Genomic DNA, 101994 nt, shown 5'->3' with positions numbered 1-101994 from the left:
AACCGAGTGCTCCGCTATTAAACGTGGCAAAGATATTTTTTTTAAATTGAGTTTAGTTTTCCGACATAATATTTCTGACTTCCTGCCTCGACATACTATTAATAACAAACAGTAGATTCGAATATATTTATTTAATGACTACGATATTTTTGAAAGCACATGACTCGGAAATGTAGTATTTCAGAGTAGCTTAAACCCAACATTGCTAAATTCAAAACGTCTCTACACGTCTCTACATGGATGGAACTGTGCAGAAGTGATTGAAATTTACAGTAGAACTATTTGTACTGATTGTGGTCGTTAAACAAAAATCAACACGATTGCCAAAAGTGAACTACTGGCAGAAATCCAACATGACGCTAAGCGTGCAAGGGAACATGAGTGCTTTAAAGCAGTGGTCGGCAACCGCCGGTCCGCGAGGAGTTCGTTACTGGTCCGTAGCAGGGTTGCCAGATTAAAATTTTGATCAAAACCCAAAGCGTACATAAAAGGTCGTAAAAAACCTAAAAATCTATTAAATGTATTTTTATATTCAAAACACATTATCTTTCGTTGAAATATACTTTATGGTTGATTGGTATTATAAAAAAATCCTAAAGTATCAAGCACTCGTGAGGTGACCATATGAGTTACATAGCACGTTTACAACATCCAAAAATGCATTTTTATCGTAAAATTTAACTCCTGGTACATACAATATATGAAAAACGGACCATATATAATGTGTTTTTGATGTTCAAGCGTGCCCACACAGAAGTGCAATAGAATCAAACAATGCTTATAAACAATGGAAATTTTCAAAAAGCACATGCATTTTAATTAGTACATTGAAAAAAGTTGTTGTAAATATCCTTTCCTGGACATTTGCTGTTTTTAAGGCCGGTCTGCGAAAAAATTTCAGTTTTAAACCGGTCCGCAGTGTAAAAAATGGTTGCCGACCCCTGCTTTAAAGAACTAAGAAATGGAAAGAAATCGTTTGACACAATCAGAGAAGGAAGCAGCTTACATAACACCAAAAACACACCCGAAAGCGCTTTTATTTCTTGTGTGAAAATATTTCTTTAACTTGGTACTCGGTCTGATTGTGGGCGGTGATCTCGAACAGGTTGCTGACGAACCAACAGCTAACCTGTTCTTTCGTGTAGGTGTCGTACATCGTGTGGTTCACAACTTGAGTTGCGTGTTTCCTGCAAAATAAAAAGGTTCGCGATGAGATGTTCGATAATATCGGATCCGATACTGAGTGTATCGGTGCTCGTCCGATATACCCGAGTGGTATATCGGTGTCGACCAGATGCTAAATTAATATAGGATTTTCAGCCATGGTTTACAACTTGGGGCAACTATATTTTTTGTCGTAATAACCTAGAAAAAGGCGTTTGAACGCTTCAATTTAATCTATTTTGCATTTTTGACCATAGCTGGTTCAGGGTCGCCTTACTTTTTGTCAAAAATATCGGGTATCTGAACAATGTCAAGCATTGGATATTCCTATTCACGATAACAGATCTGCAAAAGTAACGATTCTGTTTTGTTGCCTAAACTTTATGCCTATTGAAGTGCTCCATTCCGTAAGGCTGGCGACTATGCCGTAAATGTGAACTGTACCGTGCCTTCAAAAAAGCTTGATGAAAGTTTAATAACATATTTTTGTGTGTACAGCACCGAAAACATGTCAAATTTTATGCACAAAAAAATTTACCGAAAAACAAAACAATATTGAAAATCTAGGGCCTTTAGGATACTCTCAATTCAGTTTTAGATTAATTCTTTCTTACCACAAACAAAACACACTTGACTTGGCCTCAAGTTATCGCCTAAACCTAAACGTTTGAGAACCACAGGTACGCAGGATCCCAAACCATTTCATCAATAAAACACTGCCAATGTTAATCTCTATCGCTGACCAGTGTTTCGCAACCTTTTTTGGCTTGCGCCACTCTACATAAATTATAAATAGTTCGCAGCACCCTTGCTCGTATTTTTGCTGACTGGTTAACAGTAGCGTTGCAAAAAACAAGATTGAAACAGCGCATTAATTGTGCAACAAGGTTGAAAAAACACCAATAAACCAAAAATTGGAATCCTAAAGAATTCAAAGTATCTCTCGGCACCCTTGAGCGTTAAAAATGGCACCCTAGAGTGATTGACTTAGACACTGCTGCGCCCGCTTTATTGTTTTTTGCTTTATCTGTTAAATCCATTAAGGACAAACCTCATCTTCAGCGTTGCAGTTCTTGAGTTTGGCTTGAGGTCGAGGGCAACTGTCCGAGCACGCCGAGGAAACTGTCCGAGCACGCCTCCAGCGGCTTTCGACAAGCCCTTGTTGTTGCTCACAGAAAAGTCAAGGTGGTCGCGGAACGTGCGCTTGGATAGCCGGAACTTGGCGAACACCTACATAAAACTATCACGTCAGTTCGTGAACGATATGCACAATATCTTTGAAAACATAATTTTTTTGGTTGAAAAGTAAGAAGCCCAAATTAAAAATTGGAAGCATCGCGCTTCAAAAAACGACGCATTTGGTATTCATAAATACAAGATCGTCTGTGGGATCGATTGTTTTGGAAATTAAAATAGTTATGAGAGGGGTTCTTCGGTAAAGCCATATTATTGTCAAAATGCATTTTTTCTTGCATATCGTGATTGGCCGAGTCTGATTTCAAATGACAGTTCTGTTCATTCAATCGATTTTAGTTTTGCTATTGATGTCAAAACGGATACCTGAAACTGAAGAGACATGTCGACCGTAATGGTGAACAAAGAGCTTCGTTTCGAAATGATCTTGACCTCGAACTTGACCCCGCCTCGTAACCTCGACATTGTTTGGTTGCTCAGAAGTTGAAGGACGTTTCGATTCCCAATATTTACGACAAGGAACCTGGGACTAACCTGAAAAGTAAATAGACCCTTGCTTTATTTTTCAACTCTAAACAAACGAACATTAAAATGATAACCGTTTTGTTGTAGTTAATGAACGTAAACCCATATAAGGCAGAGATGCATGAATGACAAAACCGTTGTAATTTTATTCACGTAATAACTGGTTGTAGCTCTGAAATATATCGTTTTGATATTTTAGTTTTACTACATAAACGTGATAGTTTTATCGATGCAATAACTTGATTTGTCGAGAACTAACAGATGTCAAACATGGCTAAATGGACAAAACCCTACAGATCCATAAGTTTGCAAAAATCCATCGGGACAGTACCAAAGTCAACCCACTCGTTTATTTCTATAAGCTCTTTGTCCAGTGGATATTAACCGGGGTGCTGCGGCACTCTAGGTTGCCATTTTTACCTCTCAAAGGTGTTGAAAGATAGTCTAATTTAGTTAGGATTCCATATTTTGCTTTATTGGTAAGCTTCTTGATACAACTTTTTGTGTACGATGTTTTGACGTTGCGAAACACTGCCTTGGCCCAACTGCTAGCCATATTGTCATAATCAGCTTCTTCCTGACCAGTTATTGTCGCCCAGTACACTTAACGTACATGTTAGTTAGCACCTTTTTTCAGTACATTAAAACACATCTTAAGTAACCCTCAACCAAGCAAGTGTTCGTATACTTACAAAAATCGTCATGTTGTGCTTCGTCAGCACAATCCCGACTTCACCCAAGAAACTTGGTTTGGCCTTGTTACTGGCGCCTGGCACGTCTAACAACTTCACGTTTACGAACACGCCAGAAGCCTCGTCGGCTATGATGTTGTACATCTGCGAATAAAATAAACGCATGTGCACACGTTAAGTTATGCATACGGCGTATACAAAATACGCTATGAAATTGTACCAAGGGCGTCGAATTGCAGGCATTTGAATGAACCTTAGATTTCAAAATTATAGTAAAATCATTTAAAATTTACTCCTGAGATTAATTACTGTTACGAAGTATACTGTATAGCCAACTTAACTAAAGTATAAATCTTCTCGGTGCCCCTCTTTCATCGTTTACATTGTTTTGTTATCTGTTCACTGCAGTGTTTCTCAAACTTGTTAAATCAGACCTCACTTTTGTCTATGAAATAAATGTCGGGCTCCACCAAACTTACTGCATGTCGTTAAACATCTACTTGGTCTGCCACTACGAAAACACCCATGCTCGGTATCACAGAACAATTTAAAGCAGGGCTGCGTAGTCGGAGTCGGGACTCCAGTAAGACTACATAAAATTACCCGAGTCCCGAGTCCGACGTGCGCATGACCAGAACTAAATTTAAAACTGATAAGACAGCAAACTGTAAATTGTAAACGTGGAATCGCAAATGTGAGAATATTTTTCAACCATGTGTTGTGAGTGGAAGAATTATGTGACATCATTATATGAATTGATTGTTTAATATCTACATTATTTTAATACGTAAATTGGTGAAATACTTGCTGCAGCATAGAGTCGGAACCGGACTCGTCCATTAAGCCTTTGTCGGACTCGGGATTAGGGAATCGGACTCGGGTTCCTTTTTGGGTGGCTTAAGTCGGACTCGATTTATTTTTAGACCAACTCCAGCCCTGATTTAAAGTGTAGTGATATCTTACCTCCCTATTCTGCCGTGCCAGTTGAAGCAGATGGCGATATTTTCGTTCATGTCGACCAGAATGTGCGGGTCGCCTGCTATTACCATTCGATCCCGCGACGAACCGGACACGGGTGGTCGGGCAATGGAAGGGGGTGGACGGGCGATTAGCGGGACAAAATCAACTGAGACTGGACGTGCCTCCGACGCAAAGGACGGACCTGCAGATACGCCGCAATGGTTAAGCGGTAATTTACATTGCAGATAGTCAGTAGTTCTCTAAAACACCCAGGTGTGTACACTTAAAGCAAAACGTGCTGGGTCAAGCTTTGTCCTAAAACCCAAATTTGAAGACACGTGAAACGAATAAATGATTTGTTGAACACAATTATAAAAGTATAGAAAGAGCATTGGAAAACGTTTATTATAGGCACATTTTAGACTAAAAAAAAACACTTTCGAGAAAGAATTACAAAACCTACATTGCAGCCAACACGGATAAATTAGGCGTATTTGTTTTGGCAAGATGTAATATAGCAGTATGCCGATCAAGGATTCCTATTGTTTCCTTAGTTTGTACAAGGTGTCGCATACCCTAAAAATAATTCAAGTTAATCATGCCTGGTGCAATGCTTATGGACCTGACCTTAGCGCTGCGGATCAGTAATTAAGTGAAGTCAACGCCTCACTAGGGTTGGCCAACATATTTTAGTAGACCTAGGTCTTCAGTGCTCGCGAGAGTAAGCGATACTTTCAAACTGTAAACCTGCTTGGCTTTTCGACAAACATATTTACCTGAAGAAACATTGGCGAAAACGGACTGATGAGTTACAAAAGGAACGGAAAATGGGGATTGATGTTGCAAGTCGCAGCAAAGACAGCATTCGTTCTGTAGTTTTTCCATTTAAAATAAAGCTTGAAGTTACCGGTACAAAGTATAACTGTTTCTAGTGAGAGCAGTTTTGGAGTGGTATATCAGCTTCACTTTTTGATTTTGATTTATTTTGTGGGCAGCTTTAATAAAATGCATCCGGATACCAGATGGCAAAAAAGTCCTTGGTTAACTGGTTAGCCGCTATCCGGATAGCACAAGTCTAGCCGTCACCTGATTAAACTTTACCGTAAAAATCTAACAGCTGTGACAAACGGAAACCAAAAAGGGTAGGGTAGGCTATATCGGTGGGTAATCTTACCGAGCGTGCCAGCCATGCCACCCAATGATAAGCCTCTGTCCCCGAAAGGTCTCCCGGGAACAGATGTGAAGGCAATCGCGGTGGTAGTAGGAGCAGCTGTAGTTGTGAGAGCTTCCTCGAGCTCCTTGATGTCTTCCGGCTTAAGGACGATCATGGAAGTGATGCCGGGCGTCACAAAGTCGAACCTGAGGAGAAGTTGTTTTGTAAACGCAAGTTTTGTAAAGAAGTCATTTGAAATGACTTAAGTCCCAGTTAAGTCATTTGTAAAAATAGACTTCGGTCTAAGTCAAGTCATTTTTTGAAGGAACTTAAATCCAAGTCAAGTCATTTTTAATAAATAACAAGTCAAGTCCTAGTCAAGTCATAATTAGAGCAAAGTCAATTTCAAGTCAAGTCCTTGTCATAAAAGTGAAACGTTAAACTATTTTAATTGGTAAACTACTCCTATTATGAGCAGTAACCCAACTAAAATATAGCACGAAACGCAACATATAGCAAGCAATGTTCAAAACTTAAGATAAATAACCCAATTTTATAATTAAAAAATCATTTCATTTGAACCCAAGTCATTTGTCAACACTTATAAACACATGGTATAGTTTGGCTGTTGGAACCTTGTTAATTGTGCTATTTTGAGGGGCACCGAAGCGACATGTTAGAGTTTAGAGTTTAATTGTGTATATTTTGTTAGCGGATAAAAACTTCGGATCATAATGGTTGGAGGTATTTGTAGTAAGACGTAGTAAGAATATCAAAGCCCATACAGAAGTAGGAAGCATTTTGAACGTTTCGAATAACTCTTTATTCATTTTCAACATAGTCATGTTGAATCAATAAAACAATGTTGAAAATGAGTAAAGAGTTATTCCATTTGTTCAAAAAAACAAAACTGTTTACTAAATTCAGAGCCCGTGCGATGAACTTTTCAATTTTTAGAAAATTGCATCTAAATGCTTTACATGATTACATTAGCGCGAGGAAAGTGTTTTCTCTTCTTTTGAATGTTTATGAAGATATAATTTAGATAATTTCAAATTGTTTTTTAAGACCTACATATAAACACAGTATAAATGAGAGTATACTAGCAACATTAAAAACGTAAAATGTCACAGACACACTTCAGTTATTCGTTGAGTTAATTATTCGCAGATGCTTACTGCAAGGATCGGTTCAAAGCGATTTTCTTAAGGTTCTCCTCAATGGTTTTGTTTGTGGTCGCGTCGATTTGACGAAGAAGGTGTTTGAGTTGCATGAAAACATGTAAACGCTGAGTGAAATTCATCACCTGAGGAAATAAACGTATTTCAGTCAATGTTGTAAAAGTCATTTTGATGACTTAAGTCCAATTCAAGTATTTTCGAATAGAGTCAAGTCCCATTCGAAGTCATCGGTTGCCCGAGTCAAGTCCCAGTCAAGTCATAATTATGGCGAGTCAACTTCAAGTCAAGTCTGTGTCATAAACAATACCTTTATACTACTAAAACTGGTAAACTTCCAGAATTATCTAGTTGTCCAAGGTTGCTTAGTAGGGCGTTTGTTGCGCGAAGTGCACAACCTTGTACGTGACTTCAGGTGACCTTGAGTGACCGAAAGTGTGCGAAAGTGTTCTGAAGCAAACAAATATATAACGTTGCATTTGTCAATGGAGTTTCGTTGGATTATGGCTATGCGTATTGTTGAATTTCAATTTCATTTCGACAAAGACAAACGTTTTTTGAATTTACGTAGAATTTTAGATTTTATTAATGACGTAAATTGTTTGAGAGGAATCAAGTGGCACTATTTAAAGACAAATTGTAATGAATTCTCGACAAGCTTTCGCACAACCGTGCTTCATCAAGTAGAAATGAAAATAGCTAAAATGCACGTAAAAGCAAAAGCACGAGTAAAAGGCTATAACAATATTGAAGAATAACATATCCATAAACATATGTTTGGAAAGACGTGTGCGACTGACGAAATAACAATACTAACAGGAGGTCTGTGCTTTAAACTACGTTGGCGATTGCGTGTAGTAAGGCGAGCTACGAGGCGTAACGTGACATAATTACACGCGCTTGTGCTTTTACGTGTATTTTAATTATTTTCATTTCTACTTTGACCTGATGAAGCACGGTTGTGCGAAAGCTTGTCGAGAATCCAATACAATTTGTCTTTACATAGTTTATTAATGACCTACGTTGTTTGGTAATTTACGTAGAGCTGATTTCAAATCACTTTTATTCCTCGTTTTTATTGGTTGGATATTAGGTGCTATATCATTTATTGGCTTAAAAACAACACAAAACACATATACTTCAAACCACATTGTTTATACTTTGTTTAAACGAAATAAAGTTCATATGCAAGTATTTGTAATTATTTGTTTACAATTTATCTCTATTTGGGTACACTTTTATCTCTATTTGGGTACATAATATATTAGTCCTCATATTCGTCCTTCTATTCGTCAGTACAACGAAATACAACGAATCAATGTACACAGTTCAGGTGTTATGTATCAACTTGATTTATTTGAACATTATAGTGAACTGATTAGAGAAAGTGCTAGCGTGGAACTTCAAAATAATTATGTTATCTGACAGTGGTCGTTAGGTTTAAATAACATTGTATTGCTCCATACGCACCCATGATATTCAATTGTAATTTGACGCTACTCATACAAACAGGAAATTTTATTTTCCTATACGAGTAGTTTATTCGGAAATGAATGTTGTGTGCAATATACGCGCCTAATTCAAAAATGAACGTAAATTCATTAGGGCTATAGCTAATGATAGTTGCTAATGCCTTCTCGTTATAACTCAGACCAAAGAGATTGTTAAAGTCTCTTTGCTCAGACTGATCATTGTGGTCTAATTGATTTTTAATTGCCTGTATAGCAGTGTATATTCTTCAGTTTGAAAACGATTTTAAGTGTTTATAAGCATTTTGAATTTGTAGCTGATAAGAAAGGCGATTATTTTTGGACCTAAAAATTAAGAAATTTTGACAAATTTTACCTAAAAATAATTTATTTTGACAAAATTTTGACCTGTTAGAAATACATTGATTTAAATAACCTAGGCGTCTTTAATCAAGCGTTTTTTATACCTTATATTGCTCTAATGAAGATATAATACGGTTAATGTGACTTTTGAATATAAATGAAAATTAATTTTTTTGATGAAATTAAACGATAAATTTAAAAAAAAAATGAACGACCAATTGCAAAAAGCTGACTATAGTTTTTTTTTTAATTTTGTAAACGATTTATGTGCATTTTTATTCGATTTTGTCTTAAAAAAATTTTAACAAATTTTGACCTAACATGTAAATTTTGAAAGCATTAGAATTTGCACTACTTCGCAAACATACTCCTGACCTTAAGGCGTATCCGTAAAAATCAAAATATTGGCTACCGGAATGCCTAACCATGTCGTTTAACTGCTTGAGAATCTGACCTGTGATTGGTTAAATCTGACCTGTGGTTAGTTTAAACTTAATTACGGCTTCGAACGTTTGAATTAAACTACATTTTCATTATTATTTGGTTGGTTAATTAATTACAATTACTTTGTGTTTGTGTGGTAGATTTATTTGTTATTCGCATTTTGTGCCGAAGCAATGTTAAACTCACCTTAGTGTTGTATATTAATTAGCGTTTTTCTTTTGACCATTTCTCTTTCGTGAGCCTTTACGCTTGTGTATTTAAGACAAGCAATTCGCTTAAAAACTACCCTTCTTAATTGTCCTAGAGTGCACTGATATATTTGTAAGTGGCTTCTGCATTATGCTAACTCAGTGTTTTAGCCTTTTATGGCTAGCGGTACGCCTCAGAAATAAAAAATAGATTGCGGCACCCGTACAAGATTTTTCTGTGGGGAATTTACTATAGTGTCACTTAATTAACTGAACTGGAACAACACACATCAACTCCACACAATGTAGTGGTTATAATTGGATTTATTTCACTCTAATCTTTAAAAAAAGTTGTAAGAGTTGAATAAAATCCGATTCTTAAAAATTCTCAAATTTCTCTTGGCACCCTTAAGCATTGGAAATGGCACCCCGGTTGAGAAGCACTGTACTAACTTGCTCCGCTGATCTATAGGTTAAAACTGGTTGTTCGTTCATCAATTAATGCAATTCTAATCACCTTAGTCTATTGTGGTTGGCTCGCGAGTTAGTCACGCAACCTGGGTTTGGAGTCAAAAGAAAGTGTTAATTAGAACGCCCTTCTATTGTATAAATAACTTAAGTTCAACTAGCTGACTCGAGCCCCACACTACCTTGTCTTCGTCGTCGCAAACACCGATTGACCTCGGTTGAATGTCCTCCGTGTAGACCTTCTCTGTTGTTCGTGTTCTTCCTGCAATTAATGCGAATATATTCTAGTATCGTACATAATTTGTTGGGCAATTATTTTTTGACTTGGCAAAAAAGTAAGAAAATTTTTTTATCATGTTAGGTCATAATTTTTCAAAATTATTTAGATAATGCACAAAAATGGAATATAAAATTACCAAAAACTGGAATGTTTGCATATTAACAGACAGTAACAGCTGGATAATTCTAGTTTTCTAATTCAATAAATTAGAGCAAAATACGTCTAATATAATTCAGATTTTCCCGAAAATGCTACTTTGTCCAACAGCATTTTTTTATTATTTTACCTTTTCAAACAGCATTTTTTCTCAATCATTTCTCAAGAATTTGAGTGATTTTTTCTGTCTAAAAAGCATATGCTATGCTAAAACATAAAATTAGCACACAAGTATTACCCATTCCCATTCTTATGAAAATGAATTGCGACTTAAATCAAATTGATTGTGAATAATTAAGTGTAATTCGGTAATTCTAATTCTTAATTTTATTTGAAAAATCTAAAAAATATCTAGTTGTCCAAGTCTTTAAATACAAGGATGACAAAGAAATCTGGGATTATACATTTGGCGGAAAACATATTCCCTACCGACCAACGGAGAGCGACCAAGTATTGCCAAAAGTTGAAATAGCCGAAAACTATGTTATCTCTAACTGAATTTTACAATATGTTTTTATGAGCAACGAAACGTGCATATACAAATGTGAGTTAACAAAGGTGATCTAGCGCTTTTGAAGCTGTTTTTTGACCAACGATTACGGCTTTTAGAAACCTCAGTGCAGTTCTAACCTTACTGCAGGCTATTTGTTTGTTCATAACGGCGTGAAATTGAACCTGACGCTCACCTTTAACGCTATAGGAAATGGTGTCCTGAGAAACTTGCCGGCGATGGCGAGGCCTGGCCACTATGGTCACATCGTCGGTCTGCATCTGCCCACTAATGATGAGCTCGCCACCGGCGTAGTAAGCGGGGAATGTGGTCTCGGTCGTCTCGATCAGCTTATCTCTCTCATACTCCACAACAACATCGGTCAGGATAGGGTTCGAAATCGACTCAAAGAAGGTGGCGATCTGGAAAATGCCGTCGAAAGAGCTCTGCGTTATTTTCATGCAGAAATAGACTTAAAATGATTTATGTCTTGCGGAAGTGGTTTAAATCTGCTTAATCAACCGTATGTTGAGGGTGAGCCGAAATTCGAACTCCCGACCCCCGGAACTTGCATTGTTGCGTGGATGAGTTGGAAGTATTGTATTAGGGATGTCCGATAAAATCGAATCGAAGACTATTCCCGATACAGATTTTAGTATCGGTACTCATCCGATACTTGGGTGGTATCGGTACGGATCCTATACCAAACTAGTGTAGGAATTTAAGCTCTAATTTAATATCAGGGATAAAATAACTTGGGAAGGTGTGGATGTGCTTCAAAGCGTGCATGAAATCAATATTTGACAAATGACAATTTCGTATTTAGCATACTTTTGTTAATTAATAAGCTAAAAGACTTTTTAAAGAGGAATCTTCGGCAGAAAATAAAATGTAGAAGAAAGATCCTGGCTTTCGTATCAGATGATGTTAAGAATGTATATAAAAACAGATATAAAACAGAAACCTTATGAAATATAGGCATCATTAGTTGTTCAAAATATATATATTTGTAAAATTTACAGAACCAATTTAATTTTATATATATGTTTTTCTAAACAGTCTTAACATTATTTGTTATTTATTGGCAGACTTTGAATTGCAGAAAAAATAAAACATTGCCTAAATCTTCTTTTGCGGTATAAACTGTGTAGGTCACCTTTATCAGGGGTGCCAAGCCGCATGAAAAAACAGCATGCCATTAAAACGTACCGTAAATTAAATAGCAAATAATAAAAATGCAAATAAACCAAAAAGAACTGTCAACTCACTTGCACATAGGCATCAATGTCCATAAAAACTTGAGTTGAAAATCCTTTGTTTTGTGCAGCGATCTTTTTAAGCGACTTCATGTCCACTAGACTTCCAAATCCGACAGTGTTGATTGCAAAGCTGTCACTGTAATATATAATCTATGTTAACGGAGATTATTGCTTCAGAACAACTATTTTTACATTTTCAAGGTAAAAGCTTTATAGGCCTTCATTGTAGAAAAATAATCGCAGTTTGTTATATAACACGGAGGTATTGACGTTACTTAATGTGTCTATAACCTCTGATCGGCGAAAAATAGGAAATAAGAAAATAGGATAAACCACTGATAAAAGAAACACACGCTAGTTTTATTAAATAGAAGGTGCGTTTTTATTGACTCTAGAAACAATGTTGTATTGTATCAAGGCAGGGGTGGGCAGCCTTTTTCTAGTATCGGTCCACTATCGGTTAAACGGATAAATTACTTGTTCAAGATGTAGACTCCCTTTTCAATTTCTGGGGTTTGTGATGCCAATGTTTGGGCGACCATCAGTTAACAAAAGAATCATGTCGACTGCCGGGAGAAACCCAAGTGGTCCACCTAGAGCGGTGCCTGAAAAACAAAACAAACCTAAGTATCAGTAAAGAATAATTTTCTTGTATATACTCCGTAACTAACTGTGGTAAACGTTGCAATTCAGTGAAAAGGGTACTTTGCGCAATATTCGTCACGTTTGAATTTTCCTATGTGCACCTTGTTTAAATCTGTAGAATGAGTAACGTTGTTTTGACACAATGTGAAAGGTAAACGTTGTTATCGAGAAATAGTTTTACTTTTTCATAGTAAATATTAAAATCGACTTTATTGGGATTATAGAGAAGGCCTAAACGTTTTTTATCGAGTTATAATCGGTTAATTTGCTGAAATAAATTATTTTTTGTGTTATGTTTTTTGCTTAAAACGAATTAATCCTATGTAATTTATTGATTCACTAAAAGTCTGCTTTTTGCGGTGAAAAGGGCCTTTGCCGCAGTTTTCCCGCTTTTCCGCGTAAAAGAGTCTTTAAACATTTAAGCTAATGTAATAATATTTTTTTGCTTGAGATAGTTAGCTCCACTTCATTAGTGGGTAACAACCTTTTGGCTTGCGCACACTTGGTTAAATTCACCCAATTGGTTTAATGTTAGACTGAACACCTGACAATACGACAGACAAAACATTTTTTTTATTATATTATTTGTGAACCTGTTGTTGCAAGGTCACGCGTCATATTTTGACTGCTATAGTTTTTGCTCTATTTTCAAGCTTCTTTACACAATTGTTTATGTATCATTGTAGTGCATTTAGTATATATATATATTCGAGTCTTCAAAGTTGGTATTTTAAATGGAGAGTTTTCAATTTTCGACTCACTGTCTCGCCCGATCGTTAAATTCGGCGAGATCAGTGGTGGAGCATGGCTCATCAATAATATATTTAGTCATAAATGTTGACCTAAATAGTGCGCACAAAACTTACATGATTGTTTTCAAGTAAAATATTTCAAGTTAGATTACATGAATTATTTCAAGTAAAATATCTATTGACTCAAAATAATATTAACTTTTCTTACCCGCAATTCCCTTTTTCACGTATTCCCTCAGCGTCAGGATAGCTTCGTATAGAGCTGCCTGTATATTCGTGCCCCCTCGAGGTCGAATTTCGGCGAGGAATTTGTTTGCCTTACCCACGTTTTCGGGGGTGACTGGAACCATTGTTACGTTGGGTCCGGCCGGTTCCCAGGGCGTCACGGTACCGTTGAAAACTAGGATGCCGAAAACGTCCTAAAAGAGACATGCGTAGCCTTAAATAACAGTGTTGTAAACAAGTCATTTTGAAATGACTAAAGTCCCAGTCAAGTCATTCAAAAATTTAAGTCCAAGTCAAGTCTTTTCAAATGAATAACAAGTCAAGTCCCAGTCCAAGTCATCGGTTGCCCAAGTCACGTCATAATTAGAGCAAGTCAACTTCAACTCAATTTCTTGCCTTAAAACTATTACGTCAAAGTGTTAGAACGGGTAAACTCGTCCGATTGCGAGTAATAACTCAAGTAAAAAATAAATTAAATGCAAAATATAGCAAGAAAATTGTTTTATTTGCGAAAATTAAAATACATAACCAAATTTTAGATATAAAAATGAAAACACTTTATTTCAAACCAATTCATTAGTCCAAAAGACTTAAGTCAAGTCTCAAGAAGCTCAAGTTAATGGTACTCCGACTGTGCAGAAAAAGTTTACAGTTACAATACGATGTCCGCATTATATTACAGCTGAAAAAAAAATAGGCAACTTACAAGCGCTCCAAGATTGGCCAGGATACTGGCCATTGCTGATCTGACTTGATCCATCTTGTGGCCATACATGAATCCGGAAATGTTTAAAGCGAAGACAACTCTTTTCGGGATCGGCAAGCCTTCTGGGTTGATGAAATGTGCGAAGTAGCTGTCAGGGGAAGAAACTTTCATAAGGTCAAGTAGGTATGGAAGACAACTACAAATTATTTTGGGCGACCCTGGATAAATGTTCACTGTGTACGAGAACTTGTGTATTGTGAGTTGGACTATAAATATGGAGAAGATTGTAAGCATAATAATTCAACATTGTTTTCCAGTTCTAAACCTGTGAGTTGATCAGATTTTGACTAACTGCATAGAAAGTGTTTGGAATCTAGGGAAAGATACATTGAAAAAGAATAAACAAATAAGTTTATGTAGTTATCCAACTAGATTCTATTAAGAAAGGAGTCAACTATGATTCGAGTGTAGGTGCGCATATTTGATTAGCGTCTGATCATAAAAATTGTAATGTTATACGTATTTTCTCAAAGGCTCAATTTATGTCAAAACACAACTAAAACACGAGACGACAAAACTAATACATTTATCTAAGCACTCTTTATTTCCAATTATTGTTACTTTTAACATTAATGGGCAGCTCGAATCAATAACCACAAGGTATTTTAGCTATCCCAAATCTTGAATCTTGACGTTTTATCCTAAATATTTTTTTTCAGTTTTTAAAGGTATATTCTCGTGTTGAATTGTGTTTGGCGTTATTCAAGTTCCTGATCATTACCTTCCGGCCAGTACAAAATCTCCCTTCTTTCTGCTCAACGTCAGGCTGTACTCGACTGAAAACTTCCCGTTGAGTCCGAACGGGGAGATTGCCTCCTGCTGGGTGACCGACGGCGAGTATCTGATTTCGGCCGTGCTCCTGCGCACATTTAACACGAATTAAGGGGCGTTTTCGGCATTGATCCGTTGGTATTAGATCCATAGATAGGCAATCAAACTCAGGTCGAATTACGCATACCTTTTGTGGAATTGCAGTGTTTTTCGGATGAACTATAGTTTTTCTTGACTTTCTTACTTAGTGCAATTTCAATTAGTACAGTTTCAAATAAATAGCAGTGCAAAATGAAATTGATTGTTTAAACGTTGAGTTTGCTAGAACTAACGAAACAACGTTGCTGTAAAAGTCTGCAATTTACAACACCACGAAATGTCGCTTTAGCTTCGCAATCTAAACTTGAGAAAAATCAGCTTATTTCGTTGGACGCCTTTGAACACGATTTCTTCAGGGCAATATAATTGCAACTATAGGCGAAAAAATATATACATGACATACACGACAAGCCGTAAAAGAAATACAACAGGACCACGTTATAACGTTGTAATTATATTTCCCTGCAGAAGATTGCCCGAACAGGTAGTCGAAACGTTTGTACATAAATAAGCCTTTGCCGTAAGTATTTTTTTGTTGAACATTAGAATATACTTTTCCTAATTACCTATGCTTCGACACGCTAACTCCGGGTACTTCGATCGGACCAGCAACTGCCGTTTGGTCTGTTTCGAAGCCGAGCACTTGGACAGACTCGATCACTTCAGTCTCACAAATGGAAACTTCAATGCTGAAGAAGTCAACCGGTTGGAGCATGCGAACAGTGACGTCGTACAAGAACCTTGACAAAAAGTGTACAGGAGGGTGTCGTGTCAATAAGTATCAAAATGCAGTGCTTAGAGCAGGGATTCTTAAACTGGGGTCCTAGTTTTAGCGTTTCCATTAGGGCCTAATTAAAATTTTAGTGTATATTTAAGAAGTAATCAATTTTTATTTATTTTTTTAAGAAAATAGATCATTAAAAAAAAACGGTTTCACTTTCACATTTTTGCACCGAAATCAGCTGATTTATAAGGTCTATTTGCATTGTGACGTCAATTTATGACGTCCTTTTTTGATTTTTTGTTTGACTACCGTGGCCACGCGAAGCAGAAAAAAAAATCAAGAGGTCACGTTAAAAAAAGTTCAAGAACCCCTGGATTAGAGGTATGAAGCTATTGAACTGAACCAACAATGCGCGAACCAAGTCAGTTGCAAATCAGGTCATTAGAATTCAAATACAACGATTTAAAATAAATAATAATCGATCAACCTGTTTTACCTATTTTACGTAGCAATTACCAAAACAAAACAAACACCAGCAAACTGTTTTTCGCCAAATGTAAAGTGGATTTAACCAAAACTATATTTAATTAATACCCTTAATTTTAATCTAAGTTATTTAAATTGTCGTTTGTCCAAAATCTATATGTCAAGTCAAGTCATTTGAAAACGATGTCTTAAGTGCACTGAAGTCTGTATTTAACTTGGGTACACTAATTGTCACTCAAAGTATGATTTTACAGTCTATTTGACATAAAACATTCTCATTTAAAAGACACACCCTATCAACTAATTGGTCAAATTCCTGGCAATGCTTTATTTAAAATCCTCAAATGATGTGTTTTGAATATCATAAAATTTACTCGTTGTAAAAATAAGACCAAATGTAAAGTGTTAGATTAAATGTGTAATTCACTCAAACTATCTATTGGCATTTGTAACAGAGGTTTGTTAGCTTACTTCAATAGACAAGTGTAACCATTTAAGAAGCCTCTCACCGAGTTTTTCAAGGTACGCTAAGCAACACTGTTCTTACTTGCCAAGCTTTCGCTGCAGCAGTTCCTGGTAGGTCAGAACGAAGGTAACCGTCTTCCTTGGTGCGAGGTTGACCGAGGTTTTGAAGACAGAATTCGATGTGTCTCTAGCGGCCACGTGACCAGCAGTCAGGTCCCGTTCCTGAGTTATGTAATTGCAGTGTCGTAAATAAGCCATTTTGAAATTACTCAAGTCCCAGTCAAGTCATTCGAAAAATAATTTAAATCCTAGTAAGGTCTTTTTGAATAAATACACATTATAATTAGAGAAAGTCAATTCCAAGTCAAGTCTTTTGCAAAAACAACCAGGCATCAATCAACAGCGTTGCAAACAAGTCCCAGTAAAGTCATTCGACGATAACTTAAGTGCAAGTCAAGTCACTTGTCCAAAAGTGTCCAAAAGTCAAGTCATTTGGAAGCAGTGACTTAAGTGCTCTTAAGTCAAGTCAATCAAGTCAATGACTTTACTCATTAAAACACTTAATCGAAGGGCGACCTCTTCGGCTATTTGTAAACCCGGGGAATATTCGGTATGGTGCTGATTATGTATTAAAAGAGATCGGCTAGTTTAGGGAAAGTTGCTTTTTTTATTTAAATTAAACTGACATCGCGATAGAAGCCATATTCTATAACCTGTAATGTTATCAAACACTGTATAAAGCATTTTTGTCAAACGAAAAAGTGTTACCTCGGCGTTTTTTGAAATACAACATTCTACAAACGAAGCACTAGTATATGTAAGCTACATTGAAGCCCGTCTCTTAAACTTGTAATATGGTTTACCCGAGCTAAGTTGAAAATACGTTTTGCCTCTTCTTTTTCTCGGATTGTTCCATCGTACGTCTCACCATCAACAGTCATGCTGAAGGCTGTGATAAAAGCGTCCTTGGGAAGCAAGACGTAAAAGTCAGCCTTTCTACTCACGTCCGCATTGTAAAGCAAAAGAAGGGTTTTATTTTGTAGCTTTTGTCAATGTATTAACTGCCGTAACGAACACAAATAACAATGCTAGCAAACCGTTTCGAGCAGCAACTGACTGAGTGCTAACGCAATACTCAAAAAACAGTCAAAGAGCAAAAACTGTCTAAAAGTAGTGTAGTGACGTAAAAATGCATGACAATTGAAGGTGTGGCATCCTGTGATCGACTATTGTGGTACTGCTCAGAAATACTACAAAACAAATTATTAAGAGTAAAATATTTATAAATTTTTTTTTGGGGGGGCATGGCCCCTTAGGCCCCCCTGGCTACGCCTATGGCATTAGCACGTTACATAAACGCTCGAAAATCGTTCCGTTCATCGAGTCACTTTTATTTTTCACAGCTTATTAAGTCTGATATAACTGTTTTACCATACCGTTTAAAGACAAACTCGTGTTAAGTATACGTCTCATACTTTTGTTTCAGTAAAAAAAAAATTGTTTCCAGCTTCAACATAATCTTTTGCAACCAGGCACAGACATACAGAATAAGGTAAGTACAGAACTTACTAAACCTAAAAAAAAAAGTTCTGTACTTCTTTTATTCTTTATCATCGATGTCCAACCAGAATCGTTTGTTTTCACCATTCGGATTCAGGCAGATTTTGTTTTTCGAAAGAAAATTCTGATTCAGACACAGACATATGTTGATCAAAGCTATATTTTACGCATGGCTTCTTTTCCGTGATTTAACTACCAACGTAGTCCAACAATGCGCCAATAAAAAACTGTATAGAGTTTGAACTACGTCTATCCAAAATTACTTCTGTTTTGCGGTCCCGCTAGAGATTTGTTTTAAAATGTGCGTCAAGATTTGTTTGACGAAAAAAACCTTTTAGTGCTACGTATAGCACATATCTGGCGTTATGTATATTGTATAGTCATATTAAATTTACCACTTACTCGTTCTGCACAAGACTTGTCATGATCGTTTCCGCAAACCTCGAGTTGATTTTTGCCATTACGGTGAAAGTTTCCACACTAGGGCGCTCGAGCTGCCCGACCACCAACTCGCAGGTTTTGTAAAGCAAGGAATTCGATGTGTTGCTCTTCGCTGCCAAGGAAAAAAGTTTTGTGTTGCTGCCAAAATCCTCCTGTAACACGCTAGATGACAGACATCTTTAACACATAAATTGCTCGCAACGAGTCATTCAATCTTGAGATTATAACTGCGCAGTGTCAGGTGAAAATTAGACCTTAAGTTAATCTAACAAAGCGCTTCTTAACCTTTTGTTCTTGCTGCAACCCCTTTCAAATCACTAACCAATTCTCGCTTCCTTTTCAATTCACCAACCAATTGTCGCAACCCCTTCTAGAATTGCTTGAATATCAAAACCATTGTGATTTTATTGTTATACAACTAACTGATGATACAGTAACACAATAATAAAATCTGAGTTAGTTTAACATTGAACTGAGCAAAAACATTACAGCAATACATTTTCTTGTTTGATTTAGCACCCCGTGGGTGGTGCGAGGGTAACAAACCCTGCTCTAACATTTAAACAAACAGTCATAAAAATGACTTGCTGCCACTAACTGAAATATAACCTTTACTAAACTCAATTAGAATGATAACTTACTCTAGTTACCTAGTGTGAGATCTACAATTTTGGGTAAAACTCACCTGATATGGTGATCAGTGAAACCGATCCAGCCAGGGCTTTTTCAGGAGCGGTAACCCCGAATGATGCTTCCGCGGTGCCACCGTTTGCGGCAAGTGTCACCGATGAGGGTGTCACAGCGCCACTGACGTACTCTTGGGTGTAACTCACTCCAAGTTGAAGTGACGTTGCTTTCTCAGCAGTGTTGGTGATAGCAAGGTTGAGTCGTATCGAGTCCCCGGGTCTGCGAAAGAGATTGAATGGTGGAGGTTTAAGTTCATTTTAATTTGTTCGGTTTATTTCTGGTTCTTAAATGTTAATGGTTCAGGTGGTTCAATTTAAATTATATTCGACTTATTTCATTAGCTAAATTCTATTTTTTGATATGGATTTTTAATTTTATAAAACTCAATGGAACACATTTTTTCTAAAAACACATTTTTTAGTAATATCTGTGCTAATATAACAATGCATCTGCTACAATCCATCTTGGCATGTAATTTAGAAAAAAGTTCACTAAGACGTCAGTTACGCACATAAGTAAAAATCAGTAGGACCTTTAATATGTTCGGTTGTAACATATATGTACCTCATTTACTTTTAACCATGTTGTCGTATAATTTTCACGTAGTGGGCCTTCAATAGCTCTTAAAAGAGAATTTTGGCCGCGACAAAAAAAATTGCCGACCACTGCTATGCAGCATCCACGTCTTGCTAATTAAAGCTAAGTAACTGTACGTGAAATGGTTTGGCAGTTTCTTTCAGCCTGCGTTAACCACTGCATAAAACGCTGAACTGACAAATCAGACGGCCGCACCTAAATTTATGGTCGTCTTATGTCTAACGCCCTCTGTTTAATAGAGCAACCATGCAGTACAGCATTCACGTATTGTTAATTTGAGCCAAGTTTGGTGTAGCATCCAAGTCTTGTTAATTAAACCTAAGTTTATTACAGCATCCATGTATTGTTAAATAGAGCTAAGTTTAACACAGCAATCTCGTCTTGTTCATTAACCCTAAGTTTAACAAAGCATACACGTCTTTTTATTAAAGCTATATATAAGTATAACACAGCATTCTTGTCTTGTTCATTAAACCTAAGTTTAACTCAGCACCCACTTCTGGTTGTTTAAAGCCAAGTAACTGTACGTGAAATCATTTAATAGTTCCCCAGTCTTCGTTACCCACTGCAAAACCACGCTCAACTGACAAAACAGACGTCCCTACCTGAACACGGTCGTCTTGATGTCCGAGCACTGGATGCTGACATGCACGAACTCAATGGTCGTGGTCATGACGCGTGCGTAGGCCACACCCGAGAGGTCTGTCCCCTCCACTAGCACGAGCACTGGGTCGGTGGGCGGACGCACTATCGGGATACGAAACTCCGGCGGTGGATTGGCCGTGACTCTGCGTTAAGTAAATACGAAAATCTGTTAATGTTAATAAGGTGTAATCACTAAATGGCCGCGCTTTAACATTTACAATTTGTTTAAGGCGTGTTGACAGTGTTGTAATGACTTAAGTCAATGAGTTCATTTAAGTCACTATTCTCAAATGATTTGACTTGACTTAAGTTTTTTGGACAGTATGACTTGACTCGACTTAAGTCTTGTGGGAAATATGACTTGACTTAAGTTTTGGACAAATGTCTTTGGTTGAAATAAAATTTTATTAGGGATTTTTTTAAATTGGGTTATTTATCTTAGTTTTTGCACATAAAACATATTGCTTGCTATATATTGCGTTTTGTATTATTTGTATGTGAGGTGTTGGTCATAATCAGACGAGTTCACCAATTTTAATAGTTTAACGTTAAATTTTTATGACAAGGAGTTGGAACAGACTTGCTCTCATTATGGCTTGGTCTTAACTCATTTCAAAATGACTTGTTTACATCACTGTGTTTCGGTTGCTATTGCAGCTGTAATCAGTTTCAAGAAAATAAAACAAATACCCAAAACATTTTCTATTTTTTCACTACTAAAATGTTTTCAGTATAGCACTACAGCCAATAATATTTTTGTTGATGTACTTCGTAATCTGATTTAAAGTCCTCTGGTGTTCTTTTTCTTGGGGGTTAAACTAAGTTTGTTGTAAGCCTCACATCTTTCAGGAAGAGTAATATTTTATTGAAATCATCGGCTGTGTTTTGTTCGGGCGATTTAACGGTACATTTTATACCTAGCAACTAAAAGAGGCATATTTTCTATTTACGCTTCCGTTATGATGCGTATATCGTTTAAGTGCAAATCTACTTGAAGGTCCGTACGACCATCCCAGTGTCCTTGGAGATCAGCTTGACAGCTCGCACTCTTCCAAGCTTGTTTCCACCGTAAATGTTCAATAGCAAAGTAACTTGGTCCGAAAATAGTGGCTGACCTAAGAATTGATGACATAATATTATTTTTATAGTTTAGTCTATTGGCTTTTGGGGTTAGCCATGTGTTTGTGATATATATGCTACCATTATACGTAGCGGATATATAGATTTTCATTAACCAAGGCCTATACTCGAAATTTTATATCGTTCTACAAGGTACAATATTTTTTTACGGATACTCGATAAAATCTCCTCCCTTCAAATGTTTCATAAACCGCCGTTTCTCCGATAACTGTAGTTTGCTTCGCCAAAGTCAACAGGAATCCTTCAGTCGAGCGTGCTACGGTCTAAAACAGGACAGATACTTGTAACGTTGGATTACTAACAGAGTTAAAATTAAAATTACATCTACATGTTTATTTTATCACTAGACGTTACATGGTTACCTTCACTGTACATGTTTTTTGCGCAGTAACGTTAACTTGTCTCCAACCAGAATCTTGCCTTCATAGAAATTGCCTAATGAAACGGTATCCTATAGAAACAAAATATATAAAAGGGCGTATCTTTATAGAATCCAAAACCATTGGCAGCAGGTTTCTGCTTGTCATCATTGTTTCGCTGGCGCGTATATAAACAATAAAACTTAAAGTTTAAAAACCCGAGTAAAACCAGGATCAGACATTTTTTTAAAGAAATACTAATATTGCTTTGAAAAATGTCTGATCCCATAGAAACAAATTCTAATCGACAAATGGCTATTTGGAAATAATAGCAACACATTATAATTCAATGACGTTAATTGAAAGGAAATAGCGCATTCCATAGTGTTGGTCAGCAACAGAATATGTCCTGTACTAAATTGAACCTTGAAATGACCTTAGGCTACCATAGGTTGTCAGTCATCAATTTGACTTTAATGATTCTAAAGGTATTATTGTAACTGTGATCAAACGCCAGTCAAGAGATCAAACGTAGCTTGTAAAGCAATTTAGCTAATTTGTGATCTTGTTCAATATTAACACTTACCTTCAAAGGAAGTATTTCACCATTGTGAGTTATGGTGATGTCACGGCAAGAGCCGAGAAATAGAAAGAACATTTCCGTCAAGGCAGTGTCGACGGGGACGGCAAAGTTTCGCGTTTCTTCGCCTGCAAATTAAGGGTGAAAAGAAAAAAGAAATTAGGTATCCATCGTTAGACGGTGTGCCTAGGCTTTCCGGCCGCGTACAACCCTATTTTTTCAAGCTTACTTAGCCTACGTGAATTCAAGCCGAAATTTTTAAAAAAACTTGCCGCAGGACGATTTAAGGTGTCACATAGAAAGTACAGTTTACGACAGCCGAAATAATTTTATTTTTTTGGTTGCAACAGAAATATGTATCCCCAGGAACGCGTTGTGTGCTGAAGCACAAACTTGGCCCTGACAGGACGGTTAATGTTGTATACAAATCATTTGGAAATGAATGAAGTCCAAGTCAAGGTATTTGCAAAAAATAACTCTTTCTGGAGCATAATGGTTGGAGGTTGTAGTAAGACGTAATAAGAATATCAAAGCCCATACAGAAGTAGGTATCATTTTGAACGTTTCGAATAACTCTTTATTTATTTTCAACATAGAGAGAAGTCACAGATGGTATCTCGTTCTGAAATCAATAACAAATCTAATCCCAGTCAAGCCATAAACGGAGCAAGTCAATTCCAAGTCATCCGTATCTTAAAAAGTATAGCTCGTAAAATTAGTAAACTCGTCCGACTATGAGCAACATCTTACTTGAAAATAACATAAACGTAAAACAGAAAAATACCTCAGTCAAGTCATTTAAAAACAGTGACTTGAGTCATTACAACACTGTGGTTAGCCATATAGCAATGTGTACATAGCCTACATACATACGTACATTTATGTCCTACTTAAAGAAGACTCTACAAACAGTATTCATATCGTTTATCATATTTTTGACATACGTTCCGTACAAATATGTATGAGTTAACAGCGTTATAATAAGGGTATGCAAACATTTGTATCCAATATTGCCAAACGATTTTCGCAAAGTCTCGCAACGCACGTATGCTTCTTCATGCCCTAATATAGCCTGAAGGTAGCAAAATCAACAGAAATGCAGGTTGCAAATGTCAAGTGGAGACGGCGTAAGTTCGGGTTTTAGCATGCCAATTAGCTTTGAATTTTCCACCTCAACAGGTGCCACGGCCGAATTTTCACTGTAGCTTCTCAGAGTTTTACAAACTTTCGCGTTAAAATTGTAATCACCACCGTGTCGCCAAATCTCAGTTAGTCAAAGTCAAGTTCAAACGTAGCTTGGTTAATTTTCTAGGTTTGTTAATTTTCTAAGATGGTTTGAATGAATGACTATAATATTCCAAGATCGTGTATTGTTTAGTTTAACTTTTCAAACATCTCGCGGCAAAAAAGTAAACGGCTGACAATAAAAGTCTAATTATTGAAAGGTTTGTAAACATTTTTAAACATGGCTATATCCTTTTTTATAATTTTGGTTTGTTGTTGTATATTACAGCAAAGGGATCGCAAAAACGCGACCGGGGACCCACTTCGAATTTTCAAACGATTAATTTGCTCTTTTAGTAGTTCTAGCAGCGTTTCGATGAACGGAAAGAACCAACAGCTCAGCGTCATTTAGATTAATTCGAGAAAAACTGGACTGGTAATACGGCCAAACAAGCAATGCATTCAGCGAAGGAAAACAGAAGCAGTGTAAAGAATAAAACATCACTAAGCGTAACGAAATGGATAATGCTGTTACACGGAGAAAATAAATACATGATTTAACGATACGGAATGTCCATTCTTGCCTAATAGTCCTTTATCAAGAACTACCTTCAAGTTTAGTATTGGGCATAAAAAAACAAAAAAAAATTTCTTGGCGGGCCGTCTCAAAAAAAGGGGATCTCGAATTCACATGATACAACTTGTGTATGCTTTTAAAAGATTTTTTAAACACCCTTGTCTTGACAAGCTGGTAAGAGTAGTAACAGGTGAGATGCCTTGTTACAAGTCTAATGTATTCAATAAACAATTCTGAAATCAATAAAACAAGGTTAAGGCTAATGTTTGCCGAAAAAGGTTTTATTGAAAATTGATCGCGGGCGGATTATATTGCTTGGCAGGCCGGGTCGTAGTTTGCCTAGGTCTGTTATAGTTGCTTTGATACATCATTTAATTTTAATTGCAAAGCACTTTTAGTTTGAGACCTTTGTATCGAGAACATAAATCATACATCGAAAAAAGATCTGTTCATCGCCGTTTTAAGCGACCTGGACGTAATTGGCGCGCCGAGATTGTTTTTGAGCAATCGCTCCGAAAGTTGTGCCTCTAATAAGCTAATTTTTTTACATTCCTTGTATTGGCTTTAGCAAAGCAAACACACTTTTAGCGAAAAATACTTGTATATATTTCATGGAAATTAATATTCAGCCATATTAACACCTAATTGCCGAAATTTTTTGCTAAATTTTTCACGAAATAAATCGACATTCTCTGCAAAAAGAGTCATCGCTTGTCGTCAACATCAATTCGGCTATGTTTTTAATATTCGATGTTAGCCCATGATAAAAATAGAAGTAAATGCTTAAAACCCCGCCACCTACTCGAAAGAACCTCGAAGCTGATATCGACGACGCCCTGCTTGATCGTGCTGTCAATCACTTCGGTAGCGCTGAAAAAAGACGCCTTGGAGACGACGAGGACGTTCCCACCAGTGCTTTCCGCCAGGTAGTTGTACAGCTCCCGGCTGAACTTGAACGAAGGAGTGTTGCAACGTCGATAGCCAAGCGATCCCACGGGGCCGCTATACGTAAAACAACGGGGTGTTGTACTAAACATCGATTAGCTGATTAACCATCAAAACATTAACCATACGGGGGCTACGTATGGATACTGTGCCGTGCGTATTAACCTACTAAGGCTATACCCTTAGGCCCTTGAAAAAGCGGCCCTTTTTTAAGGTTACTTTTTGTTGCAGTCAATAATTTTAATTTTTCATGCATGTACTTTATTTTTTATTACTTTTTATAGCTTAGTTTGCAAAACTAGTCCCTTTTCTATTAAACAGCCTTAGGCTTCACCGCTAATTCGGCCCTGAGTACGACTAATGTCTATGTATATTTACCAGTGTTGTGATGACTGACTTGACTTAAGTGCACTTAAGTCACTGTTTTTAACTAACTTGACTTGACTTAATTCAATTTTTTGAAAAAATGACTTGGATTGAAGTATTTTATTAAATAAAACTGAAAACAAGGTATTTTACAAAAGACTTGACTGGTGCTTATTTAAAAAATTAGTTTACAACAACTGATATTTACTAATATCTGTATAGATTTAATTGACGGGCGGGTCTGGGATTTTTGTGTGGAGAATCATGAAGAATTTAAAAAACGACGTTACAAAGTTACGTCATAACGTGACGTCAGTATTCAAGTGCTTTTAATTCATTAGGCTCTGCCGTTAACAAGTTTAGTGCAAGCATCAATTTCTTGAAGATACCGCACCCCACTGGATACACACACGTTCAGATATATGGGTGAAGGTTCGAATTCCCCAGGATATGCATTGTATTAAAAGTTAAAATCTACATACTGTATATTCAACATCTAACTTTTTTAGTTTAATATTTTTTAAACCGTCATCCTAAAAATAGGGCTTAACGAAACCTAAAAAGGTGATTTTATATTTTTTAACAGCATTTAGGAAGAGTTAGAAAATAATTGAAATATCCAAGCCTATACAGAAGTAGTTATCATTTTGAACGTTTCGAATAACTCTATATTCATTTTTAACATCATGTTGGAAATATTTTTGTATGAGCTTTCATATTCTTACTACGCCTTACTACAACCTCAAACCATTACGCCCCAAAGTTAGAAAGTAAATTTGCAATATCTCATCACTTACGGGTGGCTTCCACTACACATGACTTTATTGATATTTCGTGTCAGTAGAAAAGTGATCTTGATATTTTTTCTCTTGGCTTGAGCCACGACCAGATCCTGAAATAAAAATAAAAACAATGAGTTAACTTTAAATGCTTGTCTTGTTGGTTATCGTTTAAATTTAAAGCTTAAATATAGTGTTTTCGTTTGGAAAGTAAAAGCCAAAGAATCGCGTAAAACTTAGGTCTGAGCGAGGGTCGTGAGTTCGAACCTCACTGCAGGCCAGTTGTTTTTCTAGCCTGCGCTGCTTGCATCATAGATCAACAGATTCGGTAAGTACTAAAGATACGTAAGCTGTAATCATTGGTCAAAAAGCAGCTTCAGAAAAGCTAGATCTCAGTTGTTAACACACATATGTGTGTGGATCTTTCGATTGATAAACATAGGTCTGGAAAAAATAAATTCCAACGTGACGTCAACAAGTTTCGTGCCCATCTCCACACGTCTCGGTTTTGTTATGGATCCTGAGAGCTTCTTCAATATGCTGTCTTAAATTCATGCGTAATTCGTGAGAATTCCTGTTCCTTGTAATCTCTAATATGGCGCGTTGGCAAACCGATCGCAAGATAGGATCGATACAGGAGACTGCCACTAACTTTTTTTTAAGTCCGACGAAAGGCCCGAGGCAGTTTCCATGCTTGTAGAAAAGGCGCTTAACCGGTTAATCTACTGGGTATAGCGGAGCGGAGTGCCGCCTGGATATTGCCACCGACACACCCGCATCAAGCAATTCAAACATGAGCTAGATTATTATTTGATACAAGTACAGTAAACCTATAGGAGTCTGCGGCATTTTATGGGCAGTTATCTGCATAAGAAACATAAAATCCGCATTAAAAACGTAAAATTTTTATTTCTTTGCTCAACCGATTCACAGACAAAAACAGGGTTTAGAAACGAATTAAAAAATCCAACGGTGCCGTTGGGGTAATACTATTATCTAGGAATATTTCATCTCAGTCGAAACCTGTAGTTCGATGTAGTTCCAAAGACAAAAACAGGGTCAAGGAAGGAATTAAATCATCCAACGGTGAAGTGGGGTAATACTATTAGTTATGTCATCGTGACCATCTAATGTTAGTCCAACCTGTAGTTCGATGTCCTTCGCCTCCGCATCGGTTATCACGAAGATAGTGGAGCCGAACCTGCTGTTTTCAACCGCTAGCGAAATTCCCCGCATCGCCAGTTCAGGAGTGTCACCGCCGCCGTCAGCGTAAAGGCTGTGTGTAAAAAAATCTTGAAATAGTGGTTTCAATTACGGATGTACGATACTTGATATTTATTTCGATACCGATATTTTGGACAAAAAGTATCGCGATCCGATCCGATACCAAATCTCGTAATTATCAAGGAAATATTTAGGTTCTAACGAGCTATATATTCCGAACTGAAGATCCAACTGACAATATTTCTCAGCATATACGTCGATTTATGACAAAAAGTTTTTTCATCACATAATATTCAAAAGGGGAGTTGGTAAGTTGTCACGAGTCCAAATCACGATGGTTTCTAGGATACTTGTCTTATTAACTAGTTGATATTAACGTGACATCTGCAAAGATATTTTAACTGTAAAGTCGCTTGAACCGTTTGAAGTAAAACAATGCTCAGTTAAAAATATTCATTGCCTACAATATCTTGGTCTGAAAACGATTTATTCTAGCAAAATTAATGAAATCAAAACGTTCCATGATCATGTTTTTCAGATTAGTAAGTCCTAATTTGCTTTTAGTGAAAAAACGTTTATAGTTACCTCAAGATGTTAATCTATCACTTTTTTGGGGGGGATAGTAAACTAAGTCTGAAATTCCTATAGTAATTTGGTGTCTGATCGGTACCGATACTACAGCTGGGCGTCGGGTATCAGTTTTCGATCAGACTTGGACAACTAGATTTATTTTAGCTATTTAAAATTAGATTAGAATTAAAATTAGAGCATTTCAGTTTTTTCAATTTAGATTAGAATTAGAATTAGATCATTTTGAGTTTTCTCAAATTAGATTAGAATTAGAATTACCAGTATTCTTGAAAAAAACGAATTTGAACTAGAATTAGAACTAGAATTACATTTGAATATTCACAATCAGTTTCAGTAAATTGCAAATTATTCTAATAAGAAAGTGAATGGTAAATATGTGTGTGCTAATTTTGATGCCTTTTAGCATAGATTATGCTTTTCAGACTGTGAAAATTAAGTTCCAACCAAATAGTTGGAATTCAATTTTTTTTTTCACTAAGAAAGTAAAAATGCCGTTGGACAAAGTAGCATTTTTTGGTAAAATCCGAATTAGATTGGAACTAGAATTAGAGCGCACAAGCAATTTACAAATTAGATTAGAATTAGAATTAGCCGCATATTGCTCTAATTAAATGAATTAGAAAACTAGAATTATCAAGTTGTCCAAGTCTGCTTTCGATATTATCGGACATCCGTGAAACAACACCTTGTTTGCTGTTGTTTGTATAAGAAGAAATTGTGTTGCTTTGTGGGGGTGAATATTTCAAGGAGCTTGGTAAAAACTCAGGTACGCATGATGTGAGTGGATGTCTCGTAGTCTCGACACTTTTTATGTTCACGTTCTCGTCAATCTCACCTTTCTATGGCTGCTGTGAAAACGTCCTGGTTGTTGGTGACCGTCAAGGGTCCGACTTCGGGGTCGTTAAAAGGAACGAGAACAAAGTCCTGGGCCTGGTCCAACGATCCTTGCCGCTGACGAAGGATCATCTGTGAAAAATGTCATGAATATAAAATCTTTGGTAAATCGTTCGAACAAATAAAAACACAACATACCCAAAATAACGACCAGTAGCGGTTTGGAATCTCTAACTTATTTGGATTGGTCATTTAGGTCAATTGAGCTTGAAAAATACCGAAGTGATTCTACAGTTGTTTTTTAATTTAACAAAAATTTTTGGCCGCCTCAATTTCGCCGCCCATGCTTCCCGTGTCGTCGACCACGAAGGCTAGGGTGGTGCCAGAGCCGAGGTCCAAGAACCGGCCGAACCTGAACTCGCCGATCTCGTTGCGAATCCTGCCGAAAAAACATGGACAACAGTCACAAGTGTGGAAATCCTTACTCAGAGCGTATTGTCACGTATCGCGTTTTGTCCGGGATTTAAACGCGGTGCGGCTGCAAGTCGATGGCTGTATAGTTTCTAGAAATTTTGCACTTCTTGATGCCATAGAATAGAACTTTTTAAAATGAAGCGGAATAAATTAATTCTGACCACCAGTATTAAATTTCTCATAAACACACAAACAACCTTGCCATGAATCGTTTGAAAGTGCCCCAGTTTAAATTTAACCATGTCTCGCTCAGCACGTCGGCATCTGTTTTGCTATGTTTACATATACATTTGACAAATGCCACTTGGCGCGAGAACGTCGAGAACTCCTCACGTTAGAAAATAGTCCGATGTTTCACACGCATGTAAACTTTCGCAGGAAAAAAACACACGGCGTTAAATCTCACTTCTTATTTGGGTCCGATTAGCACCGATAACCTAGTTGCCGACGAGTAGCGATATTAACACCAAATTTTTCCCATTATCGCTTTTTTCTATTTTGCTTTTAACATTCGATTTCACACAAAAGGACAGAGATCAAACAATTCAGTTCAAAACTTTAATCTCCCATTTCGCTGTTAACAAGCTTTTCTCATTTTCCCATTTCGCTTTAAACAAGATTCCCATTTTGCTTTCAACAGTCGACTTCATACAAAACAACAGCGTTCGAACGATCGAGTTAAAAGTTTAATCTCCCATTTCGCTTTAACAAGCTTTTCCTATTTTCGTTTAGAACATTTAGTTTAAGACAAAATCGAACGATCGAGTTCAAAACTCACTTCTCCAGCTCGGTGACGACGAACGTCTCAGCGAGCTTCAAGTATTCCTTGCGCAAGCAGCGCAAGCGCACCCAATCACGGGAGGCGCTGGCCAGGTCGGTCAGTCCCAGGTAAACCAGCACTCCGAACTTGCGCCTCGCCAGTTGCCAGCTCGACGCCTGAGCGTAGGTGTAGATGTTGGAGCGCAGCTGGATCAGATTGCGGTCTTGGTCATCTGCCAGGCCGAAGCGTCCAGGGTCGGCGTAGTACATCTGCAGCAGGGCCTCCTTGAAGTTGGCCGGCGTGGCCGTGGTTCCGTAGAAGGCCTTAAAGAGGGCAGCCGGCGTCGGTGGGTCCACCATCCCCGGGTCTAGTGAGGTGCCGTTGTCGCGAGGGTTGTCGGCGAAGTAGGAGGCCGAGTACTGGACTGCGGTTCGCGTGAGGAAGTCGAGAAAGTTCTCGCAGCCGCGGATGCGAGTGTCCGGAGGAACCAACGCCGTGGAGAGGTTGATGATGAGGAGGAGGAGGAGCAGAGGAAGAGCGAGCTTCTTCGCGACGAGCAAGTCACGCATCGCGTTCGGTTTACAAGTTTAACTCTATATAATGGAAACCTGGTTCGTGGGATATAAATAGAGCTTATTTTAGAGTACATCACGCCTGAGCAAACTACGACCGGCGGCTTATTTTTAATAAAACTTTCTAGACAAAAATAGCCTTAATATATTATTCCTTGATTTCAGAAAATTTTATTGAATATATGACTCTTGAAGGCATCCTCAACTTTTCCTACTCTTACCAGCTTGTCAAAATAAGAATATTTGAAGATTCTTTTTAAATGAATCACACCTTGTATTATATATATCTCTTCGAATTAGGTTTTCAAGCAGAACTGATGATGCATTTTGCGTAACTATTAGTATTTTGCTTTTTATAAATTACAAAATTTGTTTATAGATCTTTTTCATACCCTTCGTGGTTCTGTTTGGACACTGTTTATCATCAAAAGAGTTGTCTAATATCCTGCCCATATTAAATAATTATTGATAATAAATATATTCATAGTTTAAAAATCAAAAATTACCAAAATTTAGTTGAGTAAGAAAAAAAAGACATTTTTGTATCAATGGGCGTGATAATTGATCAAATTCCGATTTATTGTAGAATATTCTAGAAATAATTTCGTTACTCATCACTCATCAGCTTGGTCACTGTACTTTTCGAACGACAATGACGTCAATAGGTAAGTTATTGAAAACTTTTCCACACGAAAACGATTTAATATGACGCGACTAGTGCGGTTTTGAAGCACTTTCTTTCATTAAAACACTTCATTTAATAGCAAAAAGTACGACTTAAATATATGACACCACAAACTGACGCAAAAATAGGAACTTAGCACTCCGGACAATTTTTGTTTAACATGTATCAAATTGAGGTCGTCTTTGTTTATCTGCTCTGCCTATGTTTTTTATGAGTAGCCGTCGGGATAAATTAAAATCGTCCGAGAATATTTAAACGGTGAATATCCTGTAAAAGTATTTTTTCGGTTGGTCACTGGCAAATCAACCATATCCCGGCCCCCATAGTCCGGTTAGCTCAACCATAAGGAACTGTAACGGTGACCAATATCATAATAATAAACTCGTAACTCTGAATTACCCTTAACCTCGTAATCGTCTGTGGAAAATACTACACGACGAAGACTGTCTCGTTCTTCTACAACTAAAAAACTCTTTGATTCTACGAAAACATTGCAATAATGGCCAGGAAAGTTGTACGCGTTGTCTTGTTATAAAGTTTTACTCTTCTTTTTTCCATTCTGACGCTCGCAACAAGTAAAAGCGTCGAAACTTAAGCTTTTGTTGCCCGAAGGCACAGCGCTTATTAATACGATTATATACTTGGGAACCACTCAAACGATCGTCCATCGCAAATAGCGTCTGACTCTTGTTATTGCTGTCGTACAAGTCTACTGTTGTATCGGAAACTCCACTTTTGAGCTGCTAAGTTGATACTATTTCGGGTATTGCTATGTTACTGGTAAATATTAAATTAATTTTAAAGAGCAATAAATAAGATATGCAGTGTCCAAAAAAAAAATAAAGATGAAAAATCTATTTAATCTGTGAGATCCCATCAAATCTTGTTGGTTATTAAAAAAAAACCTGTTGTAGAATAGTTTGTTAAATGCCTGTTTTCTGGTTGTAACCAAATAGTGAAATGTTTCGGCAAAAGTCCATCAAGAGTCTTAGATAGTACCTCTACATCCTTCTATGAAAATCTGGATGAAAAAGGGTTGCCGTCCTTTTAAAGGCGACCGGTGGTTCAGAAATATGGTACAAAACGATGTCTAAAATGTTCAGCGTCGCAAAGGTGGAGGTCGAGTATTTATTTCAGTTTTTGAGCCCTGTCTAATTCGAAACCGTTTTTTCCAGATCCATTTCCAACAGTTTGGACCGACCTCAACAACACGGCCCAAGTGTAATTAAAGGCGAATTTTTACATCATCCACTTTGCTGCAGCCTTGGGCCTTGTCGTGTGGTTTCGCTTGTTCCAACTACGCTTTTGACGGTATAGATTAGCGTAATTTAGGAAGAAAACTTTAATGAAATCGTATTTCAGAAACTTTTTATTCAATATTTTTTGCTTATATAATAATTATAAATCATTACATTCAGCTAACGAACAACTGACCAGACTTGGACAACTAGATAATTCTAGTTTCCTTGGTGATCGACGATAAAATTTCTAGGATTTTCCAAAAATGCTACTTGTCCAACGGCATTTTTAGCCTCCTAGTCAAAACAAAGAGTTTGAAATAAAAGCCTTTGGTTGTAACGACTTGTATGTAATTTTTACAGGCTAAAAAGCATAAGCTATGCTAAAAGGCATAAAAAAGAACTCAAACATATTAACTATTTACATTATATTAGAATAATTCGCGATTTAAATGAAAATAGTTACAAATAGTTAAATGGAATATTCAGTTCACATTCGTTTTTTCAAAAATTTCGTAATTGTAGCGGCGCTCTATGTTTACCGACGCACACAGTAATACTGCACCGAACCGGACATATTGCCTTTTTCCTTTCGTTCTTTCCTTTGCATTGCAATGTGTAATCGTCTACCTTTTTTCGCTGAACACGAACTCGAAGCAACACAGAAAGCGTCTCGCTTCTAATATAATTTAAGAAAACTTAAACTGACCTAATTCTAATCTAATGTGAAAAACTGAAATGGTATAATTTTAATTTTAATTTAAATTTAAAAAGCTAAAATAAATCTAGTTGTTCAAGTCTGCAACTGACCGCTTTCGGTGAAATTGAAGTCAAGTGTAGGTTTGATATCTCATTTACGTAACGTCACGTATTAGCTTTCTTCCAATTAGGACTACTTTGGGTTTTCTGAGGTGTGTAATATCCGTAGCTCGAGGCGCTTTTCATCGCTTGATAACTTAAAAAAGATGTTTTGCCCCAAACACATAGGCCATTTCTCGGTGAAAACTTAACTCTCAAAAACATTTTCCGCACTAATTTACACAGTCCTCGATTCTTGTAGAATGCGCAGTTTATCTGAAAAGACTAATTCAGTGGTTCTCATAGTTTTTTTCATATTTCTCTCTTACAAGCGCAAACCTGTCAATTCCGCCCCAGTGCGGTTAATAAAAAGTTTCAAACGAAACGACGCAGTTAAATGAATAATAAAGACCTTTGAAACACAAAACAATTTTCGAACGCATTGAAACTATTTTTTTTATTAAAAATGGACAAGATATTTTAAAAGCGCCAAAAAACGCATTACTTTATCCTTGTACAATGTAAGGTACCGCAGTTTACCTGTAAAGGCTGAACTTTTCACGTAGCCTATATTGATTTCAGCATTGTACAAGCAGGAATATTTAGCGCAGGGGTCGGCAACCTTTTTAAAGTCGCGGACCAAAACCAAACTCAGAAAGGTCTCCGCGGGCCGCAAAAATTGATAACTAAGAATTGTGTTATTGAAATGTTAGAACAACTGTGAATTAGGCGGGCCTCGGATATTTTTTCAAAATGCTTTTTTTGGTTTTTCCGCGACGCACTTGACAGCCTTCCAAAGGCGCAACGGTAAAGCAGCGCTGATCTAGTTGCAAAAGCAGCATCAAAACGTAAACAAACCGGACGTAGAATAAACATTCGCGCGAAGCGCTGAAATTTTCGCACTAGTAGTTAAAATAGTCAAAAAGTATGTGAAATGGACTCGTGTCTAGTTTCTCAGTACTAAAAAACATCCAAAAGCAATAGTTGTTTGGCGCTAAATCAGGGGTCGGCAACCTACGGCCCGCGGACAGGATTCGACCGGCCCGCCGCCTCTTTGACAAACTAGACACGAGTCCATTTCACATACTTTTTGACTATTTTAACTACTAGTGCGAAAATTTCAGCGCTTCGCGCGAATGTTTATTATACGTCCGGTTTGTTGAGGTCGGTCCAAACTGTTGGAAATGGATCTGGAAAAAACGGTTTCGAATTAGACAGGGCTCAAAAACTGAAATAAATACTCGACCTCCACCTTTGCGACGCTGAAAATTTTAGACATCGTTTTGTACCATATTTCTGAACCACCGGTCGCCTTTAAAAGGACGGCAACCCATTTTCATCCAGATTTTCATAGAAGGATGTAGAGGTACTATCTAAGACTCTTGATGGACTTTTGCCGAGACATTTCACTATTTGGTTACAACTAGAAAACAGCCATTTAACAAACTATTCTACAACAGGTTTTTTTTTTAATAACCAACAAGATTTAATGGGATCTCACAGATTAAATAGATTTTTCATCTTTATTTTTTTTTTGGACACTGCATATCTTATTTATTGCTCTTTAAAATTAATTTAATATTTACCAGTAACATAGCAATATCCGAAATAGTATCAACTTAGCAGCTCAAAAGTGGAGTTTCCGATACAACAGTAGACTTGTACGACAGCAATAACAAGAGTCAGACGCTATTTGCGATGGACGATCGTTTGAGTGGTTCCCAAGTATATAATCGTATTAATAAGCGCTGTGCCTTCGGGCAACAAAAGCTTAAGTTTCGACGCTTTTACTTGTTGCGAGCGTCAGAATGGAAAAAAGAAGAGTAAAACTTTATAACAAGACAACGCGTACAACTTTCCTGGCCATTATTGCAATGTTTTCGTAGAATCAAAGAGTTTTTTAGTTGTAGAAGAACGAGACAGTCTTCGTCGTGTAGTATTTTCCACAGACGATTACGAGGTTAAGGGTAATTCAGAGTTACGAGTTTATTATTATGATATTGGTCACCGTTACAGTTCCTTATGGTTGAGCTAACCGGACTATGGGGGCCGGGATATGGTTGATTTGCCAGTGACCAACCGAAAAAATACTTTTACAGAATATTCACCGTTTAAATATTCTCGGACGGTTTTAATTTATTCCGACGGCTACTCATAAAAAACATAGGCAGAGCAGATAAACAAAGACGACCTCAATTTGATACATGTTAAACAAAAATTGTCCGGAGTGTTATAGTTCCTATTTTCGCGTCAGTCTGTGTTGTCATATATTTAAGTCGTACTTTTTGCTATTAAATGAAGTGTTTTAATGAAAGAAAGTGCTTCAAAACCGCACTAGTCGCGTCATATTAAATCGTTTTCGTGTGGAAAAGTTTTCAATAACTTACCTAATGACGTCATTGTCGTTCGAAAAGTACAGTGAGCAAGCTGATGAGTGATGAGTAACGAAATTATTTCTAGAATATTCTACAATAAATCGGAATTTGATCAATTATCACGCCCATTGCTAAAAACATGTCTTTTTTTTCTTACTCAACTAAATTTTGGTAATTTTTGATTTTTTAAACTATGAATATATTTATTATCAATAATTATTTAATATGGGCAGGATATTAGACAACTCTTTTGTTGATAAACAGTGTCCAAACAGAACCACAAAGGGTATGAAAAAGATCTATAAACAAATTTTGTAATTTATAAAAAGCAAAATACTAATAGTTACGCAAAATTCATCACCAGTTCTGCTTGAAAACCTAATTCGAAGAGATATATATAATACAAGGTGTGATTCATTTAAAAAGAATCTTCAAATATTCTTATTTTGACAAGCTGGTAAGAGTAGGAAAAGTTGAGGATGCCTTCAAGAGTCATATATTCAATAAAATTTTCTGAAATCAAGGAATAATATATTAAGGCTATTTTTGTCTAGAAAGTTTTATTAAAAATAAGCCGCCGGTCGTAGTTTGCTCAGGCGTGATGTACTCTAAAATAATCTCTATTTATATCCCACGAACCAAGTTTCCATTATATAGAGTTAAACTTGTAAACCGAACGCGATGCGTGACTTGCTCGTCGCGAAGAAGCTCGCTCTTCCTCTGCTCCTCCTCCTCCTCATCAACCTCTCCACGGCGTTGGTTCCTCCGGACACTCGCATCCGCGGCTGCGAGAACTTCCTCGACTTCCTCACGCGAACCGCAGTCCAGTACTCGGCCTCCTACTTCGCCGACAACCCTCGCGGCAACGGCACCTCACTAGACCCGGGGATGGTGGACCCACCGACGCCGGCTGCCCTCTTTAAGGCCTTCTACGGAACCACGGCCACGCCGGCCAACTTCAAGGAGGCCCTGCTGCAGATGTACTACGCCGATCCTGGACGCTTCGGCCCGGCAGATGACCAAGACCGCAATCTGATCCAGCTGCGTTCCAACATCTACACCTACGCTCAGGCGTCGAGCTGGCAACTGGCGAGGCGCAAGTTCGGAGTGCTGGTTTACCTGGGACTGACCGACCTGGCCAGCGCCTCCCGTGATTGGGTGCGCTTGCGCTGCTTGCGCAAGGAATACGTGAAGCTTGCTGAGGCGTTCGTCGTCACCGAGCTGGAGAAGTGAGTTTTAAACTCGATCGTTCGATTTTGTCTTAAACTAAATGTTCTAAGCGAAAATGGGAAAAGCTTTGTTTGTTAAATGGGAGATTAAACTTTTAACTCGATCGTTTTTTTTTGTATGAAATCGACTGTTGAAAGCAAAATGGGAATCTTGTTTAAAGCGAAATGGGAAAAAGAGAAAATGAGAAAAGCTTGTTAACAGCGAAATGGGAGATTAAAGTTTTGAACTGAATTGTTTGATCTCTGTCCTTTTGTGTGAAATCGAATGTTAAACGCAAAATAGAAAAAAGCGATAATGGGAAAACTTGATTAAAGCGAAATGGGAGATTAAAGTTTTTTTTAAGTTTTAAACTCGACCGTTCGATCGCTGTCGCTTTGATGTGAAATCGAATGTTGGAAGAGAAATGGGAAAAAAAGATATACGCGATAACATGGTGTTAATATCGCTACTCGTCTGCAACTAGGTTTATATCGGTGCTAATCGGACCCAAATAAGAAGTGAGATTTAACGCCGTGTGTTTTTTTCCTGCGACGTGCTGAGCGAGACATGGTTAAATTTAAACTGGGGCACTTTCAAACGATTCATGGCAAGGTTGTTTGTGTGTTTATGAGAAATTTAATACTGGTGGTCAGAATTAATTTATTCCGCTTCATTTTAAAAAGTTCTATTCTATGGCAACCAGAAGTGCAAAATTTCTAGAAACTATACAGCCATCGACTTGCAGCCGCAAAGCGTTTAAAGCCCGGACAAAACGCGATACGTGACAATACGCTCTGAGTAAGGATTTCCACACTTGTGACTGTTGTCCATGTTTTTTCGGCAGGATTCGCAACGAGATCGGCGAGTTCAGGTTCGGCCGGTTCTTGGACCTCGGCTCCGGCACCACCCTGGCCTTCGTGGTCGACGACACGGGAAGCATGGGCGGCGAAATTGAGGCGGCCAAAGAAAGGGCCAAGGTTGGACGTTGCTTGTATTACGTATATTTAAACCAGGGCTGCAAAGTTTTGAGGTCTTTGCGGAAAGCGGATTTCACCTTTTGTTAAATTAAAAAACAAATGTAGAATCACTTCGGTATTTTTCAAGCTCAATTGACCTAAATGACCAATCCAAATAAATTAGAGATAACGTTCCAAAACGTTACTGGTCGTTATTTTGGATATGTTGTATTTTTGTTTGTTCGAACGATTTACCAAAGATTTTATATTCATGCCATTTTTCACAGATGATCCTTCGTCAGCGGCAAGGATCGTTGGATCAGGCCCAGGACTTTGTTCTCGTTCCTTTTAACGACCCCGAAGTCGGACCCTTGACGGTCACCAACAACCAGGACGTTTTCACAGCAGCCATAGAAAAGTGAGATTGACGAGAACGTGAACATAAAAAGGGTCGAGACTACGAGACATCCACTCACATCATGCGTACCTGAGTTTTTACCAAGTATACCTTGAAATATTCACCCCCACAAAGCAACACAATTTCTTCGTATACAAACAACAGTAAAGGTGTTGTTTCAGGGATGTCCGATAATATCGAAAGCAGACTTGTACAACTGGACAATTCTAGTTTTCTAATTCATTGAATTAGAGCAATATGCGGCTAATTCGAATTCTAATCTAATTTGTAAATTGCTTGTGCGCTCTAATTCTAGTTCTAATCTAATTCGGATTTTACCAAAAAATGCTACTTTGTCCAACAGCATTTTTATTTTCTTAGTGAAAAAAAAAATTGAATTCCAACTCTTTGGTTGGAACGTAATTTTCACAGTCTGAAAAGTATAATCTATGCTAAAAGGCATCAAAATTAGCACACACATATTTACCATTCACTTTTTTATTAGAATAATTTGCGATTTACTGAAACTTAATTATTGTGAATATTCCAATGTAATTCTAGTTCTAATTGTAGTTCAAATTCGTTTTTTTTTAAGAATTCGGTAATTCTAATTCTAATCTAATTTGAGAAAACTCAAAATGATCTAATTCTAATTCTAATCTAAATTGAAAAAACTGAAATGCTCTAATTTTAAATCTAATCTAATTTTAAAAAGCTAAAATAAATCTAGTTGTCCATGTCTGAACGAAAGCCGATACCCGACGCCCAGTTGTAGTATCGGTACCGATCAGACACCAAATTACTATAGGAATTTCAGACTTAGTTTACTATCCAAAAAAAAAGTGATAGATTAACATCTTGAGGTAACTATAAACGTTTTTTCACTAAAAGCAAATTAGGACTTACTAATCTGAAAAACATGATCATGGAACGTTTTGATTTCATTAATTTTGCTAGAATAAATCGTTTTCAGACCAAGATATTGTAGGCAATGAATATTTTTAACTGAGCATTGTTTTACTTCAAACGGTTCAAGCGACTTTACAGTTAAAATATCTTTGCAGATGTCACGTTAATATCAACTAGTTAATAAGACAAGTATCCTAGAAACCATCGTGATTTGGACTCGTGACAACTTACCAACTCCCCTTTTGAATATTATGTGATGAAAAAACTTTTTGTCATAAATCGACGTATATGCTGAGAAATATTGTCAGTTGGATCTTCAGTTCGGAATATATAGCGCGTTAGAACCTAAATATTTCCTTGATAATTACGAGATTTGGTATTGAATCGGATCGCGAAACTTTTTGTCCAAAATATCGGTATCGGAATGTAATATCAAGTATCGTACATCCGTAATTGAAACCACTATTTCAAGATTTTTTTTTTTTTTTTTTTTTTTTACAGCCTTTACGCTCACAGCGGCGGTGACACTCCTGACCTGGCGATGCGGGGAATTTCGTTAGCGGTTGAAAACAGCAGGTTCGGCTCCACTATCTTCGTGATAACCGATGCGGAGGCGAAGGACATCGAACTACAGGTTGGACTAACATTAGATGGTCACGATGACATAACTAATAGTATTACCCCACTTCACCGTTGGATGATTTAATTCCTTCCTTGACCCTGTTTTTGTCTGTGGAACTACATCGAACTACAGGTTTCGACTGAGATGAAATATTCCTAGATAATAGTATTACCCCAACGGCACCATTGGATTTTTCAATTCGTTTCTAAACCCTGTTTTTGTCTGTGAATCGGTTGAGCAAAGAAATAAAAATTTTACGTTTTTAATGCGGATTTTATGTTTCTTATGCACATAACTGCCCATAAAATGCCGTAGACTCCTATAGGTTTACTGTACTTGTATCAAATAATAATCTAGCTCATGTTTGAATTGCTTGATGCGGGGGTGTCGGTGGCAATATCCAGGCGGCACTCCTCTCCGCTATATCCAGTAGATTAACCGGTTAAGCGCCTTTTCTACAAGCATGGAAACTGCCTCAGGCCTTTCGTCGGAAAAAGTTAGTGGCAGTCTCCTGTATCGATCCTATCTTGCGATCGGTTTGCCAACACGCCATATTAGAGGTTACAAGGAACAGGAATTCTCACGAATTACGCATGAATTTAAGACAGCGTATTGAAGAAGCCCTCAGGATCCATAACAAAACCGAGATGTGTGGAGATGGGCACGAAACTGGTTGACGTCACGTTGGAATTTATTTTCTTCCAGACCTATGTTTATCAATAAAAGATCCACACACATATGTGTGTTAACAACTGAGATCTAGCTTTTCTGAAGCTGCTTTTTGACCAATGATTACGGCTTACGTACCATTAGTACACCGAAAATTATTGCAGTCTCACAGAATCTGTCGATCAATGATGCAAGCAGGGCAGGCTAGAAAAACAATTTGCCTTCTGTTAGCTTCGAACTCACGACCTTTGGTCAGACCTAAGTTTTACGTGTTTTTTTCGCATTTTACAACATAACACTATAATCAAGCTTTAAGGTAAAACGTAAGCCACAAGCAGAAAAACAATAAAAGTTAACTTATTGTTTTTATTTTTATTTCAGGATCTGGTCGTAGCTCAAGCCAAGAGAAAAAATATCAAGATCACTTTTCTACTGACACGAAATATCAATAGAGTCATGTGTGGTGGAGGCCACCCGTAAGTGATGAGATATTGCAAATTTACTTTCCAACTTTGGGGCGTAATGGTTTGAGGTTGTAGTAAGGCGTAGTAAGAATATGAAAGCTCATACAAAAATATTTCCAACATGATGTTGAAAATGAATATAGAGTTATTCGAAACGTTCAAAATGATAACTTCTGTATAGGCTTGGATGTTCCAATTACTTTCTAACTCTTCCTAAATGCTGTTAAAATATATAAAATCACCTTTTTAGGTTTCGTTAAGCCCTATTTTTAGGAGGACGATTTAAAAAATATTAAACAAAAAAAGTTAGATGTTGAATATACAGTATGTAGATTTTAACTTTTAATACAGTGTATATCCTGGGGAATTCGAACCTTCACCCATATATCTGAACGTGTGTGTATCCAGTGGGGTGCGGTATCTTCAAGAAATTGATGCTTGCACTAAACTTGTTAACAGCAGAGCCTAATGGATTAACAGCACTTGAATACTGACGTCACGTTATGACGTAACTTTGTAACGTCGTTTTTTAAATTTTTCATGATTCTCCACACAAAAATCCCAGACCCGCCCGTCAATTAAATCTATACAGATATTAGTAAATATCAGTTGTTATAAACTAATTTTTTAAATAAAGCACCAGTCAAGTCTTTTGTAAAATAACTTGTTTTCAGTTTTATGAAACAAAATACTTCAATCCAAGTCATTTTTTCAAAAAATTGAATTAAGTCAAGTCAAGTTAGTTAAAAACAGTGACTTAAGTGCACTTAAGTCAAGTCAGTCATCACAACACTGGTAAATATACATAGACATTACTCGTACTCAGGGCCGAATTAGCGGTGAAGCCTAAGGCTGTTTAATAGAAAAGGGACTAGTTTTGCAAACTAAGCTATAAAAAGTAATAAAAAATAAAGTACATGCATGAAAAATTAAAATTATTGACTGCAACAAAAAGTAACCTTAAAAAAGGGCCGAATTTTTCAAGGGCCTAAGGGTATAGCCTTAGTAGATTAATCCGGCACAGTATCCATACGTAGCCCCCGTATGGTTAATGTTTTGATGGTTAATCAGCTAATCGATGTTTAGTGCAACACCCTTTCTTGTTTTACGTATAGCGGCCCCGTGGGATCGCTTGGCTATCGACGTTGCAACACTCCTTCGTTCAAGTTCAGCCGGGAGCTGTACAACTACCTGGCGGAAAGCACTGGTGGGAACGTCCTCGTCGTCTCCAAGTCGTCTTTTTTCAGCGCTACCGAAGTGATTGACAGCACGATCAAGCAGGGCGTCGTCGATATCGGCTTCGAGGTTCTTTCGAGTAGGTGGCGGGGTTTAAAGCATTTACCTCTATTTTTATCATGGGCTAACATCGAATATTAAAAACATAGCCCGATTGATGACTCCTTTTGCAGAGAATGCCTTGTTATATCGCGAAAATTTAACGAGAGATCTCGGCAATTAGGTGTTAATATGGCTGAATATTAATTTCCATGAAATTAGCTTATTAGAGACACAACTTTCGGAGCTATTGCTCAAAAACAATCTCGGCGCGCCAATTACGTCCAGGTCGCTTAAATCGGCGATGAACAGATCTTTTTTCGATGTATGATTTATGTTCTCGATACAAAGGTCTCAAACTAAAAGTGCTTTGCGATTAAAATTAAATGATGTATCAAAGCAACTATAACAGACCTAGGCAAACTACGACCCGGCCTGCCAAGCAATATAATCCGCCCGCGATCAATTTTCAATAAAACCTTTTTCGGCAAACATTTAGCCTTAACCTTGTTTTATTCATTTCAGAATTTTTTATTGAATACATTAGACTTGTAACAAAGCATCTCACCTGTTACTACTCTTACCAGCTTGTCAAGACAAGGGTGTTTAAAGAATCTTTTAAAAGCATACACAAGTTGTATCATGTGAATTCGAGATCCCCTTTTTTGAGACGGCCCGCCAAGAAATTTTCTGTTTTTTTATGCCCAATACTAAACTTGAAGGTAGTTCTTGATAAAGGACTATTAGACAAGAATGGACATTCCGTATCGATAAATCATGTATTTATTTTCTCCGTGTGACAGCATTATCCATTTCGTTACGCTTAGTGATGTTTTATTCTTTACATTGCTTCTGTTTTCCTTCGCTGAATGCTTTACTTGTTTGGCCGTATTACCAGTCCAGTTTTTCTCGAATTAATCTAAATGACGCTGAGCTGTTGGTTCTCTCTGTTCATCGAAACGCCGCTAGAACTACTAAAAGAGCAAATTAATCGTTTGAAAATTCGAAGTGGGTCCCCGGTCGCGTTTTTGCGATCCCTTTGCTGTAATATACAACAACAAACCAAAATTATAAAAAAAGGATATAGCCATGTTTAAAAATGTTTACAAACCTTTCAATAATTAGACTTTTATTGTCAGCCGTTTACTTTTTTGCCGCGAGATGTTTGAAAAGTTAAATTAAACAATACACGATCTTGGAATATTATAGTCATTCATTCAAACCATCTTAGAAAATTAACAAACCTAGAAAATTAACCAAGCTACGTTTGAACTTGACTTTGACTAACTGAGATTTGGCGACTCGGTGGTGATTACAATTTTAACGCGAAAGTTTGTAAAACTCTGAGAAGCTACAGTGAAAATTCGGCCGTGGCACCTGTTGAGGTGGAAAATTCAAAGCTAATTGGCATGCTAAAACCCGAACTTACGCCGTCTCCACTTGACATTTCCAACCTGCATTTCTGTTGATTTTGCTACCTTCAGGCTATATTAGGCATGAAGAAGCATACGTGCGTAGCGAGACTTTGCGAAAACCGTTTGGCAATATTGAATACAAATGTTTGCATACCCTTATTATAACGCTGTTAACTCAAACATATTTGTACGGAACGTATGTCAAAAATATGATGGACGATATGAATACTGTTTGTAGAGTCTTCTTTAAGTAGGACATAAATGTATGTATGTAGGCTATATACACATTGCTATATGGCTAACCACAGTGTTGTAATGACTCAAGTCACTGTTTTTAAATGACTTGACTGAGGTATTTTTCTCTTTTACGTTTATGTTATTTTTAAGTAAGGTGTTGCTCATAGTCGGACGAGTTTACTAATTTTACTAGCAATACTTTTTAAGATACGGATGACTTGGAATTGACTTGCTTCGATTATGACTTGACTGGGATTCGATTTGTTATTGATTCAGAAAGACTTGACTTGGACTTAAGTCATTTCGAAATGACTTGTTTACAACGCTAACCGTCCATTCAGGACCAATTTCACGATGATAAATTTCATGATGACGCGTTCATGATGATACATAATTCTGTTGCAACCAAGAAATAAAATTATTGCGGCTGTCGTAAACTGTATTTTCTATGTGACACCTTAAATCGGCCTGCGGCAAGTTTTTTAAATCAAATTTCGGCTTAAATTCACGTAGGCTAAGTAAACTTGAAAAATAGGGTTGTACGCGGCCGGAAAGCCTAGTCACCCTGTCTAACGATGGATACCTAATTTCCTTTTTTCTTTTCACCCTTAATTTGCAGGCAAAGAAACGCGAAACTTTGCCGTCCCCGTCGACTCTGCCTTGACCGAAATGTTCTTCCAATTTCTCGGCTCTTGCCGTGACATCACCATAACTCACAATGGTGAAATACTTCCTTTGAAGGTAAGTGTTAACATTTACCAAGATCACAAATTAGCTAAATTGCTTTACAAGCTACGTTTGATCTCTTGACTGGCGTTTAATCACAGTTACAATAATAGCTTTAGAATCATTAAAGTCACATTGGTGACTGACAACCTATGGTAGCCTAAGGTCATTTCAAGGTTCAATTTAGTACAGGACTTATTTTGTTGCTGACCAACACTATGGAATGCGCTATTTCCTTTCAATTAACGTCATTGAATTGTAATGTGTTGCTGTTATTTCCGAATAGCAATTGGTCGATTAGAATTTGTTTCTATGGGATCAGACATTTTTCAAAGCAATATTATTATTTCTTTAAAAAAATGTCTGATCCTGGTTTTACTCGGGTTTTTAAAGTGTGAGTTTTATTGTTTATATACGCGTCAGCGAAACAGTGATGACAAGCAGAAACCTGCCGCCAATAGTTTTGGATTCTATAAAGATATGCCCTTTTATATATTTTGTTGCTTTAGGATACCGTTTCATTAGGCAATTTCTATGAAGGCAAGATTCTGGTTGGAGACAAATATGGCGATTGGATGGTTAACGTTACTGCGCAAAAAACATGTACAGTCAAGGTAACCATGTAACGTCTAGTGATAAAATAAACATGTAGATGTAATTTCAATTTTAACTCTGTTAGTAATCCAACGTTACAAGTATCTGTCCTGTTTTAGACCGTAGCACGCTCGACTGAAGGATTCCTGTTGACTTTGGCGAAGCAAACTACAGTTATCGGAGAAACGGCGGTTTATGAAACATTTGAAGGCAGGAGATTTTATCGAGTATCCGTAAAAAAAAGATTATACCTTGTAGAACGATAAAATTTCTTTAAGGTGTTGGAAAAATAAAAATCTTTGTACAAGGCACCAGGACTGGATAAGGGTACTGTAGGCTTAAGGTTGTTCACTAAAGAAGAGCCTAACTTTGCAAACTAAGCTAAAAAAATAAAAGTATATACATGAAAGAAAAAGAAAATTTAACCTTAAAAAAAGTTTATGGTCGAATTTTTCGGGGCTAGGCTATAGCCTTAGTAGTCCCTTATGGTTAATCCGGCCCCTGTCCGCCACGCATATACCACAAACACATGGCTTACCCCGAAGGCCAATAGACCAAACTTTAAAAATAATATTATGTCATCGATTCTTAGGTCAGCCACTATTTTCGGACCAAGTTACTTTGCTGTTGAACATTTACGGTGGAAACAAGCTTGGAAGAGTGCGAGCTGTCAAGCTGATCTCCAAGGACACTGGGATGGTCGTACGGACCTTCAAGTAGATTTGCACTTAAACGATATACGCATCATAACGGAAGCGTAAATAGAAAATATGCCTCTTTTAGTTGCTAGGTATAAAATGTACCGTTAAATCGCCCGAACAAAACACAGCCGATGATTTCAATAAAATATTACTCTTCCTGAAAGATGTGAGGCTTACAACAAACTTAGTTTAACCCCCAAGAAAAAGAACACCAGAGGACTTTAAATCAGATTACGAAGTACATCAACAAAAATATTATTGGCTGTAGTACTATACTGAAAACATTTTAGTAGTGAAAAAATAGAAAATGTTTTGGGTATTTGTTTTATTTTCTTGAAACTGATTACAGCTGCAATAGCAACCAAAACACAGTGTTGTAAACAAGTCATTTTGAAATGAGTTAAGACCAAGCCATAATGAGAGCAATTCTGTTCCAACTCCTTGTCATGAAAATTAAACGTTAAACTATTAAAATTGGTGAACTCGTCTGATTATGAGCAACACCTCACATACAAATAATACAAAACGCAATATATAGCAAGCAATATGTTTTGTGTCCAAAAACTAAGATAAATAACCCAATTAAAAAAAATCCCTACTAAAACTTTATTTCAACCAAAGACATTTGTCCAAAACTTAAGTCAAGTCATATTTCCCACAAGACTTAAGTCGAGTCAAGTCATACTGTCCAAAAAACTTAAGTCAAGTCAATTCATTTGAGAATAGTGACTTAAATGAACTCATTGACTTAAGTCATTACAACACTGTCAACACGCCTTAAACATATTGTAAATGTTAAAGCGCGGCCATTTAGTGATTACACCTTATTAACATTAACAGATTTTCGTATTTACTTAACGCAGAGTCACGGCCAATCCACCGCCGGAGTTTCGAATCCCGATAGTGCGCCCGCCTACCGACCCAGTGCTCGTGTTAGTAGAGGGGACAGACCTCTCAGGTGTGGCCTACTCACGCGTCATGACCACGACCATTGAGTTCGTGCATGTCAGCATCCAGTGCTCGGACATCAAGACGACCGTGTTCAGGTAGGGACGTCTGTTTTGTCAGTTGAGCGTGGTTTTGCAGTGGGTAACGAAGGCTGGGGAACTATTAAATGATTTCACGTACAGTTACTTGGCTTTAAACAACCAGAAGTGGGTGCTGAGTTAAACTTAGGTTTAATGAACAAGACAAGAATGCTGTGTTAAACTTAGCTCTATTTAACAATACATGGATGCTGTAATAAACTTAGGTTTAATTAACAAGACTTGGATGCTACACCAAACTTGGCTCAAATTAACAATACGTGAATGCTGTACAGCATGGATGCTGTATTAAACATAGGGCGTTAGACATAAGACGACCATAAATTTAGGTGCGGCCGTCTGATTTGTCAGTTCAGCGTTTTATGCAGTGGTTAACGCAGGCTGAAAGAAACTGCCAAACCATTTCACGTACAGTTACTTAGCTTTAATTAGCAAGACGTGGATGCTGCATAGCAGTGGCCGGCCATTTTTTTTGTCGCGGCCAAAATTCTCTTTCAAGAGCTATTGAAGGCCCACTACGTGAAAATTATACGACAACATGGTTAAAAGTAAATGAGGTACATATATGTTACAACCGAACATATTAAAGGTCCTGCTGATTTTTACTTACGTGCGTAACTGACGTCTTAGTGAACATTTTCCTAAATTACATGCCAAGATGGATTCGTAGCAGATGCATTGTTAGATTAGCACAGATAATACTAAAAAATGTGTTTTTAGGAAAAATGTGTTCCATTGAGATTTATAAAATTAAAAATCCATATCAAAAAATAGAATTTAGCTAAGGCAATAAGTCGAACATAATTTAAATTGAACCACCTGAACCGTTTTATGTAACATTTTAAGAACCAGAAATAAACCGAACAAATTAAAATGAAATTAAACCTCCACCATTCAATCTCTTTCGCAGACCCGGGGACTCGATACGACTCAACCTTGCTATCACCAACACTGCTGAGAAAGCAACGTCACTTCAACTTGGAGTGAGTGACACCCAAGAGTACGTCAGTGGCGCTGTGACACCCTCATCGGTGACACTTGCCGCAAACGGTGGCACCGCGGAAGCATCATTCGGGGTTACCGCTCCTGAAAAAGCCCTGGCTGGATCGGTTACATTGATCACCATATCAGGTGAGTTTTACCTAAAATTGTAGATCTCACACTAGGTAACTTGAGGAAGTTATCATTCTCATTGAGTTTAGTTAAGGTTATATTTCAGTTAGTGGCAGCAAGTCATTTTTATGACTGTTTGTTTAAATGTTAGAGCATGGTTTGTTACCCTCGCACCAACCACGAGGTGCTAAATCAAACAAGAAAATGTATTACTGTAATGTTTTTGCTCAGTTCAATGTTAAACTAACTGAGATTTTATTATTGTGTTACTGTATCATCAGTTAGTTGTATAACAATAAAATCACAATGGTTTTGAAATTCAAGCAATTCTAGAAGGGGTTGCGACAATTGGTTGGTGAATTGAAATGGAAGCGAGAATTGGTTAGTGATTTGAAAGGGGTTGCAGCAAGAACAAAAGGTTAAGAAGCGCTTTGTTAGATTAACTCAAGGTCTAATTTTCATCCGACACTGCGCAGTTATAATCTCAAGATTGAATGACTCGTTGCGAGCAATTTATGTGTTAAAGATGTCTGTCACCTAGCGTGTTACAGGAGGATTTTGGCAGCAACACAAAACTTTTTTCCTTGGCAGCGAAGAGCAACACATCGAATTCCTTGCTTTACAAAACCTGCGAGTTGGTGGTCGGGCAGCTCGAGCGCCCTCGTGTGGGAACTTTCACCGTAAAGGCGAAAATCAACTCGAGGTTTGCGGAAACGATCATGACAAGTCTTGTGCAGAACGAGTAAGTGGTAAATTTAATATGACTATACAATATACATAACGCCAGATATGTGCAATACGTAGCACTAAAAGGTTTTTTTCGTCAAACAAATCTTGACGCACATTTTAAAACAAATCTCTAGCGGGACAGCAAAACAGAAGTAATTTTGGATAGACGTAGTTCAAACTCTATACAGTTTTTTATTGGCGCGTTGTGGGACTACGTTGGTAGTTAAATCACGGAAAGCCATACGTAAAATATAGTTTTGATTAACATATGTCTGTGCCTGTAATCAGAATTTTCTTTCGAAAAACAAAATCTGCCTGAATCCGAATGGTGAAAACAAACGATTCTGGTTGGACATCGATAACAAAGAATAAAAGAAGTACAGAACTTTTTTTTCGGTTTAGTAAGTTCTGTACTTACCTTATTCTGTATGTCTGTGCCTGGTTGCAAAAGTTTGTGTTGAAGCTGGAAACAATTTTTTTTTACTGAAACAAAAGTATGAGACGTATACTTAACACGAGTTTGTCTTTAAACGGTATGGTAAAACATTTATATCAGACTTAATAAGCTGTGAAAAATAAAAGTGACTCGATGAACGGAACGATTTTTGAGCGTTTATGTAACGTGCTAATACCATAGGCGTAGCCAGGGGGCCTAAGGGGCCATGCCCCCCCCCCCCCCCCCAAAAAAAAAAAATTATAAATATTTTACTCTTAATAATTTGTTTTGTAGTATTTATGAGCAGTACCACAATAGTCGATCACAGGATGCCACACCTTCAATTGTCATGCATTTTTACGTCACTACACTACTTTTAGACAGTTTTTGCTCTTTGACTGTTTTTTGAGTATTGCGTTAACACTCAGTCAGTTGCTGCTCGAAACGGTTTGCTAGCATTGTTATTTGTGTTCGTTACGGCAGTTAATACATTGACAAAAGCTAAACAAAAACTTCCAACTTTTTACTAATGCTACAGGACCAGGAGCCTAACAAAATAAAACCCTTCTTTTGCTTTACAGTGCGGACGTGAGTAGAAAGGCTGACTTTTACGTCTTGCTTCCCAAGGACGCTTTTATCACAGCCTTCAGCATGACTGTTGATGGTGAGACGTACGATGGAACAATCCGAGAAAAAGAAGAGGCAAAACGTATTTTCAACCTAGCTCGGGTAAGCCATATTACAAGTTTAAGAGACGGGCTTCAATGTAGCTTACATATACTAGTGCTTCGTTTGTAGAATGTTGTATTTCATAAAACGCCGAGGTAACACTTTTTCGTTTGACAAAAATGCTTTATACAGTGTTTGATAACATTACGGTTTATAGAATATGGCTTCTATCGCGATGTCAGTTTAATTTAAATAAAAAAAGCAACTTTCCCTAAACTAGCCGATCTCTTTTAATACATAATCAGCACCACACCGAATATACGCCGGGTTTACAAATAGCCGAACAGGTCGCCATTCGATTAAGTCCTGGTAATCATAGTGACACAGGTTGATATAATAATTGCATAGTGTTGTAATGAGTAAAGTCATTGACTTGATTGACTTGACTTAAGAGCACTTAAGTCACTGCTTCCAAATGACTTGACTTTACTTGAGTCGTTTGACCAAAATAACTTGACTTGATTTAAGTCTTTTGGACAAGTGACTTGACTTGCACTTAAGTTATCGTCGAATGACTTTACTGGGACTTGTTTGCAACGCTGTTGATTGATGACTTGTTGTTTTTGCAAAAGACTTGACTTGGAATTGACTTTCTCTAATTATAATGTGTATTTATTCAAAAAGACCTTACTAGGACTTAAATTGTTTTTCGAATGACTTGACTGGGACTTGAGTAATTTCAAAATGCCTTATTTACGACACTGCAATTACATAACTCAGGAACGGGACCTGACTGCTGGTCACGTGGCCGCTAGAGACACATCGAATTCTGTCTTCAAAACCTCGGTCAACCTCGCACCAAGGAAGACGGTTACCTTCGTTCTGACCTACCAGGAACTGCTGCAGCGAAAGCTTGGCAAGTAAGAACAGTGTTGTTTAGCGTACCTTGAAAAACTCGGTGAGCGGCTTCTTAAATGGTTACACTTGTCTATTGAAGTAAGCTAACAAACCTCTGTTACAAATGCCAATAGATAGTTTGAGTGAATTACACATTTAATCTAACACTTTACATTTGGTCTTATTTTTACAACGAGTAAATTTTATGATATTCAAAACACATCATTTGAGGATTTTAAATAAAGCATTGCCAGGAATTTGACCAATTAGTTGATATGGTGTCTTTTAAATGAGAATGTTTTATGTCAAATAGACTGATCATGCCATACTTTGAGTGACAATCAGTGTTCCCAAGTTAAAATCTTGACTTCAATGCACTTGAAACATCGTTTTCAAATGACTTGACTTGACATATAGATTTTGGACAAACGACAAATTAAATAACTTAGATTAAAATTAAGGGTATTAATTAAATACAGTTTTGGTTAAATACACTTTACATTTGGCGAAAAACAGTTTGCTGGTTATTTGTTTTGTTTTGGTATAGTTGCTACGTAAAATAGGTAAAACAGGTTGATCGATTATTATTTTATTCTAAATCGTTGTATTTGAATTCTAATGACCTGATTTGCAACTGACTTGGATCGCGCATTGTTGGTTCAGTTCAATAGCTTCATACCTCTAATCCAGGGGTTCTTGAACTTTTTTTAACGTGACCTCTTGATTTTTTTTTCTGCTTCGCGTGGCCACGGTAGTCAAACAAAAAATCAAAAAAGGACGTCATAAATTGACGTCACAATGCAAATAGACTTATAAATCAGCTGATTTCGGTGCAAAAATGTGAAAGTGAAACCGTTTTTTTTTAATGATCTATTTTCTTAAAAAAAATAAATAAAAATTGATTACTTCTTAAATATACACTAAAATTTTAATTAGGCCCTAATGGAAACGCTAAAACTAGGACCCCAGTTTAAGAACCCCTGCTCTAAGCACTGCATTTTGATACTTATTGACACGACACCCTCCTGTACACTTTTTGTCAAGGTTCTTGTACGACGTCACTGTTCGCATGCTCCAACCGGTTGACTTCTTCAGCATTGAAGTTTCCATTTGTGAGACTGAAGTGATCGAGTCTGTCCAAGTGCTCGGCTTCGAAACAGACCAAACGGCAGTTGCTGGTCCGATCGAAGTACCCGGAGTTAGCGTGTCGAAGCATAGGTAATTAGGAAAAGTATATTCTAATGTTCAACAAAAAAAGACTTACGGCAAAGGCTTATTTATGTACAAACGTTTCGACTACCTGTTCGGGCAATCTTCTGCAGGGAAATATAATTACAACGTTATAACGTGGTCCTTGTTGTTTTTCTTTTACGGCTTGTCGGCTATGTCATGTATATATTTTTTGGCAATTATATTGCCCTGAAGAAATCGTGTTCAAAGGCGTCCAACGAAATAAGCTGATTTTTCTCAAGTTTAGATTGCGAAGCTAAAGCGACATTTCGTGGTGTTGTAAATTGCAGACTTTTACAGCAACGTTGTTTCGTTAGTTCTAGCAAACCCAACGTTTAAACAATCAATTTCATTTTGCACTACTATTTATTTGAAACTGTACTAATTGAAATTGCACTAAGTAAGAAAGTCAAGAAAAACTATAGTTCATCCGAAAAACACTGCAATTCCACAAAAGGTATGCGTAATTCGACCTGAGTTTGATTGCCTATCTATGGATCTAATACCAACGGATCAATGCCGAAAACGCCCCTTAATTCGTGTTAAATGTGCGCAGGAGCACGGCCGAAATCAGATACTCGCCGTCGGTCACCCAGCAGGAGGCAATCTCCCCGTTCGGACTCAACGGGAAGTTTTCAGTCGAGTACAGCCTGACGTTGAGCAGAAAGAAGGGAGATTTTGTACTGGCCGGAAGGTAATGATCAGGAACTTGAATAACGCCAAACACAATTCAACATGAGAATATAGCTTTAAAAACTGTAAAAATGTTTAGGATAAAACGTCAAGATTCAAGATAGGTAAAATACCTTATGGGTATTGATTCGAGCTGCCCATCAATGTTAAAAGTAACAATAATTTGAAATAAAGAGTGGTTAGATAAATGTATTAGTTTTGTCGTCTCGTGTTTTAGTTGTGTTTTGACATAAATTGAGCCTTTGAGAAAATACGTATAACATTACAATTTTTATGATCAGACGCTAATCAAATATGCGCACCTACACTCGAATCATAGTTGAATCCTTTCTTGATAGAATCTAGTTGGATAACTACATAAACTTGTTTGTTTATTCTTATTCAATGTATCATTCCCTAGATTTTAAACACTTTCTATGCAGTTAGCCAAAATCTGATCAACTCACAGGTTTAGAACTGGAAAACAATGTTGAATTATTATGCTTTCAATTTTCTCCATGTTTATAGTCCAACTCACAATACACAAGTTCTCGTACACAGTGAACATTTATCCAGGGTCGCCCAAAATAATTTGTAGTTGTCTTCCATACCTACTTGACCTTATGAAAGTTTCTTCCCCTGCCAGCTACTTCGCACATTTCATCAACCCAGAAGGCTTGCCGATCCCTAAGAGGGTCGTCTTCGCTCTAGACATTTCCGGATCCATGTATGGCCACAAGATGGATCAAGTGAGATCAGCAATGGCCAGTATCCTGGCCAATCTTGGAGCGCTTGTAAGTTGCCTATTTTTTTTTTCAGCTGTAATATAATGCGAACATCGTATTGTAACTGTAAATTTTTCCTGCACAGTCGGAGTCCAATTAACTTGAGCTTCTCGAGACTTGACTTAAGTCTTTTGGACTAATGAATTGGCTTGAAATAAAGTGTTTTCATTTTTATATCTAAAATTTGGTTATGTATTTTAATTTTCGCAAATAAAACAATTTTCTTGCTATATTTTGCATTTAATTTATTTTTTACTTGAGTTATTACTCACAATCGGACGAGTTTACCAGTTCTAACACTTTGACGTAATAGTTTTAAGGCAAGAAATTGAGTTGAAGTTGACTTGCTCTAATTATGACGTGACTTGGGCAACCGATGACTTGGACTGGGACTTGACTTGTTATTCATTTGAAAAGACTTGACTTGGACTTAAATTTTCGAATGACTTGACTGGGACTTTAGTCATTTCAAAATGACTTGTTTACAACACTGTTATTCAAGGCTACGCATGTCTCTTTCAGGACGCTTTCGGCATCCTAGTTTTCAACGGTACCGTGACGCCCTGGGAACCGGCCGGACCCAACGTAACAATGGTTCCAGTCACCCCCGAAAACGTAGGTAAGGCAAACAAATTCCTCGCCGAAATTCGACCACGAGGCGGCACGAACATACAGGCAGCTCTATACCAAGCTATACTGACGCTGAGGGAATACGTGAAAAAAGGAATTGCGGGTAAGAAAAATTAATAATACTTTGAGTCAATAGATATTTAACTTGAAATAAATAATGTAATTTTACTTGAAATATTTTACTTCAAACAATCGTGTAAGTTTTGTGTGTACAATGTAGGTAAACATTTAGGATTAAATGCACTACAATGATACATAAACAATTGTGTAAAGAAGCTTGGAAATAGAGTAAAAACTAAAGTTTTAAAGCAGTCAAAATATGACGTGTGACCTTGCAACAACTTGTTCACAAATAATATAATAAAAAAATCGTTTGGTCTGTCGTATTGACAGGTGTTGAGTCTAGCAGTAAACCAATAAGCGGATATTTTATCAAGCGTGCGCAAGCCGAAAGGTTTTGTGAACCACTCATCAAGTGGAGCTTTCTATCTCAAGCAGAAAAATTAATATTACATTAGCTTACTTTCTTCAAAGAAAAAACGATAAAAATCACAAGTTTCAATTACAATCCTTTTTGCCCGGGAAAGCGGACCGGCTTTAACCCCGAAAAGTAGACTTTTAGTACATTAACAACTTACACAGGATGAAATCGTTTCAAGCAGAAAAATAGAGCATAAAATAATATATTTCAGCAAATTAACCGATTTTCTCTCTGAAATCCAAATAAAGTAGTTACTCATGAAAACCAAAACCATTTTCTCGGTAATACCGTTTACTTTTCTCATTGTATCTAAACCAGCATTTCTCAACCAGTGGCCCATGGCTCACTGCTGGGCCATAAGAACATTTGAGGTGGGCCACAGACCAAGTTAAAAAAGCTAGATTTAGTTTCATTTGTGTCACTATGTTTAATTTTACAGGAATAATGGCTTGGGGAGAAATTGAGAAGGAATGTCAATCCATTGTTCTATAATCTTTTTGAAAACGACAATCTGTTTTGAATCATGTTCTGCTGTTTTTTGTTCTAAACCTATTTTATAGTTGTTTTGTTTCATCAACATTTATTGAGTCACAGAATTGTTGTGCAACGAAAGTGGGCCACACAAGAAAAAAGGTCGAGAACCACTGGTTTAAACAATATTATCCTACACATTTCACCGCCTTAAATTAAACAGGGCACACACAGGGCACACATAATCGACGAATTTTGGGTAAAATATCCTGTCAAATTTTCACTGGATTGTAAGGTTTAGTGCAGTTCGTTGCGGAATATATAAAATAAAATTATTCTTTGCTGATACTTAGGTTTGTTTTATTTTCAGGCACCGCTCTAGGAGGACCACTTGGGTTTCTTCCGGCAGCCGACATGATTCTTCTGTTAACTGATGGTCGCCCAAACATTGGCATCACAAACCCCAGAACTATTGAAAAGGGAATCTTGAACAGGTAATTTGTCCATTAAAGCAAATAGTACTTTTCACCGAAGAACGCTATTAGTGTAGCTCAGTAGTCCTCAACCGGGTAATGCTCAATGGCGCCGATAGAAATTTGAGAACTTTACGAATCTAAATTTTGCCCAATTGGTAATCTCCTCTTTTTTTTATATATCAAATGACATTTTCCTACATGTTTTAGGTTGATTGTGTTATTCCAGTTCAATTTATAATGACATTTAAGTAAATACTCAACGAAAATTCCAGTCGGGGTTCCCAAACTCTATTTATTACTTTTGAGGGGTGCCGTCAATTGACTCAAGTCTCAGTCAAATCATTTGCAAAACACATTAAGTCAAGTCCCAGTCCAAGTCATTGTCATAATGAAAGACTTAATCCAAAGCAGGGAGTGAAACCGTTTGACTTTTCCGGTTCAGGTTCGTTTTTTTTTCCGGGTGAGGCTCAAAGTTTTTTTCGGAATACAGTTCCATTCCGGTTTCGGTTCTGAGCAATTAAAAAATGGCGGTTTAACCCTGGTTCGACCGTTGTTATACTTTCCGATTTATAGAGCATGTTTGGAAACAATATAAGTTGCGTTAAAGCTAACAATGTGGGTCAATACGTGTAGAGAATATTTATTGAATAGTCACCTGTAATAAATCTAAATTTTGTGACGCATTAAACAACAAGCAGCTTATTATTAAAACATGTAAAAAATATATTACTTATCAATAAAAGACCACCATCTGTTGTAGTGTTTATGATTTCCGACAAACTTGCAAAACGCACTTTCGTGCGTTTGAGTCACTGTTTTAAATGACTTAACTTGACTTAAGTCTTTGGGGTAAAATGACTTGACTTGACTTGTGTTGAAACGTGCGTTGAAATAAAGTTTTTTCGTAACGCGATTGTTTCTAAATTTGGGTTATTTTTCTTAATTTTTGCACATAAAACAATTTGCTTGCTATATGTTACGTTTTTGAATTCGCAAATACCTTGATACAATATAACAATGTTTCTAGATTCAAGAGGAATGTACTTTATATTCAATAAAGTTAGCAATTTTATTTTTATCTGTGGATATCCTATTGTGTCATTTCTTTAGGCCGATCAGAGGTTATAGACACATTGAGTAACGTTAATACCGCCTGGTTGTATTATAAACTGTGATTGATTTTTTTACAATGTTCAGTTCTAAGGTCTATAAAGCTTTTACTTTGAAAGTGTAAAAGTAGTTGTTCTGGAGCAATAATCACCAAGAATCCGTTAACATAGATTATATATTACAGTGACAGCTTTGCAATCAACACTGTCGGATTTGGAAGTCTAGTCGACATGAAGTCGCTTAAAAAGATCGCTGCACAAAACAAAGGATTTTCAAGTCAAGTTTTTATGGACATTGATGCCCATGTGCAAGTAAGTGGACAGTTCTTTTTGGCTTATTTGCTTTTTATTAGCGGCATAATTTTTTGGTTCTGGCTAAAGATACTTGTCGGTCACAATGGCCTACAGGTTTTAGTGGCCTGCTTTTTCCACCCAGCCTTTTACCCCTGACAAAGGTAGCATTTATGACGCGGAAAAATTTAAAGTTGTTTTTCTGCAATTTAAAGTCTGCCATTGAATAACACATGATGTTAAGACTGCTAATAAAAACACATACGGTATATAAAATTAAATTGGTTCTGTAAATTTTACAAAAATATATATTTTGAACAACTAATGATGCCTATATTTCATAAGGTTTCTGTTTTATATCTGTTTTTATAAACATTCTTAACCTCATTTGAGACGAAAGTCAGGATCTTTCTTCTACATTTTATTTTCTGCGGAAGATTCCTTATTTCAGAAAGTCTTTTAGCTTATTAATTAACAAAAGTATGCAAAATACCAAATTGTCATTTGTCAAATGTTGATTTCATGCACGCTTTGAAGCACATCCACACCTTCCCAAGTTATTTTTCCCCTGATATTAAATTAGAGCTTAAATTCCTACACTAGTTTGGTATAGGATCCGTACCGATACCACCCAAGTATCGGATGAGTACCGATACTAAACTCTGTATCGGGAATAGTCTTCGATTCGATTTTATCGGACATCCCTAATACAATACCCCCAACTCATCCACGCAACAATGCGAGTTCCGGGGGTCGGGAGTTCGAATTTCGGCTCACCCTCAACATACGGTTGATTAAGCAGATTTAAACCACTTCCGCAAGACATAAATCATTTTAAGTCTATTTCTACATGAAAATAACGCAGAGCTCTTTCGACGGCATTTTCCAGATCGCCACCTTCTTCGAGTCAATTTCCAACCCTATCCTGACCGATGTTGTTGTGGAGTATGAGAGAGATAAGCTGATCGAGACGACCGAGACCACTTTCCCCGCTTACTACGCCGGTGGCGAGCTCATCATTAGTGGGCAGATGCAGACCGACGATGTGACCATAGTGGCAAGGCCTCGCCATCGCCGGCAAGTTTCTCAGGACACCATTTCCTATAGCGTTAAAGGTGAGCGTCAGGTTCAATTTCACGCCGTTATGAGCAATCCATACACCCCGAATCTGTCGATCAATGATGCAAGCAGGACAGGCTAGAAAAACAAATAGCCTGCAGTGAGGTTAGAACCGCACTGAGGTTTCTAAAAGCCGTGATCGTTGGTCAAAAAACAGCTTCAGAAGGGCTAGATCACAGTTGTTAACACACATTTGTATGTGCATGTTTCGTTGCTCATAAAAACATACTGTAAAATTCAGTTAAAACATACTGTAAAATTCACCATATTTGCTTTTGGCATTACTTGGTCGCTCTCCGTTGGTCTGTAGGGAATATGTTTTCCGCCAAATGTATAATCCCAGATTTCTTTGTAATCCTTGTATTTAAACACTTGGACAACTAAATATTTTTTAGCCTTTTCAAATTAGATTAAGAATTAGAATTACCGAATTACACTTAATTAGGCCTATTCACAATCAATTTGATTTAAGTCATAATTTATTTTCATAAGAATGGGAATGGGTAATATTTGTGTGCTAATTTTATGTTTTAGAATAGCATATGCTTTTTAGACAGAAAAAATCACTCAAATTCTTTGTAATGATTGAGAAAAAATGTTGTTTGAAAACGTAAAATAATAAAAAAATGCTGTTGGACAAAGTAGCATTTTCGAGAAAATCTGAATTACATTAGACGTATTTTGCTCTAATTTATTGAATTAGAAAACTAGAATTATCCAGCTGTTACTGTCTGTTAATATGCAAACAATACAGTTTTTGGTAATTTTGTATTCCATTTTTGTGCATTATCTAAATAATTTTGAAAAAAAATTATGACGTAACATGATAAAAAAATTTTCTTACTTTTTGTCCAAGTCAAAAAATAATTGCCCAACAAATTATGTACGATACTAGAATTTATTCGCATTAATTGCAGGAAGAACACGAACAATAGAGAAGGTCTACACGGAGGACATTCAACCGCGATCGATCGGTGTTTGCGACGACGAAGACAAGGTAGTGTGGGGATCGAGTCAGTTAGTTGAACTTAAGTTGTTTATACAATAGAAGGCCGTTCTAATTAACACTTTCTTTTGACTCCAAACCCAGGTTACGTGACTAACTCGCGAGCCAACCACAATAGACTAAGGTGATTAGAATTGCATTAATTGATGGACGAACAACCAGTTTTAACCTATAGATCAGCGGAGCAAGTTAGTACAGTGCTTCTCAACCGGGGTGCCATTTCCAATGCTTAAGGGTGCCAAGAGAAATTTGAGAATTTTTAAGAATCGGATTTTATTCAACTCTTACAACTTTTTTTAAAGATTAGAGTGAAATAAATCCAGTTATAACCACTACATTGTGTGGAGTTGATGTGTGTTGTTCCAGTTCAGTTAATTAAGTGACACTATAGTAAATTACCCACAGAAAAATCTTGTACGGGTGCCGCAATCTATTTATTATTTCTAAGGCGGGCCGCTAGCCATAAAAGGCTGAGAAACACTCAGTTAGCATAATGCAGAAGCCACTTACAAATATATCAGCGCACTCTAGGACAATTAAGAAGGGTAGTTTTTAAGCGAATTGCTTGTCTTAAATACACAAGCGTAAAGGCTCTCGAAAGAGAAATGGTCAAAAGAAAAACGCTGATTAATATACAACACTAAGGTGAGTTTAACATTGCTTCGACACAAAATGCGAATAACAAATAAATCTGCCACACAAACACAAAGTACTTGTAATTAATTGACCAACCAAATAATAATGAAAATATAGTTTAATTCAAACACTCGAAGCCGTAAGCTTAAACTAACCAATCACAGGTCAGATTCTCAAGCAGTTAAACGACATGGGTAGGCATTCCGGAAGCCAATATTTTGATTTTTACAGCCTTAAGGTCAGGAGTGTGTTTGCGAAGTAGTGCAAATTCTAATGCTTTCAAAATTTACATGTTAGGTCAAAATTTGTTAAAATTTTTTTAAGTCAAAATCGATTAAAATGCACATAAATCGTTTACAAAATTAAAAAAACTATAGTCAGCTTTTTGCAATTGGTCGTTCAGTTTTTTTTTTTTAATTTATTGTTCAATTTCATCAAAAAAATTAGTTTTGGTTTATATTCAAAAGTCACATTAACCGTATTATATCTTCATTACAGCAATATAAGGTATAAAAAACGCGTGATTAAAGACGCCTAGGTTATTTAAATCAATGTATTTCTAACAGGTCAAAACTTTGTCAAAATAAATTATTTTTAGGTAAAATTTGTCAAAATTTCTTAATTTTTAGGTCAAAAAATAATCGCCTTTCTTATCAGCTACAAATTCAAAATGCTTATAAACACTTAAAATCGTTTTCAAATTGAAGAATATACACTGCTATACAGGTAATTAAAAATCAATTGGACCAAAATGATCAGTCCAAGTTATAACGAGAAGGCATTAGCAACAATCACTTGCTATAGCCCTAATGAATTTGCGTTCATTTTTTAATTAGGCGCATATATTGCACACAACATTCATTTCCGACTACTCGTATAGGAAAATAAAATTTCTTGTTCGTATGAGTAGCGTCAAATTACAATTTAATATCATGTGTGCGTATGGAGCAATGCAATGTTATTTAAACCTAACGACCACTGTCAGATAACATAATTATTTTGAAGTTCCATGCTAGCACTTTCTCTAATCAGTTCACTATAATGTTCAAATAAATCAAGTTGATACATAACACCTGAACTGTGTACATTGATTCGTTGTATTTCGCTGTACTGACGAATAGAGGAAGACGAATATGAGGACTAATATATTATGTACCCAAATAGAGATAAAAGTGTACCCAAATAGAGATAAATGGTAAAATAAATAATTCCAAATACTTGTATATGAACTTTATTTCGTTTAAACAAAGTATAAACAATGTGGTTGTATATGTGGTTTGAAGTATATGTGTTTTGTGTTGTTTTGAAGCCAATAAATGATATAGCACCTAATATCCAACCAATAAAAACGAGGAATAAAAGTGATTTGAAATCAGCTCTACGTAAATTACCAAACAACTTAGGTCATTAATAAACTAAGTAAAGACAAATTGTATTGGATTCTCGACAAGCTTTCGCACAACCGTGCTTCATCAGGTCAAAGTAGAAATGAAAATAATTAAAAAGCACGTTATAGCACAAGCGCGTGTAATTATGTCACATTACGTCTCGTAGCACGCCTTGCTACACGCAATCGCCAACTAGTATTGTTATTTCGTCAGTCGCACACGTCTTTCCAAACATATGTTTATGGATATGTTAGACTTCAATATTGTTATAGCCTTTTACTCGTGCTTTTGCTTTTACGTGCATTTTAATTATTTTCATTTCTACTTGACGAAGCACGGTTGTGCGAAAGCTTGTCGAGAATTCATTACAATTTGTCTTTACATAGTGCCACCTGATTCCTCTCAAATAATTTACGTCATTAATAAAATCTAAAATTCTACGTAAATTCAAAAAACGTTTGTCTTTCATGAAATGAAATTGAAATTCAACAATACGCATAGCCATAATCCAACGAAACTCCATTGACAAATGCAACGTTATATATTTGTTTGCTTCAGAACACTTTCGCACACTTTCGGTCATTCAAGGTCACCTGAAGTCACGTACAAGGTTGTGCACTTCGCGCAACAAACGCCCTACTAAGCAACCTTGGACAACTAGATAATTCTGGAAGTTTACCAGTTTTAGTAGTATAAAGGTATTGTTTATGACACAGACTTGACTTGAAGTTGACTCGCCATAATTATGACTTGACTGGGACTTGACTCGGGCAACCGATGACTTCGAATGGGACTTGACTTTATTCGAAAAGACTTGAATTGGACTTAAGTCATCGAAATGACTTTTACAACATTGACTGAAATACGTTTATTTTCTCAGGTGATGAATTTCACTCAGCGTTTACATGTTTTCATGCAACTCAAACACCTTCTTCGTCAAATCGACGCGACCACAAACAAAACCATTGAGGAGAACCTTAAGAAAATTGCTTTGAACCGATCCTTGCAGTAAGCATCTGCGAATAATTAACTCAACGAATAACTGAAGTGTGTCTGTGACATTTTACGTTTTTAATGTTGCTATTATACTCTCATTTATACTGTGTTTATATGTAGGTCTTAAAAAACAATTTGAAATTATCCCAATTATATCTTCATAAACATTCAAAAGAAGAGAAAACACTTTCCTCGCGCTAATGTAATCATGTAAAGCATTTAGATGCAATTTTCTAAAAATTGAAAAGTTCATCGCACGTGCTCTGAATTTAGTAAACAGTTTTGTTTTTTTGAACAAATGGAATAACTTTTTACTCATTTTCAACATTGTTTTATTGATTCAACATGACTATGTTGAAAATGAATAAAGAGGTATTCGAAACGTTCAAAATGCTTCCTACTTCTGTATGAGCTTTGGTATTCTTACTACGTCTTACTACAAATACCTCCAACCATTATGATCCGAAGTTTTTATCCGCTAACAAAATATACACAATTAAACTCTAAACTCTAACATGTCGCTTCGGTGCCCCTCAAAATAGCACAATTAACAAGGTTCCAACAGCCAAACTATACCATGTGTTTATAAGTGTTGACAAATGACTTGGGTTCAAATGAAATGATTTTTTAATTATAAAATTGGGTTATTTATCTCAAGTTTTGAACATAAAACAATTTGCTTGCTATATGTTGCGTTTCGTGCTATATTTTAGTTGGGTTACTGCTCATAATAGGACTAGCTTACCAACTAAAATAGTTTAACGTTTCACTTTTATGACAAGGACTTGACTTGAAATTGACTTTGCTCTAATTATGATTTGACTTGGACTTAAGTTCCTTCAAAAAATGACTTGACTTAGACCTAAGTCTATTTTCACAAATGACTTAACTGGGACTTAAGTCATTTCAAATGACTTCTTTACAAAACTTGTGTATACAATTAAACTTCTCCTCAGGTTCGACTTTGTGACGCCCGGCATCACTTCCATGATCGTCCTTAAGCCGGAAGACATCAAGGAGCTCGAGGAAGCTCTCACAACTACAGCTGCTCCTACTACCACCCCGATTGCCTTCACGTCTGTTCCCGGGAGACCTTTCGGGGACAGAGGCTTTTCATTGGGTGGTATGGTTGGCACGCTCGGTAAGATTACCCACCGATATAGCCTACCCTTTTTGGTTTCCGTTTGTCACAGCTGTTAGATTTTTACGGTAAAGTTTAATCAGGTGACGGCTAGACTTGTGCTATCCGGATAGCGGCTAACCAGTTAACCGAGGACTTTTTTGCCATCTGGTATCCGGATGCATTTTATTAAAGCTGCCCACAAAACAAATCAAAATCAAAAAGTGAAGCTGATATACCACTCCAAAACTGCTCTCACTAGAAACAGTTATACTTTGTACCGGTAACTTAAAGCTTTATTTTAAATGGAAAAACTACAGAACGAATGCTGTCTTTGCTGCGACTTGCAACATCCATCCCCATTTTCCGTTCCTTTTATAACTCATCAGTCCGTTTTCGCCAATGTTTCTTCAGGTAAATATGTTTGTCGAAAAGCCAAGCAGTTTTACAGTTTGAAAGTATCGCTTACTCTCGCGAGCACTGAAGACCTAGGTCTACTAAAATATGTTGGCCAACCCTAGTGAGGCGTTGACTTCACTTAATTACTGATCCGCAGCGCTAAGGTCAGGTCCATAAGCATTGCACCAGGCTTGATTAACTTGAATTATTTTTAGGGTATGCGACACCTTGTACAAACTAAGGAAACAATAGGAATCCTTGATCGGCATACTGCTATATTACATCTTGCCAAAACATATACGCCTAAATTATCCGTGTTGGCTGCAATGTTCGTTTTGTAAATCTTTCTCGAATGTGATTTTTTTTAAATCCAAAAAATGCTGTTTCTATACTTTTATAATTGTGTTCAACAAATCATTCATTCGTTTCACGTGTCTTCAAATTTGGGTTTTAGGACAAAGCTTGACCCAGCACGTTTTGCTTTAAGTATACACACCTGGGTGTTTTGGAGAACTACTGACTATCTGCAATGTAAATTACCGCTTAACCATTGCGGCGTATCTGCAGGTCCGTCCTTTGCGTTGGAGGCGCGTCCAGTCTCAGTTGATTTTGTCCCGCTAATCGCCCGTCCACCCCCTTCCATTGCCCGACCACCCGTGTCCGGTTCGTCGCGGGATCGAATGGTAATAGCAGGCGACCCGCACATTCTGGTCGACCTGAACGAAAATATCGCCATCTGCTTCAACTGGCACGGCAAGGATAGGGAGGTAAGATATCACTACACTTTAAATCAGGGCTGGAGTTGGTCTAAAAATAAATCGAGTCCGACTTAAGCCCCCCAAAAAGGAACCCGACTCCGATTCCCTAATCCCGAGTCCGACAAAGGCTAAATGTACGAGTCCGGTTCCGACTCTATGCTACAGCAAGTATTTCACCAATTTACGTAATAAAATAATGTAGATGTTAAACAATCAATTCATATAATGATGTCACATAATTCTTCCACTCACAATACATGGTTGAAAAATATTCTCACATTTGCTATTCCACGTTTACAATTTACAGTTTGCTGTCTTATCAGTTTTAAATTTGGTTCTGCTCATGCGCACGTCGGACTCGGGACTCGGGTAATTTTATGTAGTCTTACTCGAGTCCCGACTCCGACTACGCAGCCCTGCTTTAAATTGTTCTGTGATACCGAGCATGGGTGTTTTCGTAGTGGCAGACCAAGCAGGTGTTTAACGACATGCAGTAAGTTTGGTGGAGCCCGACATTTATTTTATAGACAAAAGTGAGATCTGATTTAACAAGTTTAAGAAACACTGCAGTGAACAGATAACAAAACAATGTAAACGATGAAAGAGGGGCACCGAGAAGATTTATACTTTAGTTAAGTTGGCTATACAGTATACTTCGTAACAGTAATTAATCTCAGGAGTAAATTTTAAATGCTTTTACTATAATTTTGAAATCTAAGGTACATTCAAATGCCTGCAATTCGACGCCCTTGGTACAATTTCATAGCGTATTTTGTATACGCCGTATGCATAACTTAACGTGTGTACATGCGTTTATTTTATTCGTAGATGTACAACATCATAGCCGACGAAGCTTCTGGCGTGTTCGTAAACGTGAAGTTGTTAGACGTGCCAGGCGCCAGTAACAAGACCAAACCAAGTTTCTTGGGTGAAGTCGGGATTGTGCTGACGAAGCACAACATGACGATTTTTGTAAGTATACGAACACTTGCTTGGATGAGTGTTACTTAACACGTGTTTTAATGTACTGAAAAAAGGTGCTAACTAACATGTACGTTAAGTGTACTGGGCGACAATAACTGATCAGGAAGAAGCTGATTATGACAATATGGCTAGCAGTTGGACCAAGTCAGTGTTTCGCAACGTCAAAACATCGTACATAAAAAGTTGTATCAAGAAGCTTACCAAAAGATCAAAATATGGAATCCTAACTAAATTAGACTATCTTTCAACACCCTTGAGAGGTAAAAATGGCACCCTAGAGTGCCGCAGCACCCCGGTTAATATCCACTGGACAAAGGGCTTATAGAAATAAACGAGTGGGTTGACTTTGGTACTGTCCCGATGGATTTTTGCAAACTTATGGATCTGTAGGGTTTTACCCATTGAGCCATGTTTGACATCTGTAAGTTCTCGACAAATCAAATTATTCCATCGATGAAACTATCACGTTTATGTAGTAAAACTAAAATATCTAAACGATATATTTCAGAGCTACAACCAGTTATTACGTGAATAAAATTACAACGGTTTTGTCATTTATGCATCTCTGCCTTATATGGGTTTACGTTCATTAACTACAACAAAATAGTTATTATTTTAATGTTCGTTTGTTTAGAGTTGAAAAATAAAGCAAGGGTCTACTTACTTTTCAGGTTAGTCCCAGGTACCTTGTCGTAAATATTGGGAATCGAAACGTCCTTCAACTTCTGAGCAACCAAACAATGTCGAGGTTACGAGGTGGGGTCAAGTTCGAGGTCAAGATCATTTCGAAACGAAGCTCTTTGTTTACCATTACGGTCGACATGTCTCTGCAGTTTCAGGTATACATTTTGACATCAATAGCAAAACTAAAATCGATTGAATGAACAGCACTGTTATTTGAAATCAGACTCGGTCAATCGCGATATGCAAGAAAAAATACATTTTGACAATAAGATGGCTTTACCGAAGAACCCCTCTCATAACTATTTTAATTTCCAAAACAATCTATCCCACAGACGATCTTGTATTTATGAATACCAAATGGGTCGTTTTTTGAAGCGCGATGCTTCCAATTTTTAATTTGGGCTTCTTACTTTTCAACCAAAAAAAGTATGTTTTCAAAGATATTGTGCATATCGTTCACGAACTGACGTGATAGTTTTATGTAGGTGTTCGCCAAGTTCCGACTATCCAAGCGCACGTTCCGCGACCACCTTGACTTTTCTGTGAGCAACAACAAGGGCTTGTCGAAAGCCGCTGGAGGCGTGCTCGGACAGTTTCCTCGGCGTGCTCGGACAGTTGCCCTCGACCTCAAGCCAAACTCAAGAACTGCAACGCTGAAGATGAGGTTTGTCCTTAATGGATTTAACAGATAAAGCAAAAAACAATAAAGCGGGCGCAGCAGTGTCTAAGTCAATCACTCTAGGGTGCCATTTTTAACGCTCAAGGGTGCCGAGAGATACTTTGAATTCTTTAGGATTCCAATTTTTGGTTTATTGGTGTTTTTTCAACCTTGTTGCGCAGTTAATGCGCTGTTTCAATCTTGTTTTTTGCAACGCTACTGTTAACCAGTCAGCAAAAATACGAGCAAGGGTGCTGCGAACTATTTATAATTTCAGTAGAGTGGCGCAAGCCAAAAAAGGTTGCGAAACACTGGTCTAAGCGATAGAGATTAACATTGGCAGTGTTTTATTGATAAAATGGTTTGGGATCCTGCGTATCTGTGGTTCTCAAACGTATAAGTTTTAGGCTATAACTTGAGGCCAAGTCAAGTGTGTTTTGTTTGTGGTAAGAAAGAATTAATCTAAAACTGAATTGAGAGTATCCTAAAGGCCCTAGATTTTCAATATTGTTTTGTTTTTCGGTAATTTTTTTTGTGCATAAAATTTGACATGTTTTCGGTGCTGTACACACAAAAATATGTTATTAAACTTTCATCAAGCTTTTTTGAAGGCACGGTACGGTTCACATTTACGGCATAGTCGCCAGCCTTACGGAATGGAGCACTTCAATAGGCATAAAGTTTAGGCAACAAAACAGAATCGTTACTTTTGCAGATCTGTTATCGTGAATAGGAATATCCAATGCTTGACATTGTTCCGATACCCGATATTTTTGACAAAAAGTAAGGCGACCCTGAACCAGCTATGGTCAAAAATGCAAAATAGATTAAATTGAAGCGTTCAAACGCCTTTTTCTAGGTTATTACAACAAAAAATATAGTTACCCCAAGTTGTACACCATGGCTAAAAATCCTATATTAATTTAGCATCTGGTCGACACCGATATACCACTCGGGTATATCGGACGAGCACCGATACACTCAGTATCGGATCCGATATTATCGAACATCTCATCGCGAACCTTTTTATTTTGCAGGAAACACGCAACTCAAGTTGTGAACCACACGATGTACGACACCTACACGAAAGAACAGGTTAGCTGTTGGTTCGTCAGCAACCTGTTCGAGATCACCGCCCACAATCAGACCGAGTACCAAGTTAAAGAAATCTTTTCACACAAGAAATAAAAGCGCTTTCGGGTGTGTTTTTGGTGTTATGTAAGCTGCTTCCTTCTCTGATTGTGTCAAACGATTTCTTTCCATTTCTTAGTTCTTTAAAGCAGGGGTCGGCAACCTTTTATTACACTGCGGACCGCTTTAAAACTGAAATTTTTTCGCGGACCGGCCTTAAAAACAGCAAATGTCCAGGAAAGGAAATTTACAACAACTTTTTTCAATGTACTAATTAAAATGCATGTGCTTTTTGAAAATTTCCATTGTTTATAAGCATTGTTTGATTCTATTGCACTTCTGTGTGGGCACGCTTGAACATCAAAAACACATTATATATGGTCCGTTTTTCATATCTTGTATGTACCAGGATTAAATTTTACGATAAAAATGTATTTTTGGATGTTGTAAACGTGCTATGTAACTCATATGGTCACCTCACGAGTGCTTGATACTTTAGGATTTTTTTATAATACCAATCAACCATAAAGTATATTTCAACGAAAGATAATGTGTTTTGAATATAAAAATACATTTAATAGATTTTTAGATTTTTTTACAACCTTTTATGTACGATTTTGGGTTTTGATCAAAATTTTAATCTGGCAACCCTGCTACGGACCAGTAACGAACTCCTCGCGGACCGGCGGTTGCCGACCACTGCTTTAAAGCACTCATGTTCCCTTGCACGCTTAGCGTCATGTTGGATTTCTGCCAGTAGTTCACTTTTGGCAATCGTGTTGATTTAAGCGCATTAACGGCAATACACTTCGGACCTTGCGTTTGACATTGAACTTACATCGATACCTGCGCCAGTCGGGTCGTTTTTACTCCGTACTTGAGTCCTCAGTAGCAGCTACTTCTTCTTTGTAAAGAAACATTTCGTGTCTAGCGTGGCTTTCAGTTTTCTAGAACTTACGCAGCAGTTATTACGAAATGTTCAGTCCTCGACAACTTGTTTTGGCAGTTTTGTCACATAATTTAGAGAATTGGTTCACTACCTTTTTTCTTTCGTGGCCCATTTTCGTTGCCACAATAATTCCGTGGCTCATTATTTTTTTATGAAAGATAAAAAAAACTATAAAATAGGTTTAGAACTAAATATATTTTAAACAGAATATTTATTCAACTGTGGATAAGTGAGTAATTTGCTGCTGAACAATAAATTTATTTTCACAAAATTAACTTTCCATCTCAATTCCCCATTGCCTTTATTCCTGTAAAGTGTAAAATGAAGTGACACAAATGAATTCAAATTCTTCAAATCTAGTTTTTTGAAATTTCTCTGTGGCCCACCTAAAATTGTTGCGATGGCCCACTGGTTGAGAACTGCTGGTTTAGAGCTATTTAAACTTCTTACCTTCACGCAAACGAATGTTGTAATATCCTACAACGCGTCAGCATAGAGCGCAATGCCGCTTAAAACGTGCTGAGGCGAAATAAATACATTTATGCTTAAATGCTGCTACTGTTTAGCCACAATAAACGAAACTCGACTTTTTTTACTTTTTAGTTCTATCTAACCGAGTGCTCCGCTGTTAAACGTGGCAAAGATATTTTTCTAAAATTGAGTTTAGTTTTCCGACATAATATTTCTGACTTCCTGCGTCGACATACTACTAATAACAAACAGTAGATTCGAATATATTTATTTAATGACTACGATATTTTTGAAAGCACATGACTCGGAAATGTAGTATTTCAGAGTAGCTTAAACCCAACATTGCTAAATTCAAAACGTCTCTACCTGGATGGAACTGTGCAGAAGTGATTGAAATTTACAGTAGAACTATTTGTACTGATTGTGGTCGTTAAACAAAAATCAACACGATTGCCAAAAGTGAACTACTGGCAGAAATCCAACATGACGCTAAGCGTGCAAGGGAACATGAGTGCTTTAAAGCAGTGGTCGGCAACCGCCGGTCCGCGAGGAGTTCGTTACTGGTCCGTAGCAGGGTTGCCAGATTAAAATTTTGATCAAAACCCAAAGCGTACATAAAAGGTCGTAAAAAACCTAAAAATCTATTAAATGTTTTTTTATATTCAAAAAACATTATCTTTCGTTGAAATATACTTTATGGTTGATTGGTATTATAAAAAAATCCTAAAGTATCAAGCACTCGTGAGGTGACCATATGAGTTATATAGCACGTTTACAACATCCAAAAATGCATTTTTATCGTAAAATTTAACTCCTGGTACATACAATATATGAAAAACGGACCATACATAATGTGTTTTTGATGTTCAAGCGTGCCCACACAGAAGTGCAATAGAATCAAACAATGCTTATAAACAATGGAAATTTTCAAAAAGCACATGCATTTTAATTAGTACATTGAAAAAAGTTGTTGTAAATATCCTTTCCTGGACATTTGCTGTTTTTAAGGCCGGTCCGCGAAAAAATTTCAGTTTTAAACCGGTCCGCAGTGTAAAAAATGGTTGCCGACCCCTGCTTTAAAGAACTAAGAAATGGAAAGAAATCGTTTGACACAATCAGAGAAGGAAGCAGCTTACATAACACCAAAAACACACCCGAAAGCGCTTTTATTTCTTGTGTGAAAAGATTTCTTTAACTTGGTACTCGGTCTGACTGTGGGCGGTGATCTCGAACAGGTTGCTGACGAACCAACAGCTAACCTGTTCTTTCGTGTAGGTGTCGTACATCGTGTGGTTCACAACTTGAGTTGCGTGTTTCCTGCAAAATAAAAAGGTTCGCGATGGGATGTTCGATAATATCGGATCTGATACTGAGTGTATCGGTGCTCGTCCGATATACCCGAGTGGTATATCGGTGTCGACCAGATGCTAAATTAATATAGGATTTTCAGCCATGGTGTACAACTTGGGGTAACTATATTTTTTGTCGTAATAACCTAGAAAAAGGCGTTTGAACGCTTCAATTTAATCTATTTTGCATTTTTGACCATAGCTGGTTCAGGGTCGCCTTACTTTTTGTCAAAAATATCGGGTATCGGAACAATGTCAAGCATTGGATATTCCTATTCACGATGACAGATCTGCAAAAGTAACGATTCTGTTTTGTTGCCTAAACTTTATGCCTATTGAAGTGCTCCATTCCGTAAGGCTGGCGACTATGCCGTAAATGTGAACCGTACCGTGCCTTCAAAAAAGCTTGATGAAAGTTTAATAACATATTTTTGTGTGTACAGCACCGAAAACATGTCAAATTTTATGCACAAAAAAAATTACCGAAAAACAAAACAATATTGAAAATCTAGGGCCTTTAGGATACTCTCAATTCAGTTTTAGATTAATTCTTTCTTACCACAAACAAAACACACTTGACTTGGCCTCAAGTTATCGCCTAAACCTAAACGTTTGAGAACCACAGGTACGCAGGATCCCAAACCATTTCATCAATAAAACACTGCCAATGTTAATCTCTATCGCTGACCAGTGTTTCGCAACCTTTTTTGGCTTGCGCCACTCTACATAAATTATAAATAGTTCGCAGCACCCTTGCTCGTTTTTTGCTGACTGGTTAACAGTAGCGTTGCAAAAAACAAGATTGAAACAGCGCATTAACTGTGCAACAAGGTTGAAAAAACACCAATAAACCAAAAATTGGAATCCTAAAGAATTCAAAGTATCTCTCGGCACCCTTGAGCGTTAAAAATGGCACCCTAGAGTGATTGACTTAGACACTGCTGCGCCCGCTTTATTGTTTTTTGCTTTATCTGTTAAATCCATTAAGGACAAACCTCATCTTCAGCGTTGCAGTTCTTGAGTTTGGCTTGAGGTCGAGGGCAACTGTCCGAGCACGCCGAGGAAACTGTCCGAGCACGCCTCCAGCGGCTTGCGACAAGCCCTTGTTGTTGCTCACAGAAAAGTCAAGGTGGTCGCGGAACGTGCGCTTGGATAGTCGGAACTTGGCGAACACCTACATAAAACTATCACGTCAGTTCGTGAACGATATGCACAATATCTTTGAAAACATACTTTTTTTGGTTGAAAAGTAAGAAGCTCAAATTAAAAATTGGAAGCATCGCGCTTCAAAAAACGACCCATTTGGTATTCACAAATACAAGATCGTCTGTGGGATAGATTGTTTTGGAAATTAAAATAGTTATGAGAGGGGTTCTTCGGTAAAGCCATCTTATTGTCAAAATGTATTTTTTCTTGCATATCGCGATTGGCCGAGTCTGATTTCAAATGACAGTTCTGTTCATTCAATCGATTTTAGTTTTGCTATTGATGTCAAAACGTATACCTGAAACTGCAGAGACATGTCGACCGTAATGGTGAACAAAGAGCTTCGTTTCGAAATGATCTTGACCTCGAACTTGACCCCGCCCCGTAACCTCGACATTGTTTGGTTGCTCAGAAGTTGAAGGACGTTTCGATTCCCAATATTTACGACAAGGAACCTGGGACTAACCTGAAAAGTAAATAGACCCTTGCTTTATTTTTCAACTCTAAACAAACGAACATTAAAATAATAACTATTTTGTTGTAGTTAATGAACGTAAACCCATATAAGGCAGAGATGCATAAATGACAAAACCGTTGTAATTTTATTCACGTAATAACTGGTTGTAGCTCTGAAATATATCGTTTTGATATTTTAGTTTTACTACATAAACGTGATAGTTTTATCGATGCAATAACTTGATTTGTCGAGAAATAACAGATGTCAAACATGGCTAAATGGGCAAAACCCTACAGATCCATAAGTTTGCAAAAATCCATCGGGACAGTACCAAAGTCAACCCACTCGTTTATTTCTATAAGCTCTTTGTCCAGTGGATATTAACCGGGGTGCTGCGGCACTCTAGGGTGCCATTTTTACCTCTCAAAGGTGTTGAAAGATAGTCTAATTTAGTTAGGATTCCATATTTTGCTTTATTGGTAAGCTTCTTGATACAACTTTTTGTGTACGATGTTTTGACGTTGCGAAACACTGCCTTGGCCCAACTGCTAGCCATATTGTCATAATCAGCTTCTTCCTGACCAGTTATTGTCGCCCAGTACACTTAACGTACATGTTAGTTAGCACCTTTTTTCAGTACATTAAAACACATCTTAAGTAACCCTCAACCAAGCAAGTGTTCGTATACTTACAAAAATCGTCATGTTGTGCTTCGTCAGCACAATCCCGACTTCACCCAAGAAACTTGGTTTGGCCTTGTTACTGGCGCCTGGCACGTCTAACAACTTCACGTTTACGAACACGCCAGAAGCCTCGTCGGCTATGATGTTGTACATCTGCGAATAAAATAAACGCATGTGCACACGTTAAGTTATGCATACGGCGTATACAAAATACGCTATGAAATTGTACCAAGGGCGTCGAATTGCAGGCATTTGAATGTACCTTAGATTTCAAAATTATAGTAAAATCATTTAAAATTTACTCCTGAGATTAATTACTGTTACGAAGTATACTGTATAGCCAACTTAACTAAAGTATAAATCTTCTCGGTGCCCCTCTTTCATCGTTTACATTGTTTTGTTATCTGTTCACTGCAGTGTTTCTCAAACTTGTTAAATCAGACCTCACTTTTGTCTATGAAATAAATGTCGGGCTCCACCAAACTTACTGCATGTCACCCATGCTCGGTATCACAGAACAATTTAAAGCAGGGCTGCGTAGTCGGAGTCGGGACTCCAGTAAGACTACATAAAATTACCCGAGTCCCGAGTCCGACGTGCGCATGACCAGAACTAAATTTAAAACTGATAAGACAGCAAACTGTAAATTGTAAACGTGGAATAGCAAATGTGAGAATATTTTTCAACCATGTGTTGTGAGTGGAAGAATTATGTGACATCATTATATGAATTGATTGTTTAATATCTACATTATTTTAATACGTAAATTGGTGAAATACTTGCTGCAGCATAGAGTCGGAACCGGACTCGTCCATTAAGCCTTTGTCGGACTCGGGATTAGGGAATCGGACTCGGGTTCCTTTTTGGGTGGCTTAAGTCGGACTCGATTTATTTTTAGACCAACTCCAGCCCTGATTTAAAGTGTAGTGATATCTTACCTCCCTATTCTGCCGTGCCAGTTGAAGCAGATGGCGATATTTTCGTTCATGTCGACCAGAATGTGCGGGTCGCCTGCTATTACCATTCGATCCCGCGACGAACCGGACACGGGTGGTCGGGCAATGGAAGGGGGTGGACGGGCGATTAGCGGGACAAAATCAACTGAGACTGGACGTGCCTCCGACGCAAAGGACGGACCTGCAGATACGCCGCAATGGTTAAGCGGTAATTTACATTGCAGATAGTCAGTAGTTCTCTAAAACACCCAGGTGTGTACACTTAAAGCAAAACGTGCTGGGTCAAGCTTTGTCCTAAAACCCAAATTTGAAGACACGTGAAACGAATAAATGATTTGTTGAACACAATTATAAAAGTATAGAAAGAGCATTGGGAAACGTTTATTATAGGCACATTTTAGACTAAAAAAAAAACACTTTCGAGAAAGAATTACAAAACCTACATTGCAGCCAACACGGATAAATTAGGCGTATTTGTTTTGGCAAGATGTAATATAGCAGTATGCCGATCAAGGATTCCTATTGTTTCCTTAGTTTGTACAAGGTGTCGCATACCCTAAAAATAATTCAAGTTAATCATGCCTGGTGCAATGCTTATGGACCTGACCTTAGCGCTGCGGATCAGTAATTAAGTGAAGTCAACGCCTCACTAGGGTTGGCCAACATATTTTAGTAGACCTAGGTCTTCAGTGCTCGCGAGAGTAAGCGATACTTTCAAACTGTAAACCTGCTTGGCTTTTCGACAAACATATTTACTTGAAGAAACATTGGCGAAAACGGACTGATGAGTTACAAAAGGAACGGAAAATGGGGATTGATGTTGCAAGTCGCAGCAAAGACAGCATTCGTTCTGTAGTTTTTCCATTTAAAATAAAGCTTGAAGTTACCGGTACAAAGTATAACTGTTTCTAGTGAGGGCAGTTTTGGAGTGGTATATCAGCTTCACTTTTTGATTTTGATTTATTTTGTGGGCAGCTTTAATAAAATGCATCCGGATACCAGATGGCAAAAAAGTCCTTGGTTAACTGGTTAGCCGCTATCCGGATAGCACAAGTCTAGCCGTCACCTGATTAAACTTTACCGTAAAAATCTAACAGCTGTGACAAACGGAAACCAAAAAGGGTAGGGTAGGCTATATCGGTGGGTAATCTTACCGAGCGTGCCAGCCATGCCACCCAATGATAAGCCTCTGTCCCCGAAAGGTCTCCCGGGAACAGATGTGAAGGCAATCGCGGTGGTAGTAGGAGCAGCTGTAGTTGTGAGAGCTTCCTCGAGCTCCTTGATGTCTTCCGGCTTAAGGACGATCATGGAAGTGATGCCGGGCGTCACAAAGTCGAACCTGAGGAGAAGTTGTTTTGTAAACGCAAGTTTTGTAAAGAAGTCATTTGAAATGACTTAAGTCCCAGTTAAGTCATTTGTAAAAATAGACTTAGGTCTAAGTCAAGTCATTTTTTGAAGGAACTTAAATCCAAGTCAAGTCATTTTTAATAAATAACAAGTCAAGTCCTAGTCAAGTCATAATTAGAGCAAAGTCAATTTCAAGTCAAGTCCTTGTCATAAAAGTGAAACGTTAAACTATTTTAATTGGTAAACTACTCCTATTATGAGCAGTAACCCAACTAAAATATAGCACGAAACGCAACATATAGCAAGCAATGTTCAAAACTTAAGATAAATAACCCAATTTTATAATTAAAAAATCATTTCATTTGAACCCAAGTCATTTGTCAACACTTATAAACACATGGTATAGTTTGGCTGTTGGAACCTTGTTAATTGTGCTATTTTGAGGGGCACCGAAGCGACATGTTAGAGTTTAGAGTTTAATTGTGTATATTTTGTTAGCGGATAAAAACTTCGGATCATAATGGTTGGAGGTATTTGTAGTAAGACGTAGTAAGAATATCAAAGCCCATACAGAAGTAGGAAGCATTTTGAACGTTTCGAATAACTCTTTATTCATTTTCAACATAGTCATGTTGAATCAATAAAACAATGTTGAAAATGAGTAAAGAGTTATTCCATTTGTTCAAAAAAACAAAACTGTTTACTAAATTCAGAGCCCGTGCGATGAACTTTTCAATTTTTAGAAAATTGCATCTAAATGCTTTACATGATTACATTAGCGCGAGGAAAGTGTTTTCTCTTCTTTTGAATGTTTATGAAGATATAATTTAGATAATTTCAAATTGTTTTTTAAGACCTACATATAAACACAGTATAAATGAGAGTATACTAGCAACATTAAAAACGTAAAATGTCACAGACACACTTCAGTTATTCGTTGAGTTAATTATTCGCAGATGCTTACTGCAAGGATCGGTTCAAAGCGATTTTCTTAAGGTTCTCCTCAATGGTTTTGTTTGTGGTCGCGTCGATTTGACGAAGAAGGTGTTTGAGTTGCATGAAAACATGTAAACGCTGAGTGAAATTCATCACCTGAGGAAATAAACGTATTTCAGTCAATGTTGTAAAAGTCATTTTGATGACTTAAGTCCAATTCAAGTATTTTCGAATAGAGTCAAGTCCCATTCGAAGTCATCGGTTGCCCGAGTCAAGTCCCAGTCAAGTCATAATTATGGCGAGTCAACTTCAAGTCAAGTCTGTGTCATAAACAATACCTTTATACTACTAAAACTGGTAAACTTCCAGAATTATCTAGTTGTCCAAGGTTGCTTAGTAGGGCGTTTGTTGCGCGAAGTGCACAACCTTGTACGTGACTTCAGGTGACCTTGAGTGACCGAAAGTGTGCGAAAAGTGTGAAGCAAACAAATATATAACGTTGCATTTGTCAATGGAGTTTCGTTGGATTATGGCAATGCGTATTGTTGAATTTCAATTTCATTTCGACAAAGACAAACGTTTTTTGAATTTACGTAGAATTTTAGATTTTATTAATGACGTAAATTGTTTGAGAGGAATCAAGTGGCACTATTTAAAGACAAATTGTAATGAATTCTCGACAAGCTTTCGCACAACCGTGCTTCATCAAGTAGAAATGAAAATAGCTAAAATGCACGTAAAAGCAAAAGCACGAGTAAAAGGCTATAACAATATTGAAGAATAACATATCCATAAACATATGTTTGGAAAGACGTGTGCGACTGACGAAATAACAATACTAACAGGAGGTCTGTGCTTTAAACTACGTTGGCGATTGCGTGTAGTAAGGCGAGCTACGAGGCGTAACGTGACATAATTACACGCGCTTGTGCTTTTACGTGTATTTTAATTATTTTCATTTCTACTTTGACCTGATGAAGCACGGTTGTGCGAAAGCTTGTCGAGAATCCAATACAATTTGTCTTTACATAGTTTATTAATGACCTACGTTGTTTGGTAATTTACGTAGAGCTGATTTCAAATCACTTTTATTCCTCGTTTTTATTGGTTGGATATTAGGTGCTATATCATTTATTGGCTTCAAAACAACACAAAACACATATACTTCAAACCACATTGTTTATACTTTGTTTAAACGAAATAAAGTTCATATGCAAGTATTTGTAATTATTTGTTTACAATTTATCTCTATTTGGGTACACTTTTATCTCTATTTGGGTACATAATATATTAGTCCTCATATTCGTCCTTCTATTCGTCAGTACAACGAAATACAACGAATCAATGTACACAGTTCAGGTGTTATGTATCAACTTGATTTATTTGAACATTATAGTGAACTGATTAGAGAAAGTGCTAGCGTGGAACTTCAAAATAATTATGTTATCTGACAGTGGTCGTTAGGTTTAAATAACATTGTATTGCTCCATACGCACCCATGATATTAAATTGTAATTTGACGCTACTCATACAAACAGGAAATTTTATTTTCCTATACGAGTAGTTTATTCGGAAATGAATGTTGTGTGCAATATACGCGCCTAATTCAAAAATGAACGTAAATTCATTAGGGCTATAGCTAATGATAGTTGCTAATGCCTTCTCGTTATAACTCAGACCAAAGAGATTGTTAAAGTCTCTTTGCTCAGACTGATCATTGTGGTCTAATTGATTTTTAATTGCCTGTATAGCAGTGTATATTCTTCAGTTTGAAAACGATTTTAAGTGTTTATAAGCATTTTGAATTTGTAGCTGATAAGAAAGGCGATTATTTTTGGACCTAAAAATTAAGAAATTTTGACAAATTTTACCTAAAAATAATTTATTTTGACAAAATTTTGACCTGTTAGAAATACATTGATTTAAATAACCTAGGCGTCTTTAATCAAGCGTTTTTTATACCTTATATTGCTCTAATGAAGATATAATACGGTTAATGTGACTTTTGAATATAAATGAAAATTAATTTTTTTGATGAAATTAAACGATAAATTTAAAAAAAAAATGAACGACCAATTGCAAAAAGCTGACTATAGTTTTTTTTTAATTTTGTAAACGATTTATGTGCATTTTTATTCGATTTTGTCTTAAAAAAATTTTAACAAATTTTGACCTAACATGTAAATTTTGAAAGCATTAGAATTTGCACTACTTCGCAAACATACTCCTGACCTTAAGGCGTATCCGTAAAAATCAAAATATTGGCTTCCGGAATGCCTAACCATGTCGTTTAACTGCTTGAGAATCTGACCTGTGATTGGTTAAATCTGACCTGTGGTTAGTTTAAACTTAATTACGGCTTCGAACGTTTGAATTAAACTACATTTTCATTATTATTTGGTTGGTTAATTAATTACAAGTACTTTGTGTTTGTGTGGTAGATTTATTTGTTATTCGCATTTTGTGCCGAAGCAATGTTAAACTCACCTTAGTGTTGTATATTAATTAGCGTTTTTCTTTTGACCATTTCTCTTTCGTGAGCCTTTACGCTTGTGTATTTAAGACAAGCAATTCGCTTAAAAACTACCCTTCTTAATTGTCCTAGAGTGCACTGATATATTTGTAAGTGGCTTCTGCATTATGCTAACTCAGTGTTTTAGCCTTTTATGGCTAGCGGTACGCCTCAGAAATAAAAAATAGATTGCGGCACCCGTACAAGATTTTTCTGTGGGTAATTTACTATAGTGTCACTTAATTAACTGAACTGGAACAACACACATCAACTCCACACAATGTAGTGGTTATAATTGGATTTATTTCACTCTAATCTTTAAAAAAAGTTGTAAGAGTTGAATAAAATCCGATTCTAAAAAATTCTAAAATTTCTCTTGGCACCCTTAAGCGTTGGAAATGGCACCCCTGTTGAGAAGCACTGTACTAACTTGCTCCGCTGATCTATAGGTTAAAACTGGTTGTTCGTTCATCAATTAATACTATTCTAATCATCTTAGTCTATTGTGGTTGGCTCGCGAGTTAGTCACGCAAACTGGGTTTGGAGTCAAAAGAAAGTGTTAATTAGAACGCCCTTCTATTGTATAAATAACTTAAGTTCAACTAGCTGACTCGAGCCCCACACTACCTTGTCTTCGTCGTCGCAAACACCGATTGACCTCGGTTGAATGTCCTCCGTGTAGACCTTCTCTGTTGTTCGTGTTCTTCCTGCAATTAATGCGAATATATTCTAGTATCGTACATAATTTGTTGGGCAATTATTTTTTGACTTGGCAAAAAAGTAAGAAATTTTTTTTATCATGTTAGGTCATAATTTTTCAAAATTATTTAGATAATGCACAAAAATGGAATATAAAATTACCAAAAACTGAAATGTTTGCATATTAACAGACAGTAACAGCTGGATAATTCTAGTTTTCTAATTCAATAAATTAGAGCAAAATACGTCTAATATAATTCAGATTTTCCCGAAAATGCTACTTTGTCCAACAGCATTTTTTTATTATTTTACCTTTTCAAACAGCATTTTTTCTCAATCATTACAAAGAATTTGAGTGATTTTTTCTGTCTAAAAAGCATATGCTATGCTAAAACATAAAATGAGCACACAAGTATTACCCATTCCCATTCTTATGAAAATGAATTGCGACTTAAATCAAATTGATTGTGAATAATTAAGTGTAATTCGGTAATTCTAATTCTTAATTTTATTTGAAAAATCTAAAAAATATCTAGTTGTCCAAGTCTTTAAATACAAGGATGACAAAGAAATCTGGGATTATACATTTGGCGGAAAACATATTCCCTACAGACCAACGGAGAGCGACCAAGTATTGCCAAAAGTTGAAATAGCCGAAAACTATGTTATCTCTAACTGAATTTTACAATATGTTTTTATGAGCAACGAAACGTGCACATACAAATGTGTGTTAACAAAGGTGATCTAGCGCTTTTGAAGCTGTTTTTTGACCAGCGATCACGGCTTTTAGAAACCTCAGTGCAGTTCTAACCTCACTGCAGGCTATTTGTTTGCTCATAACGGCGTGAAATTGAACCTGACGCTCACCTTTAAAGCTATAGGAAATGGTGTCCTGAGAAACTTGCCGGCGATGGCGAGGCCTTGCCACTATGGTCACATCGTCGGTCTGCATCTGCCCACTAATGATGAGCTCGCCACCGGCGTAGTAAGCGGGGAAAGTGGTCTCGGTCGTGTCGATCAGCTTATCTCTCTCATACTCCACAACAACATCGGTCAGGATAGGGTTGGAAATCGACTCGAAGAAGGTGGCGATCTGGAAAATGCCGTCGAAAGAGCTCTGTGTTATTTTCATGTAGAAATAGACTTAAAATGATTTATGTCTTGCGGAAGTGGTTTAAATCTGCTCAATCAACCGTATGTTGAGGGTGAGCCAAAATTCGAACTCCCGACCCCCGGAACTCGCATTGTTGCGTGGATGAGTTGGGGGTATTGTATTAGGGATGTCCGATAAAATCGAATCGAAGACTATTCCCGATACAGAGTTTAGTATCGGTACTCATCCGATACTAGGGTGGTATTGGTACGGATCCTATACCAAACTAGTGTAGGAATTTAAGCTCTAATTTAATATCAGGGAAAATAACTTGGGAAGGTGTAGATGTGCTTCAAAGCGTGCATGAAATCAATATTTGACAAATGACAATTTGGTATTTTGCATACTTTTGTTAATTAATAAGCTAAAAGACTTTTTAAAGTAAGGAATCTTCCGCAGAAAATAAAATGTAGAAGAAATATCCCGACTTTCGTATCAGATGAGGTTAAGAATGTTAATAAAAACAGATATAAAACATAAACTTCATCATTAGTTGTTCGAAATATATATATTTGTAAAATTTACAGAACCAATTTAATTTTATATATATGTTTTTCTAAACAGTCTTAACATTATTTGTTATTTATTGGCAGACTTTGAATTGCAGAAAAAATAAAACTTTGCCTAAATCTTCTTTTGCGGTATAAACTGTGTAGGTCACCTTTATCAGAGGTGCCAAGTCGCATGAAAAAACAGCATGCCATTAAAACGTACCGTAAATTAAATAGCAAATAATAAAAATGCAAATAAACCAAAAAGAACTGTCAACTCACTTGCACATGGGCATCGATGTCCATGAAAACTTGAGTTGAAAATCCTTTGTTTTGTGCAGCGATCTTTTTAAGCGACTTCATGTCGACTAGACTTCCAAATCCGACAGTGTTGATTGCAAAGCTGTCACTGTAATATATAATCTATGTTAACGGAGATTATTGCTTCAGAATAACTTTTTTTACATTTTCAAGGTAAAAGCTTTATAGACCTTCATTGTAGAAAAATAATCACAGTTTGTTATATAACACGGAGGTATTGACGTTACTTAATGTGTCTATAACCTCTGATCGGCGAAAAATAGGAAATAAGAAAATAGGATAAACCACTGATAAAAGAAACACACGCTAGTTTTATTAAATAGAAGGTGCGTTTTATTGACTCTAGAAACAATGTTGTATTGTATCAAGGCAGGGGTGGGCAGCCTTTTTCTAGTATCGGTCCACTATCGGTTAAACGGATAAATTACTTGTTCAAGATTAAGACTCCCTTTTCAATAGTTCTGGGGTTTGTGATGCCAATGTTTGGGCGACCATCAGTTAACAGAAGAATCATGTCGGCTGCTGGGAGAAACCCAAGTGGTCCACCTAGAGCGGTGCCTGAAAAACAAAACCAACCTAAGTATCAGTAAAGAATAATTTTTTTGTATATACTCCGCAACTAACTGTGGTAAACGTTGCAATTCAGTGAAAAGGGTACTTTGCGCAATATTCGTCACGTTTGAATTTTCCTATGTGCACCTTGTTTAAATCTGTAGAATGAGTAACGTTGTTTTGACACAATGTGAAAGGTAAACGTTGTTATCGAGAAATAGTTTTACTTTTTCATAGTAAATATTTAAATCGACTTTATTGGGATTATAGAGAAGGCCTAAACGTTTTTTATCGAGTTATAATCGGTTAATTTGCTGAAATAAATTATTTTTTGTGTTATGTTTTTTGCTTAAAACGAATTAATTCTATGTAATTTATTGATTCACTAAAAGTCTGCTTTTTGCGGTGAAAAGGGCCTTTGCCGCAGTTTTCCCGCTTTTCCGCGTAAAAGAGTCTTTAAACATTTAAGCTAATGTAATAACATTTTTTTGCTTGAGATAGTTAGCTCCACTTCATTAGTGGGTAACAAACTTTTGGCTTGCGCACACTTGGTTAAATTCACCCAATTGGTTTAATGTTAGACTGAACACCTGACAATACGACAGACAAAACATTTTTTTTATTATATTATTTGTGAACCTGTTGTTGCGAGGTACCGCGTTACATTTTGACTACTTTAAAACTTTAGTTTTTGCTCTATTTTCAAGCTTCTTTACACAATTGTTTATGTATCATTGTAGTGCATTTAGTATATATATATATTCGAGTCTTCAAAGTTGGTATTTTAAATGGAGAGTTTTCAATTTTCGACTCACTGTCTCGCCCGATCGTTAAATTCGGCGAGATCAGTGGTGGAGCATGGCTCATCAATAATATATTTAGTCATAAATGTTGACCTAAATAGTGCGCACAAAACTTACATGATTGTTTTCAAGTAAAATATTTCAAGTTAGATTACATGAATTATTTCAAGTAAAATATCTATTGACTCAAAATAATATTAACTTTTCTTACCCGCAATTCCCTTTTTCACGTATTCCCTCAGCGTCAGGATAGCTTCGTATAGAGCTGCCTGTATATTCGTGCCCCTCGAGGTCGAATTTCGGCGAGGAATTTGTTTGCCTTACCCACGTTTTCGGGGGTGACTGGAACCATTGTTACGTTGGGTCCGGCCGGTTCCCAGGGCGTCACGGTACCGTTGAAAACTAGGATGCCGAAAGCGTCCTAAAAGAGACATGCGTAGTCTTAAATAACAGTGTTGTAAACAAGTCATTTTGAAATGACTAAAGTCCCAGTCAAGTCATTCGAAAATTTAAGTCCAAGTCAAGTCTTTTCAAATGAATAACAAGTCAAGTCCCAGTCCAAGTCATCGGTTGCCCAAGTCACGTCATAATTAGAGCAAGTCAACTTCAACTCAATTTCTTGCCTTAAAACTATTACGTCAAAGTGTTAGAACTGGTAAACTCGTCTGATTGTGAGTAATAACTCAAGTAAAAAATAAATTAAATGCAAAATATAGCAAGAAAATTGTTTTATTTGCGAAAATTAAAATACATAACCAAATTTTAGATATAAAAATGAAAACACTTTATTTCAAACCAATTCATTAGTCCAAAAGACTTAAGTCAAGTCTCAAGAAGCTCAAGTTAATGGTACTCCGACTGTGCAGGAAAAGTTTACAGTTACAATACGATGTCCGCATTATATTACAGCTGAAAAAAAATAGGCAACTTACAAGCGCTCCAAGATTGGCCAGGATACTGGCCATTGCTGATCTCACTTGATCCATCTTGTGGCCATACATGAATCCGGAAATGTCTAGAGCGAAGACGACCCTCTTAGGGATCGGCAAGCCTTCTGGGTTGATGAAATGTGCGAAGTAGCTGTCAGGGGAAGAAACTTTTATAAGGTCAAGTAGGTATGGAAGACAACTACAAATTATTTTGGGCGACCCTGGATAAATGTTCACTGTGTACGAGAACTTGTGTATTGTGAGTTGGACTATGAATATGGAGAAGATTGTAAGCATAATAATTCAACATTGTTTTCCAGTTCTAAACCTGTGAGTTGATCAGATTTTGACTAACTGCATAGAAAGTGTTTGAAATCTAGGGAAAGATACATTGAATAAGAATAAACAAATAAGTTTATGTAGTTATCCAACTAGATTCTATTAAGAAAGGAGTCAACTATGATTCGAGTGTAGGTGCGCATATTTGATTAGCGTCTGATCATAAAAATTGTAATGTTATACGTATTTTCTCAAAGGCTCAATTTATGTCAAAACACAACTAAAACACGAGACGACAAAACTAATACATTTATCTAAGCACTCTTTATTTCCAATTATTGTTACTTTTAACATTAATGGGCAGCTCGAATCAATAACCACAAGGTATTTTAGCTATCCCAAATCTTGAATCTTGACGTTTTATCCTAAATATTTTTTTTCAGTTTTTAAAGGTATATTCTCGTGTTGAATTGTGTTTGGCGTTATTCAAGTTCCTGATCATTACCTTCCGGCCAGTACAAAATCTCCCTTCTTTCTGCTCAACGTCAGGTTGTAATCGACTGAAAACTTCCCGTTGAGTCCGAACGGGGAGATTGCCTCCTGCTGGGTGACCGACGGCGAGTATCTGATTTCGGCCGTGCTCCTGCGCACATTTAACACGAATTAAGGGGCGTTTTCGGCATTGATCCGTTGGTATTAGATCCATAGATAGGCAATCAAACTCAGGTCGAATTACGCATACCTTTTGTGGAATTGCAGTGTTTTTCGAATGAACTATAGTTTTTCTTGACTTTCTTACTTAGTGCAATTTCAATTAGTACAGTTTCAAATAAATAGTAGTGCAAAATGAAATTGATTGTTTAAACGTTGGGTTTGCTAGAACTAACGAAACAACGTTGCTGTAAAAGTCTGCAATTTACAACACCACGAAATGTCGCTTTAGCTTCGCAATCTAAACTTGAGAAAAATCAGCTTATTTCGTTGGACGCCTTTGAACACGATTTCTTCAGGGCAATATAATTGCAACTATAGGCGAAAAAATATATACATGACATACACGACAAGCCGTAAAAGAAATACAACAGGACCACGTTATAACGTTGTAATTATATTTCCCTGCAGAAGATTGCCCGAACAGGTAGTCGAAACGTTTGTACATAAATAAGCCTTTGCCGTAAGTATTTTTTTGTTGAACATTACAATATACTTTTCCTAATTACCTATGCTTCGACACGCTAACTCCGGGTACTTCGATCGGACCAGCAACTGCCGTTTGGTCTGTTTCGAAGCCGAGCACTTGGACAGACTCGATCACTTCAGTCTCACAAATGGAAACTTCAATGCTAAAGAAGTCAACCGGTTGGAGCATGCGAACAGTGACGTCGTACAAGAACCTTGACAAAAAGTGTACAGGAGGGTGTCGTGTCAATAAGTATCAAAATGCAGTGCTTAGAGCAGGGATTCTTAAACTGGGGTCCTAGTTTTAGCGTTTCCATTAGGGCCTAATTAAAATTTTAGTGTATATTTAAGAAGTAATCAATTTTTATTTATTTTTTTAAGAAAATAGATCATTAAAAAAAAACGGTTTCACTTTCACATTTTTGCACCGAAATCAGCTGATTTATAAGTCTATTTGCATTGTGACGTCAATTTATGACGTCCTTTTTTGATTTTTTGTTTGACTACCGTGGCCACGCGAAGCAGAAAAAAAAATCAAGAGGTCACGTTAAAAAATATGAAAGCTATTGAACTGAACCAACAATGCGCGATCCAAGTCAGTTGCAAATCAGGTCATTAGAATTCAAATACAACGATTTAAAATAAATAATAATCGATCAACCTGTTTTACCTATTTTACGTAGCAATTACCAAAACAAAACAAACACCAGCAAACTGTTTTTCGCCAAATGTAAAGTGGATTTAACCAAAACTATATTTAATTAATACCCTTAATTTTAATCTAAGTTATTTAAATTGTCGTTTGTCCAAAATCTATATGTCAAGTCAAGTCATTTGAAAACAATGTCTTAAGTGCACTGAAGTCTGTATTTAACTTGGGTACACTAATTGTCACTCAAAGTATGATTTTACAGTCTATTTGACATAAAACATTCTCATTTAAAAGACACACCCTATCAACTAATTGGTCAAATTCCTGGCAATGCTTTATTTAAAATCCTCAAATGATGTGTTTTGAATATCATAAAATTTACTCGTTGTAAAAATAAGACCAAATGTAAAGTGTTAGATTAAATGTGTAATTCACTCAAACTATCTATTGGCATTTGTAACAGAGGTTTGTTAGCTTACTTCAATAGACAAGTGTAACCATTTAAGAAGCCGCTCACCGAGTTTTTCAAGGTACGCTAAGCAACACTGTTCTTACTTGCCAAGCTTTCGCTGCAGCAGTTCCTGGTAGGTCAGAACAAAGGTAACCGTCTTCCTTGGTGCGAGGTTGACCGAGGTTTTGAAGACAGAATTCGATGTGTCTCTAGCGGCCACGTGACCAGCAGTCAGGTCCCGTTCCTGAGTTATGTAATTGCAGTGTCGTAAATAAGGCATTTTGAAATTACTCAAGTCCCAGTCAAGTCATTCGAAAAATAATTTAAGTCCTAGTAAGGTCTTTTTGAATAAATACACATTATAATTAGAGAAAGTCAATTCCAAGTCAAGTCTTTTGCAAAAACAACAAGTCATCAATCAACAACGTTGCAAACAAGTCCCAGTAAAGTCATTCGACGATAACTTAAGTGCAAGTCAAGTCACTTGTCCAAAAGACTTAAATCAAGTCAAGTTATTTTGGTCAAACGACTTAAGTAAAGTCAAGTCATTTGGAAAGCAGTGACTTAAGTGCTCTTAAGTCAAGTCAATCAAGTCAATGACTTTACTCATTACAACACTATGCAATTATTATATCAACCTGTGTCACTATGATTACCAGGACTTAATCGAAGGGCGACCTGTTCGGCTATTTGTAAACCCGGCGTATATTCGGTATGGTGCTGATTATGTAATAAAAGAGATCGGTTAGTTTAGGGAAAGTTGCTTTTTTTATTTAAATTAAACTGACATCGCGATAGAAGCCATATTCTATAACCTGTAATGTTATCAAACACTGTATAAAGCATTTTTGTCAAACGAAAAAGTGTTACCTCGGCGTTTTTTGAAATACAACATTCTACAAACGTCGCACTAGTATATGTAAGTTACATTGAAGCCCGTCTCTTAAACTTGTAATATGGCTTACCCGAGCTAGGTTGAAAATACGTTTTGCCTCTTCTTTTTCTCGGATTGTTCCATCGTACGTCTCACCATTAACAGTCATGCTGAAGGCTGTGATAAAAGCGTCCTTGAGAAGCAAGACGTAAAAGTCAGCCTTTCTACTCACGTCCGCACTGTAAAGCAAAAGAAGGGTTTTATTTTGTTAGGCTCCTGGTCCTGTAGCATTAGTAAAAAGTTGGAAGTTTTTGTTTAGCTTTTGTCAATGTATTAACTGCCGTAACGAACACAAATAACAATGCTAGCAAACCGTTTCGAGCAGCAACTGACTGAGTGTTAACGCAATACTCAAAAAACAGTCAAAGAGCAAAAACTGTCTAAAAGTAGTGTAGTGACGTAAAAATGCATGACAATTGAAGGTGTGGCATCCTGTGATCGACTATTGTGGTACTGCTCATGAATACTACAAAACAAATTATTAAGAGTAAAATATTTATAAATTTTTTTTTAGGGGGGGCATGGCCCCTTAGGCCCCCCTGGCTACGCCTATGGCATTAGCACGTTACATAAACGCTCGAAAATCGTTCCGTTCATCGAGTCACTTTTATTTTTCACAGCTTATTAGGTCTGATATAACTGTTTTACCATACCGTTTAAAGACAAACTCGTGTTAAGTATACGTCTCATACTTTTGTTTCAGTAAAAAAAAATTGTTTCCAGCTTTAACATAAACTTTTGCAACCAGGCACAGACATACAGAATAAGGTAAGTACAGAACTTACTAAACCTAAAAAAAAAGTTCTGTACTTCTTTTATTCTTTATCATCGATGTCCAACCAGAATCGTTTGTTTTCACCATTCGGATTCAGGCAGATTTCGTTTTTCGAAAGAAAATTCTGATTCAGACACAGACATATGTTAATCAAAGCTATATTTTACGCATGGCTTCTTTTCCGTGATTTAACTACCAACGCAGTCCAACAAAGCGCCAATAAAAAACTGTATAGAGTTTGAACTACGTCTATCCAAAATTACTTCTGTTTTGCGGTCCCGCTAGAGATTTGTTTTAAAATGTGCGTCAAGATTTGTTTGACGAAAAAAACCTTTTAGTGCTACGTATAGCACATATATGGCGTTATGTATATTGTATAGTCATATTAAATTTACCACTTACTCGTTCTGCACAAGACTTGTCATGATCGTTTCCGCAAACCTCGAGTTGATTTTTGCCTTTACGGTGAAAGTTCCCACACGAGGGCGCTCGAGCTGCCCGACCACCAACTCGCAGGTTTTGTAAAGCAAAAAATTCGATGTGTTGCTCTTCGCTGCCAAGGAAAAAAGTTTTGTGTTGCTGCCAAAATCCTCCTGTAACACGCTAGATGACAGACATCTTTAACACATAAATTGCTCGCAACGAGTCATTCAATCTTGACACAGCGCTTCTTAACCTTTTGTTCTTGCTGCAACCCCTTTCAAATCACTAACCAATTCTCACTTCCCTTTCAATTCACCAACCAATTGTCGCAACCCCTTCTAGAATTGCTTGAATAACAAAACCATTGTGATTTTATTGTTATACAACTAACTGATGATACAGTAACACAATAATAAAATCTCAGTTAGTTTAACATTGAACTGAGCAAAAACATTACAGCAATACATTTTCTTTGATTTAGCACCCCGTGGGTTGTGCGAGGGTAACAAACCATGCTCTAACTTTTAAACAAACAGTCATAAAAATGACTTGCTGCCACTAACTGAAATATAACCTTAACTAAACTCAATGAGAATGATAACTTACTCTAGTTACCTAGTTTGAGATCTACAATTTTAGGTAAAACTCACCTGATATGGTGATCAATGTAACCGATCCAGCCAGGGCTTTTTCAGCAGCGGTAACCCCGAATGATGCTTCCGCGGTGCCACCGTTTGCGGCAAGTGTCACCGATGAGGGTGTCACAGCGCCACTGACGTACTCTTGGGTGTCACTCACTCCAAGTTGAAGTGACGTTGCTTTCTCAGCAGTGTTGGTGATAGCAAGGTTGAGTCGTATCGAGTCCCCGGGTCTGCGAAAGAGATTGAATGGTGGAGGTTTAAATTCATTTTAATTTGTTCGGTTTATTTCTGGTTCTTAAAATGTTACATAAAACGGTTCAGGTTGTTCAATTTAAATTATATTCGACTTATTTCATTAGCTAAATTCTATTTTTTGATATGGATTTTTAATTTTATAAATCTCAATGGAACACATTTTTTCTAAAAACACATTTTTTAGTATTATCTGTGCTAATCTAACAATGCATCTGCTACGAATCCATCTTGGCATGTAATTTAGAAAAATGTTCACTAAGACGACAGTTACGCACATAAGTAAAAATCAGTAGGACCTTTAATATGTTCGGTTGTAACATATATGTACCTCATTTACTTTTAACCATGTTGTCGTATAATTTTCACGTAGTGGGCCTTCAATAGCTCTTGAAAGAGAATTTTGGCCGCGACAAAAAAAATTGCCGACCACGTCTTGCTAATTAAAGTTAAGTAACTGTACGTGAAATGGTTTGGCAGTTTCTTTCAGCCTGCGTTAACCACTGCATAAAACGCTGAACTGGCAAATCAGACGGCCGCACCTAAATTTATGGTCGTCTTATGTCTAACGCCCTCTGTTTAATAGAGCAACCATGCTGTACAGCATTCACGTATTGTTAATTTGAGCCAAGTTTGGTGTAGCATCCAAGTCTTGTTAATTAAACCTAAGTTTATTACAGCATCCATGTATTGTTAAATAGAGCTAAGTTTAACACAGCAATCTCGTCTTGTTCGTTAAACCTAAGTTTAACAAAGCATACACGTCTTTTCATTAAAGCTATATATAAGTTTAACACAGCATTCTTGTCTTGTTCATTAAACCTAAGTTTAACTCAGCACCCACTTCTGGTTGTTTAAAGCCAAGTAACTGTACGTGAAATCATTTAATAGTTCCCCAGTCTTCGTTACCCACTGCAAAACCACGCTCAACTGACAAAACAGACGTCCCTACCTGAACACGGTCGTCTTGATGTCCAAGCACTGAATGCTGACATGCACGAACTCAATGGTCGTGGTCATGACGCGTGAGTAGGCCACACCTGAGAGGTCTGTCCCCTCTACTAACACGAGCACTGGGTCGGTGGGCGGGCGCACTATCGGGATTCGAAACTCCGGCGGTGGATTGGCCGTGACTCTGCGTTAAGTAAATACGAAAATCTGTTAATGTTAATAAGGTGTAATCACTAAATGGCCGCGCTTTAACATTTACAATATGTTTAAGGCGTGTTGACAGTGTTGTAATGACTTAAATCAATGAGTGCACTTAAGTCACTATTCTCAAACGACTTGACTTAAGTTTTTTGGACAGTATCACTTGACTCGACTTAAGTCTTATGAGAAATATGACTTGACTTAAGTTTTGGACAAATGTCTTTGGTTGAAATAAAATTTTATTAGGGATTTTTTTAAATTGGGTTATTTATCTTAGTTTTTGCACATAAAACATATTGCTTGCTATATATTGCGTTTTGTATTATTTGTATGTGAGGTGTTGCTCATAATCAGACGAGTTCACCAATTTTAATAGTTTAACGTTTAATTTTTATGACAAGGAGTTGGAACAGACTTGCTCTCATTATGGCTTGGACTTAACTCATTTCAAAATGACTTGTTTACATCACTGTGTTTCGGTTGCTATTGCAGCTGTAATCAGTTTCAAGAAAATAAAACAAATGCCCAAAACATTTTCTATTTTTTCACTACTAAAATGTTTTCAGTATAGTACTACAGCCAATAATATTTTTGTTGATGTACTTCGTAATCTGATTTAAAGTCCTCTGGTGTTCTTTTTCTTGGGGGTTAAACTAAGTTTGTTGTAAGCCTCACATCTTTCAGGAAGAGTAATATTTTATTGAAATCATCGGCTGTGTTTTGTTCGGGCGATTCAACGGTACATTTTATACCTAGCAACTAAAAGAGGCATATTTTCTATTTACGCTTCCGTTATGATGCGTATATCGTTTAAGTGTAAATCTACTTGAAGGTCCGTACGACCATCCCAGTGTCCTTGGAGATCAGCTTGACAGCTCGCACTCTTCCAAGTTTGTTTCCACCGTAAATGTTCAACAGCAAAGTAACTTGGTCCGAAAATAGTGGCTGACCTAAGAATCGATTACATAATATTATTTTTATAGTTTAGTCTATTGGCTTTTGGGGTTAGCCATGTGTTTGTGATATATATGCTACCATTATACGTAGCGGATATATAGATTTTCATTAACCAAGGCCTATACTCGAAATTTTATATCGTTCTACAAGGTACAATATTTTTTTACGGATACTCGATAAAATCTCCTGCCTTCAAATGTTTCATAAACCGCCGTTTCTCCGATAACTGTAGTTTGCTTCGCCAAAGTCAACAGGAATCCTTCAGTCGAGCGTGCTACGGTCTAAAACAGGACAGATACTTGTAACGTTGGATTACTAACAGAGTTAAAATTAAAATTACATCTACATGTTTATTTTATCACTAGACGTTACATGGTTACCTTGACTGTACATGTTTTTTGCGCAGTAACGTTAACTTGTCTCCAACCACAATCTTGCCTTCATAGAAATTGCCTAATGAAACGGTATCCTATAGAAACAAAATATATAAAAGGGCGTATCTTTATAGAATCCAAAACCATTGGCAGCAGGTTTCTGCTTGTCATTATTGTTTCGCTGGCGCGTATATAAACAATAAAACTTGAAGTTTAAAAACCCGAGTAAAACCAGGATCAGACATTTTTTTAAAGAAATACTAATATTGCTTTGAAAAATGTCTGATCCCATAGAAACAAATTCTAATCGACAAATGGCTATTTGGAAATAATAGCAACACATTATAATTCAATGACGTTAATTGAAAGGAAATAGCGCATTCCATAGTGTTGGTCAGCAACAGAATATGTCCTGTACTAAATTGAACCTTGAAATGACCTTAGGCTACCATAGGTTGTCAGTCATCAATGTGACTTTAATTATTCTAAAGCTATTATTGTAACTGTGATCAAACGCCAGTCAAGAGATCAAACGTAGCTTGTAAAGCAATTTAGCTAATTTGTGATCTTGTTCAATATTAACACTTACCTTCAAAGGAAGTATTTCACCATTGTGAGTTATGGTGATGTCACGGCAAGAGCCGAGAAATAGAAAGAACATTTCCGTCAAGGCAGTGTCGACGGGGACGGCAAAGTTTCGCGTTTCTTCGCCTGCAAATTAAGGGTGAAAAGAAAAAAGGAAATTAGGTATCCATCGTTAGACGGTGTGCCTACGCTTTCCGGCTGCGTACAACCCAATTTTTTCAAGCTTACTTAGCCTACGTGAATTCAAGCCGAAATTTTAAAAAATACTTGCCGCAGGACGATTTAAGATGTCACATAGAAAATACAGTTTACGACAGCCGAAATAATTTTATTTTTTTGGTTGCAACAGAAATATGTCTCCCCAGGAACGCGTTGTGTGCTGAAGCACAAACTTGGCCCTGACAGGACGGTTAATGTTGTATACAAATCATTTGGAAATGAATGAAGTCCAAGTCAAGGTATTTGTAAAATAACGAAAGTCAAAATCAATCTCTTTCTGGAGCATAATGGTTGGAGGTTGTAGTAAGACGTAATAAGAATATCAAAGCCCATACAGAAGTAGGTATCATTTTGGACGTTTCGAATAACTCTTTATTTATTTTCAACATAGAGAGAAGTCACAGATGGTATCTCGTTCTGAAATCAATAACAAATCGAATCCCAGTCAAGTCATAATCGAAGCAAGTCAATTCCAAGTCATCCGTATCTTAAAAAGTATTGCTAGTAAAATTAGTAAACTCGTCCGACTATGAGCAACATCTTACTTGAAAATAACATGAACGTAAAAGAGAAAAAGACCTCAGTCAAGTCATTTAAAAACAGTGACTTGAGTCATTACAACACTGTGGTTAGCCATATAGCAATGTGCATATAGCCTACATACATACGTACATTTATGTCCTACTAAAAGAAGACTCTACAAACACTATTCATATCGTCTATCATATTTTTGGCATACGTTCCGTACAAATATTTTGGGTTAAGAGCGTTATAATAAGGGCATATGCAAACATTTGTATCCAATATTGCCAAACGATTTTCGCAAAGTCTCGCAACGCACGTATGCTTCTTCATGCCTAATATAGCCTGAAGATAGCAAAATCAACAGAAATGCAGGTTGCAAATGTCAAGTGGAGACGGCGTAAGTTCGGGTTTTAGCATGCCAATTAGCTTTGAATTGTCCACCTCAACAGGTGCCACGGCCGAATTTTCACTGTAGCTTCTCAGAGTTTTACAAACTTTCGCGTTAAAATTGTAATCACCACCGTGTCGCCAAATCTCAGTTAGTCAAAGTCAAGTTCAAACGTAGCTTGGTTAATTTTCTAGGTTTGTTAATTTTCTAAGATGGTTTGAATGAATGACTATAATATTCCAAGATCGTGTATTGTTTAGTTTAACTTTTCAAACATCTCGCGGCAAAAAAGTAAACGGCTGACAATAAAAGTCTAATTATTGAAAGGTTTGTAAACATTTTTAAACATGGCTATATCCTTTTTTATAATTTTGGTTTGTTGTTGTATATTACAGCAAAGGGATCGCAAAAACGCGACCGGGGACCCACTTCGAATTTTCAAACGATTAATTTGCTCTTTTAGTAGTTCTAGTAGCGTTTCGATGAACGGAAAGAACCAACAGCTCAGCGTCATTTAGATTAATTCGAGAAAAACTGGACTGGTAATACGGCCAAACAAGTAAAGCATTCAGAGAAGGAAAACAGAAGCAGTGTAAAGAATAAAACATCACTAAGCGTAACGAAATGGATAATGCTGTTACACGGAGAAAATAAATACATGATTTATCGATACGGAATGTTCATTCTTGCCTAATAGTCCTTTATCAAGAACTCCCTTCAAGTTTAGTATTGGGCATAAAAAAACAGAAAATTTCTTGGCGGGCCGTCTCAAAAAAGGGGATCTCGAATTCACATGATACAACTTGTGTATGCTTTTAAAAGATTTTTTAAACACCCTTGTCTTGACAAGCTGGTAAGAGTAGTAACAGGTGAGATGCCTTGTTACAAGTATAATGTATTCGATAAACAATTCTGAAATCAATAAAACAAGGTTAAGGCTAATGTTTGCCGAAAAAGGTTTTATTGAAAATTGATCGCGGGCGGATTATATTGCTTGGCAGGCCGGGTCGTAGTTTGCCTAGGTCTGTTATAGTTGCTTTGATACATCATTTAATTTTAATCGCAAAGCACTTTTAGTTTGAGACCTTTGCATCGAGAACATAAATCATACATCGAAAAAAGATCTGTTCATCGCCGTTTTAAGCGACCTAGACGTAATTGGCGCGCCGAGATTGTTTTTGAGCAATCGCTCCGAAAGTTGTGCCTCTAATAAGCTAATTTTTTTACATTCCTTGTATTGGCTTTAGCAAAGCAAACACACTTTTAGCGAAAAATACTTGTATATATTTCATGGAAATTAATATTCAGCCATATTAACACCTAATTGCCGAGATTTCTCGCTAAATTTTTCACGAAATAAATCGACATTCTCTGCCAAAAGTGTCATCGCTTGTCGTCAACATCAATCCGGCTATGTTTTTAATATTCGATGTTAGCCCATGATAAAAATAGAGGTAAATGCTTTAAACCCCGCCACCTACTCGAAAGAACCTCGAAGCTGATATCGACGACGCCCTGCTTGATCGTGCTGTCAATCACTTCGGTAGCGCTGAAAAAAGACGACTTGGAGACGACGAGGACGTTCCCACCAGTGCTTTCCGCCAGGTAGTTGTACAGCTCCCGGCTGAACTTGAACGAAGGAGTGTTGCAACGTCGATAGCCAAGCGATCCCACGGGGCCGCTATACGTAAAACAAGAAAGGGTGTTGAACTAAACATCGATTAGCTGATTAACCATCAAAACATTAACCATACGGGGCTACGTATGGATACTGTGCCGTGCGTATTAACCTACTAAGGCTATACCCTTAGGCCCTTGAAAAATTCGGCCCTTTTTTAAGGTTACTTTTTGTTGCAGTCAATAATTTTAATTTTTCATGCATGTACTTTATTTTTTATTACTTTTTATAGCTTAGTTTGCAAAACTAGTCCCTTTTCTATTAAACAGCCTTAGGCTTCACCGCTAATTCGGCCCTGAGTACGAGTAATGTCTATGTATATTTACCAGTGTTGTGATGACTGACTTGACTTAAGTGCACTTAAGTCACTGTTTTTAACTAACTTGACTTGACTTAATTCATTTTTTTGAAAAAATGACTTGGATTGAAGTATTTTATTTCATAAAACTGAAAACAAGTTATTTTACAAAAGACTTGACTGGTGCTTTATTTAAAAAATGAGTTTACAACAACTGGTATTTACTAATATCTGTATAGATTTAATTGACGGGCGGGTCTGGGATTTTTGTGTGGAGAATCATGAAGAATTTAAAAAACGACGTTACAAAGTTACGTCATAACGTGACGTCAGTATTCAAGTGCTTTTAATCCATTAGGCTCTGCTGCTAACAAGTTTAGTGCAAGCATCAATTTCTTAAAGATACCGCACCCCACTGGATACACACACGTTCAGATATATGGGTGAAGGTTCGAATTCCCCAGGATAAGTATTGTATTAAAAGTTAAAATCTACATACTGTATATTCAACATCTAACTTTTTTAGTTTAATATTTTTTAAACCGTCATCCTAAAAATAGGGCTTAACGAAACCTAAAAATGTGATTTTATATTTTTTAACAGCATTTAGGAAGAGTTAGAAAGTAATTGGAACATCCAAGCCTATACAGAAGTTATCATTTTGAACGTTTCGAATAACTCTATATTCATTTTCAACATCATGTTGGAAATATTTCAGTATGAGCTTTCATATTCTTACTACGCCTTACTACAACCTCAAACCATTACGCCCCAAAGTTAGAAAGTAAATTTGCAATATCTCATCACTTACAGGTGGCTTCTTCCACTACACATGACTTTATTGATATTTCGTGTCAGTAGAAAAGTGATCTTGATATTTTTTCTCTTGGCTTGAGCCACGACCAGATCCTGAAATAAAAATAAAAACAATGAGTTAACTTTAAATGCTTGTCTTGTTGGTTATCGTTTAAATTTAAAGCTTAAATATAGTGTTTTCGTTTGGAAAGTAAAAGCCAAAGAATCGCGTAAAACTTAGGTCTGAGCGAGGGTCGTGAGTTCGAACCTCACTGCAGGCCAGTTGTTTTTCTAGCCTGCCCTGCTTGCATCATAGATCAACAGATTCGGTAAGTCTTTCATAATTTTCGGTGTACTAAAGATACGTAAGCTGTAATCATTGGTCAAAAAGCAGCTTTAGAAAAGCTAGATCTCAGTTGTTAACACACATATGTGTGTGGATCTTTCCACTGATAAACATAAGTCTGGAAGAAAATAAATTCCAACGTGAAGTCAACAAGATTCGTGCCCATCTCCACACGTCTCGGTTTTGTTATGGATCCTGAGAGCTTCTTCCATATGCTGTCTTAAATTCATGCGTAATTCGTGAGAATTCCTGTTCCTTGTAATCTCTAATATGGCGCGTTGGCAAACCGATCGCAAGATAGGATCGATACAGGAGACTGCCACTAACTTTTTTTTAAGTCCGACGAAAGGCCTAAGGCAGTTTCATGCTTGTAGAAAAGGCGCTTAACCGGTTAATCTACTGGGTATAGCGGAGCGGAGTGCCGCCTGGATATTGCCACCGACACCCCCGCATCAAGCAATTCAAACATGAGTTAGATTATTATTTGATACAAGTACAGTAAACCTATAGGAGTCTGCGGCATTTTATGGGCAGTTATCTGCATAAGAAACATAAAATCCGCATTAAAAACGTAAAATTTTTATTTCTTTGCTCAACCGATTCACAGACAAAAACAGGGTTCAGAAACGAATTAAAAAACCCAAAGGGGCCGTTGGGGTAATACTATTATCTAGGAATATTTCATCTCAGTCGAAACCTGTAGTTCGATGCAGTTCCAAAGACAAAAACAGGGTCAAGGAAGGAATTAAATGATCCAACGGTGAAGTGGGGTAATACTATTAGTTATGTCATCGTGACTATCTAATGTTAGTCCAACCTGTAGTTCGATGTCCTTCGCCTCCGCATCGGTTATCACGAAGATAGTGGAGCCGAACCTGCTGTTTTCAACCGCCAACGAAATTCCCCGCATCGCCAGTTCAGGAGTGTCACCGCCGTCGTGAGCGTAAAGGCTGTAAAAAAAAAAAAAAAAAAAAAAAATCTTGAAATAGTGGTTTCAATTACGGATGTACGATACTTGATATTTATTTCGATACCGATATTTTGGACAAAAAGTATCGCGATCCGATCCGATACCAAATCTCGTAATTATCAAGGAAATATTTAGGTTCTAACGCGCTATATATTCCGAACTGAAGATCCAACTGACAATATTTCTCAGCATATACGTCGATTTATGACAAAAAGTTTTTCATCACATAATATTCAAAAGGGGAGTTGGTAAGTTGTCACGAGTCCAAATCACGATTATTTCTAGGATACTTGTCTTATTAACTAGTTGATATTAACGTGACATCTGCAAAGATATTTTAACTGTAAAGTCGCTTGTACCGTTTGAAGTAAAACAATGCTCAGTTAAAAATATTCATTGCCTACAATATCTTGGTCTGAAAACGATTTATTCTAGCAAAATTAATGAAATCAAAACGTTCCATGATCATGTTTTTCAGATTAGTAAGTCCTAATTTGCTTTTAGTGAAAAAACGTTTATAGTTACCTCAAGATGTTAATCTATCACTTTTTTGGGGGGGATAGTAAACTAAGTCTGAAATTCCTATAGTAATTTGGTGTCTGATCGGTACCGATACTACAGCTGGGCGTCGGGTATCAGTTTTCGATCAGACTTGGACAACTAGATTTATTTTAGCTTTTTAAAATTAGATTAGAATTAAAATTAGAGCATTTCAGTTTTTTCAATTTAGATTAGAATTAGAATTAGATCATTTTGAGTTTTCTCAAATTAGATTAGAATTAGAATTACCAGTATTCTTGAAAAAAACGAATTTGAACTAGAATTAGAACTAGAATTACATTTGAATATTCACAATCAGTTTCAGTAAATTGCAAATTATTCTAATAAGAAAGTGAATGGTAAATATGTGTGTGCTAATTGTGATGCCTTTTAGCATAGATTATGCTTTCGAGACTGTGAAAATTACGTTCCAACCAAATAGTTGGAATTCAATTTTTTTTTCACTAAGAAAGTAAAAATGCCGTTGGACAAAGTAGCATTTTTTGGTAAAATCCGAATTAGATTAGAACTAGAATTAGAGCGCACAAGCAATTTACAAATTAGATTAGAATTAGAATTAGTCGCATTTTGCTCTAATTCAATGAATTAGAAAACTAGAATTGTCCAGTTGTCCAAGTCTGCTTTCGATATTATCGGATATCCCTGAAACAACACCTTGTTTGCTGTTGTTTGTATACGAAGAAATTGTGTTGCTTTGTGGGGGTGAATATTTCAAGGTATACTTGGTAAAAACTCAGTTACGCATAATGTGAGTGGAAGTCTCGTAGTGTCGACCCTTTTTATATTCACCTTCTCGTCAATCTCACCTTTCTATGGCTGCTGTGAATACGTCCTGGTTGTTGGTGACCGTCAAGGGTCCGACTTCGGGGTCGTTAAAAGGAACAAGAACAAAGTCCTGGGCCTGGTCCAACGATCCTTGCCGCTGACGAAGGATCATCTGTGAAAAATATCATGAATATAAAATCTTTGGTAAATCGTTCGAACAAATAAAAACACAACATACCCAAAATAACGACCAGTAGCGGTTTGGAATCTCTAATTTATTTGGATTGGTCATTTAGGTCAATTGAGCTTGAAAAATACCGAAGTGATTCTACAGTTGTTTTTTAATTTAACAAAAATTTTTGGCCGCCTCAATTTCGCCGCCCATGCTTCCCGTGTCGTCGACCACGAAGGCTAGGGTGGTGCCAGAGCCGAGGTCCAAGAACCGGCCGAACCTGAACTCGCCGATCTCGTTGCGAATCCTGCCGAAAAAACATGGACAACAGTCACAAGTGTGGAAATCCTTACTCAGAGCGTATTGTCACGTATCGCGTTTTGTCCGGGATTTAAACGCGGTGCGGCTGCAAGTCGATGGCTGTATAGTTTCTAGAAATTTTGCACTTCTGGATGCCATAGAATAGAACTTTTTAAAATGAAGCGGAATAAATTAATTCTGACCACCAGTATTAAATTTCTCATAAACACACAAACAACCTTGCCATGAATCGTTTGAAAGTGCCCCAGTTTAAATTTAACCATGTCTCGCTCAGCACGTCGGCATCTGTTTTGCTATGTTTACATATACATTTGACAAATGCCACTTGGCGCGAGAACGTCGAGAACTCCTCACGTTAGAAAATAGTCCGATGTTTCACACGCATGTAAACTTTCGCAGGAAAAAAACACACGGCGTTAAATCTCACTTCTTATTTCGGTCCGATTAGCACCGATAACCTAGTTGCCGACGAGTAGCGATATTAACACCAAATTTTTCCCATTATCGCTTTTTTCTATTTTGCTTTTAACATTCGATTTCACACAAAAGGACAGAGATCAAACAATTCAGTTCAAAACTTTAATCTCCCATTTCGCTGTTAACAAGCTTTTCTCATTTTCCCATTTCGCTTTAAACAAGATTCCCATTTTGCTTTCAACAGTCGACTTCATACAAAACAACAGCGTTCGAACGATCGAGTTAAAAGTTTAATCTCCCATTTCGCTTTAACAAGCTTTTCCTATTTTCGTTTAGAACATTTAGTTTAAGACAAAATCGAACGATCGAGTTCAAAACTCACTTCTCCAGCTCGGTGACGACGAACGTCTCAGCGAGCTTCAAGTATTCCTTGCGCAAGCAGCGCAAGCGCACCCAATCACGGGAGGCGCTGGCCAGGTCGGTCAGTCCCAGGTAAACCAGCACTCCGAACTTGCGCCTCGCCAGTTGCCAGCTCGACGCCTGAGCGTAGGTGTAGATGTTGGAGCGCAGCTGGATCAGATTGCGGTCTTGGTCATCTGCCAGGCCGAAGCGTCCAGGGTCGGCGTAGTACATCTGCAGCAGGGCCTCCTTGAAGTTGGCCGGCGTGGCCGTGGTTCCGTAGAAGGCCTTAAAGAGGGCAGCCGGCGTCGGTGGGTCCACCATCCCCGGGTCTAGTGAGGTGCCGTTGCCGCGAGGGTTGTCGGCGAAGTAGGAGGCCGAGTACTGGACTGCGGTTCGCGTGAGGAAGTCGAGGAAGTTCTCGCAGCCGCGGATGCGAGTGTCCGGAGGAACCAACGCCGTGGAGAGGTTGATGATGAGGAGGAGGAGGAGCAGAGGAAGAGCGAGCTTCTTCGCGACGAGCAAGTCACGCATCGCGTTCGGTTTACAAGTTTAACTCTATATAATGGAAACCTGGTTCGTGGGATATAAATAGAGCTTATTTTAGAGTACATCACGCCTGAGCAAACTACGACCGGCGGCTTATTTTTAATAAAACTTTCTAGACAAAAATAGCCTTAATATATTATTCCTTGATTTCAGAAAATTTTATTGAATATATGACTCTTGAAGGCATCCTCAACTTTTCCTACTCTTACCAGCTTGTCAAAATAAGAATATTTGAAGATTCTTTTTAAATGAATCACACCTTGTATTATATATATCTCTTCGAATTAGGTTTTCAAGCAGAACTGGTGATGCATTTTGCGTAACTATTAGTATTTTGCTTTTTATAAATTACAAAATTTGTTTGTAGATCTTTTTCACACCCTTCGTGGTTCTGTTTGGACACTGTTTATCATCAAAAGAGTTGTCTAATATCCTGCCCATATTAAATAATTATTGATAATAAATATATTCATAGTTTAAAAATCAAAAATTACCAAAATTTAGTTGAGTAAGAAAAAAAAGACATTTTTGTATCAATGGGCGTGATAATTGATCAAATTCCGATTTATTGTAGAATATTCTAGAAATAATTTCGTTACTCATCACTCATCAGCTTGCTCACTGTACTTTTCGAACGACAATGACGTCATTAGGTAAGTTATTGAAAA

At 37.1% G+C, this 101994-nt stretch overlaps 3 protein-coding genes across 3 annotated transcripts; 1 reads left to right on the top strand and 2 right to left on the bottom strand.

Moving 5' to 3' along the window:
• Positions 1-266: 266 nt before the first annotated feature.
• LOC146166743 (inter-alpha-trypsin inhibitor heavy chain H3-like) lies at positions 267-31268 on the bottom strand. Its single transcript, XM_083384865.1, has 30 exons — positions 30718-31268; positions 29783-29904; positions 29467-29608; positions 27960-28092; positions 26835-26929; positions 25529-25728; positions 22932-23053; positions 22371-22437; positions 21838-21961; positions 20807-20989; positions 19603-19823; positions 18880-19029; positions 17780-17928; positions 16999-17138; positions 15808-15981; positions 15093-15230; positions 14312-14459; positions 13589-13799; positions 12534-12588; positions 11993-12119; positions 10921-11146; positions 9981-10060; positions 6867-6994; positions 5710-5894; positions 4539-4737; positions 4076-4133; positions 3576-3719; positions 2725-2892; positions 2216-2394; positions 267-1187 (listed from the first exon to the last, which is right to left on the bottom strand). The coding sequence occupies exons 1-30, from the start codon at positions 31266-31268 to the stop codon at positions 1037-1039; spliced, it is 4770 nt and encodes a 1589-aa protein (XP_083240991.1). The 3' UTR covers positions 267-1036.
• A 5780-nt stretch (positions 31269-37048) lies between these two features.
• Positions 37049-68858, top strand: LOC146166742 (inter-alpha-trypsin inhibitor heavy chain H3-like). The gene is made up of 30 exons (XM_083384855.1): positions 37049-37596; positions 38421-38553; positions 38820-38950; positions 40340-40472; positions 41511-41605; positions 42709-42908; positions 45140-45261; positions 45756-45860; positions 45960-46050; positions 46433-46556; positions 47405-47587; positions 48498-48718; positions 49292-49442; positions 50447-50594; positions 51315-51454; positions 52476-52649; positions 53218-53355; positions 53980-54127; positions 54641-54851; positions 56071-56194; positions 57471-57597; positions 58466-58691; positions 59613-59692; positions 62606-62733; positions 63678-63862; positions 64808-65007; positions 65827-65970; positions 66654-66821; positions 67152-67330; positions 68362-68858. Exons 1-30 carry the CDS (start codon positions 37049-37051, stop codon positions 68510-68512), a joined length of 4908 nt encoding a protein of 1635 aa, XP_083240981.1. The 3' UTR covers positions 68513-68858.
• Positions 68859-70622: 1764 nt separating this feature from the next.
• On the bottom strand, positions 70623-101320 carry LOC146166741 (inter-alpha-trypsin inhibitor heavy chain H3-like). Its single transcript, XM_083384846.1, has 29 exons — positions 100761-101320; positions 99826-99947; positions 99510-99642; positions 97990-98122; positions 96843-96940; positions 95537-95736; positions 92928-93049; positions 91834-91952; positions 90808-90990; positions 89613-89833; positions 88942-89092; positions 87796-87943; positions 86935-87074; positions 85769-85942; positions 85054-85191; positions 84273-84420; positions 83669-83761; positions 83552-83609; positions 82414-82543; positions 81947-82073; positions 80888-81113; positions 79949-80028; positions 76838-76965; positions 75681-75865; positions 74516-74707; positions 73580-73731; positions 72729-72896; positions 72220-72398; positions 70623-71192 (listed from the first exon to the last, which is right to left on the bottom strand). Exons 1-29 carry the CDS (start codon positions 101309-101311, stop codon positions 71042-71044), a joined length of 4650 nt encoding a protein of 1549 aa, XP_083240972.1. The 5' UTR covers positions 101312-101320; the 3' UTR covers positions 70623-71041.
• Positions 101321-101994: the final 674 nt, after the last annotated feature.

The sequence above is a fragment of the Ascidiella aspersa genome, chromosome 1 (assembly GCF_963924565.1).
Source record: "Ascidiella aspersa chromosome 1, kaAscAspe10.2, whole genome shotgun sequence".
NCBI lineage: Eukaryota > Metazoa > Chordata > Ascidiacea > Phlebobranchia > Ascidiidae > Ascidiella > Ascidiella aspersa.
Note: the sequence above shows the minus strand (reverse complement) of the source record. Positions and strands in the feature narration are given on the sequence as shown.

What these genes read in the sequence shown, in the direction of transcription:
- LOC146166743 (XM_083384865.1), bottom strand. Translation starts at nt 31,268, where the DNA reads ATGCGTGACTTGCTCGTCGCGAAGAAGCTCGCTCTTCCTCTGCTCCTC. An exon ending in GCAGTCGACATGATTCTTTT is followed by an intron (nt 12,120 to 12,533) that starts GTTAACTGATGG and finishes TATATATTACAG; the next exon opens with TGACAGCTTTGCAATCAACA. An exon ending in GCTTTGAACCGATCCTTGCA is followed by an intron (nt 5,895 to 6,866) that starts GTAAGCATCTGC and finishes ACTTCTCCTCAG; the next exon opens with GTTCGACTTTGTGACGCCCG.
- LOC146166742 (XM_083384855.1), top strand. Translation starts at nt 37,049, where the DNA reads ATGCGTGACTTGCTCGTCGCGAAGAAGCTCGCTCTTCCTCTGCTCCTC. An exon ending in TACATTGATCACCATATCAG is followed by an intron (nt 48,719 to 49,291) that starts GTGAGTTTTACC and finishes TTTCCTTGGCAG; the next exon opens with CGAAGAGCAACACATCGAAT. An exon ending in ACTGCAACGCTGAAGATGAG is followed by an intron (nt 67,331 to 68,361) that starts GTTTGTCCTTAA and finishes TTTATTTTGCAG; the next exon opens with GAAACACGCAACTCAAGTTG.
- LOC146166741 (XM_083384846.1), bottom strand. Translation starts at nt 101,311, where the DNA reads ATGCGTGACTTGCTCGTCGCGAAGAAGCTCGCTCTTCCTCTGCTCCTC. An exon ending in GATTTTGTACTGGCCGGAAG is followed by an intron (nt 84,421 to 85,053) that starts GTAATGATCAGG and finishes TTCCCCTGACAG; the next exon opens with CTACTTCGCACATTTCATCA. An exon ending in ACTGCAACGCTGAAGATGAG is followed by an intron (nt 71,193 to 72,219) that starts GTTTGTCCTTAA and finishes TTTATTTTGCAG; the next exon opens with GAAACACGCAACTCAAGTTG.